This window comes from Coregonus clupeaformis, chromosome 24, assembly GCF_020615455.1.
Source record: "Coregonus clupeaformis isolate EN_2021a chromosome 24, ASM2061545v1, whole genome shotgun sequence".
NCBI lineage: Eukaryota > Metazoa > Chordata > Actinopteri > Salmoniformes > Salmonidae > Coregonus > Coregonus clupeaformis.
This window is the reverse complement of record NC_059215.1, coordinates 19,831,709-19,975,887: the sequence shown is the minus strand read 5'-3', so window position 1 is coordinate 19,975,887 and position 144,179 is coordinate 19,831,709. Positions and strand designations below refer to the sequence as shown.

General features: G+C 42.3%; 1 protein-coding gene across 1 annotated transcript; it reads right to left on the bottom strand.

Annotated features, from left to right (window-relative positions):
- Positions 1 to 44,670: 44,670 nt before the first annotated feature.
- On the bottom strand, positions 44,671 to 114,299 carry LOC121537968 (teashirt homolog 2-like). The gene is made up of 2 exons (XM_041845651.2): positions 113,863 to 114,299; positions 44,671 to 48,373 (listed from the first exon to the last, which is right to left on the bottom strand). Exons 1-2 carry the CDS (start codon positions 113,900 to 113,902, stop codon positions 45,309 to 45,311), a joined length of 3,105 nt encoding a protein of 1,034 aa, XP_041701585.1. The 5' UTR covers positions 113,903 to 114,299; the 3' UTR covers positions 44,671 to 45,308.
- Between the last annotated feature and the right edge of the window lie 29,880 nt (positions 114,300 to 144,179).

The window sequence follows — 144,179 nt, the reverse complement described above, 5'->3', positions numbered from 1 at the left end:
TCCGGTCCGGCCCGTTCCTGATCCCCGTATAAGGCCAGTGGTGTGTGTTCCCAGTGCGGTCCGGCCTGTTCCTGTCCCTCGCACCAAGCCTGTGATGCACGTCGCCAGCCCGGCCCGGCCTGTTCCTGCCCCTCGCACCAAGCCAATGGTGCGCGTCGCCAGCCCGGCCCGGCCTGTTCCTGCTCCCCGCACCAAGCCTATGGTGCGCGTCACCAGCCCGGCCCGGCCTGTTCTTGCTCCCCGCACCAAGCCTATGGTGCGCGTCGCCAGCCCGGCCCGGCCTGTTCCTGCTCCCCGCACCAAGCCTGTGGTGCGCGTCGTCAGCCCGGTCCGGCCTGTTCCTGCTCCCCGCACCAAGCCAGTGGTGCGCTTCGTCAGCCCGGTTCGGCCCGTCCCTGCTCCCCGCACCAAGCCAATGGTGCGCGTCGTCAGCCCGGTCCGGCCCGTCCCTGCTTCCCGCACCAAGCCTGTGGTGCGCGTCGTCAGTCCGGCACAGCCCGTGCTCGTTTCACAGGTGCCTGGTCAGGTACCGGTCAGCTGCTCCACACCGGAGCCTAAGCAATCCGCTCCACCGATGTCCAGTCCAGCTCCAGCCAGCGGGGCCAGACCAGACCAGGGGCACTACGGGGGGGTTGTTAGAGGGTGGGGGTCACGCCCGGAGCCGGATCCGCCGCCGAGTTGGAATGCCCACCCGGTCCCTCCCCTGTGGTGTTTGGTTGGCACGGTCGCAGTCCGCGCCTTTGTGGGGGGGTACTGTCATGCCCTGGCTCTGGGGACTCTTTAATGTTGAGCCAGGGTGTTCGTTTCTATGTTTTGTGTTTCTATGTTGGCCGGGGTGGATCTCAATCAGAGGCAACGTGAATCAGCTGTTGCTTGTTGTCTCTGATTGGGAACCATACTTAGGTAGTCGTTTGGCATTTGTGTGGTGTGGTATCTTGTTCCGTGTTGGTTTGTGTATGTACCCAAGGGCTTCACGTATCGTTTTGTTGTTTTTGTTCGTGTGGTGAAAGATAAATAAAATATGTTCGCATTCCACGCTGCGCATTGGCCCGTTTCTTCAAATGACGATCGTGACACAGTGTCTGAATCCTAGCTTAGGAAGGCCACCAAAAATTCAATTTTCCATCTAGATAGAACTGCCAAAGGGGGTGGAGTTGCAATCTACTGTAGAGATAGCCTGCAGAGCTCTATCATACTATCCAGGACTGTGCCCAAACAGTTTGAGCTTCTACTTCTAAAAATCCACCTTTCCAGAAATAAGTCTCTCACTGTTGCCGCTTGGTACAGACCCCCCTCAGCCCCCAGCTGTGCCCTGAACACCATATGTGAATTGATTGCCCCCCATTTATCCTCAGAGTTCGTACTGCTTGGTGACCTAAATTGGGATATGCTTAACACCCCGGCCATCCTACAATCCAAACTAGATGCCCTCAATCTCACACAAATGATCAACGAACCTACCAGGTACAACCCTAAATCCGTAAACATGGGTACCCTCATAGATATCATCCTGACTAACTTACCCTCTAAATACACCTCTGCTGTCTTCAACCAGGATCTCAGCGATCACTGCCTTATTGCCTGCATCCGTAACAGGTCCGCGGTCAAACGACCACCCCTCATCACTGTCAAACGCTCCCTAAAACACTTTAGCGAACAGGCCTTCCTAATTGACCTGGCCCAGGTATCCTGGATGGATATAGATCTCATTCCATCAGTAGAGGATGCCTGGTTGTTCTTTAAAAGTAATTTCCTCTCAATCTTAAATAAACATGCCCCATTCAAAAAATAGAGAACTAAGAACAGATATAGCCCCTGGTTCTCCTCAGACTTGACTGCCCTTGACCAGCACAAAAACATCCTGTGGCGTACTGCATTAGCATCAAATAGCCCCCGCGATATGCAACTTTTCAGGGAAGTTAGGAACCAATATACACAAGCAGTTAGGAAAGCAAAGGCTAACTTTTTCAAACAGAAATTTGCATCCTGTAGCACTAACTCCAAAAAGTTTTGGGACACTGTAAAGTCCATGGAGCATAAGAACACTTCCTCCCAGCTGCCCACTGCACTGAGGCTAGGAAACACTATCACCACCAATAAATCTACAATAATCGAGAATTTCAACAAGCATTTTGCTACGGCTGGCCATGCGTTCCACCTGGCTACCACTACCCCGGCCACCAGCTCTGCACCCTCCGCTGCAACTTGCCCATGCCCCCCCGCTTCTCCTTCACACAAATTCAGACAGCTGATGTTCTGAAAGAGCTGCACAATCTGGACCCCTACAAATCAGCTGGGCTAGACAATCTGGACCCTTTCTTTCTAAAACTAGCCGCCGAAATTGTCGCAACCCCTATTACTAGCCTGTTCAACCCCTCTTCAAAGGGGGTGACACTCTAGATCCAAACTGTTACAGACCTATATCCATCCTGCCCTGCCTTTCGAAAGTTTTTGAAAGCCAAGTTAACAAACAGATCACCGACCATTTCGAATCCCACCGTACCTTCTCCGCTATGCAATCCGGTTTCCGAGCTGGTCATGGGTGCACTTCAGCCACGCTCAAGGTCCTAAATGATATTATAACCGCGATCGATAATAGACAGTACTGTGCAGCTGTCTTCATCGACCTGGCCAAGGCTTTTGACTCTGTCAACCACCGCATTCTTATTGGCAGACTAAATAGCCTTGGTTTCTCAAATGACTGCCTCGTCTGGTTCACCAACTACTTCTCAGATAGAGTTCAATGTGTCAAATCGGAGGGCCTGTTGTCTGGACCTATGGCAGTCTCTATGGTATATCAATGATGTTGCTCTTGCTGCTGGTGACTCTCAGATCCACCTCTACGCAGACGACACCCTTTTGTATACATCTGGCCCTTCATTGGACACTGTGTTAACAAACCTCCAAACGAGCTTCAATGCCATACAACACTCCTTCAGTAGCCTCCAACTGTTCATAAACACTAGTAAAACTAAATGCATGCTCTTCAATCAAACGCTGCTGGCACCCACCCACCCGACTAGAATCACTATTCTCGACGGGTCTGACCTAGAGTATGTGGACAGCTACAAATACCTAGGTGTCTGGTTAGACTGTAAACTCTCCTTCCAGACTCACATTAAGAATCTCCAATCCAAAGTTAAATCCAGAATCGGCTTCCTATTTCGCAACAAAGCCTCCTTCACTCATGCTGCCAAACATGCCCTCGTAAAACTGACTATCCTACCGATCCTTGACTTCGGCGATGTCATTTACAAAATAGCCTCCAACACTCTACTCAGCAAATTGGATGTAGTCTATCACAGTGCCATCCGTTCTGTCTCCAAAGCCCCATACACTACCCACCACTGTGACCTGTACGCTCTTGTTGGCTGGTCCTCATTACATGTTCGTCGTCAAACCCACTGGCTCCAGGCCATCTATAAATCACTGCTAGGCAAATCCCTGCCTTATCTTAGCTCATTGGTCACCATAGCAACACCCACCCGTAGTATGCGCTCCAGCAGGTATATCTCACTGGTCATCCCCAAAGCCAACACCTCCTTTGGCCGCCATTCCTTCCAGTTATCTGCTGCCAATGACTGGAACGAATTGCAAAAATCTCTGAAGCTGGAGACTCTTATCTCCCTCACTAACTTTAAGCATCAGTTGTCAGAGCACCTTACCGATCACTGCACCTGTACACAGCCCATCTGAAATTAGCCCACCCAACTACCTCATCCCTATATTGTTATTTATTTTGCTCATTTGCACCCCAGTATCTCTATTTGCACATAATCTCTTGCACATCTATCATTCCAGTGTTAATACTAATTGTAATTATTTTGCACTATAGCCTATTTATTGCCTTACCTCCATAACTTGCTACATTTGCACACACTGTATATATATTTTCTGTTGTATTTTTTGACTTTGTTTTGTTTTACCCCATATGTAACTCTGTGTTGTTGCTGTTTTTATCGCACTGCTTTGCTTTATCTTGGCAAGGTCGCAGTTGTAAATGAGAACTTGTTCTTTACTGGCTTACCTGGTTAAATAAAGGTGAAATAAAAAATAAATAAAAAACATTATAGGAACATTATAGTGATGTTTTGGGGACATTATGGGAACATTATGAGGATATTATGGGAACCTTAAGGTAATGTTGTGGTGATGTTATGGGAACATTATGGTGATTTTATGGGAACATCACAGCGACGTTATGGTAATGTTACTGGAACATTATGGGGTCTTTATGGGAATGTTATAGTGATGTTATGGGTACATAATGAGAATGTTATGCTGATGTTTTGGAAACATTATGGAAATGTTATGTTGATGTTATGGGAACATTATGGGGATGTTGTGGGAATGTTATATGGATGTTGTGGGACCATTATGGGGATGTTATGGGGATGTTATGGGAACATTTTGGGGATATTATAGTGATTGTATACTTATATTTGTGGTGTCGTTTTCATATAAGCCTTTTGGGCTTCCAACCTCACCTATCACATTGTTTTTACCAGTTTTTTATCTGTACTATTTTGTCTCTCACTTTTTCCTTTGGTGCGAATAAATAAAACCTAAAATGATATCGGAACATTATAGTGATGTTATGGACAATTATATCTTTATTTAACTAGGCAAGTCAGTTAAGAACAAATTTTTATTTACAATGACGGTCTACACCGGCCAAACCCGGACGACGCTGGGCCAATTGTGCGCCGCCCTATGGGACTCCCAATCACGGCCGGTTGTGATACAGCCTGGAATCTAACCAGGGGTCAGTAGTGACACCTCAAGCACTGAGATGCAGTGCCTTAGACCGCTGCGCCACTTGGAAGTTGTGGAAACATTACGGGGATGTTAGGGTGATGTTATGTGGTAGGTTATGGAGAGTTTATGGGGATGTTATGGGAACATTATGGAAACATTATGGTGATTGTTATGGGGCAGTCTTTGTATATTTAAATTATGTTGTTGTTGTTGATGATGTCTGTATGATGATGCATTGTTGCTAAGTCTACATTTAAAAGAAAGAAGTGTAGAATATTCCATGTAATGGTAGAAAAGCCCCATATATGAGTGTCACACAAAGAATACAATAGGTAGGTAGAAAGAAAGAAAAACTTGGACCGGAACAGCTTACATTACAGATCAGTCAACTTGAGAAACATAATTGAAACAAAATGAAAGTACTTCCCAGAACACTTAAATTAAATAGAAATGCTTGAAGGATGATGAGAGCTCAGAGTGGGAGTTGTCTGACAATTTGAGTGTTCACATTATTTTATGACATAAGATTATTATTTGTGCCGAAAGTGAAGCAAAGAAATTATTGTATTTGGAGGTCTGCATCCCGCAGTTGTCATATAGATGTCTTGAATGAGTGACTATACCTGCATGTTATGTAGCGATAATAGTAGCTATGTATCCCTAATAGTAGCTATGTAGCCACAATAGTAACCATGTAGCCACAATAGTAGCTATGTAGCCACAATAGTATTCAGACCCCTTGACTTTTTCCACATTTTGTTACGTTACAGCCGTATTCTAAAATGTATTAAATAAATAAAAAAATCCTCATCAATCTACACACAATACCCCATAATGACAAAGAAAAACAGGTTTTTAGATTTATTTTGCTAATTTATTAAAAACTAAAAACAGAAATACCTTATTTACATAAGTATTCAGACCCTTTGCTATGAGACTCGAAATTCAGCTCAGGTGCATCCTGTTTCCATTGATGATCCTTGAGATGTTTCTACAACTTGATTGGAGTCCACCTTTGGTAAATCCAATTGATTGGACATGATTTCGAAAGGCACACACCTGTCTATATAAGGTCCCACAGTTGACAGTGCATGTCAGAGCAGAAACCAATCTATGAGGTCGAAGGAATTGTCCGTAGAGCTCCGAGGCAGGGTTGTGTCGAGTCACAGATCTGGGGAACGGTACCAAAAAAATTCTGCAGCATTGAAGGTCCCCAAGAAATGGAAGGAACCACCAATACTCTTCCTAGAGCTGGCCACCTGGCCAAACTGAGCAATCGGGGGAGAAAGGCCTTGGTCAGGGAGGTGACCAAGAACCTGACGGTGACTCTGACAGAGCTCCAGAGTTCCCCTGTGGAAGATGGGAGAATCTTCCAGAAGGACAACCATCTCTGCAGCACTCCACCAATCAGGCCTTTATGGTAGAGTAGCCAGACGGAAGTCACTCCTCAGTAAAAGGCACATGACAGCCCGCTTGGAGTTTGCCAAAAGGCACCCAAAGGACAAGATTCTCAGTCTGTTGAAACCAATCTTTGGCCTGGATGCCAAGCGTCACGTCTGGAGGAAACCTGGCACCATCCCTACGGTGAAGCATGGTGGTGGCAGCATCATGCTGTGGGGATGTTCGTCAGCGGCAGGGACTGGGAGACTAGTCAGGATCGAGGGAAAGATGAACGGAGCAAAGTACAGAGAGATCCTTGATGAAAACCTGCTCCAGAGCGCTCAGGACTTCAGACTGGGGCGAAGGTTCACCTTCCAACAGGACAATGACCTTAAGCACACAGCCAAGACAATGCAGGAGTGGCTTAGGGACAAGTCTCTGAATGTCCTTGAGAGGCCCAGCCAGAGCCCGGACTTGAACCCCATCTGGAGAGACCTGAAAATCGCTGTGCAGCAACGCTCCCCATGCAACCTGACATAGCGTGAGAGGATCTGCAGAGAAGAATGGGAGAAACTCCCCAAATACAGGTGTGCCAAGCTTGCAGCGTCATACCCAAGAAGACACGAGGCCGTAATCGCTGCCAAAAGTGCTTCAACAAAGTACTGAGTAAAGGGTCTGAATACTTATGTAAATGTTATATTTCATAATTGTATCTGTTTTTGCTTTGTCATTATGGGATATTTTGTGTAGATTGATGAAGAAATAAAATAATTTAATCAATTTTAGAATAAGGCTGTAACGTAACAAAATGTGGAAAAAGTCAAGGGGTCTGAATACTTTCCAAATGCACTGTATGTAGCTATAATAGGAGCTATTTAGCCATATTAGAGATCAGGAATATACAGTACCAGGATGTAGCTTCCACCGTGGTACTGCCTGACCGGGGAGAGCTGAACAAGGGCTGTGTTATTTATCCTGAAGAGCATGTATTGTACATTTTTACTCAAACTAAAATTACATTTTAACCTTATAAGGTGACATAAGAGGACGTTGGAATTGTACATTAAAAAAATCTTTGATGATGATTTGTTTTAACTTGTTTTAATTTGTTTTCATAAATATTTGTTTCCACCATGATACAGTTTACTTATACTACCCAAGTATGTTGGGATTATATTTCTGACTTCATGAACCATTCTGAGAGAATGTAATAGAGCATGTGACTGCATCACAGTTCATATTTTGTGTGACTACTGTACTGTACTGCACTGGCTGGTGTGGTCAGCATTATGTTCCACATGAGAAATGGTTCACAAAAACTCCACAAGGCTGAAGGGCCTGTAAATAATGAAGTCAGATCATTCACTGTTGGCGCTCCATCTGTGTTTTGGGTTCTGAAAGTCCCAGGGTAGCACTCAATGCTTTGACGTGTACAGGACAGAGTACCCTGATGGGAGAAATTCAAAGTCTTAAGTTTGCCACAGTTGTGTCATTTGCTTTTCTTGTCCTTCTGTCAAACCTTTGTCACATTAAAACTTCAACTGTTCTGACAGTCACTTCCTTGGGGGCAGCGTGATAATTAAAATACATTACAAAAACAATAAAATGTTTTGAGTTAATAAAGCTACTTCTTCTTCTGGTTTGAGTTCACAAGGACAGTTCATGAAACAAATAATGAAAAGGTGTATGATTAAAAAACAATCTCTATATACAACACAACCAACTGCTGGAAGCACTCAATCAAATGGGAGAAGTGGAAGCCTAAATGTATTCTGTGGCCGGAGAATGAACTTGCCGGCCATGTGACACATGATATATACACGAAAGGCCACTGACTCTCTACAATGATAGATCTCCGCCTCAGTCTGCTCATGCTCATTCTATGACATACAGTGAGGGAAAAAAGTATTTGATCCCCTGCTGATTTTGTACGTTTGCCCACTGACAAAGAAATGATCAGTCTATAAGTTTAATGGTAGGTTTATTTGAACATTGAGAGACAGAATAACAACAAAAAAATCCAGAAAAACGCATGTAAAAAATGTTATAAATTGATTTGCATTTTAATGAGGGAAATAAGTATTTGACCCCCTCTCAATCAGAATGATTTCTGGCTCCCAGGTGTCTTTTATACAGGTAACGAGCTGAGATTAGGAGCACACTCTTAAAGGTAGTGCTCCTAATCTCAGCTTGTTACCTGTACAAAAGACACCTGTCCACAGAAGCAATCAATCAATCAGATTCCAAACTCTCCACCATGGCCAAGACCAAAGAGCTCTCCAAGGATGTCAGGGACAAGATTGTAGACCTACACAAGGCTGGAATGGGCTACAAGACCATCGCCAAGCAGCTTGGTGAGAAGGTAACAACAGTTGGTGCGATTATTCGCAAATGGAAGAAACACAAAAGAACTGTCAATCTCCCTCGGACTGGGGCTCCATGCAAGATCTCACCTCGTTGGGTATCAATGATCATGAGGAAGGTGAGGGATCAGCCATGTATCGCGAGATCTTGGCCAACAACCTCCTTCCCTCAGTAAGAGCATTGAAGATGGGTCGTGGCTGGGTCTTCCAGCATGACAACGGCCCGAAACACGGCCAGGGCATCTACTCCTGAGTGGCGCAGTGGTCTAAGGCACTGCATCGCAGTGCTAACTGTGCCACTAGAGATCCTGGTTCGAATCCAGGCTCTGTCGCAGCCGGCCGCGACCGGGAGACTCATGGGCGGCGCACAATTGGCCCAGCGTCGTCCAGGGTAGGGGAGGGAATGGCCGGCAGGGATGTAGCTCAGTTGATAGAGCATGGCGTTTGCAACGCCAGGGTTGTGGGTTTGATTCCCACGGGGGGCCAGTATAAAAAAAAAAATAAAAAAAAAATTGTATTCACTAACTGTAAGTCGCTCTGGATAAGAGCGTCTGCTAAATGACTAAAATGTAAATGTAAATGTAAGGAGTGGCTCCGTAAGAAGCATCTCAAGGTCCTGGAGTGGCCTAGCCAGTCTCCAGACCTGAACCCAATAGAAAATCTTTGGAGGGAGCTGAAAGTCCGTATTGCCCAGCGACAGCCCCGAAACCTGAAGGATCTGGAGAAGGTCTGTATGGAGGAGTGGGCCAAAATCCCTGCTGCAGTGTGTGCAAACCTGGTCAAGACCTACAGGAAACGTATGATCTCTGTAATTGCAAACAAAGGTTTCTGTACCAAATATTAAGTTCTGCTTTTCTGATGTATCAAATACTTATGTCATGCAATAAATGCAAATTCATTACTTACAAATCATACAATGTGATTTTCAGGATTTTTGTTTTAGATTCCGTCTCTCACAGTTGAAGTGTACCTATGATAAAAATTACAGACCTCTACATGCTTTGTAAGTAGGAAAACCTGCAAAATCGGCAGTGTATCAAATACTTGTTCTCCCCACTGTATATATATATATATATATATATATATATATATATATATAGTTGAAGTCGGAAGTTTACATACACCTTAGCCAAATACATTTAAACTCAGTTTTTCACAATTCCTGACATTTAATCCTAGTAAAAATTCCCTGTCTTAGGTCAGTTAGGATCACCACTTTATTTTAAGAATGTGAAATGTCAGAATAATAGTAGAGAGAATGATTTATTTTAGCTTTTATTTCTTTCATCACATTCCCAATAGGTCAGAAGTTTACATACACTCAATTAGTATTTGGTAGCATTGTCTTTAAATTGTTTAACTTGGATCAAACGTTTCGGGTAGCCTTCCACTGTCATGAACCCTGCGTCCTGAGTCTGTTCCTGCCTGTGTTGCCGTTTTTCTGCTCTGAATCTCCTGTTTCCTGAAGGTTCCTGAACGCACCCTGTCCGGTTGCCGGGCGACGTTGCTAGGCGGGTGATCTCTCGATTACCCGCACCTGCTTCTCATCAGCTTCGGCACACCTGGTCCTGATCATCACCCCTTCATAAGCTCTGACCTGACATCCATTCCCTGCCAGATCGTTAGCCATGAACAGTCTGTTTTGTCAGCGTATCAGCCTCTGAGTTACTAGCGTTAGTTTTGTTGTTTTGCACCTTGTTGGCCTGCCGTGTACTTACCTCCGTTTTTTTTCTGTCTACAGTCATTCTCCCGGGACCTTCACCCAACCCCTGCCTGGTCATCGGCGGCTGCCGTGCCATCATTGGATCTGCCACTTCACCTCCACCAACTCATCTCCGCCGCCCGCTCCGTCTCCTGGATTACTCTGCATCTTTTTGAATCTGTTAATAAATACTCACCTTCGTTCAACTCACCTCGTCCTGGTCTGCTTCTGGGTTCTGTCGTAGTGAACCGTGACAGAACGATCCAGCCAGAAATGAACCCAGCGGACCTGGATTCTGTTCGCCATGCCATTACCCATCAGGAAAAGATGTTGGGACAACACAGCACGGCGCTACAGGAGATAGCGCTGTCGGTTCGGAACTTTTCTACCAGTCTGACGAAGATCCAGGCTCAGCTCAGTTTGCCGGTGGAGAATCCACCACCGGTTTCACCCCTCTCGCCTGCCGCTTCTGGAGCTGTGCCCTTCCGTGAGCCCAAGGTTCCGACGCCTGATAAGTATGAAGGGGATTTGGGAAGATGCCGTTCCTTTCTTATGCAGTGTGGATTAGTGTTCGATCTACAGCCCCACTCTTACGCCACAGACAAGGCTAGGATAGCCTTTGTTATTGAATTGCTGCGTGGTAGAGCCCTGGAGTGGGCTTCAGCCATATGGGAACGACAGGACACCTGCATGGCGTCATACCAGGAGTTCACGGCAGAGATGAGGAAGCTGTTTGACCATCCAGTCCGAGGTAAGGACGCAGCTAAGCGCCTGTTTTCTCTTCGCCAAGGAGCTCGCAGAGTTGCCGACTTCGTAATCGAATTCAGGACATTGGCTGTGGAGAGTGGGTGGAATGAAGAGTCATTGCAAGCAGCCTTTTATCAGGGGTTGTCGGAGCAACTCAAGGATGAGTTGATCTCCTATCCGGAGCCTAGTGACCTGGATAGTTTGGTAGCTTTGTCTATTCGGGTGGATAACAGAGTTTGAGAGAGAAGGAGGGAGAAGGAATGGAGCCCGTCCAATCAATCAGCTTCTCGGTTCCCAGTCGGGTCAGGAGGTGGACCAGAACACGTCGATCATTGTCCACCACACGGGATTAGTGGAGAGGTCCTGCCTCCAGATTCTGAACCCATGCAAGTGGGGCGGCACGGGTTAACCAAGGAGGAGCGCCAACATAGACGTGAGACCAACCGCTGCCTCTACTGTGGGAGTTCGGGACATTACATCTCCACTTGTTCCCAGCGGCCGTCAAACTGCCCGGCTCGCTAAGTTTGGGAGGACTTTTAGCGAGCCGGTTTCAACCTCTCAATACCCCTGTCAGACCCCGTTTCCCGGCTACCCTCATGAACAGGAATCAGAGTTTAGCGATTAGCGCTTTCGTCGATTCAGGTGCCGATGGCAGCTTTATTGATGCCGACGTGGTGGAACAGCTGGGGCTTCCCAAGGAGCGATTACCGGAAGCCATTGAAGCTACCACTCTGAAAGGCAGTAGTCTGGCACGTATCACGATGAGGACTGAACCGGTTAAGATGCTGTTGTCAGGGAACCATTCTGAGGTTATTTCATTCTTCATTCTGCCTTCTCCCCATGTTCCTCTGGTCCTTGGTTACCCCTGGCTGAAAGAACACAATCCCACGTTCGATTGGGTGACTGGCAAGGTAACTAGTTGGAGCATTGATTGTCATGCTAACTGCCTCAAGACGTCCTGTTCCCATTCTGTTCCCAGTCAGGTCACGATTTGGGGGAAGTGTTCAGTAAGCAGAGGGCTCTGTCACTCCCTCCCCACCGACCATATGATTGTGCCATAAACCTGTTCCCTGGAGCTGCCTATCCCAAGGGACGGTTATACAGCATCTCCCGACCTGAACGTGAGGCTTTGGAGACCTACATAAAGGAGTCCCTAGCTGCTGGTCTCATTCGTCCCTCGTCATCACCCCTGGGGGCAGGATTCTTCTTTGTGAGTAAAAAGGATGGCTCTCTTCGACCTTGTATTGATTATCGGGGGTTGAATGATATCACGGTCAAGAACAAGTATCCCCTGCCCTTGATGAGCTCTGCTTTCGACTCCTTACAGGGTGCTACTGTGTTCACCAAGCTGGACCTCACGCAATGCGTATCATCTGGTCCGGATCAGAGAGGGGGACGAGTGGTTGACTGGTTTCAATACATCGATGGGTCATTTCGAGTATCAGGTGATGCCGTTTGGACTGACCAATGCCCCAGCAGTGTTCCAGAGTATGGTGAATGACGTCCTGAGAGATATGATCGGTCTTTTTGTGTTCGTTTACCTGGATGACATTCTTATCTTCTCTAAGGAGCTTTCCAGCCACGTCCAGCATGTCAAGCAGGTTCTGCAGCGATTGTTGGAGAATCGCCTGTTTGTGAAGGCCGAGAAGTGTGAATTTCACGCCCACACTACATCCTTCCTCGGGTACATCATCTCCAGGGGAGAGATTAGGATGGACCAAGAGAAGGTTAGGGCGGTTCTGGATTGGGACCAGCCCGGTACGAGATTGCAGCTCCAGAGGTTTCTGGGGTTTGCGAATTTCTATCGTAGATTTATCCGTGATTACAGCCGTGTGGCCGCTCCTTTAACTGCCCTGACTTCTAGTACCATAACTTTCAGTTGGAATCCTGAGGCGGACCGAGCATTTCTGGATTTGAAGAGGCGATTCACCAACGCTCCGATTCTCTCTCAACCTGACACTGCCCGTCAGTTTGTCGTTGAAGTGGATGCGTCTGATGTGGGGGTTGGCGCCATCCTGTCCCAGCGATGCTCCACTGACGGTAAACTCCATCCCTGCGCCTACTACTCTCGTCGTCTTTCGTCTGCGGAGAGGAACTACGATGTGGGTAACCGGGAGCTCCTCGCGGTGAAACTTGCCTTGGAGGAGTGGCGCCACTGGTTGGAGGGGTCGGATCAACCGTTTGTTGTCTGGACTGACCACAAGAATCTTGCTTACGTGCAATCGGCTAAACGTCTCAACTCCCGTCAGGCCAGGTGGTCGTTGTTTTTTGGACGCTTTAATTTTTCCTTGACGTTCCGACCGGGGTCTAAGAACGGCAAGGCAGACGCCTTGTCCCGGATGTTCTCCAAGACGGAGGAGAGGGGGGCCAAGACTGAGACGATTCTTCCCCGGAACCTTGTCGTGGGAGCCGTTATGTGGAGGATTGAGGAGGAGGTTATGGCGGCCCTTCGGACGCAGCCCAGCCCCGGTAACGGTCCACCCGGTTGGTTGTTTGTGCCTGAGTCGGTCCGTTCGGCTGTCCTCCAATGGTCCCACGCCAGCAAGATGGCTTGTCACCCTGGCGTGGCTCGGACGATGGCGCTTCTACGCAGACGATTTTGGTGGCCTGCCATGGGAGAAGATACTCTGAGGTTTGTTGCTGCCTGTCCAGTTTGTGCGCAGAACAAGAGTGCCAATCGGCTCAGCTCGGGACTTCTTCACCCCCCTACCGATCCCCCAGCGACCATGGTCGCATCTGGCCCTGGACTTTGTCACTGGGTTACCCTCTTCTGAGGGGAACACGGTCATTCTGACTATTGTGGACAGATTCAGCAAGTTCGCCCACTTTGTGCCCATCTCCAAGCTTCCCTCTGCCTCTGAGACGTCCAAGATCCTGGTTAGGAAGGTTTTCAGGGTCCACGGATTGCCCAGTGACAAAGTTTCCGACCGTGGCCCTCAGTTCACCTCTGCTGTCTGGAAATCCTTCTGTTTGGCCATTGGAGCTACAGTCAGTCTCACTTCTGGATTTCACCCCCAATCTAATGGACAGGCGGAGAGAGCCAACCAGAAGATGGAATCCACGCTGCACTGCCTTGTTTCCTCCAACCCCACCTCTTGGGTCTCTCAGTTGCCTTGGGTTGAGTATGCCCACAATACTCTCCCTACTTCTGCCACTGGGATGTCTCCCTTCCAGTGCCTATACGGCTACCAACCCCCCTTGTTTCCTTCTCAGGAGAAGGATCTCTCGGTTCCCTCTGTCCAGGCCCACATTCGTCGTTGCCACCGGACCTGGCATCGGGCCAGAAAGGCCCTCCTTAGAGTTTCTGACCGGTATCAGCTCCAGGCGAATCGTCGCCGTATTCCAGCCCCCGCTTATGCCATCGGAGATAGGGTCTGGTTGGCTACACGGGACCTTCCTCTGCGGACTGAGTCAAGGAAACTGTCGCTGAGGTTCATTGGTCCGTTTGTGGTGGAGAGAGTGATTAATCCTGTTGTGGTTCGACTCAAGTTGCCTAGTACGCTCAGAGTCCATCCCACCTTCCATGTCTCCTGCCTCAAGCCTGTTCTCCTCAGCCCTCTGTTGCCCCCTCCGCCTCCTCCTCCTCCTCCTCAGATGATCGGAGGAAGTCCTGTCTACACAGTGCGCCGCATCATGGATTCCAGACGGCGGGGCCGGGGTTTCCAGTATCTCGTGGACTGGGAGGGGTATGGTCCTGAGGAGAGGAGTTGGTTTCCTCGGCGTCAGATCCTTGATGCTGACCTCCTTCGTGACTTCTACCGCCTCCATCCTGGCGCTCCGGGTAGTCCGCCCGGTGGCGTTCGTCAGAGGGGGGGTACTGTCATGAACCCTGCGTCCTGAGTCTGTTCCTGCCTGTGTTGCCGTTTTTTTTTTTTGCCTGTTTCCTGAAGGTTCCTGAACGCACCCTGTCCGGTTGCCGGGCGACATTGCTAGGCGGGTGATCTCTCGATTACCCGCACCTGCTTCTCATCAGCTTCGGCACACCTGGTCCTGATCATCACCCCTTCATAAGCTCTGACCTGACATCCATTCCCTGCCGGATCGTTAGCCATGAACAGTATGTTTTGTCAGCGTATCAGCCTCTGAGTTACTAGCGTTAGTTTTGTTGTTTTGCACCTTGTTGGCCTGCCGTGTACTTACCTCCGGTTTTTTTCTGTCTACAGTCATTCTCCCGGGACCTTCACCCAACCCCTGCCTGGTTGTCGGCGGCTGCCGTGCCATCATTGGATCTGCCACTTCACCTCCACCAACTCATCTCCGCCGCCCGCTCCGTCTCCTGGATTACTCTGCATCTTTTTGAATCTGTTAATAAATACTCACCTTCGTTCAACTCATCTCGTCCTGGTCTGCTTCTGAACTGTGACATCCACAAGCTTCCCACAATAAGTTGGGTGAATTTTGGCCCATTCCTCCTGACAGAGCTGGTGTAACTGAGTCAGGTTTGCAGGCCTCCTTGCTCGCACACACTTTTTCAGTTCTGCCCACAAATGTTCTATAGGATTGAGGTCAGGGCTTTGTGATGGCCACTCCAATACCTTGACTTAGTTATCCTTAAGCCATTTTGCCACAACTTTGGAAGTATGCTTGGGGTCATTGTCCATTTGGAAGACCCATTGCGACCAAGCTTTAACTTCCTGACTGTTGTCTTGAGATGTTGCTTCCTTCCACATGATGCCATCTATTTTGTGAAGTGCACCAGTCCCACCTGCAGCAAAGCACCCCATAGCAAAATGCTGCCACCCCCGTGCTTCACGGTTTGGGATGGTGTTCTTCGGTTTGCAAGCAGCCCCCCTTTTCCTCCAAACATAATGATGGTCATTATGGCCGAACAGTTACAGTGGGGAAAAAAAGTATTTAGTCAGCCACCAATTGTGCAAGTTCTCCCACTTAAAAAGATGAGAGAGGACTGTAATTTTCATCATAGGTACACGTCAACTATGACAGACAAATTGAGAAAAAAAAATCCAGAAAATCACATGGTAGGATTTTTAATTATGGTGGAAAATAAGTATTTGGTCACCTACAAAAAAGCACGATTTCTGGCTCTCACAGACCTGTAACTACTTCTTTAAGAGGCTCCTCTGTCCTCCACTCGTTACCTGTATTAATGGCACCTGTTTGAACTTGTTATCAGTATAAAAGACACCTGTCCACAACCTCAAACAGTCACACTCCAAATTCCACTATGGCCAAGACCAAAGAGCTGTCAAAGGACACCAGAAACAAAATTGTAGACCTGCACCAGGCTGGGAAGACTGAATCTGCAATAGGTAAGCAGCTTGGTTTGAAGAAATCAACTGTGGGAGCAATTATTAGGAAATGGAAGACATACAAGACCACTGATAATCTCCCTCGATCTGGGGCTCCACGCAAGATCTCACCCCGTAATCGAGGGAGATTATCAGTGGTCTTGTATGTCTTCCATTTCCTAATAAGACCCAGCCACGTTTCTTCTTCAATGCCCTTGCTGATGGAAGAAGGTTTTCACTCAAAATCTCACGATACATGGCCCCATTCATTCTTTCCTTTACACGGATCAGTCGTCCTGGTCCCTTTGCAGAAAAACAGCCCCAAAGCATGATGTTTCCACCCCCATGCTTCACAGTAGGTATGGTGTTCTTTGGATGCAACTCAGCATTCTTTGTCCTCCAAACACGACGAGTTGAGTTTTTACCAAAAAGTTATATTTTGGTTTCATCTGACCATATGACATTCTCCCAATCCTCTTCTGGATCATCCAAATGCACTCTAGCAAACTTCAGACGGGCCTGGACATGTACTGGCTTAAGCAGGGGGACACGTCTGGCACTGCAGGATTTGAGTCCCTGGCGGCGTAGTGTGTTACTGATGGTAGGCTTTGTTACTTTGGTCCCAGCTCTCTGCAGGTCATTCACTAGGTCCCCCCCGTGTGGTTCTGGGATTTTTGCTCACCATTCTTGTGATCATTTTGACCCCACGGGGTGAGATCTTGCGTGGAGCCCCAGATCGAGGGAGATTATCAGTGGTCTTGTATGTCTTCCATTTCCTAATAATTGCTCCCACAGTTGATTTCTTCTGTAGTATCTAAACAGTTTATGATTATGCTGACGTTTGCAAATGGTGTGTTCGAGGAAGTTGACTCAGCTTGCGGAAGCATATGGAAAGCATTACTATAGGGGCCCCCTAAAACAGAGGAAGTCTGTTATGTGAAGGCCAGGGATTGGTCTGTAGGAGAACCACCCATATTATGTTACATATTATAAATACCATGGTTGAAACAAAGGACGGGGAGAATATAACATATTAGAGATTGGGTCAGTTGTTCTCCAGATGTCTGCAGGAGTCTGTAAATTGACGCTGAAATCTTTGATGTAATAAACAATTATAATCAAGGACAGTGTCTTCGGATTTCTTGTCATCACAGCATAATTAGCATCGTTATCTCGACACTACATTAATGGCGACGAGGTATTTTGGACGTGTTGCGTCTGTTTCAACGTTGCATCATGGGCGCCGGGCTGACTCTCGCTCCAGAGTCCGGCAGATAAGGGTGAGTTTTCTCACCACTTTGGGCACTGGTCAGTTCGTGTGTCCGTGTGTGTGCGTTGAATGACTGCACCGTTAAGAACTTGCGTGTGCGCTTTGCTGTTATTTGCTGTGTGATGAGAATCCGTTCTAAATTTGTTTGCGTTGAAAACAACGCAAACAGGAGGAAGTGTCTATAGGAATTGATAACACTGGGCACAGGGATATTTGGCTTGAATAAAATTGAAAAAGAATAGAATGAAGGAATAAGGCCAGGAACTAAGGAAAAATGTATACTAATTAGGACGTCGTTGATCTACGGAAGCCCTCAAACGAGGCGATCATTAGGATGGGCCGAAAATCCTGAAAACTCACTAGGTTGATTTTTAAGGTCAGTTCTGGGAACTGGAGTTTGTGGTAGATACATTCATTTGTAAGTTACCCCTCGACATATAGTTGACGAGGTATATGTTCGATGTAACCTCTCATTGAATATCTGCAAACTCGAGGTAGCAGAAATTTAGGAAGGAACTATGAGAAATAAGGAACGACGGTAACATGCTTTAGAGGACCGTAGGAACGGATGCATTCCTCTTGAATTGTGTGTGGGGGAAAAATAATAATAAAATAAAGACGTCTCTGTTGTGCTTCAGCTGTGTGTCGACTCATGGTATGATAAGATTTATGTTAGAGATATATATACGTATATATGTTTTGGTTGAGAACAGGGGTTTTAGTTTTTTGTAAGGAAATATGTTAGTTAAGGTTAAAATCTTATGAGTCTCCATTAGCGAGAACGTTAATAATTGTTAAAAAACTATGAGCCCCCTGGGAGGATTTTAAGAGTGTATAGAGATGTTTTGTAATGGATAAGAAAATAACTATAAATCTGCAGATTAGGATAAGTAAAGATAAGAAACTTCAAAGTAGGATTTGTGTTCTATGTTCTGTGTTGGTTTGGGAGTTTTGTTAAGTGTTACTGTTTGTCTGTGTTGGAAATAATGGAGGGACAGCTGTTCTGTCTACTTTCTGTTGTTTAGCTTGGAGAGAGCTGCTTGGGAGCTCTTCTCACTCTGAAATCGCATTGGTGAATGAACTACGCATGCGTGGGATTTTATGAGTTTAGAGTTACGTAGAGCAAATATGCCACTCCCCTGCCTGCACTGAGCTGCTGTGACATGCAGACAGAGATGGAGGGGGAGAGTTACACACGAATAAAGTATTCTGTTTGTTAAATCGGCTGTTGCTTAACGATGAAACTATTTGATTGAGATCTATTGAATTTATAAATGAGAGATATGGTGACGGATTAAAAATAAAAATAATTAAATAAATAAATTAAATTAAATGTTATTGAGCTATTTATAATATTCCTGAGTTAAGCTGTTTGCTTATTTCTTAGCGCGAGTGTGAACATAGGTATGTCTAAAAGGGTATTGTATGGTTGAAATAACCCAGTGAGTGCATAAAAGACTAAATTCTTGTCTGTTCCTTTGTTCTTCTGTCATGTGAGAGATGAGAAGGAGGAGACAGAGAGAGAGAGAAGGTGCTGACCAGTGCGTCACGCGACAGTGTGTGCTGCCACGGATCAAGTCCAATCAAGGCCAGTACTGTCCTGTTCACAAAACTTACCTTCCCATACAGGATATTGTGTGTGCCTAGCATATTTCATGTTGTGACAATTTGACAGGGACTTGGCAACAGACTGATCAATTGATGTAATTAAGAATTGCACATTGGAGTTTTTTGTGCATGAGTTGGTTTGATTAGAGTTGTGTTGGAAATCCAGCACTGACATTATTCTGTAAAATTAAGGTAATTGGGTGATTATTAAGCAATTGGTTTGTGAGTGCTGTAGTGTTGCTGGATTACAGGTCTTTCTTTTTTGGATTGCTCTGAAGTTGACTACTTTCATTTACTTTTCCTGATCAGATGTGGTAAGATTGCCACTAATTAATCATTTGGTAAAATACAATAAAATAGAAATAAATAAATAAATAATTAATAAATTAATACAAATAAATAGATTATTTGGAGAGAAAAAAGAAAAAAAGGGAGGGAAACATAAGCTACATATTCTAAAAGTATTTTTTGGTTTACAAATTAATTGGTTTAAAATAATAATAATAATAATAAAATAATTCACAATAAAGGAATATAAAAGAGTTGTTACAATGGGGGAAAAGGACATAAAAACTATGAAAGTAATTACTCCTGTTGATGTAGTAGAAAATAGTAATCCTCTAGTTAATGGTATAGCAAGGTTATCTGGAAAATGGAATAAATGTTGGCCTGACATTGAACAAGCATGGCCAGTGGAAGGGACTCTTAACCCTGACGTCATCAACATAATGAAAGTGCTTGTGTCGATTTATAAGGCAGATCAAAAGAAGGGGAAAAAAAGGGAACAACGTAAAGAAAAGTGACAAAGAGAGCTGGGTGTTCTTAAGCTGTTTGAAAATGAAGGACAAAAACTGATAAAAGATACCAAAGATAAAAGAAACAGAGGTATAGAGAAAATGTCAAAAGAGGTGAAGGTGACAGAAAAACTAATGGCAGAAGTCAATACACCTTTCTCACATACGGATTCAGCAAAAAGACCCCCACCTTACGAGGAAGTAGAGTTTAAGGACGTCTATCCTCAGCTTCCAATGATCATTCAGGAGGGTGAGTATTGCATCAGAGATGAAGATGAATGAATAATAGAGAGAGGACAAGCAGAAACGACCATAAAGATGAATCCAAACTCCAAAAGTAAGAAGAAAACGAGATGTCTGGAAACTAAGGGTGGAGTGAGGTTCAGGAGGATGGAACTTGAAGATGATGATGATGATGATCAGAGTGATTCAGAAGAGATCATGGGTGGATATGACCCTGTGATCAGACGAAGGTTGGCCAGAGTGGAAAGAAGGGGTGATGGATGTTGGAAGAAGAAGAATACAAGAGATTCGAGTTCTGATGAAAGTGAAGATGAAGACAGCGATGAAGATTTAGAGATTAAAGGTGCTTCATATTCAAGAGGATTTTATCCTACAATGATTAGCACAGAAGAAATAGAAAGAAATATAGACCGATGCGTATCATGCCTGGATAAGGATAATAATTTAGAAGAAGTAAGAGAACTGGAAGAACAACTCAAGAAGCTGAAGATACAGTAGAATTGGAGAAGAGGTATACATTGAGGCCAAGGAAAGAGAGCACAAGTAAGAAGATGATGCCAGTGATAATTCGAGGACAGAACCTGGAGTATAAGCCTTTGTAGAATACCGATATGTCAGATATACTTGAGAAGCTGCCTACTCTTCAAGATGGAGCATATCCTTGGATTTCAAAATTGGAAGAAATTACGGTGGGAACACAGTCTGCCATAGGAGACATTAAGATACTTTTTGCTAATCTCCTTGTGATTCCAGATATGGAAGACATTTTTCAGAGAGCTGGACTTAATAGATATGTGGGGACTGCGGTGAACGATCCTGAATTGTTGGCTGCAAGTAGAAATCGGCTGTGGAGAGCACTGAAAGATATGTTTCCAACAAATGTGCATCCTGACAACATTCTGATTGACCCACTAGGACAACAAGAAAATCCGAGAGCCTATGTGTCAAGAGTTCATCAAGTGTGGAGAAATATTACTGGAAATGATCCAGATGTGAGTCAAATTGAGCAGTCAATTTTGAGAGCTAAACTGCAGATGGGACTGCCCTCACCAGTAAGGAGCAAACTGGCAGAGGTGGTTGGACTTGGAAGCATGACAAAAGGTGTCTATACAGATCATATAGCCCATCAAGTGGATCTGTACAGGAAAAAGGAACACAACCAGAAAGAACAGGACCAAGAAACTCTCAGAAAACTCAATCAAATACAACTGGTGGAGAATAAGAAGGAGAAGAAACAAGCTTTGGTTATGCAGAATCAGTGTGCACCAAATCAACAATCACTGCCACAGCTTCAACCGGACCAGTTCCAACCGCAATTGTACCAGCCACCAATAGCGGTACCAGTTGTTTCATATCCACAGCCAGTTTCTGGACAGACACAGAATCGGAGAGGAAGAGGACGAGAAGGCTTAGGAAGAGGAAGAGGAGGAATATTTAAGCCATATTTCCAGCAATCTTCAGAAGTGTGTTATAATTGTGGACAGGTTGGTGACTTTGCCCGTGAGTGTAATGGGCCAGGAGGAAACACCAGAGGGAATTTCTGAGGAAGATACAGGGGCCAGTCAAGATCATCTGGAGGACCGGTGAACCCTTATAGGGGCCCGGAGCAAGGATTCTAGGGGTGCCCAGAAGATCCGAAAGGGGGTTGTCAGCTGGTAGCATCAGGATCGGAAAAAGATCCAACAATTGAGGTGAAAATAAACAACCGACCATTGGAAGTGATGGCGGATAGCGGAGCTGCTTTTACCTGTGTTCGGCCTGAAGATGCTACACATCTCCCTATGTCCAATCAACTAATTAGGACAATTGGATTTGAGGGAGTGAAACAGCTGATTCCTCTTACGGAACCAATTGAGCTCTGCTATAAAAATCAGAAAATTACAATACCCATACTGGTATCAGAACATACACCTATTGCATTGTTGGGAAGAGATGCATTGTGTAAGTTGAACTGTACAATAAAATGTACACCAGACGGCTGTCTGGTAGAAGTGCCAAAGGAAAAGGTTTACCAATTGTTGATGATGACAGAGATGGATTCTTCTTCAGTATTCTGCATTGGAAATCTCAGTGAAGATTTTTTGAAGCAGGCTAAGATATGGGAGAAATTCATTGTGGCAAATATGCCAGATGCGAGGCTTCCGGAATATCCATTTCATTGTACGCTCAAGTATTTCAAGAATGCTGCCCAATCGAACTCAGAGGAATGGTTGAGTAATCAACCAAAGAAAGTTCAACTCAGCTCATGTTGCATAATTTTAGGACCACAAGGAGCAGCTATGAAGATAAACACAGACGATTATCTGGATAAAGAATTTGAGATTGAGAAGAGTGTGCCACATGTGACCTTGTTGGTTTCTGAAGGCTATGGGCAGAAGCAAATAGGAGAAATGATGACAGAAGCAGAGAAAGCTGTTTTCGTACCGATGAAAGATAATTTGGGGATTTGGAGGAGTGAAGATCAGCGATTTCTCAAAATCATGATTTTGGCTCAAGGACAAGGAGAGCCACAAGCTGTACGGATGACACATGAATCTATTTGCAGTGTGAAGATGGATTCAGACCCTATGAAAGAGGAGATGTTGCAACAAGTTCAAGAATGTTTGTGGTCTCAACACAGTTCCGATATTGGACTTGTGAAATCAGCCCAATTGAGGTGAAAGTTGAACTTCGACCAGGAGCCAGACCTCCTTGGAAGAATCAGTATCCATTGAAAGATGAAGCAATCCAAGGGATTGAACCACAAATTGAAGGACTTTCGAAAGCAGGTGTTTTGAAGACAATACAAAAATCCTCAGAGTAACAATCCTTTGTTGTCTTTGGAGAAACCATGAGGGGTTGATAGTAGCGCCTCTAGACCTATTAGGTCTGATGATTCAGGAAGCACATGGGTTAGCTAATGTTGCAAGGGGGGAGGTTAGGAGTAAGATCACAAAGGAGTATGGTTTTTGGGCACCATATTTGCTTGAACAGGTTAACTATGTCATAGGCAGGTGCACAATCTGTCTGAAAAATAATGTTTGCAGGGGTGTGACTGTTATTCTTGGTTACATTCCTACACCAAGAGGTACATAAGATGTCCAACTAAGCTAAAATATGCTCAATCGGTTGCCAAGTTCTTGTGTAAAGAAGTCATAAGCAGGTGGGGACTACCCGATCGAATATCCTCAGATAATGGGAAGGAATTTGTGGATAAATCAGTGAAATTGATGTTGCAAAAATTGGGAATTAAGCAACGTCTTGGAGCAGTTTATCACCCACAAAGTCAAGGGATTTGTGGAAAAATGAACGGTGTCTTGAAAAATCGCATTGTCAAAATTTGTCAGCATACGGGTCTAAACTGGATAGCGGCGCTTCCTTTAGCATTAATGGTGTGTCGCTCAAGTGAGTTGCGTGATCTACGTATGACACCCCATGAACTGGTAACAGGAAGAAGGATGCCTACGCCTTTTTGCGAACAAGCGGAAAGGGTCCAAGCTTGGCTCTTTTGGAAGATGAAATGAGAGCATACGTTACATATATGGCCAATTTTCATAAAAAGTTGTCCACATATGTTTCTGACAGGCAAAGAAAAGAAGAGGTGCAGGAGAAGCTTGATGAGCAAAAAAGGAGTACAGTGCAACCTGGGGACAAGGTGTTCGTGAAGGTATTTAGAAGGAAGTGGTATAACGAACGTCGTGAAGGACCATTTGAAGTTGTTCGTAGTACTGGAACAGCTGTCAAGGTTAAAGGGTCTCGTGCACTGAAGTGGAAGCTGAGCTGACTTTCCTAGAGTTACTTCAACTCTAGTTTTCGTAACGTTTTGGTCTGACTTTTCTCCTAACTGGTCTAGGCCTACTTTGTCTAACCGAATCACCAGCTTCTCCTGTAACAGAATTGCCCTTGGTGATCTCCGCTGTTTCACATTCCACTGAAATATTCCCTGTTGTTTCTGGGACATATTGAAAATCAATGTCCCCAAATCTCCTTTCCTTTTCATCCATTGCAGAGTCATCTCTGGCATCATCAGAAGTGTAAACATTATCATCAACGTTGTCCACAACGGAGGATCAAGGTGATTATAAATGTATTTTTTATAATCCACAGTTTGAAAGTGAGGGATTAGAGTTGGGACTGAGAGTTAATGTAGTGAGACTAGTGGTGATAGATGGAAATATAAGTAAAGAGCTCCAAGCTGTAGGGAAAATAGATGAATCAACAACAATGACATCAACACTTCAGCCTAATACAACAACAGTGAGAAGCAATTCAACTCTTTCAACATTGACAGATATTAAAGCTATAAATGTATCACATTTGATTACAATGGCGCCTCAGAAAATTGCTCCAACACCAATTTTAGAAGAAAAGACTGTCATTAGGGTTAGGATGGGTGGTACAGCTCATCTTCCTTGTAGATGTGAGAGACGGAGTGGGGGTGGTGACATTCCTCCCACGTGGAGAGATAATTATGGAGAAGAAGTGTTGTTATCAGGACCAGAAGTAGAAGCTGTTTCATCTAGTCAAAGGAAGTATATTTTGTACAATGATATGAAGTGGAAGAGGGTTATGAGTGATTGCTTACTTATTTTGCGTAATGTTACATGGGAAGATCAGGGAGAATATATGTGTACTTATTTAGAGCCAGCGTTAAAATTTGTACCGGTTAAGAATTATTGGTTAAAAGGCTATGTAACTCGTAAGGTGACACTTATGGTGGAAGATTTAAAGTCTGTTGAAGTTTCCACAGTCACCAAAGGAGTTCAGGAGCAGTATATTACAGTAGCCACTCCAACAGTAAATAATACACAGAGGATATCTGTCACTTTGCCACTGGAAATAATTAAGAGTGTTAATACATCAACTAAAGCAACTATTTTAACAGTAACTTTGAAAGAGATTAATGTTACGACGGCGATAACAAATTTCGGAAATGTGACACAGACACCAACAACAACTTTTCTGAAACTAAAGGATGTAGTAAGAGTGACTCAGAAGTTTATGATACGGATGGAGAGTGCTGTGAATGGTAGTAAGGATAGTGTTGAAATAGGAGAGCAGATGGTAGTGCAGAATACTATCCTGGAGGTAAAGGATGAGTTCTTTAATTTTGATGGAACACCAGAAGATATATCTGATCAATACCGCTCGTTAGGGAAGAGAGAAATTAAATGGAAGGCATATGGATTTGATTCTTCTGTTTTGCAAATTAAAGATGGATGGGCAGGTAGGAATCTATGGTTCCAGCAGTTAACTCATTCTGTAAGATCAGTGAGGAATCTTGAGGGTCCATGTCTGTTGAGAATTCCAGCACCAGGCACATGGGGTTCAATCTTAGAGACGGTGGCTCAACCTCTATCAAGTACGTGTCAATCTTATGCTTTATCATGGCTGTTGTATCAGCAACAATCATTAACAGATATAATAATGTCGTTGTCGAAGCATTTGTTTAGGCCTATGTTTAAGTGTTCTTGGTTAAATGAATTACCCTATGTGAATTTGTTAGATCGGAAGGAAAATCAGTTAACAGCGATTCCTGAAGCATTGGAGGTGAAACCCGTGAGGGCTAAAAGCTGTTTTTGTTCAAATAAAACATATGATGGACCGGGTATGTTTATGGGAATATCAGATTGTGATATTATATGATGACTTTGGGTAAGCATGAACGTAAGGTTAGTAATGAGAAATATAATGTACCTTTTTATGTTCCATTTAGTAAGATGAGCAGGACTTTGATGGTGAAAGATCAGCTTTTCCCTGGCAATGTGACTATTGGGAATTTTAGAGATATTTGGTGGGTTTGTGGTGATAAAGCATATATATTCTTACCCTATGGATGGAAAGGATGTTGTTACATGTCGACGTTGAAGCTTCCATATGAGGTTTTTACCATTCAAAGAGGGGAAGCACCGGACACAGATAAATCTGATTCTAGGTCTGGAAATTGGGTGAAAGGGGAAATGGCGCAATTTCATAGTCTGGAATCCTACCATTGAAGGATAAGTCTAGGAGAGAAGTGGGGACTTGGACTTTTTCCATGGTATGGTGTAACATTTTTGGCAGATCACATTGGTAATATTACCTATACTTTGCAGGGTTTTACAAATGAAACGATAAGAGGGTTTTGCCTTCTGTCAAATACTCAAAGAAGTCACAGACTGACGCTGTTGAAACATGACATGGCTCTTGACTATATTTTAGCAAAACAAGGTGGCTTATGTTTGGCTATGAACTTGACGGGGGATGATTGTTATACTTTGATCCCCGATAGTTCCGATAATATCACTAGTGTTATAGATGCATTGAAGAATATAAGGGATGCGTTTGGTAGATCTGAAGGAGCTGGATGGTCAGCGAAGGCTTGGTTGCAAGATCAGTTAGGCCCAGTGGGAGCAGTGATAGTTCAGATTTTAGTGGCCGCTCTTATAGCGCTGTGTGTGATGTTTTGCTTTTGTACTTTGTTATTGACTTTTGCAAAGTCTATGATATTGAGATGAGTTGGAGTTGTGATGCCTGGAGACAACACTCAGATGCCGTTGTTAACTGTAACTGATCTAGATGGAGATAAACAAGTGGGACTGGATGGAGTATTGATGGATAGATATCCATTTTGAATATCCGATCATTTTTCACGTCTTTACATATTATTGTGATAATTAGTATTTTCTTATGAATCAAAGGGGGGAAATGGAATGTGATTCATTTTATATATCATTTTTATATTATTGTTGATATTGATGTTTTAATTTATATGTGTTGTTTTGCAAAAGATACTGGTTGGTGTTTTCTTTTCTTCCAGAAGCATATGTGGGAATGTGTAGAGGGGATTCAAATACTTAAACATGGACAATATGAATGGACTGGAGGAAGTGTAACAAGGAAGGTGTGGAAATGTTCAGATTCCATCATCGACGTTGCATTGAAAGTCGACACTGCTGAGGAGATGTGTCTGCAATGATATATAGACATATTTGCATGTGTAATACATAATTTGTGTCATATTCTTTCTGTATTAATTTTTGAAGAATGATGTTTTCTGTTGTTGGGTACATGTGGGGACCTCAGATGTTTTTGTTTTTTCGTGGATGCCTAGGGATATTGGGTCTAGGCAGGGACAGAGAGAATCCACAGGAGAGTCCGATGGGTCGACCAGCCTGAATGTGGACATTTTTGATTGTATTTTGTTTTCTGAGGCTTTCATGTGTATTCAAAAGCATCTTAGTTTAAAATGCATTGATAAAGATTTATGAATTGATCTGGAGTACTTAGGTGGTCGCCTGGGGCAGAGGGGCCGTGAGAGAATTTTACTGTCTTGATTGATTGATGGATATTTGGAAAGAAAGCTGCCAGACAGGTTTTTCGCTCTCACACTCCATAAAGATTTGTTCATATTTCATAGAAATTTATTTACACTCCATAGAAAAATGTGTTTACTCTCCATAAATGTTGGTTTATTGCTAAAGTTACTCAATAAGAAAAATTGTTATTTGTCATAATCCTATTCTTTTTGTTTTTGAGACTTAATTAGTCTCGAAGGGGGGAAATATGTAGTATCTAAACAGTTTATGACTTTGCTGACGTTTGCAAATGGTGTGTTCGAGGAAGTTGACTCAGCTTGCGGAAGCATCTGGAAAGCATTACTATAGGGGCCCCCTAAAACAGAGGAAGTCTGTTATGTGAAGGCCAGGGATTGGTCTGTAGGAGAACCACCCATATTATGTTACATATTATAAATACCATGGTTGAAACAAAGGACGGGGAGAATATAACATATTAGAGATTGGGTCAGTTGTTCTCCAGATGTCTGCAGGAGTCTGTAAATTGATGCTGAAATCTTTGATGTAATAAACCATTATAATCAAGGACAGTGTCAGCGGATTTCTTGTCATCACAGCATAATTAGCATCGTTATCTCGACACTACACTTCAAACCAAGCTGCTTACCTATTGCAGATTCAGTCTTCCCAGCCTGGTGCAGGTCTACAATTTTGTTTCTGGTGTCCTTTGACAGCTCTTTGGTCTTGGCCATAGTGGAGTTTGGAGTGTGACTGTTTGAGGTTGTGGACAGGTGTCTTTTATACTGATAACAAGTTCAAACAGGTGCCATTAATACAGGTAACGAGTGGAGGACAGAGGAGCCTCTTAAAGAAGAAGTTACAGGTCTGTGAGAGCCAGAAATCTTGCTTGTTTGTAGGTGACCAAATACTTATTTTCCACCATAATTAGCAAATAAATTCATTAAAAACCTACAATTTGATTTTCTGGATTTTTTTTTCTCAATTTGTCTGTCATAGTTGACGTGTACCTATGATGAAAATTACAGGCCTCTCTCATCTTTTTAAGTGGGAGAACTTGCACAATTGGTGGCTGACTAAATACTTTTTCCCCCCACTGTACATCCACAGGTACACCTCCAATTGACTAAAATGATGTAAATTAGCCTATCAGAAGGTTCTAAAGCCATGACATAATTTTCCAAGCTGTTTAAAGGCACAGTCAACTTAGTGTTTGTAAACTTCTGACCCACTGGAATTGTGATACAGTGAATTATAAGTGAAATAATCTGTCTGTAAACAATTGTTGGAAAAATTACTTGTGTCATGCACAAAGTAGATGTCCTATCCAACTTGACAAAACTATAGTTTGTTAACAAGAAATGTGTGGAGTGGTTGAAAAACAAGTTTTAATGACTCCAACCTAAGTGTATGTAAACTTCCGACTTCAACTGTATATATACAGTGGGGAGAACAAGTATTTGATACACTGCCGATTTTGCAGGTTTTCCTGCTTACAAAGCATGTAGAGGTCTACCGACCCGTAGCACTGACGTCTGTAGCCATGAAGTGCTTTGAAAGGCTGGTCATGGCTCACATCAACACCATTATCCCAGAAACCCTAGACCCACTACAATTTGCATACCGCCCCAACAGATCCACAGATGATGCAATCTTTATTGCACTCCACACTGCCCTTTCCCACCTGGACAAGAGGAACACCTACGTGAGAATGCTATTCATTGACTACAGCTCAGCATTCAACACCATAGTGCCCTCAAAGCTCATCACTAAGCTAAGGATCCTGGGACTAAACACCTCCCTCTGCAACTGGATCCTGGACTTCCTGACGGGCCGCCCCCAGGTGGTAAGGGTAGGTAACAACACATCTGCCACATTGATCCTCAACATGGGGGCTCCTCAGGGGTGCGTGCTCAGTCCCCTCCTGTACTCCCTGTTCACCCATGACTGCATGGCCAGGCACGACTCCAACACCATCATTAAGTTTGCCGACGACACAACAGTGGTAGGCCTGATCACCGACAATGATGAGACAGCCTATAGGGAGGAGGTCAGAGACCTGGCCGTGTGGTGCCAGGATAACAACCTCTCCCTCAACGTGACCAAGACAAAGGAGATGATTGTGGACTACAGGAAAAAAAAAGAGGACTGAGCACGCCCCCATTCTCATCGACAGGGCTGTAGTGGAACAGGTTGAGAGCTTCAAGTTCCTTGGTGTCCACATCACCAACAAACTATCATGGTCCAAACACACCAAGACAGTCGTGAAGAGGGCACGACAAAGCCTATTCCCCCTCAGGAGACTGAAAAGATTTGGCATGGGTCCTCAGATCCTCAAAAACTTCTACAGCTGCACCATCGAGAGCATCCTGACTGGTTGCATCACCGCCTGGTATGGCAACTGCTTGGCCTCCGACCGCAAGGCACTACAGAGGGTAGTGCGTACGGCCCAGTACATCACTGGGGCCATGCTTCCTGCCATCCAGGACCTCTATACCAGGCGGTGTCAAAGGAAGGCACTCAAAATTGTCAAAGACTCCAGCCACCCTAGTCATAGACTGTTCTCTCTGCTACCCCACGGCAAGCGGTACCGGAGTGCCAATACAGCTTCTACCCCCAAGCCATAAGACTCCTGAACAGCTAATCATGGCTACCCAGACTATTTGCACTGCCCCCCACCCCCCCCCCCCACCCCCACCCCCCACCCCATGTTTTTACGCTGCTACTACTCTGTTAATTATTTATGCATAGTCACTTTAACTCTACCCACATGTACATATTACTTCAACTACCTCAACTAGCCGGTGCCCCCGCACATTGACTCTGCACCCCTGTATATATAGCCTCCCTACTGTTATTTTATTTTACTTCTGCTCTTTTTTTCTCAACACTTTTTTGTTGTTTTATTTTACTTTTTTATAAAAAATAAATGCACTGTTGGTTAAGGGCACCTGTTGTATTCGGCGCATGTGGCCAATACAATTTGATTTGATTTGATTTGGGCAGCTTGTTGTTATGCCATGCATTATCTGAATTAGGCCCACAGAATTATACCTACGGACGAGCGGCTTCTATGAAGGAACTTTGAATGTCTTTGAACTTCAGAGAGTTGGCTTAACTAACGTTGGACCAGAGCTAGCCCTTGATCATGACTCTCAGTTACATTACATTACACATAACGCCGCCTGGAGTTTGCAAGAGCTAGAGCAGAGCTAGCTAACAAGCTAGCTAGCTAACAAGCTTGTGTGTGCAGAGCGGCACCAGAATTAAAATAAAAACACGTCATTCCTTTTTGTAGTTAATCCAATGTGAAAGTGATAACTATACTATCCTTAACTATAATTTTAAAAGTTAATCCATTGTTCTCTAATAAAACATCTCTCTCCCTAATTTCTGAATCACACATTTACATTTAAGTCATTTAGCAGACGCTTTTATCCAGAGCGACTTACAAATTGGTGCATTCAACTTAGGATAGCCAGTGGGACTTTTTTTTATTTATTTTTAATGGGGGGGTGTAGAAGGATTACTGTTATACTATTTCAGGTATTCCTTGAAGAGGTAGGGTTTCAAGTGTCTCCGGAAGGTGGTCCTGGCGTCGTGGGGGAGCTTGTTCCACCATTGGGGTGCCAGAGCAGCGAATAGCTTTGACTGGGCTGAGCGGGAACTGTGCTTCTGTAGAGGTAGAGGGGTTAGCAGGCCAGAGGTGGATGAACGTAGTGCCCTCGTTTGGGTGTAAGGTCTGATCAGAGCCTGAAGGTAAGGAGGTGCCGTTCCCCTCACAGCTCCGTAGGAAAGCACCATGGTTTTGTAATAGATGCGAGCTTCAACTGGAAGCCAGTGGAGTGTGCGGAGGAGCGGGGTGACATGAGAGAACTTGGGAAGGTTGAACACCAGACGGGCTGCAGCGTTCTGGATAAGTTGTTGTCACACCTGTAACGTCAGTAGCTACAGTAGACTATGCATGCTTTGGAGGGAGGGGGAGGGGCAGGTAGCCTACACACACACAATGGCAAAGCTGTTCAGCTGGCAGGCAGACAAACACTAGAATACGTTTCTTAGTGACAGTGAGGACTTTGCTTAGGCGCTTAGTTGCGTTTTTTTCTGAGGTACTGGAAAAAAATGCTCGGAACATAAATAATTACGTTATTAACCAGTTCATATGCTTTTAAAATAACGGTTCTGTTCCGGAACAGTGTAGATCACTTTCATTCTCGCTTCTGTTCCTTGAAAAATGTCTTTATTTTCCAGTGTTTGGTTCTGTTCCCTGAACCGGTCCAAACCCCTGCTCTGAATGTATAACTGCTCTTGTGGGTCATGCACATGTCCTGAGGCCAGTAGATTCAGGCAATGGTGGGGGCAGGGAAGGTTGTTCTTTCGATTTGCGCCTGCTATGTGAACTCTGCCTGTGTTTACAGACTGAGAGAAATGGCTTAAATCTGCTGGCGTCAACCCTGATTCATGTCACTGTGAGTGACGGGTGATCCAGGAGCTGCCGGTCTGACAGTGAGACAGATTACAAGTGAGCAAAACGCCAACAACCTCTGGCCTGCTGTGGGGCAACAGATGACAGGAGAGGAGGGCAAGAGGTGGAGAGGCAACACTTGGCCTGCATTCATCCTCCCATCCTCCCTTTTATTTATCTCTGTATGCTCTTAGACAGCTTAGGCCTAATGTACAGAAGAGCAGTTGAAAAGCATCCTAAGGCCGAAACTTCACCTTTCTGTTTTTCATCAATCTAATCATAGACATATCATCATCAAGCATAAATAATTTGCTACAGTTGAAGTCGGAAGTTTACATACACTTAGGTTGGAGTCATTAAAACTCGTTTTTCAACCACTCCACACATTTTTTGTTAACAAACTATAGTTTTGGCAAGTCGGTTAGGACATCTACTTTGTGCATGACACAAGTAATCTTTCCAACAATTGTTTACAGACAGATTATTTCACTTATAATTCACTGTATCACAATTCCAGTGGGTCAGAAGTTTACAAACACTAAGTTGACTGTGCCTTTAAACAGCTTGGGAAATTCCAGAAAATGATGCCATGGCTTTAGAAGCTTCTGATAGGCTAATTGACATCATTTGAGTCAATTGGAGGTGTACCTGTGGATGTATTTCAAGGCCTACCTTCAAACTCAGTGCCTCTTTGCTTGACATCATTGGAAAATCAAAAGAAATCAGCTAAGACCTCAGAAAATAATTGTAGACCTCCACAAGTCTGGTTCATCCTTTGGAGCAATTTCCAAACACCTGAAGGTACCACGTTCATCTGTACAAACAATAGTACGCAACTATAAACACCATGGGACCACGCAGCCGTCATACCGCTCAGGAAGGAGATACGTTCTGTCTCCTAGAGATGAACGTACTTTGGTGCGAAAAGTGCAAATCAATCCCAGAACAACAGCAAAGGCCCTTGTGAAGATGCTGGAGGAAACATGTACAAAATGATCTATATCCACAGTAAAACAAGTCCTATATCAACATAACCTGAAAGACCGCTCAGCAAGGCAGAAGCCACTGCTCCAAAACCGCCATAAAAAAGCCAGACTACGGTTTGCAACTACACATTGGGACAAAGATTGTACTTTTTGGAGAAATGTCCTCTGGTCTGATGAAACAGAAATAGAGCTGTTGAGCCATAATGACCATCGTTATGTTTGGAGGAAAAAGGGGGCCACTTGCAAGCCGAAGAACACCATCCCAACCGTGAAGCACGGGGGTAGCAGCATCATGCTGCGGGGGTGCTTTGCTGCAGTAGGGACTGGTGCACTTCACAAAATAGATGGCATCATGATGAAGGAAAATTATGTGGATTTACATTTACATTTTCGTCATTTAGCAGACGCTCTTATCCAGAGTGACTTACAAATTGGATATATTGAAGCAACATCTCAAGACATCAGTCAGGAAGTTAAAGCTTGGTTGCAATGGGTCTTCCAAATGGACAATGACCCCAAGCATACTTCCAAAGTTGTGGCAAAATGGCTTAAGGACAACAAATTCAAGGTATTGGAGTGGCCATCACAAAGCCCTGACCTCAATCCTATAGAAAATGTGTAGGCAGAACTGAAAAAGTGTGTGCGAGCAAGGAGGCCTACAAATCTGACTCAGTTACACCAGCTCTGTCAGGAGGAATGGGCCAAAATTCACCCAACTTATTGTGGGAAGCTTGTGGAAGGCTACCCGAAACGTTTGACCCAAGTTAAACTATTTAAAGATAATGCTACCAAATACTAATTGAGTGTATGTAAACTTCTGACCCACTGGGAATGTGATGAAAGAAATAAAAGCTTAAATAAATCATTCTCTCTACTATTATTCTGACATTTCACATTCTTAAAATAAAGTGGTGATCCTAACTGACCTAAGACCGGACATTTTTACTATAGTTTAAATAGTTAAATATATTTGACTAAGGTGTATGTAAACTTCCGACTTCAACTGTACATATTATGATATATTTTTATGAATCCTTTCTGAAAAATCCATATGTAGGCCTTATAAAGGGTTTATAAAGGTTTCATTAATGCCTTGAACATTATACTTTGTTTAATGCTTTTGACCAAATACCATACAGACAATATAGCTACATTCAGAGTTGATTTAGCACCCACATTATCTTCCATCAAACAACCTCATTTGATTAGACTGAACACAGACATTGTTGCAGATGAAACCTCTAGTTACATCTCAACCATGTATTTACCCAGGCAGAATCCTCCCCTCTCTCCCCTCTCTCCCCTCTGTCCCCTCTCTCCCCTCTCTCCTCACACATATTTACAAGTGTATTAAAGTCATCTGATAAGCATAGGTGTCACCCCCATCTCTGGCGCCCAGCCATTAGTGTTTGGTCTGTGAGTCCGAAGATGCTTGGGAGGTGCAAGCAGCCATTCGGCAGGAATTAGAGAGGTGTCTGTGATTGTGCTGATGTCTACAAGGGGGCTAGGCTGCAGATTAGACTCCAATAAAAATGTGTGATTTGTTGCGTTCATATTTGGGACATGTCAGCTTCAATTTGAGCCAGCATGCTGCCTTGAGGCAGGCTGGGTGACACATTTGAAGGATTCACTGATGAACTGCTGGCAATCAAGTGTTAGTTTTCTCCTCCAGTATATGATGGCAATGAAAACGTTGGCCATGCATTCCTACGCTGAAATTCGTCCACAGTTCTCTATGGCAAACTCATCCTGTTTAAAAATAACTTTGGAAGGGGAATACAGAAATGCTAAATGTGGACTTTGGAATTAGATTTGTATAGATGGTCTATGTCTGACTGAAAACAATCACACTATCCAAAGCAAATAGGAGAATATTGGATAAACGGGCGGGACTGTTTCACCTTAGCTACCTTATCGTCCTCTGAACTACTCAATTAGCCCATGTCAGATATATTTTTTTTATCGCTAGGTAAGTTAGTCTAGCCAGCTTTTTAAACCTTGTAGTAATCATGGGCGAATTATTGACCGGGCTCAGGGACCCTGACCTCAGGGGGCCCCCATTGATTTAGTCAGTTACTCTCACTCAGATATCATATAAACATGGCTTAAGTCATGGCAAAATGTGTAGAACTGAAGGGAATTAGCTTTAAAACTGCTAAATGTTATCTCCATCCATGGCAAAATGAGTAGAATCGCATGAAATTAGTTTTGGTCACACTTTCTTTTGGATAGTTTGGATTTTCCATCTGTAGATGATCTACAGATGGTCATACTATCAACAAACTATCTGTTAATAAGCAACTACTTGCTACGGTTAGGGTTAGGTTTAGTTTTAGAATAAGGGTTAGGGTAAGGGTTAAGGTCAGGGTTAGGGCTAGTTTTAGAATAAGGGTTAGGGTAAGGGTTAAGGTTAGGTTTAGGGCTAGGGTTAGGGTTAAGTTTAGGGTTAGGATAAGGATTAAGGTTAGGGTTAGAGCTATGGATAGGGTTAGTAGATAGTTAGTTGAAATGTTACTGATAGTCTGTAGATAATCTCTAGAGCATCTACAGATGGACTATCCAAATAAAGTGTTACCTTAGTTTTAACACTGCAACATTTTGTCTCTGCCCCATGAAAAAATGTGTAGAATTGCAGAAAATGTGCTTTAAAACTGCAACATTTGATCTACGACCCATGGCAAAATGTTTAGAATTGCAGGACATTTACATTAAAGCTGCACATTTTTCTCTCCGCCGCCAAGAGGGGGGGGGGGGCACTAAAATGTTTGTTTTTTAAATATATACATAAAAACCATCAAAGAAGCACTAACATGTTCTCTTCAGTAGGCAATACAGCAGCAGACAGTAGATTGTCTCACTTTGAAGAGTGACAAAGTATAAGAATATGAACTCCTGAAGCTCTGCCCTGCAGGACATTCAGGAAGATGTGTTAGGTTATTCTGGAAAATGTGACCATTCTTTCTCTTCTTTTTAACAACGTAAAAGACTACACCCCACAGTAGCGGTGCATGGGTAAAATCACTGGGGAAGTCAAGCCCCCCCCCCAAAAAGCTGTATTACAACCTATGTGTTGTGATAGTTGTTTGCTCTATAACCTGTTAATTAATATGCCTTGCGACCGTGATATATAGGCCTAAAGGCCGAGACAATAAGAAGACAGTGACAGAATAAATTCAACTACACCTTTGTTTTTATCACAAAACCGGATAGCAACCTCTGTCCAGTGAAGTCCACAAAGCATATTGCATGTACAGTAACAGACAGTTACATGACCTACAGCATGGTCAAGCAAGTTGATGTTTCCATTTTAGGACCACTAAACAACTATTGATTTAGAACCACAGAGAGTTACCGCAAGTCGCAAAGAAAAGAAGAGCTGCCTCCACTATTCCAGCAACATTTCAACTTTAACATTTCAACATCATCAAATCACCTCTGCTTAGTCTAATACAGTGACAACGAAAAGATAACAAAAACAATTTAGTCCAATCAACGTAAGCTAAATATCATGTGGCTGTCCATGGATCTGATTTCTGTGTGCGTGCGTGCGTGCGCGTTCGTGCAAGTAGAAAGACATGTTGACTCACCCTACTTGTAGAGAAACGCCAATGCCATCCTCCTCTCTTTCATGTTGACGAAACAGTCTATCTCTGTCATACAGTACACACTTTCATTTTTTGTTGTCCTAGGCTACCTGGCCAAAATGCTTGCTCACTAGCCTAACTTCCATTCCAGTGGCGATTTTAGCATGTAAATCATGGTGGGTCAAACAAAACAAAAATGTTGGGGATGCATGCCAGCAAAGCCACTACACAATACAACACAACACTAAACAATACATTCATTGCACTATAACGGTGAAAAACTGTGCCCACAAACTGTTAGGGCCTACATAAAGCTGTCCCAACAGCAGAGTCCCAACAGCAGTCCCAACACCTTACCACTGCTACACATGGCTATCAGCAGAGCCTTGTCTGGGAGCGAAACAGTTCATTCAGCCTCATTTACTGCCTTTAAAAAAAAAATTGCTGATATGTCTGACTTGCTTAAACAAATGTGGTTTCTACTGACAATTGAGATGTACAAACTATGGCATAAGGGGATGAGAAGCAATTCGTAATTTGGGTTAAGACATTAATAAGCGAGCTAGGACGGACGTAGTCAATATAACTATTTATTCAGCACCTTTGAAATGTACAGCGACAGAATTCAGAACATGGGCCGTTCTTACAGTATTCTCCCTGTACACCAAGTCAGAACCGTAGGATAAATAAAGGGGGCATATAAGCAGACAATGAAAGCTCATACAATATTCGATGATTACATTTCAGTCAGTCTCCCGAGGGGTGCAGTGGTCTAAGGCACTGCATCGCAGTGCTAGCTGTGCCACTAGAGATCCTGGTTCGAATCCAGGCTCTGTCGTAGCCGGCTGCGACCGGGAGACCCATGGGGCGGTGCGCAATTGGCCCAGGGTAGGGGAGGGAATGGCCGGCAGGGATGTAGCTCAGTTGTGGGTTCGATTCCCACAGGGGGTATGACAAGAAATGTATGCACTAACTAACTGTAAGTTGCTCTGGATAAGAGCGTCTGCAAAAATGTAAATGTCTACATGTGCACCGCTAACAGTTTACTACACAACATACACTTATTATTACTTTCTTAGCTACAGTATACATATCCCCCTGGCAAATTACATCATTTATGCAGCAGAATATATAAGACATTTTTGGACTCACCTTGTTGTGCTGTGCTCACTTGCACATGAAGGTGGCGCGGCAGTCCTTCGCTGGCAAATTTTGTCATCAAACTTTGTCATCAAAATCTGGCATTCTCTGAATTTATGGTGCTTTCAAGACAACTGGGAACTCTGAAAAAAACGTCAGTGATCTTCAGGTCATAGCTCTAGAAAGAGGCCAGCACTCCCAACTTACAATTCCGAGTTGGATGACCTTTCAAAACGTATTTCCCAGTCGGAGATCCCAATTGTCTTGAACTCATTGAAGTCAGATTTCCCAGTTAAGTTGTTTTGAGCATGGCAGACATCATGCTGGATTGACAGCATGGCCAATGTTTAATGTTTATCATTTTAGACTTGGAAAAGAGACCCTTAAACCCAGACTTGGACCACACACTCACTCCACTGAATAGCAGGCTAGTGATTGCTTTGCAATGCTTGCAGTTAGCCACTGATTCCTTCCAAACCACTCATTGTTGAATTTGCGTTTTCCAACTTGTTTTGTAATGATAATGTCCAATGAGGAACGATATGTTTTATCTATAATTTCTCTTAATTATTTATCTTCATATGACAAGGATTAAAAAGGATTTGCCAGTAGATTGTCGACTTGATTCAAGATGATGACTGCTAACTAAGATTTTGAAAGTATGATGTTGACATGATCAGTTCAATCAAAGCTACTGTAGATATAAAGTGATTTGACGTCATTTTATCTGTGGCCAATGACTTTGAGCCTTCATGGATGGGCACTTCTAATGTAACTCTATGGCAGCACCCAAGGGGCTTGAATTTACAAGCTCTACCCTTAGATTTGGCAGTGAAGTAGTGTCCCCATGAGTGACAGAACAGAGAACATTACCAACCCCTACGCACCGTATGTTCCGCTGGCTGCCCCACCACCACAGAAAGCACTGAGCTAGGCTGAAACTGGAGCTGCCTTACTCAAAAGCAAAAAAGAGACCATGTTTGTATGCAGCTTTATTAACTCAATGATAAAAAAAATAATAGTTTTTTACATTGTTTGCAAACTGATATGTGACATGTATTAATACCAAAATAACATGCAAAACAGGCAACCCCCACAATTTTGTATTTTAAAATAATATTATTTAGATAAAAACTTGGGGCTCAAAACAGGTGGGGCTCTGCTCTGAATGACGGGTCGCCACTGTTCCATTCATGGGCAACGTTAGCTAGTTAACATTAGCCTTCTACATCTAGCTATATATTGAACTTCCATCCTCTCAGACCAGGGGTACAACAATGTATGAAATTAATGGTCGAATCAGAATCGCCATTTTAATAATTGGCTAGTATGGAGAATTAAGTAAAACCACAAGTCCAAATCCCTATCTCCATCCATGGCTAATTTAGGAAAGCGCCAATTTTAGCTAGCTAGTTAGCCACCGGAGGACAACAACAAAACAAGATGCAACAATTCAAGTTTTTCTGTCAATGACGTATGCTGTCAATGGGATTTGATAGGAGTGACGCCAAAATCCAAGCTTGCTTCCTTTGACAGTTTTTTTGGGTGCGCCAGGACCATTTACAGTAGAGCTCGCACAGTTTAGCTCAACGCTGATTGGCTAATGTTTTTATACTTTCTTTTTCAAGGGAGGCCAAATGCTCGCTGGCTTCCCTTGCCTTCAATGCTACGGGCGGCAACAATGTCATACTCGTTTGGACCAGACAGCATCATATACAGTGGGGAGAACAAGTATTTGATACACTGCCGATTTTGCAGGTTTTCCTACTTACAAAGCATGTAGAGGTCTGTAATTTTTATCATAGGTACACTTCAACTGTGAGGGACGGAATCTAAAACAAAAATCCAGAAAATCACATTGAATGATTTTTAAGTAATTAATTTGCATTTTATTGCATGACATAAGTATTTGATCAACTACCAACCAGTAAGAATTCCGGCTCTCACAGACCTGTTAGTTTTTCTTTAAGAAGCCCTCCTGTTCTCCACTCATTACCTGTATTAACTGCACCTGTTTGAACTCGTTACCTGTATAAAATACACCTGTCCACACACTCAATCAAACAGACTCCAACCTCTCCACAATGGCCAAGACCAGAGAGCTGTGTAAGGACATCAGGGATAACATTGTAGACCTGCACAAGGCTGGGATGGGCTACAGGACAATAGGCAAGCAGCTTGGTGAGAAGGCAACAACTGTTGGTGCAATTATTAGAAAATGGAAGAAGTTCAAGATGACGGTCAATCACCCTCGGTCTGGGGCTCCATGCAAGATCTCACCTCGTGGGGCATCAATGATCATGAGGAAGGTGAGGGATCAGCCCAGAACTACACGGCAGGACCTGGTCAATGACCTGAAGAGAGCTGGGACCACAGTCTAAAAAAAAAAACATTATTAACACACTACGCCGTCATGGATTAAAATCCTGCAGCGCACGCAAGGTCCCCCTGCTCAAGCCAGCGCATGTCCAGGCCCATCTGAAGTTTGCCAATGACCATCTGGATGATCCAAAGGAGGAATGGGAGAAGGGCATGTGGTCTGATGAGACAAAAATAGAGCTTTTTGGTCTAAACACTCGCCGTGTTTGGAGGAAGAAGAAGGATGAAACACACAGCCAGGGCAACTAAGGAGTGGCTCCGTAAGAAGCATCTCAAGGTCCTGGAGTGGCCTAGCCAGTCTCCAGACCTGAACCCATTAGAAAATCTTTGGAGGGAGCTGAAAGTCCGTATTGCCCAGCAACAGCCCCGAAAACCTGAAGGATCTGGAGAAGGTCTGTATGGAGGAGTGGGCCAAAATCCCTGCTGCAGTGTGTGCAAACCTGGTCAAGACCTACAGGAAACGTATGATCTCCGTAATTGCAAACAAAGGTTTCTGTACCAAATATTAAGTTCTGCTTTTCTGATGTATCAAATACTTATGTCATGCAATAAAATGCAAATTAATTACTTAAAAATCATACAATGTGATTTTCAGGATTTTTGTTTTAGATTCCGTCTCTCACAGTTGAAGTGTACCTATGATAAAAATTACAGACCTCTACATGCTTTGTAAGTAGGAAAACCTGCAAAATCGGCAATGTATCAAATACTTGTTCTCCCCACTGTAGATGGCCTACATGTAGAGAGACAGAGGGGCACAGTTTCGCTCGCTCGGATGCTTTCTCCTGTGAGATATATTCAGCCTCTTGCAAATTGATGGAAAATTTTGAAACACAGAGAGATCAAATATCTTTTTGATTTGTTAGATTTTTTATTTAATTGGTACTTTTTGGGGGGGAAGCCTGGCTTCCCTTGGCATCCATGAATACATGTCACTGACACCCCTCCGCATTGGACTCTGTGCAACATACAGTACTTCAACAGGGAGGGAGGCTCTTTAAATCTCCCTGACTTCAATTGACTGACCTCTCACAGAGAAGAAATGACATGACTCAATCATTGACTGGCCTATGTATTCCGCATTGAACACAGAAATGAAACAAAATGAATAATTAAGGACGACCATTACAAGTTGAACCATAAGAGACAGACAGAGAAAGCACAAAGAAGAGAGGATGATTAGAAGAAAAGAGAGAGGCAGAAATCATGAGTAGGCCTAAATTATGAAAACAATGTTTGAACTATTGTGATAGAAAGTTTTGAAGATTTCTAATGGAATACAGCACTGTTCCTGAGTTTTCACCTGTTCGCAAGTACTTTATCAACCCTTTCTTTTTAGAATCAGGTATCAGGTTACATGATTGATAAGGCATGCATGTGCCATAATTGCTAAATGACAAGGAGTTTACAATTCATGATGCAAGATGAATATGCAGTATCATGCAGCTTAATTCATTGATTAAATGTATTGAAGTATATTAATCAAGTGTTTGACATTAGCATATTTGTAACAACACAACAATCTAACAGAAATAACATGACAGATAGGTCTACGAAAGGAGGTGTAATGGAGATTGCTACTAATTTTGACCACATCTTTAGGTAAAATCTGTGCAATGAGTGCTTTTATGTGAAAATTGCAATCCAGTCTTAGCTGATGCAATAAGCCATGTATATGAAGACTGAAAATGGAGGTCTAGAAGTAGAGGTGTAATGGTGAGGTCCGGGATGTCTTAAAACGGACATTACAAATCATAATGATTTCAGGGAAGAAGAAATTATACTCAAGGGCTCGGTTTCTGTCCCTTATCTCTAACAGGTAATTATTTTTATGGTAATTCATTAAACAAATGAGATTCATTTATTATGATGATGTTGTGTGATGAGATTTTCAACCCTCTTTTCCTCTGTGACTCACAGATAAAGCAGAAAACACATCCTTGTCTAACCCATAGAAGGAAGCAAAGTCAGGCAGATAGTTAATGTTTTGTGTGTATCCAAGCAGGCAAATTCCAATGCACATTTGTCCCATTACAGCACATCAACATCAGAGCGAACCAAGCAATGGGATAACATGTTTAATGGCAGATTGACAAAGGATTTGCAAATGCGAGCTGGCATCAACTTTGCTAAGTTCGGTTTTCACAGCCGCCTCTGCAATGCAAGCATACATATGTGCATAATTAGATTTTTCTACTAAGCTATTAGTACAGTTTTTAGAAAGAATCTCCAAGCCCTGGCCTGTGTGGAGAGTGAAAGCTGTTCTGATGTTTCGTTTCCGTCAGACTATGAATCATCAGAATCATGACATTTATAGACCTTAAGACAGTTTAAATGTTTCAATTTTTTTTTACAGCTAGACATACCGCATCATGTTTAGGCAGGGTGTTACTTTTCATTGTCTGCAAAACATTGGATAAGAATAATTTCTTAAACACGATATGACTAAGATAAAGAATTTCACATACCGGCACATATATTTTTCCAAAGTTTATTTCATTTACTTTTCCTTCATTCAATTTTCATGGATGAGAGGGAATGTGATGACACATAATACAGTCTAGCTTTAACAGTTCACCACAACTGCTGGATGTACAGTACTGTGTATACCACTGTCTCTGCTAACCAGGGGCGCAACTTTCACTGGGGACGGACGGGGACGGACGGGACACCCCACATTCTGAAATTGCATTTTTGTCGCCCCCAGTTTAATATTGGAATGTGATACAAAACTAGCCAACGGTGTGCTTTAGGACCATGCGGATGCCTCCGAGCGGTCGGGTAGACTGTTTGGTGTTTACCCGACTGGATAAAAAAATTAATATATAATAATAAATTATGTCCCCCCCCCCCACTTCTAAAACCAAAGTTGCGCCCCTGCTGCTAACCATATATTTATGTCCATGAAGTGCAGTAGGGATACAATACTACTACCTTCAGCCATTGCTGAGGTGTCCAGTTATTTTGCAAATGAAGATCACAATTCTTAATAATCATGCCCAGTGCACAAAGATCAACTGTATTAAAATGGAAACATCTCAAATGAAAAATCATGCAGCATCAAATGGACTGTTTAGCAACTCACTTACTTACCTGATATGAGTCTGTTTTTTGTTTGATAAAATGGCATTTGAACCTTGTGGAATGTTTGTTTTAGCTCATGGTCACATATACAGTACATATATTTTACTTATAGATTATACACTGAGTGTACAAAACATTAGGAACATCTTCCTAATATTGAGTTGCATCCCCTTTTGACCTCAGAACATCCTCAATTCGTTGGGGCATGGTGTCGAAAGTGTTCCACAGGGATGCTGGCCCACGTTGACTCCAATGCTTCCCATGGTGGACCATTCTTGATACACACGAGAAACTGTTGAGCGTGAAAAACCCAGCAGCGATGCAGTTCTTGACACACTGTTAGATTAATTTGGATTTTAAGAATAATGACTAAAGAATTACACCCCAAACACTTAAACCGGTGCGCATAGCACCTACTGCCATACCCCGTTCAAAGGCACTTAAATCTTTTGACATGCCTATTCATTTACCCTCTGAATGGCACAGATACACAATCCATGTCTCAATTGTCTCAAGGCTTAAAAATCCTTCTTTAACCTGTCTCCTCTCCTTCATCTACAATGATTGAAGTGGATTTAACAAGTGACATCAATAAGGGATCATAGCCTTGGATTCATCTGGTCAGTCTATGTCATGGAAAGAGCACGTGTTCCTAATGTTTTGTTCACTCAGTGTATCCCTTCCCTGTACAGTAAAAATAAATCACCAATGTGACTTTGACTTATTAGACCAAATTATGGTAAGAAACAATCCTGTTAACTGCATTGATGACAGCATTTTATCAATGGTAAACCTAATGTTGATCACTTGCATGCTATGCTGATTGAGCCAGACTACTGTATAAGCTTGTTGTCCCACATCCAATACTGCAGTGAATTTCTATAGTCATTTCACAAAGGATAAAAGAACAAAATTGTGACATTCTGAATTATTACAACTGCAGCAGTACTGAGGCATATCTCCTCTTTAATAAGACAATTCAATCTCACATTTTAATTTTCATGAATAAACACAAATGATCTGAATATTGCAATCAGTTTTTCCACTATGTTCTTCCCATATCTTATCATTTGTGCTGGTCTCAATTTGAAATAAGTTGCTACTCTACAACATAATGGCTCTACAGATGAATCAGGGGATCCATTGGTGAGGCGAGGCATTACATAATTTATAGCTTTAATCTGCTCACTGAGATGTGTGGTCTATGACAGTAATTATAAATGCAAGAAGAAATTATAGCTGAATACTTTAACTGCATTAGGAGTCATCTGCTGAACAATTGTGATTGCCTGCTCATTTCCAACAGAGGGCAAGTTGGTGTCACAGTATTCAAATCACCATAGCGCCCATGTGCTTTTCTCCATTTGCCATCAAATGTCAGCCGCCTGTTATAAAACAGAGATTTGATGGGTGGTGGTAATTGAGGGACTTGATTGCTAGAAAGAAAAGAGATTAATTGTGTAAAATGTTTATGAATTTAGCAGGCAATTATTTTTAATAGCTGTGAAATAAGAGAGCTGAAGGAAATGTCTACTTGTTATGAAGAACACAGTCACTCCCAACCACACATTGATCTAAGCATATATTGTTAATCTACAGAATTTCAGGAGACATACAGGAGACTAATTTAAAATGAACACAGGATGGTAGCAAATGTTAATTCTTTATTTCAATTGGTTAAAAAAAAGGTGCAGGTATCATTTGTCTCACTGCCATCCTTTTAAAATGAAACACACTAATATTTTATTTTTCCTTGTTTCCAACCTGTCTAAATTTGTTGGGTTCATGTACATAATCTGAGTCTAAACTGGTGATTTAACATTTATTAAAGTGCTTTTCTGTTCTATCATTGAAACACAAAACATTTTTACATAGCAATTCACTGTACAGTTCAATAAATGTGTTAACATTTGTCTGGCTACCTGTTTAAAACAGCTGCATATTTATGAAGGTGAATCATTGGAGTTGAACATTACAATTTATCCATTACATTGTCTTTGAAATAATACAATTGAAACTTGACATATTATACAAATAAATAGTAGTCATAGCCAGAGCTATTGCATGCAAACATTTCATTACTGGTGATGCATTTGAGAAGGGTGCAAAGGTATAAGTTGGTGTATTCTTTAACATTTTAGGGTTTAGTCTAGCCAGTGTGTCCATGTCATCTTCAATCAAATGTTTTCAATGTCTTTATGCTACTACACAATGCTACTGGAAACATGGCTGAAATATCAAAAATCAATAACAACAAAAAAGGTAGCAAAAATGAACAACTCCTACTCTTTGTCTATTTCCACATATTGTGAATGGTTCTCAGGTGATTTGCTGTGAGTTTTACTCAAGTGGAGTTTAACCGCATGGTTACTAGCAAATGTCCTACAACACAGCTTACATTTGAACTTAGTGTCAACGTCCTCCTCTGTGACTAGCGTCCCTGTCGCACGGACACTGAGAGCCTTAGACAGTTCTGGATCCTCGACCTTTGTCTGATGCTTGATAGGCAATTTGCGCATATCTTTGATTTGGAACCCTAGGTGTGATTCCAGGTGGGAAATGAAGGCTGGTGGTGTCCTGAACTGGGAAGCACAGTCATTGCAGTAGAAGATCGGATGGCCAGTGTCCATGCTCTTCAGAAACTTGGTCCCCCCTGTTTTCCTAAGTTGGTATTTCACATTGGCCAACCAATGGCTGATGGTTGTCATGGACAGTCCAGTAAACTTAGAGATGTGCATTCGTTCCTGAGGACCAAGATCTGAGAGTAAGTACTTGCCCTCAGAAGTCAGAAAGAGGCTGGAGGCGAACTGGGCTTGGAGGATGATAAGATGCCGGGGGTTCCAGTTCGAATGCCTTCCTTTGCGCTTGTGAACCGAGTATACCTCAGCCGAAACGTCCTCAAAGCGTCTCACGTCTGATTCCAGTTTCATGGTGGGTATCCTTGATGGCATAGACGCTTTTGGTGTGGTGGCTTTAGGAAGAACCTTGACCATGTCAGCAATGTCAGACAGAGCGTGTTTCTGTGGCATTGGGGCAAATGGTTGTAGATGGGAGGAACTTGGCTTGTTAGGTTTATATTTTGTCAGGTCTATTGGCTGATCATTGCTAGCAAACAGGAAGGCAATGTTAGCGCTGTTCCTAGCTGGGGTAGCATGCACCACTGCTGGTTTCTCCATACTCTGGTTGAGTTCAGCGAATATAGATTGAGAGCGAGCAGATAGTTTACTATTTTCAGATCTTGAATTGGTGGGATTATTTGCTTTACCCAAATGGCTGTTCAGAACTGACTGCAGTGAACTTAGAGGGTTTATGCCAAGTATTTCCGGGGTGTCATTGACAAGCTCTGAAGTAGTGCTTCGTCCACTGCTGGCAGAAGGGCTTGGTATCTTGCCTCTGTCTGAGAAATCTGGGCTCCACTTCCCTTTGATCACATCACTCCCTTCATTCAGACAGTCTGCATCGAGCTTTGAAGAGGTAGAGGAATCGTCCTGACAATCGCTGTCATTATTCTCCACCAGATCAAACTTAATATTCAGATGTTCTTTACCATCGCTAATGCCAACCTTTTCTTTCTTGATGTCCGCTTTTCGATACTGTTGCTGTCCCTGTGGAGTGTCAACTTCAGCACCCTGAAGAAACTTCCCCTTTGGGGTGATCGGTCTTAGCTTGTGGTTGAATGTGTGCTTTATCTGAATGGGGTGAGACGCTGAGAGAGGAGTGCTGCTCTTGATGATCCCAGAGAGTTGATAAGAAGCGTGGATACTGGGGTAGGCACTCCAGCTGGGGGTCCCAGTCTGAGCCTTGTTGATTGCAGAGGCCACCGTGTTGGCTAAAGACTTGAGGATATCCCCTCCTCCATCTGACGATCCCTGCTGCTCCAGATCCTCCTCACGAAGATATGGATATTTAATCACCCTGTTCCCTGTCTTTTGATCCTCACTCTCTGCCTTGTCATCTTTCACTTCACTTTCTTCCATTTTGTCCAATGTGCCTTCCCTCTGGCTATCTTTCTTACTGCCCCCTGGGGAATAAGTTTTTGGAGACACTTTATCGCCTTCAGTTACGTTAGCAAGTGGCTCAGCTAATACTTGCATATTTTCTATAACCAAAGGATCCAGAGCTAACTGTTTCCCCTTCTTAGAGGCTGAGTTTGTAACTTTCATGAAATGTCCAGTGACCATCATATGAGTGGTGAGTTGTTGCAGGGTATCGTGTGAGCTTCCACATTCCATGCATTTTAGAATCTGAGATTTGCATGTCTCAAACTGCCAAGTGTAGCTAGCCCCATTCTGATAACCATAGCGATTACTGTTAGCATTTGAAATAGCAGCGGACCGTTGGGCCTCGCTGTAGCCAGCTAACCCTGTGGTAGAATCAGGAGAACAAGGTCTGTTGGCCTCATAGGCCCGTTTCTTTGCTGGTGGCAGTAATTTGGGTGAGAGTACTGGGATAGGTTCTTTCAAAGGCACTTTTTGGTAATGCTTAGTTTTTATCATATGGACACTCAAGTCCTGGAGGGACTCAAAAGAATGGCCACAGAACATACACTTCAGAACTTTCTGTGCATCCTCTTTCCCTTCCATGTCTTGCAAATTTCGTTTTCTTGATTTGGAAGAGGATGTGGAGGCATTGCTTGGTTTGCCATGATTGTTGTCCTGGTAATGTCCACTCTTGCTCATGTGCACTGTCAAATCCACAATACTGTCATAGGCTGCACTGCAGTCCTTACACTTGAATCGACTGGCCCCTGTAAACACCGTCCCACCTGCTTTGCTGCTTTGTCTGTAGAGATGGACCGAGCTGAAGAGGTTGGGTTTGGACACAGGCTTTGGGGAGTGTGTTTGCTGGAAGGTTTTGGAGAGTGCATCCTGATGCCAGTCAAATTCACTCTTGGTGCTAACATTGGTGCTGTCACAGTTAGCTTTGCTGGGACTTTTGCCAATTTTCAAGTCCATCCCGATCCCTGTGCAGTAGGAATCTGAGAGAAAGTTAGCATAGGCGGCCCTCATTTTCTCCAGGCTGCTGTGCATGTCATCCTTGTGTTTCGAACCGCTGCTCCACTCGTTCTTCTGTTTTTCAGGTGGTGAGGAAGTTTTGAAGTCTGAGAGTGAGAGTCTATCGCTGGCGTCGCTAAGGCGCGACTCCAACTCGGCTTCTTGATGGGAAAGGACACTGAGGGGGGAGTTCTGGTAGCTGTAGCTGTTACTGCTTTTGTTGTCCATCTCTTTGTCCTCTGAGGCCTTGGGACTTGTGTTCTCAGAGCATTCCTCTTCAGTTGGAGTATCATTCTCTCCGTCATCCTCAGGGATGGTCTCTCGCATGATGCCATGTTCATCAGGCTCGTATACTGAAAAAGAAGGAGAAAGAGAGATACAATTTATAGACCTTTGTTATCACTCTTTAGATAATCTCATTCCCAGACACTTCCGACCAAATGCGTGAAGAGTCTGGTGGACCAACGTGTCAAACTGTGCTTTCGTTAGCCAATAAAGAAACTCCCGGTGCATAGGCATTGGCTTAATCGTCTTAATCTACAACACCTTCCTTGTAACCCTCCCCACGCCTCACAGTCATGTGATTCACAAAAATTAAATGATGACAAATACTTTACTCAGTAGGCAACTCCCATAGAATTATATGGTCACTCCCACTAAGGCCAACTTTGGATCGTTGATATCCCAGGCTTATATACGCTGTGCACAATAGCCTGGGGACGAGGTTACTCTTTACAATACCCCTATCTCTGTTTAGACTACATAATAGTAAGACATCACCATAGGAGAGGGACATGAGTTGAGTTGCAATCACTACTGAGCATTTTCAATATTTCTAAGAATGCAAAACATGCAAGGTACGTCAAAACAATAGTTATTGTTTGCTTTTTTGTTTTGTTTTCAGAGAAACTGTGGAATCCACACAAGGCTGCATGCAACAATGCAGGACTGAGCTACTTGAGAGGATCAACACTATGGATGGACATATGCCTTTACTAACAAACTGCTGGTGGTCAAGATGCTCCTTGTGATTCATGGAGAGCCATTAACTTAGTGCTGTGTCAAAGCTTTCCCTGCCTCATGTTGAGATGTTTACAACAATCGTTGGCCAATGACTGACAAAATGCAATTGATTTCTGCTGGGGTTTTGCTAAGTGTTATTGCTAGTGGCCTATTCCAAAGTGATTATAAGTGTCTCCAAACTGCAATGAACTTGCAATGAAAAAATGTAAGCTTTCTCTGTTGGATAATATCTTTCCATGCTTGGATCCACCAGATTGTGTTGCAGCAAATTACACAGACTGAGAGATATTCTAATATCCCACAAGTGTTCTATGAATAAATGAAAAAGCCTGAGCCTTGCAAGATGAGAGGGGTTTACTTAAATTTCACATTTCAAAATTAGCTGAAATGTATCCTGTCTCCATTTAAGTGGTTACAGAGTGACTTTCTTGACAGAGAAATTTGAATTCTTGATGTAAATTTAAACCTAAATCTGGACAATTATTAACAAATTAATCACAGCACAACAAAGAACCAGTAAATTGTTGAAAATAGATGTGTTTATTATAACTAGATCATTATCTAACATTTCTAGAAGTTGCTGGCAATCTGTCACATCGTTATATTGTCCTTGACAGGCTCATAAACAGCAATTATCTATTTCATTATTCACCTGTTTGTTCACACTCATAGGGCTCAATGTTATTGCATCAATTAACTGATAATTAAACAACAGTATTTCTAATTGACATATTTACCATCATCTAATTTGCATTACTTGTGACAAAGCATATTAAGCAGTTTTGAACAAGGCTGGAGGATCAGATATTCATACAGTAATAATGAATAAGTAAAACTATTATCAATATAAAACAATCAAACTCGTCTCTGTTGAATTAAGGTCCCTCTCACATTTAGCCACTCCACAATATGAATACACAAAATACTTAAAAAATGGTCACAACACTTTTGAAGAGACATCTTGCAGTATATGCATACATATAATGTCCTCAAATTCATCTTGGAAAATGTGCATTTTGGGAGAAGTTATGGCAGATGTGCTTTTAGTTAAATATGAATAGGACATAACGGCCTTGTCCAGGCACCTATGCATTTCATGTGGGTAATATTTCTCTTTTGATTTAGGGGCACTCTGGAATGCTGAATGTGAGGAGCACTCCAAGTACTACAGAACACTGGGTCGGCCCATAGAATGTCATCCTCCTTCGCATTCTGAAAATAATAATTTTGTATCAATATTTCATAAGTGCCTCAGGAGAAACCCTGGAGGTGAACTGGTTGCCAGCTAATGGATGAAGATGGTAATGGGACTCTAATGGGACTGGGCCTTTCAAAACAAACATGGAGAACAAGGAGCAACACAGCACACCAGAGATTCCCCAATGTGCTGTGACCCTCAACCGCAAGAGAGACTTCTGGATTGGCCAACTGAGATCACTGATGGCCTCCAACCCCCCACCCCCCCATGCTGGAGAGGGAGTGTTGTCAGAGTACAGATACATTTTTATTGATCGTTTTATAAATAGTTATCATAGATACACGAGAACACTATCGCCTATGACAAGCTTCTAGTTGACGTCTTCTCTTTTGAATGTCTTGATAGAGACTATGGACGGAAGTCAGTTATAGCACATAGCTTTTTTGCCAAATGCATATTACCGTAAAATCTTTCATTTATGTCAACCATTACCAAATATTGATTGATAAAAGAGAATTTCCAAGTAGAAGTTTCAAGGATTGTCTGGTGACATATTGCAGATATAGCAAAACAGCTTTACTTAGCATACTTCATGCAGATAGTGAACCTTCTAACTAATTAATGGATTAGGAATTAGCATTAATAAATATTTCACTAAGAGACACTTAGCAATCATACAGCAATGGAGTACGCTGACACGCATCCGATAAATTGTTATTTCATGGCAATTAGATGATATGATTTACTATGTTCAAGTAGCTTCATCTACACTGCCATAGAGCCCTACCAAACTCAGCATGCCTATTTAATGAAACCAAAACTTATTAAGATAATACCTACATTTCCAGGAATTAAAATCCTAAGGTAACAGAATGTGAGAATAGTCTACATTCAGTATACTGTATTTTGTATTTCCAGATGAAATTGACACAGAAATTATCAGCAGCATTTCCTGCCCACATTTCTTTCCCATTTGGCCCCTTTGATCAGAAGTTATCTCAGAGAGGAAGAGGCGAAGCGAGAGGGTCCACTCACGTCAAAATCTGTCCATGCAGGAATACAGACCGCCTGCCTTCCCACATTTGGGACAATGACTCCCATTGTTAGGGCGGAGACAAGACCATCTTGTCATTATATACAGTATCTCTGGTTATCTACATACAAAGGCACCCGGCAGGGGTTACTCCAAGATACCCACACGTCTACTTCCACCTCTCAAATGCAAGGGCAGAGCGTTCTCTGATTCTACTTAGGGACAGTGTAGTCTACATCTCTGATACAGATGTAGGATATTAATTTGATCACCTGTTGCAGAAGAACTTTCCAGCAATGCAGAACATTTAAAACTTGTAGTGTATTTGAGGCTTGAAAAGGCTTCTGAAGATTGGAAATTAGTGGAAATTACAAATTTCAGACTTGAATTTCTCTTATGAAAAATATATCAACTCCTACACAAATGTTCATTAATCATAATCCACATTTCCTGGATTATCTTCCTGCTGTAGCAAATCGTCTCAAATTAAGATCCTAAAACTGTATGATGACAAAACATGTGTCACTGCAATACTGGAACACTCCACCCTAGTAGTAAATTGTCAACTGAATACCTGTAGTTTACAATTGCTAAAACTGTCAAAATACAGCACAAGAATAAATAAGATGCAATAATACTGATGTCATCATTTGTCACGATCGTTGAGAGACGGGTCAGACCAAGGTGCAGCGTGAAAAGCGTACATGTTTATTAACTAAATAAACATACAAAACAATAAACAACGTAACATGAAGTCCTCCGGCTATACACATACAAGCCTAAACGGAACCAGGCTACTTAAGTATGATCCTCAATCAGAGACAACGAGCGACAGCTGCCTCTGATTGGGAATCACACCCTGCCAAACATAGAAAGATCAACCTAGATCTGCAACATAGAAATAGACTAACATAGATCTCAAATAGACATTCACACCCTGACTCAACAAACAAGAGTTCCATAGGTCAGGGCGTGACAGTACCCCCCAAAGGTGCGGACTCCGGCTGCACAAACCTGACCTAACAGGGGAGGGTCCGGGTGGGCTTTCAGCCTCGGAGGCGGATCCGGCTCCGGGCGTGACGACCTCTCCCTATCTGCCTCCCCGTTGCGCCCCTGGTCTGGTCTGGACCTCGGCGCAATGCTTCTCCTCTCCTTCCTCCCACGATGCACCGAGCCCTGTCTGGATCCTGGTGTGGGAGACCCCGACCCTGGAGAGGGGCTGACTTCTGGGTCTGAAGTGGAGCCGCTGACCGGAGCTGGACTGGGCCCCGGTGGAGCGGACTACTCTGGCTCCGGAATGGATCCGCTGACCGGAGCTGGACTGGGCACCGGTGGAGCGGACTGCTCTGGCTCCGGAGTGGAACCGCTGACCGGAGCTGGACTTGGCAACGGTGGAGCGGACTGCTCTGGCTCCGGATTGGAGCCGCTGACCGGAGCAGGACTGGGCACCGGTGGAACGGACTGCTCTGGCTCCGGAGTGGAGCGCTGACCGGAGCTGGACTAGGCACCGGTGGAACGGACTGCTCTGGCTCCGGAGTGGAGCCGCTGACCGGAGCTGGACTGGGCACACGCACCACTGGTCTGGTGCGAGGAGCAGGCATGGGCCGTGCCGGACTGGATACACGCACCACTGGTCTGGTGCGAGGAGCAGGCACGGGTCGTGCCGGACTGGAGACACGCACCACTGGTTTGGTGCGAGGAGCAGGCACGGGCTGTGCGAGGAGCAGGCACGGGCTGTGCCGGACTGGATACACGCACCACTGGTTTGGTGCGGGGAGCAGGTACAGGGCTTACCGGGCTGGCGACACGCACCACTGGTTTGGTGCGGGGAGCAGGCACAGGCCGCACTGGACTGGACACACACACCACTGGTTTGGTGCGGGGAGCAGGCACGGACCGCACTGGACTGGACACACACACCGTACCGGCCTGCGGAGGGGCACTGGAGGTCTGGAGTTTAGAGCTGGCACAACCCGTCCTGGCTGGATGCCCACTTTCGCACGGCACATGCGGGGCGCTGGCACAGGACGCACTGGGCTGTGAATGCGCAATGGCGACACAGTGCGTATCTCCGCATACCTAGGTTCCTCAATGAACACACGCTCCTTCTGTTGCCTGACCAGCTCCTCTCTCCGTGCCTCCACTACTTCCTTCCTTCTTTGAGCCTCCTGTAGCGCCTCCCTCTGAACGGATAACTCCTGCTCCCTCTGAGCTAACAGCCCCCGTAACGTGGCCTCCTCTCTCAGACTGCTCTAGTCCTTCTCTCTCTCTCTCGCCAATCCTCCTCCAGTGAGGACTCCTCTGGGAGCCCCCACGAGTTAGGGAACAGAAACTCATCGTCGTCGTCGTCATCCTCCGACTCCTCCGTGTAAAACTGTTCCCATTCCTGTTCCCATGGTCGTAGGGACTCCAACTGGAACCCCACCGGGTGCAGTGGTCAAGGGCTCTTCTCTCTCGATCCCCGACCACCCTTCTAGCCCCCCCAACACGGGTTGCCTCTCGGGCTTTCTCAGCGGTTGGTCCTGTTGGCGTCGTCGTTGATCCTCTCCTACCCGGGCTTCCTCCTTCGCCCAGGATCCTATATCGGCTACACTCTCCTTCATCACCTTCCGATAACGGACGGCCTCCTCCTTAGTAATCCTACCCCAACCAAGGAGAACATCTACTAAGGTTACCTCCTGTTGAGTCCCAGGCATTTGCTCCTTCTGGGCACGCTGCTTGGTCCGTTGGTGGTGGGATCTTCTGTCACGATCGTTGAGAGACGGGTCAGACCAAGGTGCAGCGGGAAAAACAAACATGTTTATTAACTAAATAAACATACAACAAAACAAGAAACAACGTAACGTGAAGTCCTCCAGCTATACACATACAAGCCTAAATGGAACAAGATCCCACAACTAAGGTAGGCAACCAGGCTACTTAAGTACGATCCCCAATCAGAGACAACGAGTGACAGCTGCCTCTGATTAGGAATCACACCCGGCCAAACATAGAAAGATCAACCTAGATCAGCAACATAGAAATAGACTAACATAGATCTCAAATAGACATTCACACCCTGACTCAACAAACAAGAGTTCCATAGGTCAGGGCGTGACATCATTTCAGTGATCATCAAGTTTTATGAATGTTTCCTAAACTACAAAATAGACCTTATGAGGAAATGTTGTGCCTTTTAGTCTGGTGTAGGAAGCATTCAGTCTAACTAGGCTTATAAAATAAGAGGGTTGGCATGCCAGGGCTGAGATTTAGCATGTCATAAACCCCTGTAAAGCCTCCAATCTGTGTCACTACAAATTTATATCTTCAGACAGGGATATGCAAAGGTCAAAAAACCTAGGGTGTCCATCATGAATCAGCTACTTGAGGTGTTTATAACATTAATCCGTTAGAACAGACTCCAGGACAAGCAGCCAGTTTCTGAGCCAAGGCATTTTTTCCTCAATGATGAGAACACAGCATAGTGAATGAGTAGTGGTAGACATAGTATAAGAAATCATGTTGTTTTCACACTTACAGGATGTTTTTATTCTCAGTTAAAACAATACTGAATGGATATTAAACATGTCAGAATACAGTACTACTAAGATTTTAAAATGTACCACACAATCTTGGCATTTTCCCTTCAATCTACTCTCAACACAGGACAATAATCATGCTGAAATTAGTCTGTAGGTTTCCCCAGTAACAGTATTTAACTTAACACTATTAGCCTGTTACTTTTAACTTTGTAATGGTAAAGATATCAACATTTATCCCATGGATGGTCAACATTTCCCTCATTTAAGTGACAAGGCAAAGTCAGTGAGCAGCCTGATGGGGTTAGCTAATGGACAGCTGCCTGCAATACCCTGAATATCCCAGGAAATACTATCTTCACAGAAGATTGGGTAATTCATAGGTGCCAGTGACAGGTCTGCATGTCTGTGCCACTTTCCCCAACTGCTCTCCGGTTGTCTCAAGCTACAGTTTTCGCTGCTCACAAATCAATATCCCTTTTTACTTCACATTGATTGCCTGGCGGTGGGACCGACCTAAGCGGGACTGTTATGACATTTCTAGATTTCCCCCTGTCCTTGGAACAATCAATTACACGCACATGGCAATCAAAACCTCTTTGGAAAATGAACCTGCTCCATGACATTTTCATCTCCCGGATTTATGCCACGCTAAATAGAAAAAAAGAAAACACAGCAGGCCCGTCCGTCCGTCTATGCCATCCGTCCGTCTATGGTGTCCCACATAAGAAACCAGCTTCTATAGTCTATACGTTAATAAAACAGGTCAGGCAAATTAAGTAATCTACATACTTTTCGGTCTTCTGGAGTCACATTTTCTCCCCAACCTCTGGAAGAGTTTTGTTGATATATTGTTATAAATGAGCTGTTTAATTTGTTGTCACAATAGATTTCAGTTCTATAATAAGGTAAGTGAGATAGATATGTTGTAGATTCATGGGCTCCCGAGTGGCGCAGCAGTCTAAGGCACTGCATCTCAGTGCTTAAGGCGTCACTACAGACCCTGGTTCGATTCCAGGCTGTATCATAATCCGGCTGTGATTGGGACTCCCATAGGGCGGCGCACAATTGCCCCAGCGTAGTCCTGGTTTGGCCGGGGTAGGCCGTCATTGTAAATAAGAATTTGTTCTTAACTGACTTGCCTAGTCCAGAGCCCTCTATGGAGTTGGAGTCCTTCTAGTGTGAAGGGAGGTACTTCTCAAAAAGAGGCCGTGGGGGGCTGACACACTGTAATTTCGATCAAATATCTTCTAAAACGATACTTTTGTTGTTGACTTCATAGTGTCTGCAAGACAGCTACATGTTTTCTAGTGGTTAGTCATCATTATGTACAGTATTAGCTTATGCTGGATGCACAAGCTTGTCATAAGACTGAGACACATAACAGCTATGTAATATTTGACAGAGTTGTCAGTCAGATGAAGTCAGGTTACAGTATGCTGTTTATCTAGATCAATCTGAGACAGGATAAACGGCTGACATTGCATGAGTTAATTCTTAATCCGGGACAATAGCTTACTGTAAACTCAATCATCACTTTATTTTACAGACAGTATATGTGACTTGGGGGAGTGTTTGTCTTTTATACTGTCTCGAAACAATGAAAGGTACGTGTTTGTGAACCCTGTAGACTGCCTAGCATATGTAATCCAGTTAACTATGACTGGAAAGTAATAGACAAAACACAAAATATCAATTTTATTTGATTGTGAATTCAGTAGGCCTACATAACTTTTATGACCCTTCTCACACTCTTATTTTTCTTGATACAGTACATCACCCCCACAGTCATAAATACACCCAGAACACTGTTATGTTACCAACAACCATAAGATGCAGTCAGAATGCAGTCATACAGCGGTTTCACAATTTCCTGGTTGCTACATTTCTAATAGTTCGCATAATTTCAGTTTATGTGACAAAACAAACAAGTATAGTGTAGATAATCATTGTACCATCTAAACCGCTGTGAAATATATTTTCCATAACCAAAAATATTGTATTTTCAGCTGTTTGAAGCTGGTGTACAAAACTGAAAGTAAAAGATGCAAAAATGAAACTTAAGCATGGGAAGCATAGAAATAATGCACATAGAACAGATCTACCTTCTTCTTAGACTTGCTTTCAACAAGACTGACAGATATATAACTCAAATTTCTATGTGAAGAGAGATTATTGTACATTTTTGTATGCATGAGAGGGATGATACTTAAAGCGCATTACCGACTTAACTAAACAGGGGCTATTCATGCAGACAAATGCCTTGCTTTCATACACAGGCACATTCAATATTTAATAGTGTAATATAATCAAACAGAGAACCTCAACATTTCAAAGCAGACAACGTGGACAATGTCATGAACCCAGATGTTTATATGATCACAAATATGACACCAGACCATACCCTACCACCTGGCGGTTGATTTGGGCAAAAATGCTCACAATAATTATGGCAATTATTTTTTTTATTTTTTTTTATTTATCAAAACAACATGTTGTTAGTGAATGAAGGTAAAACACTGAAAACCTTACTACCCTACACCATTGACATGTCACGATCCTGAAACAGCTACAATATGTTTCAAGCCTGTAAGACTAAAAAGGAGCTGAATCTGCATGTTTATTTGGAGATTTGTATCTTTCTGATTTGGGGATTTTCATGTTCAAAATAAAAATGCTGGTAATCCTCAGTGTCCCTGTCTCTTCATCGATACTAATCACAATTCTCACATAGTCACATCAAGCTGTGGCTGCCATCCTACTGTATCTCCAGGAGTCTCCCTCCCTCCCTCCCTCCCTCCCTCCCTCCATGATGTCTCTGATGCCTAGCTGCTAGAAGCTCCTGCTCCGAGACGCATCACTCGGCCCACTGCCTAATTGGAAGTGAATGGCAGGAGAGCAATGCAATCTGCACTCCAGCACCTAAGTCATCACTTAAGCGTGCCACCGTGCTATCCCCAGCCGCCATGCCGCCTGCCTGCCACCGCCTCACATGCAGTACTGTTGCCTCATGTTGCATCTCACCAGAAGAAGAGGGCCACCCTTTCAGGGCTGGCAGGGGAGGTTTTACACCCTCTCCTAAATAACATGGATGGAACCACGTGAATATTGCCTCACTGTTAGTGGCACTGCTGTCCATTTGTTTAGTTCAAGGATTTTTGGTTCTGGCAAATGCAACAAATACTTTCTTAGGAAAAGGAAAACAGTACATTTAATCATGAACAGCAAAAACGGGTATTGTCAATATAATAACAAAACTGCATTTCAATTGATTTAAAAAACAATTACACCTTTGTGAAAAATTACTACATTATCTTTTTATCTGAGAGAGAGAAAGACAGAAAGACAGAGAGAGAGAGACAGAGAGAGAGAGAGAGAGAGAGAGAGAGAGAGAGAGAGAAATAGAGAGAGCTGCTGCCCAGCCCAGTGTGCTGCTGCTTGCTCCTTTCTCTGTCACTTGGTTTTTGAAGAGCTTGTGACATGGCTCTCCAGTGACGTGATGAGGTCTGATGGTTCCTTTCTGCAGAACAGCAGTTTACCCCTCATTCACCCTTATCAGTGAGAGAACCCATCATCTTACTGTACGCCACTCATCCAAACCGTGCATATTGGAGCTGACCAGTCAAGCAAACGGAGGTACTAATAAAATACCATCTTGCTTCGGTTCAAATTTCCCTGATTGAATGTCAGTCAGGAATGTTTGCGTGGCTTGGCAGGCCGGCAGGCAGGGTAGGGGAAAGTGGACCATCGTTTAAAGGACCACTGCCTCGCACAGATTAGGTCTTTGTTCAAAGCTTTTATGAGCCACTGGCTGGGAGGAGGATGATGGGACAATCTATTCTACACTTGTCTGACCGGACTGGGAGTTTATGATGCCCAGTAGTTCTGCCACATACAGACTAATTAAAAAAACATGCATTATACATATACCAGGTAATTTGTTTGCAAATAGTGATTTCTATTTCATATGATTTAGCTATTTTCATTTTACAAAGTGAAATTGGTTGAATTGAATCTTTTTAGAGAATATTCCTAAATGAAATAGATTACATATACATTGTATTTTGGTATTTTGCTATATGACACATTGTGTTGTGACAATAAGCTACTACATATCATAGTGATTTTGACGTAATATTCACTGAACATAAATAGAAACGCAACATGCTACAATTTCAAAGATTTTACAGAGTTACAGTTCATATAAGGAAATCATTAAATTGAAATAAATTAATTAGGCTCTAATCTATGTATTTCACATGACTGGGAATACAGATATGCATCTGTTGGTCACAGATAAAAAGTTAAGGTAGGGGCGTGGATCAGAAAACCAGTCAGTATCTGGTGTGACAACCATTTACCTCATGCAGCGCGACATCTCCTTGGCATAGAGTTGATCAAGCTGTTGATTGTGGCCTGTGGAATGTTGTCCCACTCCTCTTCAAATGGCTGTGCGAAGGTGCTAGATATTGGCGGGAACTGGAACACGCTGTCGTACACGTCGATCCAGAGCATCCCAAACATGCTCAATGGGTGACATTTCTGGTGAGTATGCAGGCCATGGAAGAACTGGAACATTTTCAGCTTCCAGGAATTGTGTACAGATCCTTGCAACATGGGGCCGTGCATTATCATGCTGAAACATGAGGTGATGGCGGTGGATGAATGGCACGACAATGGGCCTCAGGAGCTTGTCACGATATCTCTGTACATTAAAATTGCCATCGATAAAATGCAATTCTGTTCATTGTCTGTAGCTTATGCCTGCCGATAGCATAATCCCACCGCCACCATGGGGCACTCTGTTCACAACATTGACATCAGCAAACCACTGACCCACAGGACGCCATACATGCTGTCTGCCATCTGCTCGGTACAGTTGAAACTTGGATTCATCCTTGAAGAGCACACTCCTCCAGCGTGCCAGTGGCCATCGAAGGTGAACATTTGCCCACTGAAGTCGGTTACGACGCTGAACTGCAGTCAGGACAAGACCTGGTGAGGACGACGAGCATGCAGATGAGCTTCCCTGAGACGGTTTCTGACAGTTTGTGCAGAAATTATTTGGTTGTACAAACCCACAGTTTCATCAGCTGTCCGGGTGGCTGGTCTCAGATGATTCCGCAGGTGAAGAAGGTGGAGGTCCTGGGCTGGCGTGGTTACATGTATTCTGCGGTTGTGAGGCCGGTTGGACGTACTGCCAAATTCTCTAGGCGGCTTATTCTCTGGGAGACGGCTTATGGTAGAAAAATGAACATTACATTCTCTGGCAACAGCTCTGGTGGACATTCCTGCAGTCAGCATGCCAATTGCACGCTCCCTCAAAACTTCTGTGGAATTGTGTTGTGTGACAAAACTGCACATTTTAGAGTGTCCTTTTATTGTCCCCAGCACAAGGTGCACCTGTGTAATGATAATGCTGTTTAATCAGCTTCTTGATATGCCACACCTGTCAGGTGGATGGATTATCTTGGCAAAGGAGAAATGCTCACTAACAGATTCAGAACACTTGAATGTCCTCAGAGAGGCAATTCATTTTGCAGCAGTCATAAAATATAGCATACAGTGGGGGAAAAAAAGTATTTAGTCAGCCACCAATTGTGTAAGTTCTCCCACTTAAAAAGATGAGAGAGGCCTGTAATTTTCATCATAGGTACACGTCAACTATGACAGACAAAATGAGATTTTTTTTCTCCAGAAAAATCACATTGTAGGATTTTTTATGAATTTATTTGCAATTTATGGTGGAAAATAAGTATTTGGTCAATAACAAAAGTTTCTCAATACTTTGTTATATACCCTTTGTTGGCAATGACACAGGTCAAACGTTTTCTGTAAGTCTTCACAAGGTTTTCACACACTGTTGCTGGTATTTTGGCCCATTCCTCCATGCAGATCTCCTCTAGAGCAGTGATGTTTTGGGGCTGTCGCTGGGCAACACAGACTTTCAACTCCCTCCAAAGATTTTCTATGGGGTTGAGATCTTGAGACTGGCTAGGCCACTCCAGGACCTAGAAATGCTTCTTACGAAGCCACTCCTTCGTTGCCCGGGCGATGTGTTTGGGATCATTGTCATGCTGAAAGACCCAGCCACGTTTCATCTTCAATGCCCTTGCTGATGGAAGGAGGTTTTCACTCAAAATCTCACGATACATGGCCCCATTCATTCTTTCCTTTACACGGATCTGTCGTCCTGGTCCCTTGCAGAAAAACAGCCCCAAAGCATGATGTTTCCACCCCCATGCTTCACAGTAGGTATGGTGTTCTTTGGATGCAACTCAGCATTCTTTGTCCTCCAAACACGACGAGTTGAGTTTTTACCAAAAAGTTATATTTTGGTTTCATCTGACCATATGACATTCTCCCAATCCTCTTCTGGATCATCCAAATGCACTCTAGCAAACTTCAGACGGGCCTGGACATGTACTGGCTTAAGCAGGGGGACACATCTGGCACTGCAGGATTTGAGTCCCTGGCGGCGTAGTGTGTTACTGATGGTAGGCTTTGTTACTTTGGTCCCAGCTCTCTGCAGGTCATTCACTAGGTCCCCCCGTGTGGTCCTGGGATTTTTGCTCACTGTTCTTGTGATCATTTTGACCCCACGGGGTGAGATCTTGCGTGGAGCCCCAGATCGAGGGAGATTACCAGTGGTCTTGTATGTCTTCCATTTCCTAATAATTGCTCCCACAGTTGATTTCTTCAAACCAAGCTGCTTACCTATTGCAGATTCAGTCTTCCCAGCATGGTGCAGGTCTACAATTTTGTTTCTGGTTTCCTTTGACAGCTCTTTGGTCTTGGCCATAGTGGAGTTTGGAGTGTGACTGTTTGAGGTTGTGGACAGGTGTCTTTTATATTGATAACAAGTTCAAACAGGTGCCATTAATACAGGTAACGAGTGGAGGACAGAGGAGCCTCTTAAAGAAGAAGTTACAGGTCTGTGAGAGCCAGAAATCTTGCTTGTTTGTAGGTGACCAAATACTTATTTTCCACCATAATTTGCAAATAAATTCATTAAAAATCCTACAATGTGATTTTCTGGAGAAAAAAAATCTCTATTTGTCTGTCATAGTTGACGTGTACCTATGATGAAACTTACAGGCCTCTCTCATCTTTTTAAGTGGGAGAACTTGCACAATTGGTGGCTGACTAAATACTTTTTTCCCCACTGTATATAAAAAACAAAAATAAAAATATATTTACAAACAAGTAGGCAGGGTAAGTGCAATTTCATAGTGCAAGTGCTAAAGTGCAATTAGTCCAACATCTTGTTAAGTTGCATAATTGCATTCGAAATAAAAGAGTACCATGCCCTATTCTTTTTAACCTTAGGTAGCCTGTACCTGCGGCCAGAGGGAAGGAGCTGGAATTCGGAGTGGAGTGGGTGGGAAGAGTCAACCGCTATTTTATTTGCCTTCTGTAGAGCTCTGTCCAGGGATGTAAACAAATTTGTGGACAAAATTTGAGAGAAATAAGATTTTTGTGCGTTTGGAAAATTTCTGGGATCTTTTATTTCAGCTCATGAAACATAGGACCAACACTTTACATGTTGCATTTATATTTTTGTTCAGTGTACAACATGAAATATGAAGGCTGCTGGTGATCCACCTCTGTCTCTACATGGGTCGCTCTCTGTTACATTTCCTCTTCCTCTGAGATAAGTGAATATACAGTATACAGTCACAGCATCATTAACTTTACATGAGCCCAAAATGCTGGCCATCATGAATCTGATACTGCAGCTGCCTGGGAAGAGTGTGTTTTCTATTAAAACAATCTGCATTTCACTAACTCTCCCTCCAGCCGAGGCTTTCCCTATACAAGCAGTTTTGTGCAGTTTTCAGCAAAGGGAGGCATTTATTTACAGTGAGGGAAAAAAGTATTTGATCCCCTGCTGATTTTGTACGTTTGCCCACTGACAAAGAAATGATCAGTCTATAATTATAATGGTAGGTTTATTAGAACAGTGAGAGACAGAATAACAACAAAATAATCCAGAAAAACGCATGTCAAAAATGTTATAAATTGATTTGCATTTTAATGAAGGAAATAAGTATTTGACCCCTCTGCAAAACATGACTTAGTACTTGGTGGCAAAACCCTTGTTGGCAATCACAGAGGTCAGATGTTTCTTGTAGTTGGCCACATCTCATCTCAGGAGGGATTTTGTTCCACTCCTCTTTGCAGATCTTCTCCAAGTCATTAAGGTTTCAAGTCTACTCCAGGACCTTAATGTGCTTCTTCTTGAGCCACTCCTTTGTTGCCTTGGCCGTGTGTTTTGGGTCATTGTCATGCTGGAATACCCATCCACGACCCATTTTCAATTTTGGTCTCATCTGACCACAACACTTTCACCCAGTTCTCCTCTGAATCATTCAGATGTTCATTGGCAAACTTCAGACGGCCCTGTATATGTGCTTTCTTGAGCAGGGGGACGTTGCGGGCGCTGCAGGATTTCAGTCCTTCACGGCGTAGTGTGTTACCAATTGTTTTCTTGGTGACTATGTTCCCAGCTGCCTTGAGATCATTGACAAGATCCTCCCATGTAGTTCTGGGCTGATTCCTCACCGTTCTCATGATCAGTGCAACTCCACGAGGTGAGATCTTGCATGGAGCCCCAGGCCGAGGGAGATTGACAGGTATTTTGTGTTTCTTCCATTTGCGAATAATCGCACCAACTGTTGTCACCTTCTCACCAAGCTGCTTGGCGATGGTCTTGTAGCCCATTCCAGCCTTGTGTAGGACTACAATCTTGTCCCTGACATCCTTGGAGAGCTCTTCGGTCTTGGCTATGGTGGAGAGTTTGGAATCTGATTGATTGATTGCTTCTGTGGACAGGTGTCTTTTATACAGGTAACAAGCTGAGATTAGGAGCACTCCCTTTAAGAGTGTGCTCCTAATCTCAGCTCGTTACCTGTATAAAAAGACACCTGGGAGCCAAAAATCTTTCTGATTGAGAGGGGGTCAAATACTTATTTCCCTCAATAAAATGCAAATCAATTTATAACATTTTTGACATGCGTTTCTGGATTATTTTGTTGTTATTCTGTCTCTCACTGTTCAAATAAACCTACCATTAAAATTATAGACTGATCATTTCTTTGTCAGTGGGCAAACATACAAAAATCAGCAGGGGATCAAATACTTTTTTCCCTCTCTGTATATTCCAAATTCATTAATAGTAAACTGCCACTTTTTCCCTTTATTAAATACAACAGAAGCGTGGTACTGTCAGACGGTTTCTTGTGGGACCAAAGGCTGTTTCATGGCAAGCGTAAAGGGGAGAAGCCTGCAGCAGCTCTGGGGGACGAGACGAGCTAAAAAGTACGAAAGGCAGAAATGCTTCAAAACAACCCAGCCTCCCTCCCATTCATTTTAATGGCAAATTTGTTGTCAAATGTCCTTCTGCAAAAAGGATTAGGGCTCGCTGTTTTTCTGGAGAAAAAAAAACTTCTGGATTTGCCTGCCGCTGCATTGTCACTTTGACAGCCCGTTTTGAGAACAATGGCTGCCCAAATAGTGAAATGTGTTGGCACCCAATCTCTGAAAGTTTCCCCTCAAAACTGTGGCTCATGGCTTCTTTCCGCTGTTTGTGGATATTCTGTAGCGTTGATATCTAGATGTTGATTAGAATGATAAAAGAAAGAAGCCAGTGAATTGAAGCTCCCTGCGGCGGCACATCAGCTATTGTTGAGAGATTGACAGTCACTCTATTGAGTCAATGTTTCAGTTCATAAAAACCTATTTCTATAAGAGCTGGTTAAAGAGTACAGTCATTGTGTAAGTGTAAGCCTCGGTTTGTAAAGCATTAACGTTTCCAGTAAAGCAATATCATTTAGTGGAAGGGCCTACCACAAATACTGTTTTGAAACTACAGTGTCACTCTATAACCTTGGCTACAAATAACAAAATCATTGCGATGATATTCCTTTAGTTTGTTTGGTTATTAAATAAATATTTACTATTTAAATCTATGTAAGTACTGTATGTAACTGAGTAAAAAAAATCCCTTAGGCTACTTTAGTTTAGATTTGAGCAGTGGAACTAAAGGCCAAACACATATGGACAATCTGAGTAGACTATGCTTATTATTATGTGCACATATCATAGGTGTTCAAATATTTCCATTGCAAAACCACAACACAAAAATGTACCCGTTGTGAAGTTGTAAATACCAGTTGGATGCATTCATGTGCTTTGACCTTCTTGAGAAACGCTAACAAATTATAGCATTCAAAAACCATATTAAATAGATTGCTTTTTATAAATAATGTTTTGATGTTGCATTTAACTGCTGAAAATGCTGTTATCAAGGTAATTTCCTTAGTAGGCGATGTCAGAGGTCACCATGTGGGAGAAGTGGGGGCTCAGGATGATATGCTGTGTTCACGTACTAGTCGGAACTAGGAAACTCTGACATTTCTGACTTGCTAACTGGTTGTAGTTATACAGGTGCCGCGTTCAACCAATTAGCAAGTCGGAAATTTCTGAGTTTTCTAGTTCCGACTAGCACGTGAACATGGCAATAGACCAGTTTCCCACTAGTAATTACAAGCTGGAGAGCCGCTCAAGTGGATTTTTCCCAGTCATCAGTGGTAAATTCCCACTTCACACTTGGTTATGAAAGCAGCATTAAACAGTAATGGAGTAGGAGTAGGAGCTGCCTGCCTGCCTGATGAGTACAGGGCCTTTTTTATTCATTGGTTAATTTATTGAAAAGAAGGTAGGCGGACGGACGAGGCAGCGAAACGGAACTGATACCCTGTGTGGCTGTAGGTTGTGCACTGAGGGGGAGAAAAAGGAGGGAGGGAAGGAGAGAAAAAAAGAGAGGTTGAGGAAGCCGCAGACCAGAGCGACAGAAGAGTGGTTAATGGTAATGAGTGACAGGCTTTCAGGATGATTTACAACGGGTGGCGCAGCAGCAGAGCCGGAACTTGATGGATGATCCTGAAAGACGGAGACGAACCATAAATCATGTCTTTGACAGAGATAAAGGAGGGGGAGAAAAAGCAATGGCATTGACGTTCATTCTTCCAATAATGTACATTGACGAGTTACACTACGGAGCCTTAATTAAAAAGTGAACATGGCGGGTCCTCTCTCCCTCTACACCACCTCCCTCGTTCTGCTCCTCTATTCTCCCCTCTTGCCTCTCTCTCTCCTTCTCGCTCTGTGGCGATAGCAATGGTAATTAAAGATGCAGTAGCATCCACAGCCCCTGTCCCTGTCCCCTCTCCCTGCTCCTGTCCCGTAGCCGCTTCCTCCAGCTTCCCAAAGCACAGCAGACGGATTAGATAAGTGCACTGCTTAAAGATAGTCACTCATATCAATGCGGGCCTAGTCTGCAAACAGACCCGACAACACACACTGATAAAAGCATACAGCGGGCCTACACACCTATACACCAGTGATAACATAGCCTTGCAAATAGTAAACCATGTTTGAATAAGGCCTATTCAATAGAGTAATACACATCAGTTCAGTCTTTGATAACAGAAGTTGGTTGTGTTTTAAGGTAACACAGTCTATTTAACCTTTTTCTTTGGATAAAAATCCCACTTGTGGAGATTATGTCCTGAGACGTGAGTTAGAGCTACTCTGTCCAGTACAGATGGCTCTACGGAAGAAAAAAAGGCTAGAAAAGCCCTGAGGTAACAGGGAGGATGAATGAGTGGCATTCCACATCAGCTGAGCTCTGTTAAAGTGCAAACAAGGTGAAGGTAATCCTAAACATCTGTCTTATGTGTCCTACACACACGCTGTTTGTTGAAGTTCTAGGAAAGGCATTAGCAAGGAGAGGAAAGAGAGGGAGAGAGAGAGAGAGAGAGAGGGGATGTATCATTTCATGTACTAGATTTCCAAAGAGATTCGGCATGCAAAATATTATTTTGTTGTGAGTTGTGTCACTGCTCAGGCAAACAAAATGGAGATGACTGCTCTACTAATACCAACACTTAGATTTTTGAAAATTAAAAGCAAATGGTGTGCTCTATACAGTGGGGGAAAAAAGTATTTAGTCAGCCACCAATTGTGCAAGTTCTCCCACTTAAAAAGATGAGAGGCCTGTAATTTTCATCATAGGTACACGTCAACTATGACAGACAAATTGAGAGAAAAAAAATCCAGAAAATCACATTGTAGGATTTTTTATGAATTTATTTGCAAATTATGGTGGAAAATAAGTATTTGGTCACCTACAAACAAGCAAGATTTCTGGCTCTCACAGAGCTGTAACATCTTCTTTAAGAGGCTCCTCTGTCCTCCACTCATTACCTGTATTAATGGCACCTGTTTGAACTTGTTATCAGTATAAAAGACACCTGTCCACAACCTCAAACAGTCACACTCCAAACTCCACTATGGCCAAGACCAAAGAGCTGTCAAAGGACACCAGAAACAAAATTGTAGACCTGCACCAGGCTGGGAAGACTGAATCTGCAATAGGTAAGCGCTTGGTTTGAAGAAATCAACTGTGGGAGCAATTATTAGGAAATGGAAGACATACAAGACCACTGATAATCTCCCTCGATCTGGGGCTCCACACTAGATCTCACCCCGTGGGGTCAAAATGATCACAAGAACGGTGAGCAAAAATCCCAGAACCACACGGGGGGACCTAGTGAATGACCTGCAGAGAGCTGGGACCAAAGTAACAAAGCCTACCATCAGTAACACACTACGCCGCCAGGGACTCAAATCCTGCAGTGCCAGACGTGTCCCCCTGCTTAAGCCAGTACATGTCCAGGCTCGTCTGAAGTTTGCTAGAGTGCATTTGGATGATCCAGAAGAGGATTGGGAGAATCAGCAAGGGCATTGAAGATGAAACGTGGCTGGGTCTTTCAGCATGACAATGATCCCAAACACACCGCCCGGGCAACGAAGGAGTGGCTTCGTAAGAAGCATTTCAAGGTCCTGGAGTGTCCTAGCCAGTCTCCAGATCTCAACCCCATAGAAAATCTTTGGAGGGAGTTGAAAGTCCGTGTTGCCCAGCGACAGCCCCAAAACATCACTGCTCTAGAGGAGATCTGCATGGAGGAATGGGCCAAAATACCAGCAACAGTGTGTGAAAACCTTGTGAAGACTTACAGAAAACGTTTGACCTGTGTCATTGCCAACAAAGGGTATATAACAAAGTATTGAGAAACTTTTGTTATTGACCAAATACTTATTTTCCACCATAATTTGCAAATAAATTCATAAAAAATCCTACAATGTGATTTTCTGGATTCTCATTTTGTCTGTCATAGTTGACGTGTACCTATGATGAAAATTACAGGCCTCTCTCATCTTTTTAAGTGGGAGAACTTGCACAATTGTTGGCTGACTAAATACTTTTTTTCCCCACTGTATCTCTGTTTGCATATGGATGCTTTGACATACTGTGACATCAAGTAGCCTACAGAATGGACTGTGCCCAGGGGCATTAGTGGGTGGGTTGTTTAAGCAATAATGCATGAGAACCCAGGAATTATCATGTGATAACTCCCAACTAAGGGCTGTTATTAGGCTCGAGGCAAAGACAAGGGCTGGTGAAACAGCCCTTAGGAGGGAGTTATCACACAATAATTCCTGGGTTTGAGGGCCTTTTTGCTTTTATAAACCGGTTTGCGAACATAGATAATAGATTAACGACATGTTTTCAGTAGCCCTTTACACTCGTACCCGTATACGGGTTGAAAATGGCAGATTTGGGCACTAATAAGCGCCTACATTGGAACGTAGTGGCTCTACAGTAACATGCTATACATGATGTCAGAGCTCTGGCTCTGCAGTTCACAGCACTCTATGGATTTTGACTGAACTTAAGCACTGCGTGTGACAAGAAGTTGCCCCCATCCCTCCCTCAACTTTTGCAACAACAAAAAATAATGTCTGAGTGATGGAAATGCTGTAAATTAAGATGACTCTATGTATTTTGAAAGATGAGACGTTGAGGATTATTATAAATACTGCTTTGATGTCAAACAAGCAAGCCAATTGTGCACTTTCCAAATCATATACAGTGTCAACGTTTATGATCACTATGTTTGATGTACAGTTACAAGATGACATTGCGCCATACCCTGAGTTGTTCTGAACAGAATGAGCCTATGTTTGTTTATTGTGAAGAAAATTTGCCGGGGCACACGCACCTGAACGCACTCATGAGTCCTTTCTATGCGCACCAAAATTACAAATCTGTTTAACTGAATTGCCTTGTGAAAGCCTAACACAGTAAGATCGTCTTTTATAACTTAGCTAGTCATGTTGCCAATAGAACAAGCTTTCAAATCATGCCCACCTGACCCAGATTGCAAGTTTTTTGGATTGCATAAACAACAACAATAATTGTGTGATGGCAGGGATGCAGTGCTGTGTTCCAAACAAAACAACTACAAGTGTGCTTGCTCTAGTAGTTCCTCAACGGCACAGCTATGAAAGCTAAAACAATACCTTATAAGACTCTTCTTTGAGTCATAAAAGTGCATTGAAATTGCTTAGGAACTGTGCACACTTTGGTGAGGTGTGTGGCCACTTGGAGACACCAGTTAGTCCTCTCACTGAAACCCTAGTAATTTTTTTGTCTTATGTTGCACCTGCCCCACATTTTGCAGGATTAATCTTATCATGTTTCTGAATGTATCCAGATTATTTTCAGATTTCGTTCTAAAATGCTAATGTTTGGATTCAGTATTGTGTCAGGTGAACTGTTGTGTACTCAACAATCTTCCCATTATCTCCGAACTGTTCCCTTTAAATTGCTATCGTGGATATGCATACTGTATGCTTTTCATATTTCTTCTGTAAGAAACATTTCAATATAGGCCAATTCCCACGAGTGTAAAGTGTTAAAAACAAAATGTTATTGAGTAAATTCCACCATACAAAATAAATATGGGCAAAAGTCAAATCGTTAGTTCTGAGATTATTTTGTTGATAGCCAAATGGGCTGGTTGTCCGTTCTATTCTTATGTTTTGATGCAGTCGTTCATTCTATTTATTACACGTTGCTATGCTAAACAAATCATTGGCATGTAGCTAGTTAGCTAGCTATATACAGTTGAAGTCGGAAGTTTACATACACCTTAGAACTCAGTTTTTCACAATTCCTGACATTTAATCCTAGTAAATATTCACTGTCTTAAGTCAGTTAGGATCACCACTGTATTTTAAGAATGTGAAATGTCAGAGTAATAGTAAAGAGAAAGACCCAGTGGTTCAGAAATGTTCATACACTCAATTAGTATTTGGTAGCGTTGCCTTTTAATTGTTTAACATGGGTCAAACGTTTCGGGTAGCCTTCCACAAGCTTCCCACAATAAGTTGGGTGGATTTTGGCCCATTCCTCCTGACAGAACTGGTGTAACTGAGTCAGGTTTGTAGGCCTCCTTGCTTGCAGACGCTTTTTCAGTTCTGCCCACACATTTTCTATAGGATTGAGGTCAGGGCTTTGTGATGGCCACTCCAATACCTTGACATTGTTGTCCTTAAGCCATTTTGCCACAACTTTGGAAGTATGCTTGGGGTCATTGTCCATTTGGAAGACCCATTTGCGACCAAGCTTTAACTTCCTGACTGAGGTCTTGAGATGTTGCTTCAATATATCCACATAATTTTCCTTCCTCATGATGCCATCTATTTTGTGAAGTGAACCAGTCCCTCCTGCAGCAAAGCACCCCCACAGCATGATGCTGCCACCCCCGTGCTTCACGTTGGGATGGTGTTCTTCGGCTTGCAAGCCTTCCCCTTTTTCCTCCAAACATAACGATGGTCATTATGGCCAAACAGTTCACCAGAGGACATTTCTCCAAAAAGTACGATCTTTCTCCCCATGTGCAGTTGCAAACCGTAGTCTGGCTTTTTTATGGCGGTTTTGGAGCAGTAGCTTCTTCCTTCCTGAGCGGCCTTTCAGTTTATGTGGATATAGGACTCGTTTTACTGTGGATATAGATAATTTTGTACCTGTTTCGTCCAGCATCTTCACAAGGTCCTTTGCTGTTGTTCTGGGATTGATTTGCACTTTTCGCACCAAAGTACATTCATCTCTAGGAGACAGAACACGTCTCCTTCTTGAGCGGTATGACGACTGCGTGGTCCCATTGTCACGGCTTACTCCGAAGCTGCCTCCTCTCCTGGTTTGGGAAGGCTTCGGCGTTCATCGTCACCGGCCTTCTAGCCACTGCCGCGCCTCATCTCATCATTCCATTTGTTTTGTCTTGTTTATTACACACACCTGGTTCATATCCCCTCATCAGTACTTGTATAAGTGTTCCCTCTGCCCCCTTGTCTTTGTGTGTGATTGTTTATTGTGAGGAGCATGTAGCTCGGTTGAGCTCTGTGTATTTTTTTTATTGCTGGGGTATTTTCCCTGTGTGCCTTGTTGGTTCCAGTGTGCCTGTTTTGCGCACTGGACTGTTTTGACCCATAACTGCGTAACTCTGTATTCCGGAATACATTTTGTTATTCTGTGATTTACCCTCCTGCGCCTGACTCCTTCAAATCACCCATCACACCCATGGTGTTTATACATACTATTGTTTGTACAGATGAACGTGGTACCTTCAGGCATTTGAAAATTGCTCCCAAGGATGAACCAGACTTGTGGAGGTCTACAATTTGTTTTCTGAGGTCTTGGCTGATTTCTTTAGATTTTCCCATGATGTCAAGCAAAGAGGCACTGAGTTTGAAGGTAGGCCTTGAAATACATCCACAGGTACACCTCCAATTGACTCAAATGATGTCAATTAGCCTATCAGAAGCTTCTAAAGCCATGACATTTTCTGGAATTTTCCAAGCTGTTTAAAAGGCACAGTCAACTTAGTGTATGTAAACTTCTGACCCACTGGAATTGTGATACAGTGAATTATAAGTGACTTGTGTCATGCACAAAGTAGATGTCCTAACCGACTTTCCAAAACTATAGTTTGTTAACAAGAAATGTGTGTAGTGGTTGAAAAACAAGTTTTAATGACTCCAACCTAAGTGTATGTAAACTTCCGACTTTAACTGTAATTAGCTAGCTAGCAGAGATTCAATGATGATGAGAGACAATAACTTCAATAAATAATGATTTAAAGACATGTTCTGTAACTTTGGCAACTAGTAAGTATGTGTAGTTCATACATGCTTTATGAGCAGAATTACTGTCTTACCTCAATTAGCCACAAAATCTCTAGTTTGAAAGCGACTGTTTTCTACAAACTGTGAGCTTCAGCGCCTCACCATTTGAGTGACAGCTAGCAAGATGCACACACAGCAGAGCGAGAGAGAGAGAGAGCAATGTCGTGGTGCACATATCTGCAAATATGTGATGTCATATGTGATGTAGTACGCCATTTTTGGGGACCACTTTTGGCTCGTGAGCGCTACTTTCACAACTACTGACTAAAAAGCATACAAAAGTAACAGAGAATCTCTTTAATAAATATTCATTACATACTGGTAGGCAACAAATAGTAAATGGTTGGCGAGCCCATAGGATAGCAAGCTAGTAGTTGGTGATGTTGATATGAACAGCAACTTGTTAGCTAGCTAGCCAACTCAGCTAAATCAGTCACGTCTAACATTGCACTGGAATGATGGTAAACTAGCTGCATTTTCATTTGTTTGAGCTTTTTCTATTGGCATTTAATTGGATATATCCATGATAATGACATTGATGTGTGATTTTGCTTGGTTCAGAAAAATGTGTCTTGTCTCGTCTGGGCACCATTCACTCGTACAGGGCAGATCGCAACTGAAAAGTGAAATGTTGTTTCCGAGATCGGATAGGCAGACAGCGAGGCTTACATTAACCTCCGCTGTACCAAACCAAATGCTAGGTAAGAATCATGGGGAAATCATTTCTAGATGCTTTTCTCCCCCCCCCCCCGGGGAAGATTAAGTGTAATTGCCTGGCTGGGGTGCAGGACAGTGGATGCACATTGATACTTGAAATGGAGTTATGGCATTACGGCATCCAGGGGCGGTGTGTTCATTAGGGCGATATGGGCGACGCATTGCCAAACGGGAAAAGGAAGGGATTTTTTTTCTAATCAATTATATCACGGCAACAGTAGTTTTCAGTGTTCTAATCTAGACGTCTGATCTGCCACTAAATGTCCAATCAGGCTAAAGTTGTGCTTCAAATGGCCCCGCCCCTTTTGGGGCGATTTCAGTCAGGTTGAAAATCGCCCAGGAGTCTCTCATAGACTATCATGTAAAATATTTTTTTTTCAAATATCAGAGCTTTCAATACAATCTCTATGGGTTCCGGGAGGGCTTGCACTTACGCGCTTTCGTCATACGTAACATAAGTAACCATGAACATAACTAAGAAAAGAGCGGGTAGCAGCGTCAATCAATTCACGTACAACTGTCAAGATGGCTAGCTTTGCGAGGCAAAGATGAAACTGAGGGTTCCACCAACCCTGGTATTTTTCTTGGACTTGTCAACTTTGTGGCACAATTAGATGAGGTGTTTGATGACCATCTTAAAAATGCTAAAGTTTTCAAGGGCACATCAAAGACCATTCAAAAGCGAGCTACTGGAGTGTATGCTAGCGGTCATGAGGGAACATATTGTGGAGGAGGTGAAGTCGGCGAACTTCGTAGCTATCCAAGCTGACGAGACCACGGACGTTTCTACACAGACACAGCTGGTGCTTGTGCTGAGGTACATAGATAGCAACCACAAAGTGCAGGAGCGCTTTTTTGAGTTCCTTCCCATCTCGGAATCAACCTCAGTCTCAATCGCCAGTGTGCTTTTGGAGAGACTGAACGGTCTTTTTGCCGACGACGAGAAAGTCAAACTCATTGCGCAAAGCTTACGATGGAGCCAGTGTGAGGGGAGAGAAGGCTGGTGTGCAGCAAAAGGTGCGTAAGCATTTCAAGAATGCCCATTACGTGCATTGCTATGCGCATCAGCTGAATTTGATCATGCAGCAAGCTAGAACAGTTTCAGTACAAGTAATGTAGCCTCTCTCTCTCTTTGTCCCTCCCTGTCTGTCTCTTTAACACACACACGCCCAAATCAGTTCACAGTTGATGTTGTTTAAAATAGTTATTTTTCTTTTTTTTTTAAGTAAAATAAAAATAAAAAATCTGTTCATGTTCATTTTTACAAATCTATACAATTGGCCAGAATATGGTTGTTCATATTTACAAATCTATACAATTGGCCAGAATATGGTTGTTCATTTTTACAAAGCCATACAGATAGCTGTGTTTACCTTTTCTAGAAATTATTTTCAAATTCTGTTTTCAGGCAAAATGTCTATCACTGTTCATTTTCACAAATCTATACAAGAGGGCAGAATATGGAAGTCTATAAAAATTTCTTATTACCAATAACTTGCATCAATGTTTTCAGTAGCCTCTATCAAAAGCTCCTGCTTGCTTGTTGTGAATTATGCTCAGGTGCACATATTTCCAATTCAACCATGAGGCCTTTTTGAAGCAAGTAATGTGTATATCAGTATTGACTTATATGCTGCCCCTGTCTTCATGTTGTTGCTGGACATATCTTTTTTAAAATGTGTGTAGGTCACCTAAATCATCAGAAAAATTGCCCCCCCTGAGAATTTTTTCAGGAGCCGCCACTGACGGCATCATGGTATTTTACATGAATTATCGTGTGTTAACTCCCTGCTATCAACAAATCAGCATCCAGGATCCCAGCAACCAGGTTTTAAATGTGTGTGAGAGGAAAGGCCTACGTGATGAGTATGTAATAGGATTACCAAGGCCTGGTGGACTGTCCTAACTGTCCTATATTCAATGGCTGTAGAGGGAGACTGGGGACAGTCGAGATACACAGTGTACTAGGCGTGGGATATTCTCTTTTGTTGTTGAACGGCAGAAAAAGCAAACTCATTCCAGCTGGGAAAATACATTTTGTCAAGTTAAAATGGAACTGAAGACACAATGGCCATCTAGAATTGAAACGCTGTGGCATTGGAATATTGTGGATATTGAATGCACAAGCTCACATGCACAAGCTCACAAGCACACTGACACAAACAGCTTTTCAAAACCAGTAGTAATCATTTTCAGGCGAGATTTGATATTGTATATCAATCATGTTTGATCCAACAATGGAATCAAAACAGTTTGATGGACAACTGAAGTAATTGCTTGTCATTCATCTGTTTCAGTTTTCTTTCTCTGTTTTCTTATTGTTGTCCCAACTCGTATAATCATTTTTCTAATTCAAACTGCTGAGGGAGATCTCAGAAGTCACACAAATAACATATCTGCTTTAAATAAAAATAATAATTAATGTCATAACACCAGTGGTATGTTTATTCTGTATAGAGATAAAAAAAAAAAAAAGACAAGCACATCAAAGAAGAAGTGCTCCTCAAGTTGAATGAAAGAGCTTAATGAACCTCTGTGAGGCTATTGGAGCAGTCATTACTGGACTCTGTGACTCTGGGCACTGTGATCTTAAATGGTCTTAAAAGATGATCCATACAGTAACGAAGCGAGCACTCCCGTTGGCTCCAAGCCCAAAGTGGAACATAATCAAAGTAGAGTCACAGGGGATAGTACTGCAGCTTTGACTACTAAACAACAGTGTTTCTTCCTTGTAGTGTTTCTCTTCCAACTGACGAAAATGGTCAATACAACCTGCATATTTATATTCAGCATATCCTGAATATTTGTATTTAAACAGGCAAATTCATACCAGGTCCATAGACCAGCAGATTGCAGCCAAGTGTACTGCGCGCCTGTGCATACGCAGCATGTAACTACTGCTCAACTCGGACCACCCTGTTCGCTGTGTGGCTGCAGCTGCACATGACAGGATGATGCTACTCAGTCCTTGGACCTATCACATTGTTTTTCTTGGACCGTGGTGAAAGCAAATAGCAGCTAAAAGGACCCGGCACTCGCAGTAAAAAACAAAAACCTGTGGAGTCATTCGTCAAAGCGTAAGACAATTCGCTATTCCCCAACCTCCCCACCCCCACCTACCTCCCACCCCCCAAGGGATGCCATCTCACCCCACTCTGGGTTTTAACTAGGACTCCAAATAATTCCAGAAATGACAAATGATACGTATATATCTGGCCTGTGCCGAATAAACAAGCATGCAGAACAACTATCCATCTTGAGAGGTATTGACAGTAGCGGCTCGGTGGAGAAGCTCTTGGTGGCTTTATTCAAGAGTAGGATGCAGAGGGAGGGAGACAGTACACACAGTACATTCCCTTATAAATTACAAATATTGTACAGTAGTTTAAAACTAGACGTTATTGTTGCCAACAGAAAAACAACCTAATATAAATAAAATGGCAGCAGTGTCTATCTAGAAGAGACAAGATGTAAAACATCCCAATGCAACGTGAAGGAGAACAGGACATGTCCTCTTTCATCCCACTAAACAAGGATGCCCGATTATCCATCCATTTGTGGAAATATGTGTGACCTGCTGAACTGGGACAGGGGTTATTTTGACAGGAGCACCTGTATGTGTTTACATGGCAGTCTGTAGCTGGGATATGAGCTGATGGCCGCTGATAGGGCCCCTCTCCTCTCCGGGCCTGTATCAGAGAAGCAGCTGACAGATAACACTTCAGCCCAGCTGTAGCTGCAGCTCCCCTTGAGGGCCTGTGATTGATGATCACACTGCCACCTAGATCCACTTTTCTGCACAATCTGACTCCTCTACCTCAGATAGCCTAGCTAGTGGATACATATACTCTGTTGCTTTTTCCTCTTTTGCCTTCTCTCAACGTTCAAGACGGGTTGTTTTAGTTTTACAAATACCGTCACTGGAAAAGATCTAGGTTGAACACATTAGGTAGGTGGAATTTAGCAGGAGTTATTTCAACTCAATGCTTGCTAGTGAATCGTGATCTCAAACAGCATTTCAAACTGCAGGACGTTAAGAAGAACAACAATACCATTAGTACTGAAAATGTTTGAACCCCAGACCCCTGCAGGTCTAAAGGCATTTAAGAACACTTAGCTTAGCCATCTGGTAGACAATTACACAGGAACAAACACTGCCTCAGCAAATAAGGCTTGGGTCATCAATCACAGAGGATAGCCAGAAGTTCAGCTGCTATTGCTCTACTGATTTTAATAACCCCATGAACTGCAGTGCTCTCCTCGTCTCTCCTCTCCCTGTCTACAACATAATTTCATTCAGCTGAAGAGCAACACAAAAATAAACATGAACCATTGCATGCAGTTGATGGGGGTTTGATTTTAAAAGAAAGCTGTAAATTACAGTTTTTTAATTTGTTAATTATGATATCCATAATATCAGCTATCCTTAACATAATTATGTTTCATAGCAATATTTCAAAAACAAAAACAAAGCAATTTGTTTTAAGACACCGGGACTATAATGAGTATGCCAGTGAAATAAAGCATTATCATTATCTTAATGGGCAACAGGCAACAAAGATAAAATGAAGTTAAGTTGTAGCACAGGGTTATAGGTCAAGGAATTTCAAGCATTCACTGTTTCCTGTTTTCAAGTTTACTTAATTAACTTTTGGCCCATGCTTTTTAATTGCAATCATGGTTCCCTTAGGGACTCATACAGGGGCTGTTCAGTAATTGCGAACGTTGATATGAGTTGGTGACAGTGTCAACCCTCCATGGTGAATTTTCAGAGTAGAAAACAGATAGGCCAGCAGGTTGATTAGTCATGCCTGTCTACAGAACATCACTACACTAGATGACAGGAATAATATGCTCTGTGTTTCCATTCTCACCACTGCAGTAAAGCTATGTAAATACATAAGAACATATTGTTATAGAAACATTTTACACAGGATACTTACACTACATATAGGTTACTGTAGTACGATGCCTTTTATCATCATACACTCTTAGAAAAAGGGTTCTTCGGCTGTCCCCATAAAAGAACACTTTGAGTTCCAGGTAGAACCCTTTTGGGTTCAATGTAGAACCATTTGCACAGGGGGTTTTACCTGGAACCAAAAAGGATTCTACCTGGAACCAAAAAGGGTTCTGCTATGGGGACAGCTAAAGAACCCTTTTGGAACCCTTTTTTCTAAGAGTGTAAGTTAGATAATGGTTTGATGCTGTAAAGGCTGTGGCTAAAGGTTGCATAAACCCTTTAAAACCCCCTAGAGTCAATGTCCGCACCCTGCGGAAAAGGAATTTGCATAATAATAAAATATCCCCATAAAAATCTGTCAGTTTAAGCTTGCGACATCTGTTGTTTTGCATTGGATGTGTCTCAATCCACCACATCCGCCGATGTCACACTTCCGCATCTGTGGTAAAAGGTGACAGAGCTAGAGCGGTGTTTGTCAGACCATGAGACATCCCCCCAAAAAATCGGTCTTCTCACAAAATCGTCTGTAGCGTCCGAATGGTTTGGCCTATAAAACTATTATGACCCCTCTATGGAAAGATGAGACTTGAACACGATGGTGTTCTCCGTTTTGCTCTACAAACCTCACAAACGTCTTGGGATTCGTCTGAAGTCGGTACAGCCGATCTGCCAACTTCTGTCTGTAGTGTCCGAACTGTTTGGGCTACACACTAATAAGACCCCTCTGTGGAAAGGTGAGAGTTTCACGAACACGTACAGTGGGGAGAACAAGTATTTGATACGCTGCCGATTTAGCAGGATTTCCTACTTACAAAGCATGTAGAGGTCTGTAATTTTTATCATAGGTACACTTCAACTGTGAGAGACGGAATCTAAAACAAAAATCCAGAAAATCACATTGTATGATTTTTAAGTAATTAATTTGCATTTTATTGCATGACATAAGTATTTGATCAACTACCAACCAGTAAGAATTCCGGCTCTCACAGACCTGTTAGTTTTTCTTTAAGAAGCCCTCCTGTTCTCCACTCATTACCTGTATTAACTGCACCTGTTTGAACTCGTTACCTGTATAAAAGACAGCTGTCCACACACTCAATCAAACAGACTCCAACCTCTCCACAATGGCCAAGACCAGAGCGCTGTGTAAGGACATCAGGGATAACATTGTAGACCTGCACAAGGCTGGGATGAGCTAGTGATGTGCAGAAGATGATGTGCAAATAGAGATACTGGGGTGCAAATGAGCAAAATAAATAACAATGTAAATAACAATATGGGGATGAGGTAGTTGGTTGGGCTAATTACAGATGGGCTGTGTACAGGTACAGTGATCGGTAAGCTGCTCTGACAACTGATGCTTAAAGTTAATGAGGGAGATAAGAGTCTCCAGCTTCAGAGATTTTTGTAGTTCGTTCCAGTCATTTGCAGCAGAGAACTGGAAGGAATGGCGGCCAAAGGAGGTGTTGGCTTTGGGGATGACCAGTGAGATATACCTGCTGGTGCGCATACTACGGGTGTGTGTTGCTATGGTGACCAATGAGCTAAGATAAGGCGGGGATTTGCATAGAAGTGATTTATAGATGACCTGGAGCCAGTGGGTTTGGCGACGAATATGTAGTGAGGGCCAGCCAACGAGAGCGTACAGGTCACAGATACTTCAGAACAAACTGAGGACTATCTGTTGTTCCATGTAGTGAAACTGTTTTTCAATGCGTTTGTATGGGCTTATAGCAGTAAGGCCATCAAATAAAAAAGAATAATATTTTTTTGACACTTCAAGGGGTCTTAAAATTCTAAATCAAATAGCTAAATGCTCCTTGGTATGGCCTTAAAACAATTTCATATAAGGCCAAAAATAAATGTTCATCAAATTATTATTTTTAAATGTATTGTTTTGATACTTCAAGAGGTCTTAAAATTCAAAATCAAATAGCTAAAGGATCCTTGGTATGACCTTCTTAAAACAATTCCATATGGCTTAGTAGAACCCCCCCCATCCCCCGGTTTAGACAGGGCTTAGTCTGTAGAGGGTTAACACACCTCAATGCATGCAGGTCATGCTTTATACAGGTGTGTTTCTGAGACAAGAAGAATGGACTAATTGGGTTGTGGCGCTGGCCTGCACGGAGACAGTAGAAGAAGTAGGCCACCACCACCACGGTACAGTCTCTAGTCTAAATCTCCTCTCCTCTGGTACACGTGCCACCTGCCTGCCTGCCTGCCCGCCCATGTGGCCCAGTTGAGACGTGACTTGAGCAGGTCTGGCAAGAACCAAATGTTTTCATTTACCTCAGGGGCAGCTACACTCTTCTTCAGCAGGCAGTGGTAGCCTTACATGTCAAGATACCGGCTCCAGACTCTATTGCTACTGGAAAAGGTCATACACTCCGAGTTGGGTTTAGAAGACACCCCGACACACCTCTGTTCTACTCTGCACTCAGTGAAGGTGAAGGCTGTGTAGGGATATGGACCATGTCTGTCTACAGTGGCTAGGAAGTAAACCCAATTGGACTAAAAATACAGGCCAAATATGCCTTTTCATAGAACCTAGATTCTAATACTCTACAGTACGTAACAACATAGTGAAAACTGAAAATATATTCAATCCATTCCACATTTACAGTATGCTCAGGTTTGCTTATGTGTTTACCAGCCGGGCAGCAGGAGGTGGAGGTACTTCATAAGCTAAGCTCAACATATGTATTTCTTGCTGAGGACTTGGTGACAGCACATTTAACATTGTGATCTCCATATGAGAGAGACAGTTAACACTGCTGACAGTTTAAATGCTCTGAACACGCAATTTCCTATAGGCCTAGGTCTACGTTTGTCATTTTTCATTGGAATGGCGACAGAGTATTACTTCCAGATAAAACATTTAGTTGGGTTGGTGGGGAAATACGACCAACAAAGGTTGCATTCCACATTCCAGCAAACCCACGAAAACCAATATAGTGGTGGTTTAGGAGCTTTTCTTGATGGGGTTGAGATGAAAGGAGGGTTGGGGGTTGGGAGGCTGGGTCTGTCTATAGAAACCTGATTCATGATGTACTTACTTTAGCATGTGTGTTCACAGGTTTCAGGGATTTACAGTCAATTAGAACAGCTGGGGGTAGAGTAGAAGGATAAGTATTTTTTCTGAGGATAAGTTAAGGCTTGACACATTTACTTCTGCTACTACAGCTGAAGACTTGGTGACAGTGCATCAGAAATGATTTTATGTGATCACCATATTCAAAACGTGAGAATGGTAAATACTGGTGACAGTTGGTGACATGAATTGCACTATAACGGTGACAAATGGTGCCCACAAACTGTTAGAGCCTAAATAAAGCTGTCCCAATAGCAGAGCTTTCTTTTCAGCACCATGGAGTGAATCCTTACCACCGCTACACCTGGCTATCAGCGGAGCCTTGTCTGGCAGCGAAACAGTTCATTCAGCCTCATTTACTGCCTTTAAAAAAATATATAGCTGATATGGCTGACTTGCTTAAACAAATGTGGTTTCTACTGACAATTGAGATGTACAAACTATGGCATAAGGGGACAACGAGCAGGTAAGAGGCAATCCGTAATTTCGATAAAGACATTAATGAGCAAGCTAGGACGGACAAAGTCAATATAACTATTTGTTCAGCACTTTTGACATGTACAGCGACAGAATTCAGAACATGGGCCGTTCTTACAGTATTCTCCCTGTACACCAAGTCAAAACAGTAGGATAAATAAAGGGGGCATATAAGCAGACAATGAAAGCTCTTACAATATTCGATGATTACATTTTTCTAAAACAGGCTATAGCCTACATGTGCACCACCAAGTCAGAACAGTAGGCTAAGTTATGAGGGGGAAAGGGACCAAATTATTAGGGTGAGGCACATGGGCTACTCTTCAGCTTACTACACAACATACACTTAGTATTACTTTCTTAGCTACAGTATACATATCTCCCTGGCATATTACATCATTTATGCAGCAGCATAAAATACATTTTTGAACTCACCTTGTTGTGCTGTGCTCACTTGAACAGGAAGGTGGCGCGGCAGTGCTTGTGGGGAAATTTTGTCATCAAACTTTGTCATCAATGTCTGGCATTCTCTGGATTTATGGTGCTTTCCAGAAAACTGGGAACTCAGAAAAAAACAAGGTTGAATCATTACGTTAGTGATCTTCAGGTAGGAGCTCTAGAAAGAGGCCCGAGTTCCCGACTTGGAAATCCGAGTTGGATGACCTTTCAAAACGTATTTTCCTAGTCGGAGCTCGTTTTTTTCAGAGTTCCCATTTGTCTTGAACGCACTGAAGTCTGAGATTTCCCAGTTCTGAGTTTCCAGTTGTTTTGAACGTGGCAGAAGTCATGATGGATTGACAGCATGAATGTTTATCCTTTTAAGCTTGAAAAAGAGACCCTTAGACCCAGACTTTGACCACACACCCACTCCACTGAATGCCAGGCTAGTGATTGCTTTGCAACGCTTGCAGTTAGCCACTGTTTCCTTCCAAACCACTCATTGTTGAATTTGCGATTTCCAACTTGTTGTATAATGTTTATGTCCAATGGCCGATGAGCATCGACTAGTTTTAACTATAATTTCTCTTCATATGACAAGGATTGAAAAGGATTTGCCAGTAGATTGTCGACGTGATTCATGATGATGACTGCTCGTCTAGCTTGCTAACTAAGATTTTGAAAGCATGATGTTGACATGATCAGTCCAATCAACACTACGGTAGAACACGGAGTCAATCGCGACGCAACTAGAGAACATTACAAACCCCTACGCTCTGTATTTTCAGCTGGCTGCCCCACCACCACAGAAAGCACTGAGCTAGGCCAAAATAACATGCTAAACAGGCACACAAAAAAAGAATATATACAGTACCAGTCAAAAGTTTGGACACACCTACTCGTTCAAGGGTTGTTCTTTATTTTTACTATTTTCTGCATTGTAAAAAAATTGTGAAGACATCAAAACTATGAAATAACACATATGGAATCATGTACTAACCATAAAAGTGTTAAAAAAAGATTATTCAAAGTAGCCTCCCTTTGCCTTGATGACAGCTTTGCACACTCTTGGTATTCTCTCAACCAGCTTTTCCAACAGCACTGAAGGAGTTCCCACATATGCTGAGCACTTGTTGGCTGCTTTTCCAACTCATCCCAAACCATCTCAATTGGGTTGAGGTCGGGTGATTGTGGAGGCCAGGTCATCTAATGCAGCACTCCATCACTCTCCTTGGTCAAATAGCCCTTACACAGCCTGGAGGTGTGTTTTGGGTCATTGTCCTGTTGAAAAACAAATGATAGTGGGACTAAGCGTAAACCAGATGGGATAGCGTATCGCTGCAGAATGCTGTGTTAGCCATGCTGGTTAAGTGTGTCTTGAATTCTAAATATATCTCCGACAGTGTCACCAGCAAACCACACATGCGGAGATCATCCGTTCACCTACTCTGCGTCTCACAAAGACACGGCGGTTGGAACCAAAAATCTCAAATTTCCTCCGGTCTAATGTCCATTGCTCATGTTTCTTGGCCCAAGCAAGTCTCTTCTTCTTATTGGTGTCCTTTAGTAGTGGTTTCTTTGCAGCAATTCGACCATGAAGGCCTGATTCACGCAGTCTCCTCCGAACAGTTGATGTTGAGATGTGTCTGTTTCTTGAATTCTGTGAAGCATTTATTTGGGCTTTAATCAGAGGTGCAGTTAACTCTAATTAACGTATCCTCTGCAGCAGAGGTAACTCTGGGTCTTCCTTTCCTGTGGCGGTCCTCATGAGAGCCAGTCATCACAGCGCTTGATGGTTTTTGCGACTGCACTTGAAGAAACGTTCAAAGTTCTTCTTCTGAAATTTTCCGGATTGACTGACCTTCATGTCTTAAAGTAATGATGGACTGTTGTTTCTCTTTGCTTATTTGAGCTGTTCTTGCCATAATATGGACTTGGTCTTTTACTAAATAAGGCTATCTTCTGTATACCACCCCTACCTTGTCACAACACAACTGATTGACTCAAACGCATTAATAAGGAAAGAAATTCCACAAATTAACTTTTAACAAGGCACACCTGTTAAGTGAAATGCATTCCAACCTCGTGAAGCTGGTTGAGAGAATGCCAAGAGTGTGCAAAGTTGTCATCAAGGTAAAGGGTGGCTAGTATGAAGAATCTCAAATATAAAATATTTTAGATTTGTTTAACACTTTTTTGGTTACTACATGATTCCATATGTGTTATTTAATAGTTTTGATGTCTTCACTATTATTCTACAATGTAGAAAATAGTAAAATTAAGAAAAACCCTGGAATAAGTAGGTATGTCCAAACTTTTGACTGGTCATATATATATATATATATATATATTAGCTAAACAGGTGGGGCCCTGAATGACGGGGTCACCACTCATCATAACGCCAAACAAATAAATACTGCAATGTCTATTAATAAACCTAATACTAAAAATAATACTGCTAACGATATGTCACAATCATTCTGTCTTCATCACCATACGAAACTATCTAAATCTAATTTTCTGAGACAATGAGTGATTGAGCCAAGCAGTGCAACAGGGCACAAAGTAACATCTAGACGAGGTGCTACTCATGTCCCTGCTTGAAAAACTCCAGCATTTAATGATCCTCCACTAAGGAGAATCCATACACCTCCGAAATAATTCAAATCCCTTTTCCCACAGCCTCTTTCAACCTGTATGATAAATGACACCCTTCATTATGCCATTGCCAAACAGCACAGAGGGGAATTGTACTGATATATGATTCACAAGAACAGGAAATAAACTCTCCCTTTCTCTATTGCAGCATCTTTTGCCAAGTGGGATGGACCTGGACAGTGTCAATGCTCAGGCTGAAAGCTCAGCAGAAGGACTGGGTCACTGACTGACTAAACCTAAACAGGAATAGACAGTGGTTTCAAAACCTGAACATTTCTCAAATGCCTGAGCTGCTGATGATGAAAGACAAGAGTCATTGCGTTTAAAAAAAAAAACATAACAAAATAATCAAATGGTATTTGTCACATGCTTCTTGAACAATAGGTGTAGACTAACAGTAACCACCGTCGTGTCGTCAGCAAACTTAATCTTGCGCGGACACGCAGTCATGGGTGAACAGGGAGTACAGGAGGGGACTAAGTACGCACCCCTGAAGGGCCCCCGTGTTGAGGGTCAGCATGGCGGATGTGTAGTTGCCTACCCTCACCACCTGGGGCGGCCCGTCAGGAAGTCCAGGATCCAGTTGCAGAGGGAGGTGTTCAGTCCCAGGGTCCCCACAGTGACCATATGTACATATCCCAACCAGAATCATGGAGCTTAGTGATGAGCATGGAGGGCACTATGGTGTTGACGTGGAGTTGTAGTTAATGAACAGTTTTCTCCCATAGGTGTTCCAATTGTCCAGGTGGAAGAGAGCAGTGTGGAGTGCAATAGAGATTGCATAATCTGTGGATCTGTTGAGGCGGTATGCAAATGTAGTGGGTCCAGGGTGTCTCGGATGATGGTGTTGATGTGAGCCATAACCAGCATTTCAAAGCATTTCATGGCTACAGAAGTGATTGCTACGGGCGATAGTCCCGTAGTTAGACAGGTTACCTTGGTGTTCTTGGGCACAGGGACTAGGGTGGTCTGCTTGAAACATGTAGTTATTACAGACTGGGTCAGGGAGAGGTTGAAAAGACACTTCACAGCTGGTCAGCGCATACTCTGAGTACACGTCCTGGTAATCCGTCTGGCCCCATGGCCTTGAGAATGTTAACCTGTTTAAAGGTCTTACATCAGCTACGGAGAGCGAGATCACACAGTCATCAGCTGGTGCTCTCATGCAGGGTTCCGTGTGGCTTGGCTCGAAGCAAGCATAGAAGGCATTTAGCTCGTCTGGTAGGCTTGTGTCACTGGCAGCTCACGGCTTGGTTTCCCTTTGTAATCCGTGATAGTTTGCAAGTCCTGCCACATCCAACGAGCATCAGATCCATTGTAGTAGGATTCAATCTTAGTCCTGTATTGACGCTTTGCCTGTTTGATGGTTCGAAAGTCATAGCGGGATTTCTTATAAGTGTTTGGATTAGTGTCCCGCTCTTTGAAAGCAGCAGCTCTAGCCTTTAGCTCAGTGTAGCTGTTGCCTGTAATCCATGGTTTCTGGTTGGGATATGTACGTATGCGTCGCTGATGCACTTACTAATGAAACCGGTGACCGATGTGGTAACTCCTCAATGTTATCGGATGAATCGCGGAACATATTCCAGTCTGTGCTAGCGAAACAGTCCTTTAGCTTAGCATCCGCTTCATCGGACCACTTCCGTATTGAGCGCGTCACTGGTCCTTCCTGTTTGAGTTTTTGCTTGTAAGCAGGAATCAGGAGGATAGATTTCTGTTCAGATTTGCCAAAGGGAGGGTGAGAGAGAGCCTTGTATGTGTTTGTTTGTCTGGAGTAAAGGTGATCTAGAGTTTTGTCGCCTCTAGTTGCATAGATGACATGCTGGTAAAAATGAGGTAAAATTGATTTCAGTTTCCCTGCATTAAAATCAAGAGGGTGAAAAAAATTATCACGAGAAGCGCCACCTTTGCTCCACAGCTCGTTAAATGCGGTCTTAGTGCCAGCATCAGTTTGTGGTGGTTAATAGACAGCTACGAAAAATATGATGAAAACTCTCTCTGTAAATAGTATGGTCTGAATCATGAGGTATTCTAACTCAGGCGAGCAAAAACTTGAGACTTAACATTAGAGATCGCACACCAGCTGTTGTTAACAAAGAGACACACCCCTCCCCCTTTGTTTTACCCGAGGCTGCCGACCGGTCTTGACGATGCATGGAAAAAGAAACATAGAATATTACAGTTCTTCAGGTCCCGTTGATAGGATAGTCTCGAACCAAGCTTGTCCAGTTTGTTTTCTTGTGACTGTATATTCGCAAATAGAACAGAGGGTAGAAGCGGTTTATTTGCTCGCTAACGTCTCATCAGGATGCCGGCTCGTCTGCCTCTCTTGCGCCGTCACTTCCTCTTTTGGGATTAGGGCCTGGTCCAGAGTAAGTATAACGTCCAGAGCTGCCGACTTGTTGAAGTAGAAATTGTCATCTAAAATCGAGGTTTGTGATCGCTGTTCTGATGTCCAGGAGCTCTTTTCTGTGATAGGAAATCATGGCGGAGACATTATGTACAAAAAGGTTAAGATCAGCGTAAAAAACACACAAAACAGCAGAATTGGTCAGGACCCTGTAAAACGGCTGCTATCCACTTCAGCGGAACGAGTTGAGGAAAAGACTGAAGGAAAAAAGCTGTCTAGAGCAACCTAAAGTACGTAATTATCAGAAAGAAAAGAAAAACATTAGCGAAAGATCAACCTCCTCCTGCCCCCAATTACCATAAGCAAGTCAGGCTAATTACCGCTCCTTGATTATCTCAGATTCCTGTGTGAGTGAGTGATAGAGAGAAGGATGGAGAGAGAGAGGGGTGAGAGAGAGATGGAGAGAAAGAGAGAGAGAGAAGTAAGAGACCGAGAGAGCGAGAGGTGAGAGAGAGAGAGAGAGGAGGGAGAGAGATTCTGTATTGATAATGTTACAGTACTTAAGGTGTCCGCATGCTTCCCAGCTGAAACAGTTCGGAAGAGTTTGTGCATATATTATGACAACATTTTGTGGCATTTTTGTTTTGGAGTTCGGTTAGTTTTTTGGGGGGGCTGTTCTGGCACAAAAAAAATTCTACAGGCAAGCCGAAGTTCGGAGCCGAAGTCTACACCCCTTCGTCGGTGATTGATCAACATTAGGGATTCTTCTTTGTTATCATTCAACGAGGGACATTTTTCATTGAAAAATACCGCACCAAACATCTTAGTTAAATTTAAAATTGCGTGACTAAGATCTTCTCTGCAAAAACGTCTAAATTAAAGACGGATTTCTTGAGTCATCTTAGATTCATTCTGATTATTTTGAGGAAGTGAATACTGGCTACGGCGTCTCAAAATGGACAAACAGCGTCTTTTAAGGGAGTATGCGAGCACACTCGTTCAGTTTGCCTAGCCGCCAGCTGAACTGAAGTCTGCTGATGCCTTTAGGTTACGTGAAGACACATTTATCACATGATCTACAAACAAAATTCTATCATGTTTTTCCACTATATCCATGTCAATACGTCTCACTGTCACGGTAACAATAATACAATTCAACACACCAAGTTTTACATTTAATAAATTAATGTATGTTTTTCCCCATAGATGTAGGCCTACTATGAGACAACACCCCATTCACACTCTGTGTTCACGGTGTGGCTGGCTGCACTGTGAGTGTTCCTTTGTCCATGGTCTCAAAGGGAGAAAGGGTCTCCGCAGCTTTTATGCTGTGTGTAGCTGTATGACTGCAACTGATCGGCCTGCGTTAGTAGAAGAGCCCCCTCAGGCCATCCAGCCAGCCCAGTGGTCTGCTCTGCTCAGCTCAGCGGTTGGCCTCCCACTCGGGCGCTGAGTACAGGGATGTGCCCAGGGCCAGGATCAGGAGCACTCAATCACTCAGACAGCAACATCCTTTCGCCATCAGAGGGGCCCCTAAAGGGGGAGGGGATATTTATGAGCAGCGCGTTCACACACACACGCCCCATGCGGCTGCGATTCCGCTCATATACTACCGTCTGGACTGTGGGATGGAGCCATATAGTTCATCTCCCCCATCCCAGAGTCAGACCCCTGGGAGACCTGCAGGTTGGACCTGATACACGAAGCAAACGTATGTCTCACAGCCCACCACATGTCAATCTGATCAGAATATGTAGTTAGAATGTCTGACAAGAATTTGTTTGGTGGTTATCGAGAATTTGTTTCATCGTTATCATTGACAATGCTTTACAAAAGTTGCAACTATGTATCCTGTCTCTCTGTTTTCAAAGGATCCAGCTATACAGATGTCAGATCTTAATTTGATCACCCTGTTGCAGGCGAACTTTCCTGCAAAGCATGACATTTTTGTTTACTTGTATATTTGAGGTTTAAAAAGGTTTCTAAAGTTTGTAATTTTCACTTCCACTTTCCCTTAAGACAAATGTATCAACCGCTACAAAAATGTCCATTAATTATAATCCACATAATAATTTACATTTCCTGTTGCTGTAGGATTATTTTCCTGCTGTAGCAAACTGGCTAAAATGAAGATCCTACATCTGTATGTGTACACCACTATTACATGAAATGATAAACCAATAAAATAACCAACTTAGTGTGATTAGTTTATCATCTTTTTCCATCTTAAATTGAATTTCCCAGTGTACACACTGTCAATCTGTAGTGTCAGCTATGTAGTGTAATTTTCAACTCCAGCCTACAACATGCACAAACACAATGTTTATGTATTTTTGTGGGGAGGGGTACATTTGTTTGTCTTTAGTTTTAAAATATATTGATGTATAAGTCTGTAATGTCTCTGTTAATGTTTTAAATGTATGTAAATTGTAAAGCCTTTTTGTCTGTAATGTATTTTTCATTATGTGTCGGACCCCAGGAAGACCAGCTGTCGCCATTGGCGTCGGCTAATGGGGATCCTAATAAAAATCATACAATTATTGCTATTTTCTCCCTCTCCTCCTACTAAAAGACAGAATGTATAAAGCTTTGCATTCATATTCACACCCAGGTCACATTATAGGAGCCAGTGTTGAGTTAAGACCTTGATTGCTTTATGGCTAGCCCTCAAACCGTCAGCTATAGCAGCCCTGTATGTCTCTCTGTCTGTCTGTCTGTATCCCTCTGTTTGGTTTCTGGGAAATCCAGGCCCTGCAGTAATCTTTCCCTGCTAGCCTTTAATAAACCACAGGCCGCTTCATTAGCCTGCACTCACAAAGTGATTGATTGCTGCCAGTCACAGAAACCCCATCCTACCTCTCCTCTCCCTCAACCCACAAAGTGAGCCACCTTTTCAGCTACCACCCATCATACTATTAAAGGAGAGTATTCACAGGGAGCCAGAGAGGGGAGTGGCATCAGCTCTCTAACATGGGCAATGTAACAGTGTTCCTTTTGTTCAAACGCTTGGGTCAAAATCAATTTATGGGATGTGTTATACAGCCTCTGTATATTAGATTTGTTATGAGTTCACATTAACGTTTTGGCACATGAGTAAAGATGAGAACATTATCCAATGAGAGGGTTCAACAATGAGTTGTTCATTCTACCACTGTACATTGCATTTTAGTTACACTGTTTATAAACACTGCATATTTATTTATATACTGGATTCTTGACATAGCTCACTCTAATATACTGTCTTTACTGCTGTACATATCATTCTTAGTATATCTTGTGGAAATTAATCCGTGTATATACCTAAAGATTGCATTTGGATTACTGTTACAGTGCTACTTGGGTTGTTAATTCGATTCATTCCAACATTTCTTGATTTCGTTTTATTTTATATATATTTGTAGATTATTTGTGTACTTGTTTGACATTTTACTGCATTGTTAGAAGCTAGTAACTTAAGTATCTCGCCGCACCCGCTAAAACATCTGCTAAACTGTCTACGCGACCAATAATCTTTGTTTTGATTTGAATAAAAAAGACGATTGAAAATGCATCATGATTGAAAAAGAACCTGTTGGCTTTAGTAGGGAACGTTTTTGTAGATGACATTTAAATAAATGGTGTTTTTGCTTTATAGCTCAACAACAACTCATACGTAATGATCTCATTGGTAATTCTAATTAATCTCCATATTATAGTAGTCCTTGGCACAAATTCTTATTTTGTATGTGTAAAGTAAAGTAATTAATTCCTGATTATTATTATTTTTTTGTGGTGCTGTTCTTACGTTCTACATTTTAGTCATTTAGCAGACGCTCTTGTCCAGAGCGACGTACAGTAGTGAGTGCATACATTTTCATATTTTATTTGTACTGGTCCCCCGTGGAAATCGAACCCACAACCCTGGCGTTACAAGTGCCATGCTTTACCAACTGAGCCACACGTTTGCCTTTTTAGTCTGGGGTACTAAAAGGCAAACATGAAACATAATACAAGCCAACTCAATAAATGTTAATGGCTCTTTCCACCAATTCATTACCTTTCGAGAAGTGCAAGTTGGTGAAAAAAAACGTTTGATTTCACCTAATTTTAACATTCTTTTATAAAGAGCACATTAACAAGTTTTCCCATCTCAAGAGGTTAAATAAAAAAATATACTATTGTAAGTGCTGTAACAGGGTTGACAATTTCTTCTTAAAATCAGCCATTAATCAATCCCCTTGTGACAGGGGGAATGGAATCTTGTTATGTGCAACAGGGAGTGGCAATTGAATGCAACCTTCACAACAACAAAGAAATTGTTAAAACATTTCTAGCCTGTCTATGTATAACAGCGTTTTGCTCAACCCGCTCAGTTTTCCACCAAAAACACCAGAAAATTGCCAAAGAGTAGAACCACCTCACCTGCTTTTACTCTATGATTTGACTATTAGATGTTCAATGTGTCTTTTGAAAAAAATATTGTAAAATGAATAGTTTCAATATTAAAATGAGAGTTCAGTTCACGTAACAGGGTTGACCTTAAAATGCGGGACAGATGTAAATGAATCCCTAATCATATGAAATAAATAATCATCTTCAGAAATGACAGTCAAAGCAACAAAATAACTAGGGTTTTACAATGATGGTGAAACTTTGGGATTAAGTGAGTTCAAAATTCCTAGAAGTGACACAGGGTTAACAGAGGGACATGTCAAAATGCGGAATTTTGGCACTTTAGCAAGCTTTCAGATTTATTGCATTCTCCATGTGGTCAATATTAAAGGGAACTTCACTGAATATAACAAGCTTTTAAAATTCAATACTGGTGCACAATTTCTACTTTAAATGTCAAAGGCACTCTAAAATTACCAACAATGGTGAAAACAAGGTAATGCTAGCAGACACACCACCACAATAACCAAGGGCTGCAACTACAGTAATGTACTAGAGGACCAGGAAACTGGAACACAATTTCTGACACTATTACATCAGTAATAGAATATACGGTAGGAATGGGTAATAATATGGTGATTTTTCATCCTTCTATCTTGTATTGTACTGAAGTACCGTTTCAAATCTTCGCTTTGGTAATATCTCAAATGTATGGGCCATGCGATGCTTCGCAATAGTGCTCAATAGAGGAATAGAGAGATACTTAGGGTTAAGGTGCTAGATGGTGTTCAGCTGCAGTAATAAAGTCAGTAATATCACCATCTCGCTCTCCTCTCCCAAGAATTGCTATAAACCCAATTTTGAAAATTGCACCCATATCTTTGTGGGAGACAGTTGGCTCATCTTGGTGACAGTGCAAACTTTTAAGGTGAATTATGCCAGTGTCATTCAGAGGAGTTTACCAGAGCAGGTCAATTACTCACAGGCCGGAATCTCAACCAGCCCAGTGCCTTAATGACGCCATAGCCAGCCTGCTGCCTGCTGCCCCTGCAGAGAGGGGACTTAAGATGGTGCACACAGTCACAGCCCAACAGAGCTCATATACAGTATATAGACTGCCCATACACCAATACAGCACATCTCTCTCTCTCATGTATAATTACACAGTTATAAAGTACCGGTATGTGCAAATAAGATAATGAACAATGGTATATCTTGTGACCTTATTAGCAAGTGTACTCAGAAATATTTAGCAATTTATTTTGTTTCAGTTTCCATTTCGTTATCCACATTTGAATCGCACCACCTATTACAAGAAGAAGTGGGTGTCTTTACAGTAACTGTAGTTAAGGCCTAGCTACCATACAAGTTACGTTTCTGTTACTCAGATCGAAACACAAACGCACTGTTCCGTTCTCACTAGAATAAGCATAAACCTTCCTATGACTTTCTGTCATGAATAATGATCAATGTGGGCTGTTTGAAGACCGCAGACACATTCTGCTCAATGTGCCTGTAGGCAGGAGGGAGGCAGAGAGCACATTCCTGTCTGACTGAACAGAGCCGAGACAGAGACCCATCATGATCTGAGCCAGAGGTGGAGATCATCCTCTCAAAGCTAAAGGTGCAGCTGTTGTGTGTATGTATGTTTCTGGTTGACTTGGCAACCATACAGACTACAGCCTACAGAATCACAGAGCTATAGCTAAGCTACCCCGCCCAGGCCTGCATATGTAGAGAAGGAGGAAGGATACTTAATTGTGCTGATGATAGGGTGGAAGGTAGCCTAGTGGTTAAGAGCGTTGGGCTCACTAGGTGAAAAATATGTCAATGTGCCCTTGAGCAAGGCACTTAGCCCTAATTGCTCCCGTAAGTCGCTCTGGATAAGATGTAATGATACCGGAGTTTTGGATAAATAGGTAGATGCGTATGCTGTCTGTATCATATGGCATCATCAAAGTATGCCAGTAATTACAGAGTTGAGTTACATGACTGACTGACTGTTATTTTCATTACCATTCATTTCCTGAACGTCCTCAGTAAGAAAATAAATATACAGCCAGCAGTCTAATCATAGTTATTTATTTCAAATCTCTATATCATCGAACTCTAATAACTTTATTTAGAGGGTTTTCGGTTCAGGATGAGAAACATCTTTAAGATGACACAAAAGTGTACTAGTATATGAAGCACCTAAGATATGGATATCTGGGGTGATGAATGCCATTATTATTATTATTACTGTTTAAATCTGTAAAAACTATGCGGCACCCAACAAAGACTTCACTAACACTACACTCAGTAATCACAGATCCTAATATGGAGCTTTCCTTCTTCCTACCCTCTGACATGGCATGATGATCATGTGTAACAGTCTAGGGTCTAAATCAAATGGGAATGTATAAGATGAAAGTAGAAGCCTAAGTATTGTTGTCCATTACTTTACTCCAATTAGGGGAGGGGTGGTAGGGTTAGGGGAAATAATAAATTAGGAAAATATATTTAAGAAATATGAAAAAGAAAAATGTGAATGAGTGTGCAGGTTCGTGTTGTAAGTAACGCATGCAGGAAATAAGAGCGGAGTGAAGAAACTAGCCTTGTATCATTTCCCCCAAATCAGAGGAGGAAATTAATATGGACGCCCTCCGGCAGGCGAGAGGGAGAGGGGGAAAGACATTCAGGGCCTGATAAGGTCCCTAAAGGATGCATCAGGACACTGCCGGAACCTTCTCAGCTGGGTCCATGCCAGAATGGGAGGGCTGCCATGGAGCATGTAGGGAACATGCAAAAAGAAACACATGTATGTATGCAAATACGCACAAACAAGTGCACAAACACATGTTCGTATACAAACACACACATGCCACTGACACAATGTATAAGGACTGCCATTGCCTATGTTCAGTAGAGAACAAACACAATACAAAACAACAAACATAAGGATAAGAGTTTTTCTAAGACAATGTATAGCAGCTGTTGTTTTGGCCATAGTACATGTGTCCTGACAGCTGCATGCGTCTCTTTGATTGACAAGGTAAGAGAGTGGACAGGACCGGAAGTCATGAGTCATAACACAGCGCTTCTGGATTCGCCCCTTTCGTGTTTCAGCAAATGGAAGTGGCAGCAAACAGGGGTAGGGGTTCAGGTTCAAAGGTGTTCTGAAGGGGGAGGGGGTGTTGTCAAAATCCGAGGGAAATGCACTTAACATTGTTTACAAACACAAAGTCAGATCTATATAAACTACATCAAATGTGTTCCCAAACCCCTTCACTCCTTGACTAATATAGGCGCTAAATAGACGTCAGAAATGAATGTGCTTACATCCTCCATATATCTGATATACAGTTTCACGTATCAAACAGCCGATCACAAAGTCCCCTTTTTCAAATTGAATCAACCCCTGTCACTAAGCCTTGTTCAGCCAGCCTTACAGGGCCATGGATGAATGCATATATTGTACTGAGACATGCAATGATTGTTGTTGGGTACATACAGAATTGAAAAAGTCTGGCTCAATTCAAAACAATGGTATAGGAGCAGACAGTTTGGATGTATGTTTCCAGTAGATATTAAGGGATATGCAGTACCCTGTCCAGCTGAGAAAGAGCCTGTCCAGTGTTGATGTCATGGCTCTGGGCAATGTGCTTTGATCTGTGTGTGACCTCTGTTACGTTGTCGTGGAGATGATCTTCCCACGGGCAACGGTTACCAAAGAGAGCTCTGGTCATGTCACTCACAGACTCACAGACAGAGGATTGCTGTGGCTTATTATGGCCAAGGAGACGACTGGCTCATGGTTCACTCCCAACATGATCACTTTCACCACCAGACACAATGGCTTCCCTCTTACCCAAACACTACACCACAGACTGTCATGGAGAAAATGGCTGTGATCTACTGCACAAAATTACATGAGGGGACTGTGAGATAATTCAAATAAAATCAAATTGTATTTGTCACATGCTTCGTAAACAACAGGTGTAGTCTAACAGTGAAATGCTTACTTACAGGTCCTTTTCCAACAATGCAGAGTTTAAGATAAAAAAATAGAAATATAAACTATTGAACTTTGATCAAAACAAAAAGGAAATGCTGAGTCAGCATGTTTTTTAGGATATGAGAGGGAGGGGAAAAAATATTGTTTTTTACAGTTAAAATGGCTTTTGGACTCGTTTTAACACTCCATCTGAATTTGTAGACTTCCCACCAGTACCTGATCACGTCACTGTTATCTCAATATTATTGATATTTCCCTTTTCCACATTTTATTGAAACACACTAAGGGACAAATAAATATGTACACTGTACATTCAGGGAACAACAGCGGAAACGCCTGAGAACATCAAGGTCTGGTTTCCACAGAAATGCATATTGTCGTTATCCCGCAGAATTAATTTGACTACAGTATGATGTGGAACAGGATCCTGCTAACCGTTAATGACTCCCTCTGGCAATGTAATGGCAGGTATTAGACTGCTGATCCCACAAAGCCCTGCCTCCCTGGCCTACACACACACACACCAGGGTTTCCGTTAAGAAAATGTGGCGCTCCGAACATTTCAAATACAATTTTATTTGTCACATGCGCCGAATACAACAGGTGTAGACCTTACATTGAAATGCTTACTTACAAGCCCTTAACCAACAATGCAATTTTAACAAAGAATACCAAATAAATACCAAAAAAACATTAAATACACACACACACACACACACACAATGCAAATAGTCTGGGTAGCCATTTGATTAGATGCTCAGGAGTCTTATGGCTTGGGGGTAGAAGCTGTTAAGAAGCCTCTTGTACCTAGACTTGGCGCTCCGGTACCGCTTGACGTGCGGTAGCAGAGAGAACAGTATATGACTAGGGTGGCTGGAGTCAATTTATAGGGCCTTCCTCTGACACCGCCTGGTATAGAAGTCCTGGATGGCAGGAAGCCATAATTTAGATTATGGTATTAATATTAACAGAACATGCAAGTCGAGGGAGCAACAATGTGCGGTCCTTAGTACCAAATTCTGATGTGCACTTTGAAGATGTTAGAATAACTTTCCAAATGTACTTTTCCTCAGCCAACAAGACGAGTAACGAACAGCAAAGTCACTAGCCTACAGTGAGGGAAAAAAGTATTTGATCCCCTGCTGATTTTGTACGTTTACCCACTGACAAAGAAATGATCAGTCTATAATTTTAATGGTAGGTTTATTTGAACAGTGAGAGACAGAATAACAACAAATAAATCCAGAAAAACGCATGTCAAAAATGTTATAATTGATTTGCATTTTAATGAGGGAAATAAGTATTTGACCCCCTCTCAATCAGAAAGATTTCTGGCTCCCAGGTGTCTTTTATACAGGTAACGAGCTGAGATTAGGATCACACTCTTAAAGGGAGTGCTCCTAATCTCAGTTTGTTACCTGTATAAAATACACCTGTCCACAGAAGCAATCAATCAATCAGATTCCAAACTCTCCACCATGGCCAAGACCAAAGCGCTCTCCAAGGATGTCAGGGACAAGATTGTAGACCTACACAAGGCTGGAATGGGCTACAAGACCATCGACAAGCAGCTTGGTGAGAAGGTGACAACAGTTGGTGCGATTATTCGCAAATGGAAGAAACACAAAATACCTGTCATACTCCCTCGGCCTGGGGCTCCATGCAAGATCTCACCTCGTGGAGTTGCAATGTTCATGAGAACGGTGAGGAATCAGCCCAGAACTACACAGGAGGATCTTGTCAATGATCTCAAGGCAGCTGGGACCAGAGTCACCAAGAAAACAATTGGTAACACACTACGCTGTGAAGGACTGAAATCCTGCAGCGCCCGCAAGGTCCCCCTGCTCAACAAAGCACATATACAGGGCCATCTGAAGTTTGCCAATGAACATCTGAATGATTCAGAGGAGAACTGGGTGAAAGTGTTGTGGTAAGATGAGACCAAAATCGAGCTCTTTGGCATTAACTCAACTCGCCGTGTTTGGAGGAGGAGGAATGCTGCCTATGACCCCAAGAACACCATCCCCACCGTCAAACATGGAGGTGGAAACATTATGCTTTGGGGGTGTTTTTCAGGACATCTTCACCGCATCAAAGGGACGATGGACGGGGCCATGTACCGTCAAATCTTGGGTGAGAACCTCGTTCCCTCAGCCAGGGCATTGAAAATGGGTCGTGGATGGGTATTCCAGCATGACAATGACCCAAAACACACGGCCAAGGCAACAAAGGAGTGGCTCAAGAAGAAGCACATTAAGGTCTTGGAGTGGCCTAGCCAGTCTCCAGACCTTAATCCCATAGAAAATCTGTGGAGGGAGCTGAAGGTTCGAGTTGCCAAACGTCAGCCTCGAAACCTTAATGACTTGGAGAAGAGTGTGATCCTAATCTCAGCTCGTTACCTGTATAAAAGACACCTGGCAGCCAGAAATCTTTCTGATTGAGAGGGGGTCAAATACTTATTTCCCTCATTAAAATGCAAATCAATTTATAACATTTTTGACATGCATTTTTCTGGATTTTGTTGTTGTTAATCTGTCTCTCACTGTTCAAATAAACCTACCATTAAAATTATAGACTGATCATGTCTTTGTCAGTGGGCAAACGTACAAAATCAGCAGGGGATCAAATACTTTTTTCCCTCACTGTATGTCAATCTACTATCCCCCATAGTAGAAAAGTTTACCTATTCTATTAGTCAGCTTGTTGAGAAATAAATAGCCTATTCCCAACAGACTCTGGGACAGTTGTGGGACGATAGATCCCAAATTCATACTACCAGTAGGCCTGGGCTACATAAAAAAACAACTAGCATGGGTTGCTAGTATGACTAAAATTGTGCCTTTGGCTACTGGACAATGAAAGAAAGTTCTGGGAGGTGTTGTATATGGCCAATAGACCACGGCTAAGGGCTGTTCTTATGCACGACGCAACACGGAGTGCCTGGATACAGCCCTTAGCTGTGGTATATTGGCCATATATCACAAACCCCTGGTGCCTTATTGCTATTATAAACTGGTTACCAGCATAATTAGAGTAGTAAAAAGACATCTTCTGTCATACCCGTGGTATACGGTCTGATATATCACGTATGTCAGCCAATCAGCATTCAGGGCTCGAACCACCCAGTTTATAATATAAAAAAATTGCCTCCACGGATGTGGTCTGATTTTGGCGAGGCTACTTTGAAGCAAGGTAGGATATGCCTCATAATATGTAGTAAAACATTCAAGTTTCAAACAATGAAGTATATGTTTTCAAAATGCATACTACCTCCAGCTCATTGCAAAGTGGTGTGTGATGCACTGATGAAGCCTGCCTTCTGTTGCCTATGTGTTCTGTTTGAGATGCGGCAGCAGCTCTTGCGCTGTCTGACAGATTTTCTGCTCAAAGGCTATGTACAGTGGGGATTTTGCAGGTTTTCCTACTTACAAAGCATGTAGAGGTCTGGAATTTTTATCATAGGTACACTTCAACTGTGAGAGACAGAATCTAAAACAAAAATCCAGAAAATCACATTGTATGATTTTTAAGTAATTAATTTGCATTTTATTGCATGACATAAGTATTTGATCACCTACCAACCAGTAAGAATTCCGGCTCTCACAGACCTGTCAGTTTTTCTTTAAGAAGCGCTCCTGTTCTCCACTCATTACCTGTATTAACTGCACCTGTTTGAACTCGTTACCTGTATAAAAGACACCTGTCCACACACTCAATCAAACAGACTCCAACCTCTCCACAATGGCCAAGACCAGAGAGCTGTGCAAGGACATCAGGGATAAAATTGTAGACCTGCACAAGGCTGGGATGGGCTACAGGACAATAGGCAAGCAGCTTGGTGAGAAGGCAACAACTGTTGGCGCAATTATTAGAAAATGGAAGAAGTTCAAGATGACGGTCAATCACCCTCGGTCTGGGGCTCCATGCAAGATCTCACCTCGTGGGGCATCAATGATCATGAGGAAGGTGTGGGATCAGCCCAGAACTACACGGCAGGACCTGGTCAATGACCTGAAGAGAGCTGGGACCACAGTCTCAAAGAAAACCATTAGTAACACACTACGCCGTCATGGATTAAAATCCTGCAGCGCACGCAAGGTCCCCTTGCTCAAGCCAGCGCATGTCCAGGCCCATCTGAAGTTTGCCAATGACCATCTGAATGATCTAGAGGAGGAATGGGAGAAGGTCATGTGGTCTGATGAGACAAAAATAGAGCTTTTTGGTCTAAACTCCACTCGCCGTGTTTGGAGGAAGAAGAAGGATGAGTACAACCCCAAGAACACCATCCCAACCGTGAAGCATGGAGGTGGAAACATCATTCTTTGGGGATGCTTTTCTGCAAAGGGGACAGGACGACTGCACCGTATTGAGGGGAGGATGGTTGGGGCCATGTATCGCGAGATCTTGGCCAACAACCTCCTTCCCTCAGTAAGAGCATTGAAGTGGGGCGTGGCTGGGTCTTCCAGCATGACAACGACCCGAAACACACAGCCAGGGAAACTAAGGAGTGGCTCCGTAAGAAGCATCTCAAGGTCCTGGAGTGGCCTAGCCAGTCTCCAGTCCTGAACCCAATAGAAAATCTTTGGAGGGAGCTGAAAGTCCGTATTGCCCAGCGACAGCCCCGAAACCTGAAGGATCTGGAGAAGGTCTGTATGGAGGAGTGGGCCAAAATCCCTGCTGCAGTGTGTGCAAACCTGGTCAAGACCTACAGGAAACGTATGATCTCTGTAATTGCAAACAAAGGTTTCTGTACCAAATATTAAGTTCTGCTTTTCTGATGTATCAAATACGTATGTCATGCAATAAAATGCAAATTAATTACTTAATCATACAATGTGATTTTCTGGATTTTTGTTATAGATTCCGTCTCTCACAGTTGAAGTGTACCTATGATAAAAAATTACAGACCTCTACATGCTTTGTAAGTAGGAAAACCTGCAAAATCGGCAGTGTATCAAATACTTGTTCTCCCCACTATATCTGTATGCTGTACGAGTGTGATAAATAAGATACATAACGAATATACTATGTACACCATTTTAATTCCACTAAATTATGCAAATGTACCTATAGACCGATAAGCATGACCAGTCAAATGTATTTCCATCGACTGGTATTTCCTGCAAAGAATAGACTAAAAAGCATTATTTCGCAAAATGAGTTTTTCTTCTTCTCCCAGACAGTTGGCTGGCACCAATTGTATTTATCGCCAAAAAAAAAAATAATCTTGACACACACACAAACACAAAATTGGCCATCATCAGATCATCCCTTTTCAATAGAAATCCCTACCTTTTTAACCAACAACATTTCTTTGGAAAAAGTTGCCTGGGTGTTCTTTAGAATTGTATGGAAATGCCAGAAACGCATTTGTCCAATCCGTCATGAAACATATGCGGTCTCCTAAATCTCGTCTGTGACATCATCACAGCATCCAACAACCAAGTGAACCTTTCATGATTAGTCATGTCACTTCATACAGGAAGCCTTTGGCATCATGTTTTCTTTCACTAGGATACACTTGGCCCACAATTAGATTTAGCCCTTTCCTGTACAAAGCCCTCCCTGTCTACTATTAATCATGTGAGGACAAAATTATTGAGCTTTAAATCCATCTCTTTCGGAAATCCCCCCCTTTCATGATCTTAAAAATGGTGAAAGGACTCCATTTGAATTGTGTGGTTTAATCAGATGTCTGCAATTTGAGATCCTACATGGGCCAAGTACTGGAATCTGCAATGAATAATGTTCTTATGTACAGGATGATTCGAGTTCATGGTCAAGAAGAAAAAAAAGTGGCCTAAGAAATGGATTCAATTTTGAAAATATTTGTGTAGCCTACTGGTCTTCATACACAGACTATCTATGCCCTGTTCATCGATCTATCTATTTGTGTTACCACCAGACTATAACAATGTTAGAAAATATCTAATGAGTAACTGGCTATCATACATTTCCTGGTATATTTAGCGGAATTAGTGAATCTTCATGGTGTAAAAAAATGCAGCAGAATCATTATTTATTTGGTTTGCCCGCATTCATTTTCTTTCCCTAAATTATACCATTCGTCATCCGCTCATTACAAGGACAGACAATTTTGAAACAATTTCAATTGCCTTTTATTGCTAGCTTAGATGATACAGGATGCATATTTTTCATAACTCTGTCTACTATTGACTCTGTTATTGTAGCTAAGATGATACATTGTGCCCTGCATGAATAAATGCAATAATTGAAAATGATTCACATTTTGGGTTGCATGCAAACTGTCCTGTTACTGTATATACAGTACGTAGTTGTTGTGCATGTTGAGTTTCCAAGGTAACACTGTTCCAGTGGAATAACCTATATGTAATAACAAAGTAACAGGCTATTACAAGATATGACATACAACAAGACATCGCATACTACAAGATATGACATACTACAAGACATGACATACTACAAGACATGACATACTACAAGACATGACATACTACAAGACAAGACATGACATACTACAAGACATGACATACAACAAGACATCACATACTACAAGATATAACATACTACAAGATACAAGATATGACATACTACAAGACATCACATACAACAAGACATCGCATACTACAAGACATCACATACTACAAGACATCACATACTACAAGACATCACATACTACAAGACATCACATACTACAAGACATCACATACTACAAGACATCACATACTACAAGACATCACATACTACAAGATATGACATACTACAAGATACAAGATATGACATACTACAAGACATCACATACAACAAGACATTATATACAACAAGACATCGCATACTACAAGATATGACATACTACAAGACATCACATACTACAAGACATCACATACTACAAGACATCACATACTACAAGATATCACATACAAGATATGACATACTACAAGACATCACATACAACAAGACATCACATACTACAAGACATCACATACTACAAGACATGACATACTACAAGACATGACATACTACAAGACATGACATACTACAAGACATGACATACTACAAGATACAAGATATGACATACTACAAGACATCACATACAACAAGACATTATATACAACAAGACATCGCATACTACAAGATATGACATACTACAAGACATCACATACTACAAGACATCACATACTACAAGACATCACATACTACAAGATATCACATACAAGATATGACATACTACAAGACATCACATACAACAAGACATCACATACAACAAGACATCACATACTACAAGACATGACATACTACAAGACATGACATACTACAAGACATGACATACTACAAGATACAAGATACTACAAGACATGACATACTACAAAACATGACATATTACAAAACATTATATACTACAATATATTAAATACATATTATGAACTCATGCAATAATTGTCTAAGATGCTCAATCATTTGTATAGTTCTGTATTTTCTTGGAAAATGAAAATAACAGTGGTAAGTACTAATAGGCACGTACAGCGCATTCGGAAAGTATTCAGACCCCTTGACGTTTTCCACTTTGTTACATTACAGCCTTATTCTACAATTGATTATATTGTTGTTTTCCTCATCAATCTACACACAATACCCCATCATGACAAAGCAAAAAAAGTTGTTTCCATTTTTTGCAAATTTATTTATTGACATTTGCATAAGTATTCAGACCCTTTACTCAGTAGTTTGTTGAAGCACCTTTGGCAGCGATTACAGCCTTGGGTCTTCTTGGGTATGACGCTACAAGCTTGACACACCTGTATTTCAGGAGTTTCTCCCATTCTTCTCTGCAGATCCTCTCAAGCTCTGTCAGGTTGGATGGGGAGCGTTGCTGCACAGCCATTTTCAGGTCTCTCCAGAGATGTTCGATTGGGTTCAAGTCTGGGCTCTGGCTGTGCCAATCAAGGACATTCAGAGACTTGCATTGTCTTGGCTGTGTGCTTAGGGTCGTTGTGCTGTTGGAAGGTGAACCTTCGCCCCCAGTCTGAGGTCCTGAGCAGGTTTTCATCAAGGATCTTTCTGTACTTTGCTCCGTTCATCTTTCCCTCAATCCTAACTAGTCTCCCAGTCCCTGCCGCTGAAAAACATCCCCACAGCATGATGCTCACAGCACCATGCTTCACCGTAGGGATGGTGCCAGGTTTCCTCCAGACGTGACGCTTGGCATTCAGGCCAGAGTTCAATCTTGGTTTCATCAGACCATCAGGTTTCGTGGTCCTCTGTAGCTCAGCTGGTAGAGCACGGCGCTTGTAACGCCAAGGTAGTGGGTTCGATCCCCGGGACCACCCATACACAAAAAAAAATGTATGCACGCATGACTGTAAGTCGCTTTGGATAAAAGCGTCTGCTAAATGGCATAGTATAATAGTATAGTATCAGACCAGAGAATCTTGTTTCTCATGGTCTGGGAGTCCTTTAGGTGTCTTTTGGCAAACTCCAAGCAGGCTGTCATGTGCCTTTTACTGAAGAGTGGCTTCCGTCTGGCCACTCAACCATAAAGGCCTGATTGGTGGAGTGCTGCAGAGATGGTTGTCCTTCTGGAAGGTTCTCCCATCTCCACAGAGGAACTCTAGAGCACTGTCAGAGTGACCATCGGGTTCTTGGTCACCTCCCTGACCTAGGCCCTTCTCCCCCGATTGCTCAGTTTGGCCGGGCGGCCAGCTCTAGGAAGAGTCTTGGTGGTTCCAAACTTCTCCCATTTAAGAATGATGGAGGCCACTGTGTTCTTGGGAACCTTCAATTCTGCAGACATTTTGTGGTACCCTTCCCCAGATCTGTGCTTCGACACAATCCTGTCTCGGAGCTCTACAGACAATTCCTTCGACCTCATGGCTTGGTGCTTGCTCTGACATGCACTGTCAACTGTGGGACCATATATAGACAGGGGTGTGCCTTTCCAAATCATGTCCAATCAATTGAATTTACCACAGGTGGACTCCAATCAAGTTGTAGAAACATCTCAAGGATGATCAATGGAAACAGGATGCACCTGAGCTCAATTTCGAGTCTCATAGCAAAAGGTCTGAATACTTATGTAAATAAAGGTATTTCTGTTTTTTATTTTTAATACATATGCAAACATTTCTAAAAACCTGTTTTCACTTTGTCATTATAGGGTATTGTGTGTAGATTGATAAGGGAAAAATTTAATGTAATCAAATTTTTGAATAAGGCTGTAACTGTGGAAAATGTGGAAAAAGGCAAGGGGTCAAAATAATTTCCAAATGCACTCTAACTAACATATAACTGTTACTTGTTACCTAGTACCTGGTAAAAAGTCATTAAAACAGGTTATTCCGTTCACTGATTTACTTATAAATTTTACGTACCAGAGTAAACTAAGACATACAATAATATGTTCTCTTGAATCCTCTTAATCAAGTTGCAAGCACAGCAGAATTATTCTATATTCAACACGGACACCTAAGCTGTCAGTGCTATTTAATGAGATTCAATTAAGATGTTCGTTTCAAAAGACTGGCTCAGCACATGCAGGCAAATAACTCAAGGCTTGAAATGCACACCAATGGAAAGTGAAGAGCAAAATAGCATACTACATTTACTGTATTGAATTTTAGGAATATTGTACAGTATGAATGTTTATTGTAATATGTTAGAGGCCCATCAACTGACATTATATACTGAAGCTACCATAGGAAAATGGTTTGAAATGGCCAAAATCAGAAGAAACCTGTCACGGTTTACTACGCCAGAACCCAGAAGCAGACCAGGACAAGGTACTTAGAGAAAAAGGTGAGTGTTTATTAATTGACTCCCGAGTGAGGCTGAATAATCCAGGGACAGAGCGGGTGGCGTGGATGGGTTGTTGAGGGTGCAGTGGTAGGTCCAGACATGGCTCGGCAGCCGCCGACCATCAGGCAGAGGTTGGGTGAAGGTTCCGGGTGAGAGACTGCAGACAGAACAAAACGGAGGTGAGTACACAGCAAATCAACAAGGTGCAAAACAACAAAAACTAACGCTAGAACTCAAGGCTGATACGCTGACAAACATACTGTTCATGGCTAACGATCCGGCAGGAACTGGATGTTCGGCCAGAGCCTAAGAAGGGTGATGATCAGGACCAGGTGTGCAGATTGCTGATGGGATGCAGGTGCGGAACACAAGAGCGCTCCCCGGAGCGTTCCCGAACCCTCGGGAAACTGGAGATTACGAACAGGAACACTCGTCACCAGACAGGACCCGACTCAGACAGCCGGGATCGTTACAAAACCGATATACGGTTCTGTTTAGTCCATTGATTGATCAATGAATTGATTGATTGTCAAATACAGTAATGACATTGAAAATAACATTTTTTTTTGCCCACTTTATATTCCTGATTGGTTGTATACTAAGAGGTTCATGTACAAGCATCATTCTTCTAGACACCAAATGTGATTGAATTGGTGAAAAATGTTCTATTGTAAAAGCCTCCGTTTGACCCCAGTCTAGAGAATGGAGAGCATAGGCCAGGGATATCAGCTTTTTGGTTCCAGGTAGAACCCTTTTGCTTCCAGGTAAAACCCTTTTGAGTTCCTTGTAGAATCCTTTGCACAGAGGGTTCTACATGGAACCCAAAAAGGTTCTACCTGAACACAAAAAGGATTCTACCTGGAACCAAAAAGGGTTCTTCAGAGAGTGTATGCTAAATGTGAACAACATTTAAAATGCAAATTGAACTGCCTTTTGACCTCTAGGAAAAGCAGAGAGCCACAGTATAGAGTCAGTTTACCTTTGTAATTGTTACAGATCACACCATTAGCACAATATTGTCCTAGCTCCTGCTACTGTAGACAGTAAGTGCTAAGAGTTAATTTGCATAATACATCTTAATTGAAGCCCATTAAGGATTTGATTAGAAGCAAATCAGATTAATGTTTTCACTGTGTTTTGGATTTGTTTAGCATTCAGTAGTGCTGAGCAATTAACCGAAATGTCGGTTATTTTTCGTTTTTAAAACAACTAATTATTTTTCTTTTATATTTTTCTTTTCTTTTTTCTTTTTTTAGAGTGTAGATCAGCTTTAATATTGCAGATAGATTGTAACTTCCATCAATGTAATTGTCTGCATCACTTCCAATCCCCCATATGTTTTTTTCTCTCGCATATTTATATATATATATATATATATATATATATATATATATATATATACAGTGAGGGAAAAAAGTATTTGATCCCCTGCATTTTAATGATGGAAATAAGTATTTGACCCCCTCTCAATCAGAAAGATTTCTGGCTCCCAGGTGTCTTTTATACAGGTAACGAGATGAGATCGGTGAGGAATCAGCCCTGAACTACATGGGAGGATCTTGTCAAGGCAGCTGGGACCATAGGCACCAAGAAAACAATTGGTAACACACTACGCCGTGAAGGACTGAAATCCTGCAGCGCCCGCAAGGTCCCCCTGCTCAAGAAAGCACATATACATGGCCATCTGAAGTTTGCCAATGAACATCTGAATGATTCAGAGGAGAACTGGGTGAAAGTGTTGTGGTCAGATGAGACCAAAATCGAACTCTTTGGCATCAACTCAACTCGCCGTGTTTGGAGGAGGAGGAATGCTGCCTATGACCCCAAGAACACCATCCCCACCGTCAAACATGGAGGTGGAAACATTATGCTTTGGGGGTGTTTTTCTGCTAAGGGGACAGGACAACTTCACTGCATCAAAGGGACGATGGACGGGGCCATGTACCGTCAAATCTTGGGTGAGAACCTCCTTCCCTCAGCCAGGGCATTGAAAATGGGTCGTGGATGGGTATTCCAGCATGACAATGACCCAAAACACACGGCCAAGGCAACAAAGGAGTGGCTCAAGAAGAAGCACATTAAGGTCCTGGAGTGGCCTAGCCAGTCTCCAGACCTTAATCCCATAGAAAATCTGTGGAGGGAGCTGAAGGTTCGAGTTGCCAAACATCAGCCTCGAAACCTTAATGACTTGGAGAAGATCTGCAAAGAGGAGTGGGACAAAATCCCTCCTGAGATGTGTGCAAACCTGGTGGCCATCCACAAAAAACGTCTGATCTCTGTGATTGCCAACAAGGGTTTTGCCTCCAAGTACTAAGTAATGTTTTGCAGAGGGGTCAAATACTTATTTCCCTCATTAAAATGCAAATCAATTTATAACATTTTTGACATGCGTTTTTCTGGATTTTTGTTTTGTTATTCTGTCTCTCACTGTTCAAATAAACCTACCATTAAAATGATAGACTGATCATTTCTTTGTCAGTGGGCAAACGTACAAAATCAGCAGGGGATCAAATACTTTTTTCCCTCACTGTATATGTCTAAACAAAAGACTCCACTATGCAAGTAACTATTTCAATAGAATATTTATGATGTCACTGCGACAACTGTCGATAGACGTAGCTGGTAAATTCGCTCTGGCTATTTACTCCGATTTCAGAGCACTCTCGTCTGAGTGTGCCAGAGCGCAGAATAACTGACGAATTTACGAACACTCAACACCCGTTGAATGTGGCCGGTGTCAGTAAACGTTGGCAAAAAAAGCGTAATTAAATTGTTGCCAGCAGCACAGTTGCAGTCACCAACGCTCTGGATAACATAAAAACAGCCTAACCAGCTCTGCTAGGGCGAGTAAAATGGTCAGAGTGAGCTGTTCTCTCATTTGTGTCTGGAAGTAGCTAGTAAGCTTGCCAATGTTAGCCTGTTAGCTTGGGTGCTTGACTGCTGTTGTTAGGTCAGAACACTCGGATCAACCCTACTTTTCGGCCAGAGCGTCCAGTGTGCGCTCTGAGAGCGAAGCGCTCTGAATTTTACGAACGGCCATTCTGACAACGCTCTGAGTTTATCAACGCCCAGAGCACACTCTGGCACTCCAGATTAAATTTACGAACACACCCGTAGTATAAACCAGCCTTTAGTCTTGAAATCTTTGGTTGTTTAGTACATAGTCTCACATGTGAATCCTTAAAGAGCTGGGTGGGGCTAAAGCTTAAAAGGGTGTGAACGATGCTGAATGGGTGTAGACAAAGAAGAGCTCTCCAGTAGGTACCAAAACATTCAAGGGCCATTTTGTCAAAAGTGAGGTTACATGTTTAACAACTTTCAAAGCATAATTACTTTCCCATTGTTCCTCAACTGTAGTCTACAATATACCATTTTCTAGCTCTGAGTCTCTACTTTTATCCAATGTAAAAAACACAATTTCAAATTTTGCTACATAAGACCGAATCGAGCCGGTCGGTCACATATGTCCAAAACGTAGGTCTACAACTATACATTTCAGTCAACAATTCTCAGGTAGTCCTATTCATTCATGTGTTGGAGTAAACTGTGTTTGATAAGGTGATGTACAGCGTAAACGTGCTTAATGCTTACTTATAAGAATGCAGTGTGCTTGGCAAGTGGACAACCTCCACTGTCCGTGTAGCTCAGTTGGTAGAGCATGGCGTTTGCAACGCCAGGGTTGTGGGTTCGATTCCCACGGGGGGCCAGTATGAAAAATGTATGCACTCACTAACTGTAAGTCGCTCTGGATAAGAGCGTCTGCTAAATGACTCAAATGTAAAATGTAAATATACAAACGTCCTTCATACAGCAGGACCAGAGTGTTATTACATTATCTCTACTAGCCCTTTCCCATTTTCATCCTCAAAGTACATTTAGATGAACTGCCCTTACTCTTCAGTCTTTTCCCCATTTCGGTGTTTAAACCATTGTATCTGGTACCTGGACAAAGCACCGTGCTGTGGCATAATTTCCTTTATACTTGAGATTTAGCCTGCTTACAATAAACTCTCAATATTCTAGTTATTGTCTGCCTTAATGAGGAAATAATATAACAAGAAATACTTTTTCTGCTGCGATGATCACATGGACACATGATCCACATGAATCACCCAGCCCAACGGCATATCAAATTGTGTAATTTGCCTGGAAACTAGCGCAGGTCTCAGAGGGAATGCAAGGTGAATGAGCAGTTGCAGGCTGCAGTTGTGTTGTGACTGAGGAGGTACGGTGCAACACTGCACAGGCAGTCAGGCACTCACCTTGAGACCAATCATAACAGTCTGTTTTCCACACAGGACAGGAGCTGGAGGGAGGAGAGATCACTACGCTGGAGGGCACAGGAGTCTCTGTTCTTATCACCTAGACAGTGCGCCCCCCTGCTGACTCCCTCTCAGACTATTACCTATCCACACCTGCCGTCACCTCACCTCACTGCAATGAGATCTCTATAGCTCAGCTGGTAGAGCATGGTGCTTGCAATGCCAAGATTGTGGGTTCGATTCCCGCTGGGTCCACCCATACGAAAAATGTATGCACACATGACTGTAAGTCGCTTTGGATAAAAACATTTGCTAAATGTCATTTCTTATTATTAGATCACACAACACACCCCATACACCAAATATGAGGACAACCCAATAGGAGAGCAAAACTAAGCCATCAAGACCTTCGACAAAGTCACTTTTTGGTACAAAACACAATAATTAGCAAAGGTTGTAATCTTCTACAGAAAAATAGGCCAGATAATTTAACACTTCTTTATTTGGATGTGCCCTTTCCTTTCATCTTATGTCACTCAAATCAAACTGCTGAATTGGACTTCCTTTTCTTTTTACCTAAACTATGAAAAACAACATCTGCCTTGATGATAAGATGTTTCCAGAAAAAAAATAAAACTTTCAGCTAGCCAATCCCCACAAGCTAATGTCTCTCACTTAAAGCCTTTGTCTGTTGTCCAATGTTTCTTGTTAAAAGCAAATTGGGCTAACGGTTTGAGGCACAGCTAGAGCTATTTAGTCAATTTATAAATACAAACCACTCATAGGGTTGCATGTGTCTGCAACATATGAAACCAAAACACACATTTCATAAATACTTTGCGATATTCCATCCCATATTCCTTAACGTTTCCTAATATTTTCACAATTGCATAATGTGACTTAAATCTAAAGGTTTAGTGTGTTCTGCAGTGTGCCAGGAAGGAATTGTCACTTTACGTTACCCTTACGTTCAATGAATGATGAGCAAATGTAATACTGTAACTGGCCTTTACTTGAATGTCTGTAGCCTCAAACCAAATGTCCCATAAATGAATGGGCTGTAGCTGAGGATATTCTCTTTATTACACCTTCAAAATCACATTTTCACTGAGGGATAGGCCTACTACATCTTTTTTTTTTTTTTATGAAAAAAAGAATCCTTGCATCTCTTATTTCAATAGCCCTCTCTCCTTGTTCCCTTCCACACATCATTAAACATATTATTATAACATGACTGTCAGCCCGTGTCTCTCTTCGCTCCATTCTTGCTCTGCCAGGTAATCAATTTGTCGTCACTCTCTGTAACCCCAGTAAAATCATCAAGCGAAATGAGTTACAGCTGCAAAGAGCCTTCGAGAATACAGAGGGAAACAAGCGAGTGAGAGAAATGACAACACAGCCCAGGAATATTCAGCCGCCTGGTAGCACATCCCAGGTCTTGAAGATGAAATATTAATGCACAATTTGTTTATCTGCAGGCCAACATCTCTCTGATGCCGAGCTGTTAATTTTCTATCGGCACAGACAACGGATCAGTCAGTCATGAACTCTTCACAACCATTACAGGTAGACATTTTGATTAAGTATTCCTAATGTAGTGGATAGGAAAGAATGGAAACACTCTGCCTGCCAACTTCTGATTGACCATTAAGCCACTGATGAATGAGCCTGTCAAAGAGGAGACAATTACCTCAACAATGAAGAAACTCTTCAGGAAGGCTTATTTCTCTATAGGGCTGGCACATTTACCAGATTACAGGCGAGGCAGCTGAGAGCGTTTAAAGAGATTTTAGGCATCTTCTCAAAAGTTCCCAGGATAATAGTGGGTTGGGGAGAAAGAAAATGGCTTTTTCTGAGTGGAATGTGGTACAAAAATATTTCGTGTGTGAATAATAATAATACATACAGTACCAGTCAAAAGTTTGGACACAACTACTCATTCAAGGGTTTTTCCTTTCTTTTTACTATTTTCTACAATGTAGAATAATAGTGAAGACATCAAAACTATGAAATAATACATATGGAATCATGTAGTAACCAAAAAAGTGTTAAATCAAAATATATTTTATATTTGAGATTCTTCAAATAGCCACCCTTTGCCTTGATGAAAGCTTTGCACACTCTTGGCATTCTCTCAACCAGCTTCACCTGGAATGCTTTTCCAACAGTCTTGAAGGAGTTCCCACATATGCTGAGCACTTGTTGGCTGCTTATCCTTCACTCTGCGGTCCAACACATCCCAAACCATCTCAATTGGTTTGAGGTCAGGTGATTTGGAAGGCCAGGATATCTGATGTAGCACACCATCACTATCCTTCTTGGTCAAATAGCCCTTACACAGCCTGGAGGTGTGTTGGGTCATTGTCCTGTTGAAAAAAAGTCCCACTAAGTGCAAACCAGATGGGATGGCGTATTGCTGCAGAATGCAGTGGTAGCCATGCTGGTTAAGTGTGACTTGAATTCTAAATAAATCACAGACAATAAATTAAAATAAATCAACACCATCACACTCCTCCTCCATGCTTCACAGTGGGAACCACACATGCGGAGATCATACGTTCACCTACTCTGCGTCTCACAAAGACACGGCGGTTGGAACCAAAAATCTCAACTTTGGAGGAAAGGACAGATTTCCACCGGTCTAATGTCCATTGCTTGTGTTTCTTGGCCCAAGCAAGTCTCTTCTTCTAATTGGTGTCCTTTAGTAGTTGTTTCTTTGCAGCAATTCGACCATGAAGGCCTGATTCACGCAGTCTCCTCTGAACAGTTGATGTTGAGATGTGTCTGTTACTTGAAATCTGTGAAGCATTTATTTGGGCTGAAATTTCTGAGGTGCAGTTAACTCTAATGAACTTATCCTCTGCAGCAGAGGTAACTCTGGGTCTTCCTTTCCTGTGGTGGTCCTCATGAGAGCCAGTTTCATCATAGTGCATGATGGTTTTTGTGACTGCATTTGAAGAAACTTTCAAAGTTCTTGACATTTTCTGGATTGACTGACCTTTATGTCTTAAAGTAATGATGGACTGTAATTTCTCTTTGCTTATTTGAGCTGTTCTTGCCATAATATGGACTTGGTCTTTTACTAAATAGGGCTATCTTCTGTATACCCCCCCTACCTTGTCACAACACAACTGATAAGCTCAAACATATTAAGAAGGAAAGAAATTCCACAAATTAACTTTTAACAAGGCACACCTGTTAATTGAAATGTAATCCAGGTGACTACCCTATGAAGCTGGTTGAGAAAATGCCAAGAGTGTGCAAAGCTTTCATCAAGACAAAGGGTGGCAATTTGAAGAATCTCAAATATAAAATATATGTTGATTTAACACTTTTTTGGTTACTACATGATTCCATATGTGTTATTTCATAGTTTTGATATCTGCACTATTATTCTACAATGTAGAAAATAGTAAAAATAAAGAAAAACCCTTGAATGAGTAGGTGTGTCCAAACTTTTGACTTGTGCTGTATAAGGATGAGTGTGTGTGTTTGGGGGTGTTTGTGTGTGTGTGTCCATACACTTGACTGTGTGTCTATTAGATAAGGGTTTCATTATCTTAAGCGGCTATAAAGATCTGCCATTATTGGCAGAGAACAATCACCATCTGGTGCCTAAATCCGCAACCATAATAAGCAGTGATAACTTCTAAACCCACTGAACAGCATGCAGCTACCCCCACTGACAATACACTTTATCAACTCATTCATATCCATCATCTCAATTATTTTGAGTCCCTATTTTAATAACGCCACTGGTCTATTACAATGGTGGAAACACTATCAAGAACAAGGTCAAGGTTAATCATACAGGTGACTTATATGGCCTGAATTACTGAGAATTAACACCAATTATTTAGCAGAGTGAGGTAACAAAGGATGAAAGAAGGAGTAGGACAGCCTGATGCTTTTGACTTAGTTGGTTTTGATCTATCTGGCTTAAGTAACCCGATTTGTTAACACTAAAATGAGTTGGTCACCATAACAAACACAGTATTGGCACACTGATGACCCCTAACACTACAGTACTATACCACTATTGGTGATGACATGAAGAAAGGCCACACTGAGAACATATGCTTAAGTACACACACACACCAAAAACTACGGGCAACACAAACTCTAACCTTATTTGAAAGATGTGCATGTATTTTTCCTGATGACCCCTAACACCTACAGTAGGCAACAGAGTTTGGTCTACGCTTGTGTTTATATTTTGCACCTTGCACTGTAGATGATGTAGGCCTACTGTATGTATTCAGTTTACTGAATCCACATGAGTGACAGCCAGGTATAACTATTTACATTTCATTTGCATTACACTGTTACAGTGATTGTCTCAGGTGTTCTCCATCTAGGTGAAAAAACGTGTATATGAACATTATAAACACTGTACACACACCAAAAAGTGTTGTCGTTGAGAACATTAAAATATTTCCTCTCTCTCTCGAAGTTCAACTGTTTCAGACAGCCTACCAGAAGCACACATCTGAAATATCATTTTAAGCACGTCTTAATTGTTTATGGCAATACACGTCACTTTTGCTTTCTAGTAAAACAATTTTTTAATAACTTGGACTAAATTACAATTAACTAACTAAACTAAAGTAGACTAATTCAATGAAATGACCAACACATATGTGCGCATAATAGCCTATATATATCTCTCTCTCGTTCAAAAACGGAAAACTTTAACTTATTATTACAAAAAGACTCGAGTATCATATTTTAATAAGTTGCACCTTTGTCATCTGGTATTACTGTCACTTTGATATTCGCTTTGAGCCAGTAAAGAGGCTACTGATACGATATCAATTTGATAAGAATAACATATAATATTGTTCAAGACCAATATAGGTGTGAATGTCCTCTTACCCGCAGCCCTTTTCGGCGCCTGCTGTTTCCTCCTTGGCATTTTTGAACTCGTAGTTCACGTAGCTCACTCTGCTCAGGTGAAATCAGTATGCGGTCTAGTAAGATAGTCCATGCAGCGCGAGCGACTCTTTATTTAGAGTAGCCTACTTCTCTCCTCTTACTCTAAAATCCAGAGTCAGAAAACGTTGCCTGTGCAATGCAGATGTCAAAGCTGTTATTATTCTTTCACCGTTCCTAGATCATCTAGGGCGGACTGTCTTCTCCTTTTCTTTCCGTTTCGGTCCACCAAAGCCATAGGACGACGTCCGTCAGATCGATGCGTAAAACGTTTGGGTAATGGTAGGCTTATATCACGCACGGAGCAGGCAGGGTGAGGCGATGCCAGCAAACATCGATCCATAGAACAAACGGAACATTAAAATCTCCTCCCTCTTCGCCTGGACTTCATGATAGCAGTGAGACATTTGGTCGTCACTAGCCACACAGTCATAATTATGTCTATACCCCGCCCCTTTCTAAACACACTGCTTATGCCTAACCCTAACCTTAAAGTAAGACCAAAAAGCTATTGTATTTTATTGCCAATTTTCACTTCGTGGCTATGTAAGCTAGTGGAAACCAGACATTTGTTACACTCAATAACTTATTAAAGGGACAGGAGCCAGAGAAAACGCCAGGATATTGCCTGCCGAAACTGTAAAAAGGTAGTAGCTGTCATTGATTTAAGTTCCCTTTTGTTTTTACAATGGTTTGCTGAGATGTTGGAAGAAAGAAAGAGGCATTTCAAAACTTAAATTATTTCCAAACATCGTAAATGCTATATTTTGAGGTTATGGAGTTGTATAAGAAGTATACAACACTCAATCAATCAATCAATTTTATTTTATATAGCCCTTCTTACATCAGCTAATATCTCGAAGTGCTTTACAGAAACCCAGCCTAAAACCCCAAACAGCTAGTAATGCAGGTGTAGAAGCACGGTGGCTAGGAAAAACTCCCTAGAAAGGCCAAAACCTAGGAAGAAACCTAGAGAGGAACCAGGCTATGAGGGGTGGCCAGTCCTCTTCTGGCTGTGCCGGGTGGAGATTATAACAGAACCATGCCAAGATGTTCAAAAATGTTCATAAGTGACAAGCATGGTCAAATAATAATCAGGAATAAATCTCAGTTGGCTTTTCATAGCCGATCATTAAGAGTTGAAAACAGCAGGTCTGGGACAGGTAGGGGTTCCATAACCGCAGGCAGAACAGTTGAAACTGGAATAGCAGCAAGGCCAGGCGGACTGGGGACAGCAAGGAGTCACCACGGCCGGTAGTCCCGACGTATGGTCCTAGGGCTCAGGTCTCTCAGTTGGCTTTTCATAGCCGATCATTAAGAGTTGAAAACAGCAGGTCTGGGACAGGTAGGGGTTTCGTAACCGCAGGCAGAACAGTTGAAACTGGAATAGCAGCAAGGCCAGGCGGACTGGGGACAGCAAGGTGTCAGCATGCCCGGTAGTCTGACGTATGGTCCTAGGGCTCAGGTTCTCAGAGAGAAAGAGAGAACGAGAGAATTAGAGAGAGCATACTTAAATTCACACAGGACACTGGATAAGACAGGAGAAGTACTCCAGGTATAACCAACTAACCCCCAGCCCCCGACACATAAACTACTGCAGCATAAATACTGGAGGCTGAGACAGGAGCGGTCCCGGAGACACTGTGGCCCCATCCGAAGAAACCCCGGACAGGGCCAAACAGGAAGGATATAACCCCACCCACTCTGCCAAAGCACAGCCCCCGCACCACCAGAGGGATATCCTCAACCACCAACTTACAATCCTGAGACAAGGCCGAGTATAGCCCACAGAGGTCTCCACCACAGCACAAACCAAGGGGGCGCCAACCCAGACAGGAAGATCACGTCAGTAACTCAACCCACTCAAGTGACGCACCCCTCCTAGGGACGGCATGAAAGAGCACCAGCAAGCCAGTGACTCAGCCCCTGTAACAGGGTTAGAGGCAGAGAACCCCAGTGGAGAGAGGGGAACCGGCCTGGCAGAGACAGCAAGGGCTGTTCGTTGCTCCAGAGCCTTTCCGTTCACCTTCACACTCCTGGGCCAGACTACACTCAATCATATGACCTACTGAAGAGATAAGTCTTCAGTAAAGACTTAAAGGTTGAGACCGAGTCTGCGTCTCTCACATGGGTAGGCAAACTGTTCCACCTGTGTATGTCTTTATAATCTGTGATTCAGCCTTGCGCAGCATCATGTTCATCAACCTCACATTCACCCTCACAAAAACATGTTTTGTGCTGTAAAGGTGTGTGCCCTAATATTTTTGAAATATCTTGTACAGTGATAATTATGTCTAAACCCTGCCCATTTCTACAATTTCTGTTTGAGAATTGCGATGCTGAAGGATAACTTGACCAACTGCTTCACCAGAAATGTCCTCACTAGATTATTGAGATAAGTAGGTACCTGTATGTTTAGACAAAGTGTGTTCCTATGACATAGAGAAGCTACTCATGACATAATCAGAAACTAGGTTTAGGTAATATGATGGATGATTTTGGTGGTCCTCACAGTGCAACATGATCTCACAAACTTGACACAACACCCCTTTAGGAGAAACTGGTTTGCCCTGGCCAGTCCATCCCTACATAATAAATGGCTTCATAATAATATTCCATCATCCCATTTATGTTGATATCAGTCATCTTGCCCACAATGCCAGCAACCTCCCCTGAACTCAGCCTGAACCGGTGTGATCAATCACGGCTTAGATCCAATCCCAGTCATACCTGTCTGACAGCTTTTAACACCCACCCCGGCACCTACTACCATACCCTGTTCAATGGCACTTAAATATTGTCTTGCCCATTCACCCTCTGAATGGCACACATACACAATCCATGTCTCAATGGTCTCAAAGCTTAAAAATCCTTCTTTCACCTGTCTCCTTCCCTTCATCTACACGGATTGAAGTGAATTTAACAAGTGACATCAATAAGGGATCATAGCTTTTACCTGGATTCACCTGGTCAGTCTATGTCATGGAAAGAGCAGGTGTGCCAAGTCTAGGTCCAAAAGACTTCTCAACAGCTTCTACCCCCAAGCCATAAGACTCCTGAACAGCTAATCATGGCTACCCGGACTATTTGCACTGCCCCCCCACCCCATCTTTTTACGCTGCTGCTACTCTGTTAATTATTTATGCATAGTCACTTTAACTCTACCCACATGTACATATTACTTCAACTACCTCAACTAGCCGGTGCCCCCACACATTGACTCTGCACCGAATCCCCCCTGTATATATAGCCTCCCTACTGTTATTTTATTTTACTTCTGCTCTTTTTTTCTCAACACTTTTTTGTTGTTGTTTTATTTAACTTTTTTATTAAAAATAAATGCACTGTTGGTTAAGGGCTGTAAGTAAGCATTTCACTGTAATGTCTGCACCTGTTGTATTCGGCGCATGTGGCCAATAAAATTTGATTTGATTTGATTTGTTCCTAATGTTTTGTACACACAGTATATTGCTAGTAGTCGCTATAGTACGATTTCACATCTTTTTGTCAAACATTTCAGTTTTACATTGCTGCTTATGGATTTTCCACCATATAGCTGATGATCCACCACCATAACATATGCTAACAAACCTGTTTTAGTGGGATTATTTTTCTAACTGTAGACACTTGTGGCTTCAAGCTTCCATAATTTTCCGTGTTGCAGCAATTAAATGCATTGTGTTGCCTGCATGCTGAGAAGGCTGTAAACAAAGACACATTGATGTGTGTACACTTAGTTTTAACTATGTCTGTCTGAGGATATCAAAGCCCCGACATTATAGAATAAAATCACATATTTGTTAGCAGAATTTTAATTGCAGATGATGTTGCTTACATGTACTCATTCAATGATGAAACATGTAGTCGATGTTCGCTAAACACAAGAAAGGCACAAACATGCACTTCGACATTAATCAGTGTGATGCGTGATTTGAAGGAGTCAGAAGCAGGAGGGTAAATCACAGTATACAGAGTTTATTCCGTAATCCAGCGTAACCAGTCCAGTGTGCAAAACAGGCGCACTGAAACAATGCAACATGCACATGGGGAAAATAACCCAGCAATACAAAATACTGAGCTCAACCGAGCTACTAATCCTCACAATGAACAATCACCCACAAGGACAAGGGGGTCAGAGGGAATACTTAAACACGTACTAATGAGAGGAATATGAAGCAGGTGAGTGTAATTGACAAGACAAGACAAATGGAATGATGAGATATGGAGCGGCAGTGGCTAGAAGGCCGGTGACGACGAACGCCGAAGCCTGCCCGAACAAGAAGGGGAGGCAGATTCGGAGGAAGTTGTGACAGTACCCCCCCCACCCCCCTTGACACGCAGCTCCAGCAGCGCGCCGACCCCGGCATCGGGGACGGCCAGGAGGACGCGGAGCAGGGCGACGGTGGAAATCCCGCAACAGGGAGGGATATCCCTCGCCGGGACCCAGCACCGTTCCTCCGGACCGTACCCCTCCCACTCCACGAGGTACTGAAGGCCCCCCACCCGATGCCTCAAATCCAGGATGGAACGGACAGAGTACGCCGGGGCCCCCTCGATGTCCAGAGGAGGCGGAGGGACCTCCCACACCTCAGACTCCTGGAGCGGACCAGCCACCACCGGCCTGAAGAGAGACACATGAAACGAGAGGTTAATACGGTAATCATGGGGGAATAATAACCTATAGGTAACCTCGTTGATTCTCCTGAGAGCCAGACCCGATCACCCGGGTCCGGGGCCTCACTGCGGTTGCGGTCAGCATTGGCCTTCTGATGACGCACAGCGCGTTGGAGGTGGATGTGGGCAGTGTCCCACGTTTCCTCCGCGTGCCAAAACCAGTCATCCACCGCAGGAGCCTTGGTCTGGCTCTGGTGCCACGGTAACCTAAAACACATTGGAATGACGTTAGGTTAGTGGAGGAGTGACAGAGAGAGTTCTGGGCATATTCGGCCCATGGCAAGAACACCGACCACTCCCCCGGCCGGTCCTGGCAGTAGGACCGCAGGAACCTACCCACATCCTGATTTACCCATTCCACCTGCCCATTAGACTTGGGGTGGAAAACAGATGTCAGGCTGACCGCGACCCCCAGACGTTCCATGAACGCCTTCCAGACCTTGGATGTGAACTGGGGACCCCGGTCAGACACTATATCCTCTGGTACCCCGTAGTGCCGGAAGACGTGTGTAAACAGGGCCTCCGCAGTTTGCAGGGCCGTGAGGAGACCGGGCAGAGGAAGGAGGCTGCAGGCCTTGGAAAAGCGGTCCACAACGACCAGGATGGTGGTGTTACCTTGGGAGAGGGGAAGATCGTAAGGAAATCAACACTCAGGTGAGACCATGGTCGTTGTGGAACTGGGAAAGGTTATAACTTACCCGCTGGGAGGTGCCTAGGTGCCTTACTCTGGGCGCACACCGAGCAGGAGGAGACATACACCCTCACGTCCTTAGCCAAGGTAGGCCACCAGTACTTTCCGGTCAGGCAGCGCACTGTACGACCGATACCTGGGTGACCAGAGGAGGGTAACGTGTGTGCCCAGTAGATCAGACGGTCACGGATAAGAGCAGGCACGTATTGCAGCCCAGCTGGACACTGAGGTGGAGATTGCTCTGTGCGTAACGCGTATCCGCGTCCATTGCCTATACTACCGGCGCCACAATGCAGGAGGCCGGGAGTATGGGGGTGTTGTCTCTGGGCCTCTCCTCTGTGTCATACAGCCGTGACAATGTGTCTGCCTTCACGTTCTTTGTACCCGGGATGTATGATAGTGTGAAATCAAACCTGGTGAAGAATAGGGCCCACCTGGCCTGGCGAGGATTCAGCCTCCTCGCTGCCCGGATGTACTCCAGGTTACAGTGGTCCGTCCAGACGAGGAAAGGGTGTTTCGCCCCTTCGAGCCAATGCCTCCACACTGTCTGGGCTCGGACAACAGCCAACAGCTCCCGATCACCAACGTCGTAGTTCTGCTCCGCCGGGCTGAGCTTCTTAGAGAAGAAGGCACAGGGGCGGAGCTTGGGTGGCGTTCCCGAGCGTTGAGATAGGACAGCGCCTATCCCTACCTCGGATGCATCCACCTCCACTACGAACGGTAGTGATGGATCGGGGTGGGCCAGTACCGGGGCTAAAGTGAACAGACCCTTCAGGTTACTGAAGGCCCTGTCCGCCTCAGCAGGCCAGCGGAGCCGGGACGGCCCACCCTTCAACAGAGATATAATGGGAGCTGCGACCTTGCCAAAGCCCCGGATAAACCTCCGATAGTAGTTGGCGAAGCCAATAAAGCACTGTACCTCCTTAACTGTGGTTGGAGTCGGCCAATTACGCACGGCTGAAATGCAATATCTTTCCATCTCCACACCTGAGGTGGTAATGCGGTATCCAAGGAAGGAGACGGACTGCTGGAAAAACAGACACTTTTCTGCCTTGGCATAAAGGTAATTTTCCAACAGTCGGGCCAACACTTTGCGAACCAGGGACACATGCTCGGCACGCGTAGTGGAATACACCAGAATGTCATCCATGTAGACCACTACACCGCGACTAAGCATGTCCCAAAACACCTCGTTCACAAAGGACTGGAAGACGGATGGAGCATTCATCAAACCGTAGGGCATCACCAGGTATTCATAATGCCCCGTGGTTGTGCTGAATGCTGTCTTCCACTCATCCCCCTCTCGGACACGCACCAGGTTGTACACACTCGGGAGATCTAATTTGGTGAAGAAGCGCGCCCCATGCATTGACTCGATCACTGAAGGAATGAGGGGGAGAGGATAACTAAATCGCATCGTTTCCTTGTTCAGTGATCGATAATCAATGCAAGGGCGCAGACTGCCGTCTTTCTTCTTCACATAAAATAAACTTGAGGAGGCGGGTGAAGTGGAGGGACGTATAAACCCCTGGCGCAGGGACTCTGTGACGTATGTTTCCATAGCTTCCGTTTCAGCCTGTGACAGGGGATACACATGACTCCTGGGAGGCTTATCACGCAAATCCCCCGCCCGATGAGGTGGTAACTTGGTCACCTGCATTTTGGAAATCGCGTGCGCCAAATCGAGGTATTCGGGGGGAATGCGCACGGTGGAGGTACTGTCTGGACTTTCCACCGTGGTTGCACCAACGGAAACACCGAAACACCTACCCTGACACTCTCGCGACCACCCTGTGAGAACCCTCTGCGGCCATGAGAATGTGGGGTTGTGGAGAGCTAACCAAGGGATACCTAGTACCACAGGGAAAGCAGGAGACTCAGTGATAAAAAACGTGACTTGCTCGACATGAGTCTCATGGGTAACCATGGTGATTGGTGCGGTAACTTCCCTAACAAACCCGGACCCTAATGGTCGACTGTCAAGTGCTCTGATGGGGAGTGGAATGGATAGGGGAACCAATGAAATGCCTAGACTGTGTGAGAATGCCCTGTCCATAAAGTTCCCAGCTGCGCCTGAATCGACTAGTGCCTTAAACTGGGGAACTACAATGTGATCAGGGAAGTGGATGGGTAGGGTACAGTGCGCAGCAGAGGGCTCTGAACAAGTGTGGGTGTTCGATACCTGGGGTGATGCGAGAGTGCCCTGCCTGCCACCTCCAGAACCAAAAGCGTACTGATGTTGGGCAATTGGGCCTGGCTCTCAGTTGGCGTTCCAATTCATTCCAAATGTGTTCAATGGGGTTGAGATCAGGGCTCTGTGCAGGCCAGTCAAGTTCTTCCACACCGATCTCGACAAACCATTTCTGTATGGACCTCGCTTTGTGCACGGGTGCATTGTCATGCTGAAACAGAAAAGGGCCTTCCCCAAACTGTTACAACAAAGTTGGAAGCACAGAATCATCTAGAATGTCATTGTATGCTGTCGCATTAAGATTTCCCTTCACTGGAACTAAGGGGCCTAGCCCGAACCATGAAAAACAGCACCAGAGCATTATTCCTCCTCCACCAAACTTTACAGCTGGCACTATGCATTGGGGCAGGTAGTGTTCTCCTGGCATCCGCCCAACCCAAATTCATCCGTCGGACTGCCAGATGGTGAAGTGTGCTTCATCACTCCTGAGAACGCTTTTACACTCCTCCAGAGTCCAATGGCGGCGACTTTTACACCACTCCAGCCGACGCTTAGCATTGTGCATAGTGATCTTAGGCTTGTTGGAACTGACTTGTTGGAAAGGTGGCATCCTTTGACGGTGCCAATTTGAAAGTTACTGTGCTCTTCAGTAAGGCCATTCCACTGCCAATGTTTGTCTATGGAGATTGCATGGCTGTGTGCTCGATTTTATACAGACAGGTGGGGCTGAAATACATCCTCACTACATATTCGTCGCCAAACCCACTGGCTCCAGGCCATCTATAAATCACTGCTAGGCAAATCCCCGCCTTATCTTAGCTCATTGGTCACCATAGCAACACCCACCCGTAGTCTGCGCTCCAGCAGGTATATCTCACTGGTCATCCCCAAAGCCAACACCTCCTTTGGCCGCCATTCCTTCCAGTTCTCTGCTGCCAATGACTGGAACAAATTGTTAAAATCTCTGAAGCTGGAGACACTTATCTCCCTCACTAACTTTAAGCATCAGTTGTCAGAGCACCTTACCGATCACTGCACCTGTACACAGCCCATCTGAAATTAGCCCGCCCAACTACCTCATCCCTATATTGTTATTTATTTTGCTCATTTGTACCCCAGTATCTCTATTTGCACATCATCTCTTGCACATCTATCATTCCAGTGTTAATACTAATTGTAATTATTTTGCACTATAGCCTATTTATTGCCTTACCTCCATAACTTGCTACATTTGCACACACTGTATATATGTATTTCTGTTGTATTTTTGACTTTGTTTTGTTTTACCCCATATGTAACTCTGTGTTGTTGTTTTTATCGCACTGCTTTGCTTTATCTTGGCCAGGTCGCAGTTGTAAATGAGAACTTTGGTTTACCTGGTTAAATAAAGGTGAAATAAATAAAAAATAAAATAAAAAAATAGCCAAATCCACTCATTTGAAGGGGTGTCCACATACTTTCGCATATACAGTGAATGTGAAACAAAACAAAAACCTTTTGAACACTACCTCATGTTGAACATGGATTTTCTTATTTAAGGAAATCAGTGTTCCAGAATTCACTAAGAGCAGTTAGTTTCACCTCCTCCTGACTGTTTCCAATATTGCAACAACCCAACAACCCAGTAGTCATTTGCATCTTTGGTTCAACTATTTCGTTACGCAGGCTTGCTACAAATCCGAGCTGCATAGCCAGTCTAATTAAAATGCTCTAGCCATGATGAAAGAAGGAAGGCCTGGGGAATCCAAACCTGTTTTTGATTCAACGCTGAAATTTCATGTGAGACGGACAGCCAGTGATCCGTCTTGAGAGTCATAGTTTTCAAAGTAGAACAACAACATATGCATACTGTTAACAGCAGATGCCGATTTCAAAATCAAATATATAACCCAGTTAGAAAATAAAAAACTAGCTAAAAGAACAAAGAGCTTCAATTAAATATCAAACTATATTACATTTAGCTGCATGAGAACTTTGTATATAATCAAGGATTCAATTTGCACAATTTGGAGTAATTCACCAAGTTCACCAAGACTAACATGTTTGATAGTGACATTGCTCTATTTCCAAGAATAATGTATTTGGATCTAAATATCTCTGTTGTTTTTTTATTCAATATTTGGTGTCTATTATCTAAGTTGACTAAACAATGGCCTTGATATCTTTAGGATAATATATCCTAATATATCCGTTTTGGCATAGGCTACATCAACCATGTTAGTACATGTTTTACTACGGTGGTTGAAGGTGGTTGTGGTGTTGGGAAGAGAGAGAGTGTGGAAGTTAGGTTATTCTTTACCAGATTAAACTGTGTATTTTTAACCCAATAATATCCTATTCAAACAATATTTCTACCATCGAGCCGCTTGACCTATTTCCTCTCCTGTAATATATTGTTAAAGCAGCCTCGTGAAATGACTTAATTATTCATGCTTGATTTCAAAATGAAGCGCTTTAAGAACATGGTTCCACTGGAGGATTGACACATGCAACGGTGCTCTTACAAGAACACACACTGAGGCACACTGGGACCAGGCAGCAGGGCTGTTCAAAAACACTCCACTGGGTTCAGGGAGTGTGTGTGTGTTTGTGTGTGTGCGTGTGTGTTGTGTGTGTGTGTGTGTGTGTGTGTGTGTGTGTGTGTGTGTGCGTGTTGATGTGTGCGTGTGTGTGTGTGTGTTGTGCGCTTGAGGCAGTAATGCAGGAGTGAAGATAAATGCCCTGTCAGTGTCTTTAATGATTTATCTCTAACATTTCACTTGATCCTATAAGGTTGCCCTGTGGCAGGTAATTGCTTGAAAAGAAAAAGAGCATTTGTTTATTAAAGTACTGAGCATTGAACACACTGTCTGGAGATGTACATCTTACCTAGTCTAGAGCTGTACATCATACCTAGTCTAGAGCTGTACATCTTACCTAGTCTAGAGATGTACATCTTACCTAGTCTAGAGCTGTACATCTTACCTAGTCTAGAGCTGTACATCTAGGTATTGTACATGTTGGTGAACTGTAGGCCTGCACATCGTTTTGCCTTTCCCTGCAGTTTAAACCTTTGTGATGGCCTATATGTATCATGTATCTTTAGGGTTTGTAGATTTACAATAATGTGTGTGTGTGTGTGTGTGTGTGTGTGTGTGTGTGTGTGTGTGTGTGTGTGTGTGCGTGCGTGCATGTGTGAGCGTGGGAGCATCCACTCCATGTGCCTATTTCTGAGTCCCTGTTTGCATGTGGGCCTACTGCAGTGAGCAGTTAGGTATGGCATCAAAGCAACCTGTCACTTGTCTCTTGGCATTGCTTTAGTCTGTGTCGACAGTGTCCACCCTGGGTTTGTCAGTGTCTGTTCAGACCTGAGCTGTCTTGTTCAGCACATGGCACTGGCTAGAGGATGCTGATGGACATTTCCAGTGCTCCTTCTCCGTGTCCATCACCCAGCATAGGAAGGATGGCAGGATGCATCCCTGACGCATCTTGTTGACAGCTACAGAGGGTGGTCTGCTGTTCTGCCACCCTTAATTATGGGAGATCTGATTTGATTCTAACTTGAGGAGTTTAGGTTGGAGGTTGCCTGCTGTCCATAAATGTGCCTGATTGTGGCCAATCGATATTTTTCTAATTGACTCTGAAAATAGAAAGTAAGTTGATTTGAACATATGAAATCAATAATTATGCATGCATAATGAAGATATGACTCAGTTGATATAGTAGTATCATACAAATGCGATCATACGTCCTGGTGGCACAAAATAATCAAAGGTCTGACTGCACAGAGATGCTTGGGTAAATGGTCACAACGGGGGACCAGCGTTTATGGTTCAGGGGAAGGGGGAGGATCTGATCTCCATCATCTAGGACATCCCAGAGCCCAACTCAAATTGTTGCACATTTTTGCTCAATCTTGCATGCTTTCTCAAACAGCTGTAACTGTATATACACTCGTAAATCAGGTCCTTTCTTGAGTTGGGCTCTGGGATGTAACAACCGTTGAGCATCTTAGCTTATGGTTGATTGTGGGGGAAAGGGGTTGAGTGTGTAAGAGTATGTGTGTGTGTATGTATCCCACATCTGTTGCAAGGGGCTAAGGATGTTAGGGAGAATATAGGATGAATCACAATAATTGTTTGCTAAAATAATAATTGCTTGACAAAAATGTAATGTAATGCAATGACAATCCTGGTTATATATGAACTGCCGACATTATTACGCATATTCATTTTTAATGATGGAAATTAAGATACTTAAGATATTTGAATATATATATATTTTTTAAAAGCTATATATAAAGCAAATTGAGGTGAGAGCATTGGAAATACTTTTAGCGGTTGATCTGCTTCTGTTCTGTGGGTGGCACTGTGTGCTGTTTTCGAAGGATGGGTCCTGGCCTCTTGGGGGGCCTAGGGATCCGGGGGGACGGGGGTGGTCTGCCGGTCACTGGGATGACAACCCAACTTGGGTTGGGGAGGGGCTTTAGTGGGTGGAGTAGTGGAGAACAATTGGAGGGTTACTTAGTAGCAATGCAAATATCATGGTACAGCTATATGGACACTCAATCAATATGGTGCTCTTTAATGGTACATTTACAAACATATATTATGATAAATAGATTTGAAACTTGTATCTCAAGGGGAACGGCAATGTGCAAATTGTCCAAACAGATCCGCAAGGTAGATGGATGATTTTAAATATGTTATTGTACCATAAACAGATATGGCTCATTAACCTTTACGGACCAAATAATGATGATCCACGCTTCTTTGAAAATATATATAATAAATTATCAACCCTGCAAGCAATACACGACTCTATTATTATGGTGGGAGTTTATAACACTGTTTTAAATACCTCAATGGACAGTAAAGGAAATCACACTACATCTATCACCCCCATGCTCTTAAGGAAATCATGAATGTCATGGATATATTGGAACTAGTGGATATATGGAGGCTTAAATATCCTGACCTAGTGAGATATACATGGCGGAGACTCAATCAAGCTAGTCATCTTGACTTCTTTCTTATGTCATTCTCGTTGGCACCAAAAGTTTAAAAAGTGTTGATAAGGGACAGAATGCGGTCGGACCATCATATAATTGGCATATACTTTTCTCTTACTGAATTTCCACATGAGCGAGGATATTGGAAATGTAATCAAAGCCTATTGGATGATAACTTGTTTTTAACTAGGACAGAGGAATTTATAACCGAATTTTTCAGACATAACATAGGTACAGCAAATCCCCTTATTGTATGGGACACTTTTAAATGTGCCTTTAGAGGCCATGCAATTCAGTACTCATCTCTAAAACAAAAGCAATTTAGGTCAAAAGAGTCCATACTAACAAAAATATATATATAACAATAATAATAACACAAACAAAGGAAATAGAAGGTCTAACAGAACAGATAGATAGCAATACAAACTGTACCATAGAGGCTCAGAATAAGTTAGAGGAAAAACTAAAAGAAATGGAGGAACTTATTCAAGAAAGATCAAGTGTAATATATTATTAAAATAAAGCAAACTGGATGGAATATGGGGAAAAATACACTTTTTATCTTCAACATAGAAATGCTACCAAAAATAATTTACTGAAATGACGGAGTCACCCATGATTCACCAAATTATATTTTGAAAGAGGAAGCAAAGTACTTTAAGCATATGTTTCCATTTCAGTCTCCTCCATCTCCTATATCCGAAGCTAATTGTATGGATTTTTTTCTATTAATAATGTAAAATTAACAGCCATACAGAAAGACTCATGTGAAGGCAAAATTACAGAGGAGGAACTTCTTGATGCAATTAAAGCCTTTAAGTCCGGGAAACTCCAGGGCTGGATGTCATACCAGTTGAGGTATACCAAACCTTTTTTGATATACTCAGAGGACCGTTATTAGCATGTTTTAACCCCTCCTATGTAAATGGTAGATTATCAGACACTCAACAAGTATGTCTGATTTCATTATTACTGAAACAGCATACAAGTGGGAAATATAAGATCCAGTCCTTTGAAAAAATTGGAGGCCCCTTACACTTCAGTGTTGTGATACAAGAATTCTAGAAAAATGTATAGCGCATAGAATTAAAAAGGTATTGTCAGACATTATTCATTCTAATCAGACAGGTTTTTTACATGGACGATACATTGGAGATAATATAAGGCAAGTACTGGAAACAATAGAACACTATGAAAAATCTGGGAAACCTGGCCTGCTGACTTGGAAAAGGCTTTTTATAAAGTACGACTGGAGTTTATATATAAATGCCTGGAACATTTCAATATTGGAGAATCTCTTATAAAATGGGTTAAAATCATGTATAGTAACCCTAGGTGTAAAATGGTAAATAATGGCTACTTCTCAGAAAGTTTTCAACTTCACTCCAATACATTTTTATAGAAAGTTAGCAAAAATAGATAAGATCTTGCTACCATGGAAAGGTAAATACCTGTCTATTTGTGGAAAGATCACCCTGATTAACTCTTTAGTAATATTGCATTTACATTTCAGTCATTTAGCAGACGCTCTTATCCAGATAGACTTACAGTTAGTGAGTGCATACATTTTTTTTCCCATACTGGTCCCCCGTGTGAAACGAACCCACAACCCTGGCGTTGCAAACGCCATGCTCTACAAATTAAGCTACACGGGACTATTTGCTTTTGGTCTTGCCTACACCTAGCGAACAGTTTTTTTAATTATATGAGGAAAAAAATATTCCATTTTATTTGGAACGGCAAGCCACACAAAATTAAACTGGCCTATTTATATAATGAATATGAATTCGGAGGGTAGAAATTATTAAATATTAAAGCATTGGACCTCTCACTAAAGGCTTCAGTCATACAAAAGTTATACTTAAATCTGAACTGGTTCTCTAGCAAATTAGTAAGAATGTCTCACCCTATGTTCAAGAATGGCCTTTTCCCTTTATTCAAATTCCAACCTCTCACTTTCAGTTATTTGAAAAGGAAATAATCTCGCAAATATCGCAATTTTTAAAACAAGCCATAGAAAGTTGGTTACAATTTTAATTTAATCCACCAGAAAGGACAGAACAAATAATGCAACAAATATTGTGGGTAAACTCAAATATACTACTTTATAAGAAGCCATTATTTTTTTAGATAAAAAAAAAAAAAGGTATAATCTTCGTAAATTATATTGGTAGGACTGGTGGAGTTATGTCGCACATGCAGCTAACAAAAACATATGGAAATGTCTGCTTTACCCAAAATTACAACGAACTAAGTGCAGCATTACCGCAAAAATGGGAGAGGAAAGTGGAAGGGGGAAAAAGTAAGGAAATTGTCTGTCGGCCCTGCATTAATGACCATAATTGGTTAAAGAAAATTGTGATAAATAAAAAAAGTATACCAGTTTCATTTAAACACCACAAAATGTACAGCCGTGCCATATAGATTGCAAAATAGTTGGGAAGAGATTTTTGATGTACCGATTCCATGTCACAGGGTTTATGAACTGATACGCAAAACAACGGCAGATTCAAAACGTAAAATTTTTCCATTTAAATTATTATACAAAATTCTTGCAACCAATTTAATGTTATTTATATGGGGATACAACCTTCCCAGCTCTGCAGATTTTGCTGCGAAGAGACAGAATCATTAGATCATTTGTTTTGGTACTGTCCATATGTAGCTTGTTTTTGGTCACAGGTCCATGAATGGCTGAAGAATTGCAATATTTACCTGGAGCTAACCCTGCAGATAGCACTTCTGGGTGATCTGAAAAGTCATAGTCAATCGATCAATAATATAATAATACTTTTAGCAACATTTTTTTTACAATCTGTAGAAACAATGAGAATAGAAAGGTTCAGAGCTTTTGTGAAACATCACAGCACAGTTGAAAAATATATGGCAAATAGAAATCCAATATGGATAGTGTTAAGAGATTGATGGGAGGGGTTGAATGGAGCTGAAGGTTGGGGCTAATAACAACTAATAACAACAAGATAACTAATGTAAAACATACTGTGTCCGTAAAACGTGTATAAGTTATAGGTGAAGAACCTTTGTGAAAGAGCACAGTTTGAAAGATATGACAAATAGAAATCAAACCAGATGGACATCATACATAGATGGGAGAGGTTGAGGGTAGAGGAAGTAAAAACAAACAAAATAGAACTATTGTAAAATAGACTGTGTCCATAAAATGTATATAGTATGTATAAGCTGGAAGTAGAGGCCTAAGCGTTGTTGTTCACTAGTTTACTCCAATTAGGGGAAGGGGTGGTAGGGTTAGACAGTAATAAAGATATGTATATATATGTATGTATATGTACAGTACCAGTCAAAAGTTTGGACACACTTACTCATTCCAGGGTTTTTCTTTATTTTTACTATTTTCTACATTGTAGAATAATAATAACCTTTGATCTCTATTCCCTGTCTCTATATACACTACCGTTCAAAGGTTTGGGGTCACTTAGAAATGTCCTTGTTTTCAAAAGAAAAGCAATTATTTTGTCCATTAAAATAACATCAAATTGATCAGAAATACAGTGTAGACATGGTTAATGTTGTAAATGGCTATTGTAGCTGGAAACGGCTGATTTTTTATGGAATATCTACATAGGCATACAGAGGCCCATTATCAGCAACCATCAGTCCTGTGTTCCAATGGCACGTTGTGTTTGCTAATCCAAGTTTATCATTTTAAAAGGCTAATTGATCATTAGAAAACCCTTTTGCAATTATGTTAGCACAGCTGAAAACTGTTGTGCTGATTAAAGAAGCAATAAAACTGGCCTTTTTGAGACTAGTTGAGTATCTGAGTATTACAGGCTCAAAATGGCCAGAAACAAATAACTTTCTTCTGAAACTCGTCAGTCTATTCTTGTTCTGAGAAATGAATGCTATTCCATGTGAGAAATTGCCAAGAAACTGAAGATCTCATACAACGCTGTGTACTACTCCCTTCACAGAACAGCGCAAACTGGCTCTAACCAGAATAGAAAGAGGAGTGGGAGGCCCCGGTGCACAACTGAGCAAGAGGACAAATACATTAGAGTGTCTAGTTTGAGAAACAGACGCCTCACAGGTCCTCAACTGGCAGCTTCAGTTGCAAAGTGGAAGTCCAGTGTCTGTGTTCTTTTGCCCATCTTAATCTTTTATTTTTATTGGCCAGTCTGAGATATGGCTTATTCTTTGCAACTCTGCCTATGTCAGCAACCTGGAGTCGCCTCTTCACTGTTGACGTTGAGACTGGTGATTTGCGGGTACTATTTAATGAAGCTGCCAGTTGAGGACCTGTGAGGTGTCTGTTTCTCAAACTAGACACTCTAATGTATTTGTCCTCTTGTATGAGATCTTCAGTTTCTTGGCAATTTCTTGCATGGAATAGCCTTCATTTATCAGAACAAGAATAGACTGATGAGTTTCAGAAGAAAGTTATTTGTTTCTGGCAATTTTGATCCTGTAATCGAACCCACAATTGCTGATGCTCCAGATACTCAACTAGTCTCAAGAAGGCCCGTTTTATTGCTTCTTTAATCAGCACAACAGTTTTCAGCTGTGCTAACATAATTGCAAAAGGGTTTTCTACTGATCAATTAGCCTTTTAAAATGATAAACTTGGATTAGCAAACACAAAGTGCCATTGGAACACAGGACTGATGGTTGCTGATAATGGGCCTTTTTATTTATTATTATTGTTTTATTTATTTCACCTTTATTTAACCAGGTAAGCCAGTTGAGAACAAGTTCTCATTTACAACTGCGACCTGGCCAAGATAAAGCAAAGCAGTGCGATAAAAACAACAACAACACAGAGTTACATATGGAATAAACAAAAACAAAACGTACAGTCAATAACACAATAGAAAATCTATATACAGTGTGTGCAAATGTAGTAAGTTATGGAGGTAAGGCAATAAATAGGCCATAGTGCAAAATAATTACAATTTAGCACTGGAGTGATAGATGTGCAGAAGATGATGTGCAAATAGAGATACTGGGGTGCAAATTAGCAAAATAAATAACAAAGGGGATGAGGTAGTTGGGTGGGCTAATTACAGATGGGCTGTGTACAGGTGCAGTGATCAGTAAGCTGCTCTGACATATGATGCTTAAAGTTAGTGAGGGAGATAAGTGTCTCCAGCTTCAGAGATTTTTGCAGTTTGTTCCAGTCATTTGCAGCAGAGAACTGGAAGGCGGCCAAAGGCGGTGTTGGCTTTGGGGATGACCAGTGAGATATACCTGCTGGAACGCATACTATGGGTGGGTGTTATTATGGTGACCAATGATCTAAGATAAGGCGGGGATTTGCCTAGAAGTGATTTATAGATGACCTGGAGCTAGTGGGTTTGGCGACGAATATGTAGTGAGGGCCAGCCAACGAGAGCGTACAGGTCACAATGGTGGGTAGTATATGGGGCTTTGGTGACAAAACAGATGGCACTATAATAGACTACATCCAATTTGCTGAGTAGAGTGTTGGAAGCTATTTTGTAAATGTGTCACGGTTTCGGCCGAGGCTGCCTCTCCTCCTTGTTCGGGCAGGCTTCGGCGCTCGTCGTCTCCGGAATTCTAGCTGCCACCGATAGATGTTTCATGTTCGTTTGCTTTTGTCTGTTTGTGTCACACCTGTTTCTGTTTTACGTAATTAGTGTCCTATAAGTTTCTCGTTGTGTTTGTCATGGGTTGTGTATGATTGTTTTTCGTCAGTGTTGTGTTTGCTCGGTTGAGCATATTTTCTCCACTGCGCTGGAGCTCAGTTGCACCTGTTTCGTGCACCACTTCGTTTTGTCGCACCTGTTTGTGCGCATTTGCCTTTTCGCCTCGTGCGTAGTTAGCTGTTGGGCTTAATTGTCCTGTTGCCTGTGTTTGGGCCAGAATACAGCATTTGGAACCTACCGTCTGCGTCCTGCATTTGATTCCTTACACCACACCTACACACGCCCTGACAAAATGACATCGCCGAAGTCAAGGATTGGTAGGATAGTCAGTTTTACGAGGGCATGTTTAGCAGCATGAGTGAAGGAGGCCTCTGTACACCTATGTAGATATTCCATTAAAAATCAGCCGTTTCCAGCTACAATAGCCATTTACAACATTTACAATGTCTACACTGTATTTCTGATCAATTTGATGTTATTTTAATGAACAAAAAATTAGCTTTTCTTTCGAAAACATGGACATTTCTAAGTGACTCCAAACTTTTGAACGGTAGTGTATATATTTGCCAAAAAATATATGAGGGATTGGAAGTGATGCAGACAATTAAATTGATGGTAGCTACAATCTATCTTCAATATTAAAGGCGATCATAATTCATAAGGGATATTTTATTTATATTTATCCAGTTTTTATTTGTGTTTACAGTGGCTCTGAATTATTTTGTATAGCTCTCTTAAAAAAGAAACATATTTTATGGGAGTTGGAAATGAATCCCAACTCCTTTTCTAATAAGGTCAGTGGAGACAATGGATCCCAACTCCTTTTCTAATGAAGTTAGTGGAGACAATGGAGTACAACTCCTTTTCTAATGAAGTCAGTGGAGACAATGAATCCCAACTCCTTTTCTAATGAAGTCAGTGGAGACAATGAATCCCAACTCATTTTCTAATGAAGTCAGTGGAGACAATAAATCCCATCTCCTTTTCTAATAAAGTCAGTGGAGACAATAAATCCCAACTCCTTTTCTAATAAAGTCAGTGGAGACAATGTATCCCAACTCCTTTTCTAATGAAGACAGTGGTGACAATTGCCACCAATACTTTATATATTTTTCCTTTTCTTGAAGAGGACAACAACTCCAGCTTTTAATAAACATGTTATAAGAACGAAAACAGCTGGCAGCAGCCTCACAGATGGCTCCGTTCCTGGTATCTCCAAGGAGGAGACCACACATGCAGATGTCTCATTATTCCATCATTTGGTTATGCATATTGCTCAACATTTTATTCCAATGCTTCACAACCAGTATAAGCAATACAGGTGTTACTATTTTTCACGTGGCTAAGGCTCTGAGTCCGCTGCACAGTAAGAATTTGGGACCTGGATCTTGCTTTGGTCGTAAGGCTATCATTGGTGCAGATCAGTTGCTAAATGTGTCTTATGTCCCAGCAGCCTTTTACTTCTGTACATTTTTCAGTCCCTGCTGTCTCTGTTTGTGATTGTGAGGTATGCCCTGTTAATCTTCAGTGAGGTAGTGATTCATCGGCGAACTGGCTGTCAATCTATTTCTGACTGCGACTTAGTCTCAAGCAGAGCTGCACTTTGTGTCGTTAGGGCAGAGCTGCACGTTGTGTCGTTAGGGCAAAGGTAGATAAGCCATCTACATGCATTTGAGCCTCAATATACTCATAATATTATCTGTATACAGTTCAGTAACGCTATAAATTGTTTTACTGGGAAAAACTTAATTTGAATTAAAACAAGGCAAAGATGGAGTCCTATGAGAAAAACGTTTTTTTTTGGTTTAAGTTTTTTTTTATTTAGGTTGAATGTTTTAAATTACAGATGCTCTCTAATTGGCCGCGGAGGCATGGTCAAATAAAACCATGCTAATGAGGCATTGCATTAATTTGCTTACTTCCTTTCAAGTCTCTCTCCCTCGGAGCAAAAGTCTGCTACTCGCACACTTATACAGGCTTCACCGGACAGGGTAGCTGACAGACCATTATGCCTGCAATGAATATGTAGATATACTAAATTCTAGAAACAGAATAAATAAGACCTCTGAATTTACATGATGACCAGACAATATCATGGAGAAGAGTTGAATTAGCCAGAATGAACTGTTCGTTGACTGTTCCTGCATGATGCAGTATACTGATGACCCCCTGGCAGGATTCAAACCTTCTAGTTCAGAAAGACAGTAGTGAAAATCAAAAGGGCATTTTCACATTTTAACACAGAGGCATCTCCATGTCATGTTTATTATCTCTCTATTATAACATGAACTGGTTAAAAGACTTCTCTCTCTCTCTGTTTAATTTGATGATTAAGTGTCTGCTACTCACAAAGAAGGAAGGAGAGATCTTTCGAGGTCTATCTGCGTGTCCCTAAAAGATCCAAGGGATTTTCCTTCAGACTTGACACTGCATGTATGCTCGAGCTGTCCGATTTCATTTATAACAGCAGGCTACCTGACCTTTATCCCAGCTATAACTGTAATGCACTTTAGCACATGTCAGTCTGAAGTGTCATGTGGTTTGTTTTGTACGTAATGCAATCAGCAAGGACAGCCATGGGTTTGGTTGGTGTTTCATCCTAACCAACTTGGTAACATTTAAAGATGCACTATGCAGAAATGCTCCGCCATTTCCTGGTTGCTAAAATTCGAATAGTTCTCCTAATTTCAGTTTGTGACAAAACAAGCAAGTATAGTGTAGAGAATCATTGTACCATCTAAACCACTGTGAAATATATTTTCCATAACCATAAAGATTGTATCTTCAGCTGTTTGAAACGGGTGTACCAAACCGAAAGTAAAAGATGCAAAAACTAAACTTAAGAACGGGAAGCATAGAAATGGTGCACATAGAACAGATCTACCACTTCTTAGACTTGCTTTCAATGAGAATGACAGATCTATAACTCACATTCTATGTGAAATTTGGTCTGGTCGCCTAAAAAGTAACATATTGCAGCTTTAATTATTTTTTATATTTATTTAGTTGTACTGCATATGAATATATTATGAATGGGTGTCTCCAGGGGACTGAAGGCCACTAACCCTGGCAATTTGACTGGTAAATTCATGGGTACACTCGCAATGGCTGCTTGGTATTGTGAGTCACTAATTTCCATTGTAATGTAGAATGTTCATTCAAATGATGTTAACTGATGTGGCACATGCAATGGAATGTATTATTTTGTAATGTCAGTTGAGTTGAATCAACAAATCCCAGCACATATTGATGGGTACACTTCCTGCTTTTACTTCCTGCTTTGCTCCTCGCAATGGCCGCCAGTCCACCCATTATGTCATAATTGACTTGAATGGGGACGCCGGTTTTATTCATTCTATTTCTATGGCAGCACATGCAGTTAGGAGCGGAGGAGAGGACATTATAAAAAAAAAAAATCATGACCATCATAGCCCTACTTATACTGTAAAGGAGCGTTAATGTACTACAGGATAACTAGTCTTTAGATGCTAACTGAACAGTGCCATCATATAAATAAGTATTGAGTATCATAATATCATTCATGTCTTTGGGGGATACAAATGAAAAATTCTTAAAATTCAGGAGTGTAAATTGGCATTTTCATGTACTTTATAGCATGGGTAAGCTGCACAAAATAACAGTCACATGTTTTTCAGCTCTAATTTCATCATGCTCATCTCATTGCTCATCAGGTATGTTGTCAGGTCTGCTTTATCTCTTTGATGGCATCACTGACGATTAGCAAGACGGTGCCACACAAAACCATCTGGACAGACACTCGCGTCTCTCACTGTTGAGGGAGACAGTTTTGGGTCTGACAAAAATAAATCTCAAGGTCATCGTTGTTGTCACTTTAAAAGTATCAGGTTCCCTTGGACATACAGATTTACCGGATGACATTGATCTTGAGATGGCAGACTCACTTGATGAAGTGTTTTGGAAAATGTTAAACAAACATAAATGCAGCGAAGCAGTAAATCTAACTGATGGTTTACACTCCACTGTTAGAGATAGATTGTAGATTGATGGATGAATAGATTGATAGATATGTTACGGTAAGTGTGTAAAACTGGGAAAACTACACTGAGTATACCAAACATTAAGAACACCTTCCTAATATTAAGTTGCACCCTCCCTTTTGCCCTCAGAACAGCCTCAATTCGTCGTGGCATGGACTCTACAAGGTGTCGAAAGCGTTCCACAGGGATGCTGGCCCATGTTGACTCCAATGCTTCCCACGGTTGTGTCAAGTTGGCTGGATGTCCTTTGAGTGGTGGAGCATTCTTGATACAGAATGTTTAGTGTGAAAAACCTAGCAGCGTTGCAGTTTTTGACACACTCAAACCGGTGCACCTGGCACCTACTACCATACCTTTTTCAAAGGCACTTAAATATTTTGTCTTGCCCATTCAACCTCTGAATGGCACACATACACAATCCATGTCTCAATTGTCTCAAGGCTTAAAAATCCTTATTTAACCTGTCTTCTCCCCTTTATCTACAATGATTGAAGTGGAGTTAACAAGTGACATCAATAAGAGATCATAGCGTTCACCTGGATCCACCTAGTCAGTCTATGTCATGGAAAGAGAAGGTGTTCTTAATGTTTTGTATACTCAGTGTATATGTATAATCTCTGATTTTACACATTTACCATAACCCATATATTAATACATAGATACACATACAGTAGATACATACAGTCCATATAGATAGAAAGATATGTGTGGCAGTGATATTGACACGTTGGACCTGTTCCAGGCCTGGTTGATGAATGAGTGTTGGTTCTAGGCAGTAAGAGAGACACTGGGTTGCTCAGGGGTCAGAAGCCTCCAGGAAATGAGGCCTTGGCAGCTTTACTACCGTTCCAACTATGATAGACCTGGCTTGTCATATTTTTCTCTGGGAGCACACTCAGAAAAGCCATCAATTATCAGTAGGAGCGGGCAATTGATTCCCATCTTTTCCGTACCCAGCAATTGTTCCTCATAAATACACACTGCTTTGACATACCTCTTTGTATTAAACATGTGGAAACAAGGGATTGGTGTATTAGAATCATAGTACAAGATGATTAGCATGACATGACTTTAGCTATCTGATAGCCCAATTAGTAAAAAATTAGCAAAAGCTGACCAGTAAAACCCCAAAACGTATGCAAATTCATGAATTTGCTTAAGACTCATAGTTCATAGGAGGCCTGCTGCTAAAAATGACTGTCCTTTACCGTGGCCTAGCCTGCAGTACTGTATGGTTTACTCATAAACATAATGTGTGTACTCTGTGTACTCAAGCAGGACTGGTGTGGAACACAGGCTCCAGAGTGTCATGGAGACAGAGTTATCCTTCACTACTGGCTGACGCTGGTATTATTCTCATGGCATTGTTTGACTAATAAGCATTTTCACTTCACTGTGAAGTGCTGGCTCCAGTCAATGCCGCGCCGTTCTGGATTTGTAGAGGACACCTTGTTGGAGGAAAAGGTGGCCAACACCATTAAATGCAGCCACTGATCTGGAAAACACACTGTGATTTCATTAGGAAAATCATAAAACGTCATAGCGGAGTTGCGCTTTGTCTTAAAAAAAAAAAACTGTAGTGTATGTCAAATGCAATAACTTGGGCTGTCAGGAAACGTTTTGATGATTTAACGTTGAGTGGACAGTAAAGGATTGTTGTTTGGGTTTTTGGGCAGGTTGCCCCCAAGACACTTAGCATTATAAGCCATCGAAATGCAGCAATGTTGTCAAATCAGTGACAAGAATGATGTGAAGTCTCCATCTCAGAGAGGTTCTAGGAACATATGAGCATATGCCTCATCCAATGTACCAGCTAAGAGGGGCTGTATTGTCCACGTATAATTGGTGATATTCTCACTAGAATTTGCTGTTTGTCCACAAGACCTTCCGTCAAGAGATCTTCTGCTGGTGGCTGGAGATCTTTACAACCCGAGGGCATCCAACGGAAGTGGAACACCCCTCAGACTCATGAGACTCCTCATTTCATGGAGGTTTCTTCAATCAGATTGTATAGAGGATGCTATCGTCTCTCATGGTTTCGGTAAAGGTTCAACACACACGGGACAGCGTCACTTGAAAAACATCTGTCACTCTGACAAATAATAAGTGCACTGGCCATCTGGGGAAAAGGAAGTGCAAGCTCCATATTTTATGAGTGTGATGCCAAGGCTGCTGTGTGTGTGTTAATCTGGACTTTATTTCTAATAGAAGACAACTGACATTTTAAGGGCATTGCGCTTGATCGAGAAACCTGGACAAATAAGTACAGTAGGCAGAATGATATGAGGAATGACAAATATTTGTATTTGCCTGATCTTACATATACATTATTACTATGTTATTTACATTTTACATTTTAGTAGACACTCTTATCCAGGGCGACTTACAGTTAGTGAATGCATACATTTTCATACTGGCCCCCCGTGGGAAACGAACCCACAACCCTGGTGTTGGAAGCGCTATGCTCTACCAACTGAGCTACAGGGGACTATATGTCTGAAATATCCCATATGAATGCCTATGTATGTAGATATTTAGCCCTGTTTCAGCCTATGTGAGTGCATTCGGAAATTGTTCAGACCCCTTGACTTTTTCCACATTTTGTTACGTTACAGCCTTATTCTAAAATGGATTAAATAGTTTTTTCCCTCATCAATCTACACACAATACCCCACAATGACAAAGCAAAAACAGGTTTTTAGAAAAAAAATTAAATGTATAAAATAAAATAAACTTAAATATCACATTTACATAAGTATTCAGAGCTTTTACTCAGTACTTTGTTGAAGCACCTTTGGCATCGATTACAGCGTTGAGTCTTCTTGGGTATGGCGCTACAAGCTTGGCACACCTGTATTTGTGGAGTTTCTCCCATTCTTCTCTGCAGATCCTATCAAGCTCTGTCAGGCTGGATAAGGTATTTCTGTTTTTTTATATTTAATACATTTGCAACAATTTCTAAAAACCTGTTTATGCTTTGTAATTATGGGGTATTGTGTGTAGATCGATGAGAAACATTTTTGATTTAATCCATTTTAGAATAAGGCTGTAACGTAACAAAATGTGGAAAACATCAAGGGGTCTGAATATTTTCCGAATGCACTGTATCAGGTATCTTTCCCTTGGGTCCTAGTAAAGCCAATACAGCACTGCACAGCACTGCAGTGCTCTCATCCTCTATTTCTCCCCAGTTCCTACTGCCTTAATTGAGAATTTTAACAAACAAATGAATCATTTCAGCCCATAAAAATGACAGGATTCATGCAGTAGCATTCTTCATTCTCTATCATTTGTTGTGTTGTCGTCATCCATCTCACCCTCTCCCATCCCTTTCTTAAACCCCCACAGCATTTTTTTGTGCTGAATCTGCTATAGTTTTCCCTCCTTATGAAAATTGCAAATACTTGTCAAGGTTAACGAGTTAATATTCTCATTTAATATTTATTTTACGGGCAAGAGAGAGAGCATCTCCCTTTAGCGCGTTGTCCTCTTGCAGAAGCATTCTCTTAATCAATATGACAAGGACAGTGTCCTTTTGATAATCCACTGAATCATCGAGAATAAAAAAAATAAAAAACGTTATTAATCAGCGGACTCTGATTAATTGTTATGAAGTGTTGCTCGTCCATTTCCCCCTGCATTTCCGTAATTTCCACAAAAGCCTAACAATCTCCAGATGATTTGAAGCCTTTTGGGCTGCATGCATGGTGTTGCACTCAGCAGCACAGCAATAAAAAGCTGGGCTACACATTAGTCTTAGATGGAGGTACTGTAGTTGAAAATACAATTATTTTATGTCTTGTGTATTGTATGTCTTATGATACAGAATCTACAGCCCAAAATGCAGAAGAAATCTAAAGAAAAGTTTGGTTTATTAACTGTTAATAACAACACTGACTACATCATGGTTCAAATGTTTGATTTAATTTATGTTTAATTGCATCTGAGATGTTAAAGATGTTTTATTATTGTCACATACACCGGATATGTGCAGTGAAATGTGGAGTTTTACAGGGTCAGCCGTAGTAGTATGGCGCCCCTTGAGAAAATGTTGGTTAAGTGCCTTGTTCAAGGGCACATCGACAGATTTTTCACCTTGTCAGCTCAGGGATTCAAACTAGTGACCTTTTGGTTACTGGCCCAACGCTATAACTGCTAGGCTACCTGCCACAACTACATGAAAGTGGTTGGTCACTGAAGTGAATTAGCTAAGATACTGTTCAAATGGACACGTTTGGAAGTTTTGTCCAGATATGAGCATTTACTGAAGATACATAGTGTGGGGAAAAATGATGCCCCACTGAGTTTGATTTGAAGAACACACATGTATACAGTATGAAGTGTGATCCCAAAACTCTCCAACAGACCATCTTTAAGATTCTTAAATAAGTAGGGCGACTAATACTGCATCCATGTAATGTTTTATAATGAATATATAAAATGAAATGCCTTTTTGCATAGCGGATGGGCTCAAGGTTGGGGTTCTAATCTAATCTAATTTACATGAGCATGTCAGACGTGTGGGGCTCATTTGCTCTGATGTTCTGTCCATGAAACAGAATATAAAAGCTAGGAAAGTTTCATATCTTTAAGGGTCTAGCTTTCTCTCTCTTCAATGCTTATTATCACTGGAGGAGGCCAGGATGAAGAAAGGATGTGACACCAGACCTTAATTTACTGTGGGTATCTACTGTATCCTACCAAATATCTGATACAATTCATTCCAGCATCCAAAGAGATGTTTACATAATAGTGTTAGTATCAAATTGCTGTTATATTTGTTTTGCAACAACTGAGCCTGTAAAATTCTGAAAACGCCTCAAAGTAAATGAATGGGGGTTGGCTATGTGGTGACTGCAGTATCTGCCCTATCAGTCGTTTTCAGGTGGCGCTGGTGGCTCATACGCAATTAATTGTGGAGGTGTTTTATCCATCAGCATGAATAATTTAAAGGAAGTGTTAATAGGTAGGCCAGACTAGGCTTGTGGAAGAGAGACAAAGCGTTGTTGAAGGACGTATCATGGCTTTTCTCTCAGATCAGGCGCTTCCTACAGTCTCCTGGGTCGTCTGTGGCGTTGCAGAGATCGGAGGGAAAAACAAACGGCACACTACTAGTAATTCATACATTCATAAGATGGTAAATAAACTGTGAGATGATAAGATATTCTGCATTGTTTACCATACAGTGTACTGTATATTCCTTGTAAAGTCTAATGGTATTTACAGTGACATGGAAGTCAATAAACTTTGTGATGAGAACATTGCTTATTCAACAATTCCTCATGAGAAAAAGGAGAACAACCTTTTTCAATTTAACACGAAGTAAATGTTTAAACATTTCAACAGGAATAAGGAATAACGCTATCTGAATCAACAGAATGAATTTGTCACAGACTGCTGTGCCATACAATGGCTGAGGTTGAGCAACATCTCAAACAAAAGCCATTGTGCATGGTGAAAAGTCAAACATTCAAATGAAGCTAAATATTCTCCATGACTTAGTTATCTCTTCTAAATTGTTTAAGATTAGTGTAACGTGGGTTCCATTTGTTACACAGACTGCTGAAACATAAAACTACACGAAAATAACAAATCTATAGAATTAAAAAATCTGAAGTTTTCATCATGTTCCTCCTAAATTATTCTGTGTCCACAAACACAATCATCTTGGCCTGAATTACTATTTCCCAAAAACACGCTTCAAATCATCATCAAAACAGTAATTCAATGATGATGGCCAAAGTTTATTGTTGTAGCTTTGACTAAATATCGTGTGTGTTCCTGTATCTCCTCTGGTGGGAAACTATAGACTTGGAACTCCCACATGCACAGTACAGACGAAGACACAACATTAAAAAGTCATCTCTGTCAGATGCAGTAAAGCGAAGGCCATAGGCACATACTTTCCCATTCTTCACACAGTTGTATACACCCACTCCAAGACATAAATTAGCTAAGGTGATTAATCCTTTTTATTAACCAATCAGGACAAAGAAAGACATCTGGACAAATATTAATATTTACTGTCATAATATATCAATATTATGACAGTATATCCTTCCTCAACCAGACATGTTTAGAACAAAACAGGGATTTCAATCTTCCAAGTAGTTTTTAGACTTTCCTGATGATTATATTTACAACTCACATTGAGTTAACAATGTGAATGACATACAATTTATCTTACACGTACTGTAGATGTACATTAAATTGCATACAAACATACATTTTTATCAGGAAGATACATTTCCTCGTTGTATTTTTTAAGACTTTGGGAGGATAATTTCCCACATAAGATTTCACCATTGTATATCAGTCCTCTTGTACAGTCAGTCGATCTCCATGTTGATCTATGATCTCTGGAAAAAAAGACACTCCTTCAATGACAAGTGGAGAGTACATCAGCCCTGTCCCTTTTCAAGTAATTCCAGCCCTGGCTATTCAGGGTTTGCCCTGTGGCAAAGACTCAGCACTTAATTCTCCAGAAATAGCCATAGCTCATCCTTCACAAGGACGCAGGTTGCCTTGTCATGGAGAACGAGATTCATTAGAATTTCTGTATTTCTGTCTCTTCAATGAAGCTGGCGTTCATAATGCTCGGTTAATATTGAAGTTTGGGGAGCACTTGGTGTTTCCCTCCCCCAGGGCCCATAGCATGCAGAAGGAGCACGTAACTTGTCATCAAACATCTTATCACATATCGGTATCTGCCAACAATGGCCGACATTTGCGTTCCCCGACCTTGCAAAGCTGATGACCTTCAGACTTATATATTCTCTATTTGTTCTCTTATATTTATTTGCTAAGACACAACAGAATAGCTGTGTTTATGTTTTGGAATCAGGAAGGAAATATATTATAGTATGATCTAAATATGAACATAAGTCTAAACAGTAATTGACCCTTATAACAATTTTGATCTGGTGGCTTCCTGTTTATTTGTTGTCCAGTGGAATGGAGTGTGGAATGTCCATATAGAATTTACATTCCCTCTGCCCCTTTTAAATAATTCACCATTAAATAATATTGCTTATCCAGTTTATCCAAAATAGTCTACTTGCAAGTGTGCCATGATTACATACACACTCAAATCTATTTTTGAAAATAAAATATGCATGGAAAAAAGATCCCCCCCAAAAATCCCATCATGTGAAAATAAAGACATTTTGATACATTTCAGATAAAAGGCATGACTGTCATTTTCCCCATGACATATTTGTTTTTTAACAACAAATCAATGGCAGTGGAAGCTTGGCACCTGAATACAGAATAATGAAGGTAATGAAGCAAACATTGTCTTCATTAGTTACATTAATATTCATAGAAAGTAGATAATCTGACACCACAGAGGACTTGGTAACCTTTTCTTATTATATATATATATATATATATATATATTAACACAATTAAAGTCCAGCAATGACTTCATTAATTCCGCTTTCTGTCAGCTGCTTTAAATAACTGTCAATTTGGCCCCAGCCTGCCTGTCAGTGTGGAAGAGAGACAGTCATCCTACTCTTTCTGGGAGACAGTGCTGTATGAAGTCACATTCCCAGGTCTTTCTCTTGTATAATTTTTTTCCCTGTCTCTTCTTCGTCTGAATAGTGTCAAATCTAGGCTAAATCTAAATCTGGTGTTGGTTTTAGCCATTATCAATGTCTCCTGTTTTGCTCTGTTTTAATAGCATTTTCCTGAATTATAGGCTACTGTACATTAAATTCTAATACTGCTTTCTGTCAGTGATGGCGGCAACTAACATAGCTAATAACTAAAGTAGCCTATATAATGTTGTCCTCCATCATACTCTCCTCTCCCACAGCATTCTCTTGCATCAAAATATAAACACTTTAATGTCTGGATAGTGTGTTTCTTGACAAATCAGCATCCTCACAGACACAGCATACGATAGGATGAGATTAAGGGTGCTTCCCAAGTGGCATATTCCCTATATTGTGCACTACTTTTGACCAGATCCCTATGAGCCCTGATAAAAAGTAGTCTCTAAAGGGTGGGGTAAAATGGGCAAAGAGGGTACATTTCCTGGAGAGCC

Bases quoted from the DNA above. Each gene is read 5' to 3' on its own strand.
- LOC121537968 (XM_041845651.2), bottom strand. From the start codon at position 113,902: ATGCCAAGGAGGAAACAGCAGGCGCCGAAAAGGGCTGCGG. The intron at 48,374-113,862 runs GTAAGAGGACAT...CTTCTTTTTCAG, and splicing joins GGCGCCGAAAAGGGCTGCGG to TATACGAGCCTGATGAACAT.